Genomic DNA, 143,860 nt, shown 5'->3' with positions numbered 1-143,860 from the left:
ATTTGACATTTCCGTTGATCAATTGTGACAGTTGCTCATCTCTACCTCTGCAGATAATCCAGTACCAAACCGTGCGTTATGACACACTACCTCTGTTGCCTGTGTCCAGAAACAGACTCAGTAAGTATCCTGTCACTATAGTGTCTAAAAGGTCAAAGGGTCTTAATCTTGTCCCAGATCTGTTACTGCTGCCTTTGCTTTTTTTTACAGTACAAAACATACAAAAGACAACATACAGACACACAAACATCACACCTGCCCAGACCAACTTGTTCTCACCCCTATCTCCAGTGCCTGCACTACTCTCTGCCACGTCCTCAAATTGCACCATTTTGTTCCTCTGTCGCCCACATCTGACAATATTTAGATAATGAAGCATATTGTTTTTCCCTTGTCTTAACGATGGGGGATTGGTTGTTTTCCAGTTATGTAAAAAAATATGTTTTTATACCAAAGTAAATGAGTACGTCTGACCCATCTTCAATATGTAACCATTGTTCCTTTTTAGTGCATTAAAATTGTTTTGATAAAAATATATATTTACCCCGTTTTCTCCCCAATTTCGTGATATCCAATTGGTAGTTAGTCTTGTCCCATCGCTGCAACTCCCCTATGAGGCGAATGTCAAGAACCATGCATCCTCCAGTACATGACCCTGCCAAGCTGCACTGCTCGCTTAACCCGGAAGCCAGCTACACCAATGTGTCGGACGAAACACCTGCCATAAGGATTCCTTAGAGCGCGATGGGACAAGGAAATCCCGGCCAGCCTAAGCCTCCCCTAACCCGGACGACACTGAGACAATTGTGCACAGCCTCATGGATCTCTTGGTCACGGCCGGCTGTGATATAACCTGTAATCGAACCCGGGGCTGTAGTGACACATCAAGCACTGCGATGTAGTATCTTAGACCGCTCCGCCTCTCGGGAGGCCTGTAGTGCATTCAAACATATGTCTCAAGTAAAAGCCTTGGGTGGCGAGTTGATACAGTTCCAAGTCTGAGAGGTTAAAACCATATAAAGACTTATGGCAGAGTATACTTTTTAAAGGAATGTCTTCGGCGGGGTAATTGGGATTACAGAGAATAAAAAATAGATACATTTTGGGAGTCATGCCGTTCTGAAGAGGTTTATTTTACCTAGAAGATTCATGGGAAGATTGTTACATTTAATTAGTTCTGTTTTCATATTGTTGAGTAATGGGATAGAGTTATCTTTTTATATGTGTTGTTTTGTCACTTAAGCATCCTACGTATTTTTTGTGGTCCACTTAAAGGATTGCCGTAGATCACAAGTTATTATTTAAATTTTACCTGTTGCCATTATTTCAGTTTTTTACATGTACATTTTATATCCTGAAATGTAATTATTCTGAAAATATTTCTAACAAGGGGGGCATTGAGTTTTCAATATTGGTCAGGTATATCAGGAGACCGGCAAATAAGTTTAGATTATATTCATGTTTACCAATACTGATAGCTGTTACGTTTTGGGTCCTGTCTAATTCTTTCTGCAATTGCCAGTGCAAACAGGAGGGGAGAGAATACGTCGCTGTCTTGTTCCCCGTAAGCAATTTCAGATAATGTATTATTTGTATATTTTGCTTTAGGATATTTATAATATTTTTATTTCATTTATTTCAGCTGGAAAGTTGAAGGATTGCAGTTTATTTTATAGGAAAAACCAAGACAGTTGAAAGCCTTTTCGGCATCAACAGCCATTATTGATAAATGTATCTGTTTTTTTTGTTTGTTTGCGTATTGTATCGTACTGAAACATGTTCTTGTAAATGTCTATTAATATGTCCAAACTATTATTGTCGTTGTCATGACATTGAATGTAAGGGTTGCCATGACAGAACAAACAGATCTTGGACCAGGCTATGACGGTAGAAGTTATTGGTATGACTTAACAAACAGATCTGGGACTAGGCTAGGAGGACGGAGATTTATGGCTTTGAAATTGAAAAATTAGAGGTTACTTGTTTAGTTTTTCACGTGGTATTGACTGTGATTGGACTTGGGCTCCTGCTCATCAGATGCAGTCAAGAGGAAGATTCTGGTGCTGGACCTTGACGAGACCCTAATCCACTCCCACCCTGATAGGTTGGTGAGACCCAAAGTGAGACCAGGCACTCCACCTGATTTCATCCTAAAGGTATTGGCCTATATGTTTACTGTGTGATTAATTTGCGTCATGCTGTCACCTTGTCAACACACGCCAGACTGACTCGCACACTTAACCTTACCTGTTCTCTTTTATTCATATTCTCTCTCTCCCATGAAGGTGGTGATCAACAGACATCCTGTCAGGTTTTTAGTACATAAAAGACCGCATGTGGACTTCTTCTTAGAAGTGGTAAGTGATGGGCCTTTTGTGTCAACATCCAAATAAGTACAATATAGTAGCAAGAATGAACATTATTCAACTAAGCTTTGGTTATACGACTTAACACAGCTAAATACTTTGTGTTCGCATCTTGTTTATGCTCTCTGCGGTGCTTCTTGGTGCCAAAAAAACTGGTTAGAATTGTGGTTTGAATAAAGGACTGTATGTTGACGTTTGAGTTGCGGCTATTGTCGTGGTGTCCATTTAAAATACAGAGAGGAGGATGGCAGTTTTATTATTAGTTTAGATCATGAAATTATATTGAAGGATGAATGGATATTAGGACAATTACGGTGAAAGGATGGTTAACTGGAAGGGAAAAAATACATGAGTGATTTGATATATGGTAAAACAAATGCATATAAATGTACTCATAAACCTCATAACATTTCAAAGGAATATCACTGTAGTGAAAGTTAAGCAATGGGTAAAACATGAGTAAAATAAAGTTATGGTAAACATATCAATTAGTAACAGTAAATGTTCTCAATAAAATTCCAATACAAATCAATAAATAAGAACTTATGTGATCAATAAACGCTTCCAAAACGCAAAGGAAAGGTTATAAGAGAGGTGTGTTGTAACAAACACTTGCAAACTGGTAAGGTCTGGAGCTGACGCTTCTTTTTCTTTGGTATCATGGCGGTCGCACATTTTGTTTGTTTATGCTGCCACCTACTGTGCGGGAGGGTAGTCGATCACGTTACATTTTGTGGTACAAAAATAAAAAGGGCTAACTAACCCTACACTGAGTGTACCAAACATTAGGAACACCTTCCTAATATATTGAGTTGCATCCCTTTTGCCCTCAGAACAGCCTTAATTTGTCAGAGCATTGACTCTACAAGGTGTCAAAAGCATTCTACAGGGATGCTGGCCCATGTTGATGTCCAATGCTTCCTTCCCTCAGTTGTCAAGTTGGCTGGGTGTCCTTTGGGCGGTGAACCATTCTTGATACACATGGGAAACTGTTGAGTGTGAAAAGCCCAGCAACGTTGCAGTTCTTGACGCACTCAAACTGGTGTGCTTGGCACCTACTACCATACCCCGCACTTAAATATTTTGTCTTGCCCAGTCGCCCTCTGAATGGCACACGATAACAATCCATGTCTCAAGGCTTAAAAATCTGTCTGTACCTCTCTGCTACACTGATTTGAAGGGGATTTAATAAGTGACATCAATAAGGGATCATAGCTTTCACCTGGTCAGTCTGTCTTGGAAAGAGCAGTTGTTTTGTACACTGTCTAACACTATTTCCTAAAAATGGTAACACCACCCCATTACACTACTTTGACTGTAACTGATCTTACACCAGGCCAGTGGCCTGGGAGGACAGTACTCTTTCGTTCCACACACCTTGTAACTCTTCTGCAGTAAAACCTCATACACCCAAGTACTTCTCTGCAGCTCCCACCACAACCATCTGTTTTCTGTGATTTCCGTTCTATTTCTACAGTTAACCATGGCAATGAATGTGACGAATCCAACCTTACTGAAGCAGAAATTCATATCGCTTTGTATTGCCCAAGGCCTGGTACTCACCCTTGACCCATCATCCTTTACTCCAGTGTTTCCCAAACTCGGTCCTGGGACCCCAAGGGGTGCATGTTTTGGTATTTGCCCTAACACCTGCACAGCTGATTTTTAAATCATCAAAGCATGATGAATATTTGAATTTGCTGTGTAGTGCTAGAGCAAAAACCAAAACGTGCACCCCTTGGGGCCCCGAGGACTGACTTTGGGGAAACCCTGCTCTACTCTCTTTACTGCCTCAGCATATGACACCTGTTCTACTCTGACCCTAGCAGCCTCAACTTGTCTCTCTCGCACCGGGTAATTCTGATCCCCAGCAACATGGGCACCGCCACAATTTTTTTTTCAATGATACTACACATTCCTTTGTCCCATGCCCTCCTGCACACTTCTCACATCTCGGAATCTCCCTCCTACACACTGCTGCAACATGACCATAAGCTTGGCATCTGAAACACTAATGGGTTCACCACGAAAGCTCTTACAGCATAACTGAAATATTCTAACATAACTTTGTCAGGTAGAATGCTTCAAAACTCAATGACAGACAGTGTCTTCTCAGTTTTACCACGCTCGCCACAATGATTAGGGAAAGGTGTGTGTGTATGTATTTAAAGCCTCTGCTGGAGGGTGATTGGACAGGGTAGGGTGTTTGGTGATGGTATGAGGGGTGACTGTCAGTCAAGGTAGGGGCAATTGGACAACAGTGATGATGACAAATGTATTTGAAAAGTATTTTGAGCTAGCAATCAATACATTTTCATTTTGGGGTTGTGTACTATACAGTTAATCTATTTGATTTATAATTTTGTGCATTTTTGGTGGATCTCTTGGCTGTTTGATTTTTTTTTTTTAATAATTTTTAGGTGAGTCAGTGGTATGAGCTGGTGGTTTTCACGGCCAGTATGGAAATATATGGCTCAGCCGTGTCTGACAAGCTAGACAGAGACATCCTTAAACGAAGATACTACAGACAGGTAAACAAACCCACTGACAGGTTCACTTCAGCTGTGTACAGTTATGCACTCTGCTCAGTCTTACACTCTGAGGGCTGGTTTCCCGGATAAAGATTTATGCCTCGTCTTACCCTAAAAACACTTTCAATAAAAATTCTGTGTCCAGGAAACCGGCCCTGATTGTCTCTGTCATTATTTAAAGGTTCTCTCTATGTAAAGTTAGACTTATCACTCTTGCAACATATAAAACTCACTTTTATTCCTAATTTTCATTTCTCTATTTAGCACTGTACATTGGATCTGGGTAGCTATTTTAAAGATCTTTCTGTGGTGCACAATGATCTATCTAGCATAGTCATCCTGGACAACTCGCCTGGAGCCTACCGCATCCACCCTGGTAAGCAGCTGTTACCATGTTATAATGACTACATGTTAGGCTTGGGTGATATACCATATACCATTTAAGAAAGATAAGTCACTCGGGGGCTGTGTGCTCCGCCCCTGCATATAATGATTTATGTCAAATTATATCCAGCTCAGGGCTCCAGCTTTGCATTTTGTTTGCTAAGTGGGTAGTAGTCAAAAATCAAGCTTTTGGTTACAGCAGAGTCATTCTAGTCTGAGTACTAGTCTCTTTAGCTAACATTCCACTCCTGCCACACATTATCATTGCAAAAGAGACTGGCCTTTCTGCCATCTTCAAATATGAACATTCTTCTTAAATGAGCTCGAGGAGAACAGAGGAGTTAATCATGATTCGATAACCCTCACAGCTATAATCCAATTACGATTATCCAAATATTGGAACTATATCCCTTTTTTTTCTTCCACAGAACACGTTGGTATCCAGTTGTTAAGCAACCATTTTTTGTTTGTCCGGACGAAACCAGTCCATCTAGCTGCATATTGAATGTTGAGATTGCCGAAACGTTTGTCTCTTTGACAATGACATGGAGTGGAATGTTAGCTAAAAAGACTGGTACCCAGACTAGATGTTCAATCCCTTTCTCGATCAAGATCCATGTTGCCTAAATTGTTTAATTTATTTTTCCCCCAAAATCTAAAAAATAAATAAATAATGGCGCCTCTTGTGTGCAATTCCGGTAATACCGTAAACCCCTGTATGGTACATAAACGGTACGATAATCTGGATACCGCCCAACCCTACTACATGTACAGGTAACTGCCAAAATAAAGGAAACGCATAAGTAAATGAGGGATATAAAGTATATTGAAAGAAGGCGCGACCCCTGAGTTAAAGAAACGATTTTCCCATTTTGAATGTTATACTGTTTTTGTGCATCGTTGAGTGATGTTCCATTGATTTCCAGGGCCATTTCATGTGTATCTGAGCTATTGCCGTTCAAGCAGGCAGAAATTCAGCCGGTATCACGTAGCATTGCAATAAAGCCACTCACTACACTGGAAGTTAATAGGAATACGACTTTTAGGTCATTGGCCGTTGCGAATGTCAGACTCCACTCTGCGAGGCACATCGATCTGCACGTTGAACATGGTTAGAGGGTACATTTTGTTTAGGCGATTTTTACAGCTAATTAGCTACTTCACATGCTGTGGCCCAGCCAGCCCATAGAGAGAGCATTGCATTGTGGGTTTTTTAATTGATTTAAGCTGCAACAAATTTTCACATTGCTATCAACCTTATTCTAACAAAATGTGTTCACCTCAAAAATATTGTTATAACATATTAGTGTTATTTAACAATGTAAATGAGTGGTTTTGGGTGTTTAGTTCAAACATTAGTGTAGCAGATGGGGATTTGTGGAACTCAATTCTCAGCATGAAGGGTCGCCCCTTGCACAATTGAAGGCATTTTTTAATAGCACAATTGGTGGGAATGCTTCAGGAGGGCGGTCGTGTGTTTTGAGGCAAAAGTCCTGAGTTTGATCTCGGTACTGTATGAGCTGAGTCAGGGGGAAGCAGTACTCGTTAAGCAAGAAGCAGGTTGTCCTTTACTTCCTGAACTTATCCCTATAGGCTTTAGCTAAGTGGACTAACATAGTCTTGTGACATGTAGGAGACCTAGTTTGAACCCAGTCAGTCACAAGAGCAAGCTTTTAAATAGGGAGTGAAAAGGCTATCCTTAGAAGGGCTACGACAGGCCCATTCAACTATATTCTTAATGGGGGGCCAAATTGCGCATTATTGTGACACTCTTCTAATTCTAATGTTCTGTGCAGCCTGTGATCATCGTAAAGTGGAACGTCCATGTTCCACAGTCTTTGCTTTCAGGAATGGGGTCATAATAGTTTATAGCCAAAACGGTTCAAATGCTAGAGCCAAATTCATAGGAAGAAAATAAATTAAACATACCACATTGGCTTCAAAAACTGTCAGAAGCTTCAGTTTACCACAGAGAGCATTTGATTCTGTTCTGTTCACCTCTACTTTTCTTGGCTGGCAAAGTACCAGGATGTTATCTGGTTGAATATGAAAACTGAATCTGAGAAGTTGAATATGCTATTTGAAACTTAAACTTGAAATTATAGTTTAAACTTGATACACAGACAATGAACCATATTGAAACTGAATATGTAAATATTGGGTTAGAATATTCAAACTGCATTTTAAAACAATACAATATTCATTCAATTTCAAATCCAATGTCGCATACTTCGTAAACAGGTGTGGACTAAGTGAAATGTTTATTTACGGGCCCTTCCAACAATGCAGAGAGAAAGAAAATAGAGAAATAATAGAAAAGTAAAACATGTAATTAAAGTAATAATTGATTCACAATGAGTAACGATAGCTTTGGTATATACACAAAGGGTACCAGAACTGAGTTGTGCAGGGATACGAGGTAATTGAGTAAGATATTCAATATCCTAAAGCAAATTCAAAATGGGTTTCATAGAATTTCTGAGGGCACTGAAATCGCTCCATAAGCGGCACCTGAGACCGTGTTTTCCACCACCATAAATGAAACACCAAATGATGGAATTTCTCATGGAAGAATGGCATCACATCCATCCAATAGAGTTCCAGACTCTTGTAGAATCTATCCTAAGGCATATTGATGCTGTTCTGGCGGCCCGCGCCCTATTAAGACACTTTATGTTGGTGTTTCCTTTTACTTTGTCAGTTACCTGTACAACTCACACGGGATTATATGTCAAGAATATTTGGCTATTTATTGTTTCAAACTAAGTTTAGGTGGATGCCAAGTGCCATTTTCATTGGATTGCTTATACAGAAGGGGCTATTGGCTTGTAACAGGCCAGATCCATGACAGAACTGTCTCCGTACCCTCTTGTCAAACATTTGTGTTCGCCTCACAGACAATGCAATACCCATCAAATCGTGGTTCAGCGACCCAAGCGACACAGCTCTACTTAACCTGCTTCCCATGCTAGACGCACTTAGGTATGTCTCAAAGATGTTACACCTGTGATGAGCTGCCAAGATTAGTGATACCGCTCATCATAACTTATTAGTATGTTGATTTTCCATAGTAATGTTTCTTTATCTTGCCCTCTTCCTCTCAATCTCAGGTTCACCTCAGATGTCCGATCCGTCCTCAGTCGAAAACTCCATCAGCATCGGCTATGGGGATTCGTCCATCGGGGCTAGTATCAGCACCTCCACTTCCTCTCTTTTTAGAATGCCCTTTCTCCTGGTATGCACGACCCCTTCCTCTGCTCTGCCCACATCTCTCAATCTCCATGGTGTGACCCTTTTTAAGAAGAGGGAGGACAAAGAAGGGGGGGCGCGCGCGCACGCTATGTATTATAAAAACAAAGTGGAGAGGGCAAGGTTTTTTTTTTTTCCTGAATGGAAACTCTTGCCTTTACAGTCCTTGGATTCTGGGAGTTCATGTCGAGTGTTTGTATAAATTTGTGAGTCGACTTTCTTTTTTTTTTTTAGATAAATTGTTATCTTTTTAACTATTGACTGGAAATATTGATGATATGAGACTAAAGAAACCAGTCATTTCTTATTTCCCATTTTATTATAGTTTATGCCCCTAGAACTCAACTCTCTCTCCACTACTATACCCAGTCTATCATTCTCTCTCAACATGTCTGTTAATCTTTTCTGTTTATCATCTACCTTCTCAGGTAAGGGTACTTTTAATAGTTTGGTTCTGGAGTTAAAGTTAATCTTAAGGAACAACTAATAGATAACTGATCAACAAGCCTAAATAGAACTATATTTACTCAGTGGTTAGGGATGGACTGGGTCAGGCCAGGTTGGCAATATCTTTCAATTATTGGGATATGTGGATTTTTACTGAGGGGTCAACAGGGTGGTTTAAGTAATGAGTTATTTTCTCCCTTTGTTGAGAATATTTTTTTACTCTTAAATAATTTGTGTTCTATTCAGAGATTTACAGAAATAACTGAAAATGACTTGAACATTTAGTTGATAGAGAAGACTTACCGTACTTCTCCATCCACAGAGCAATGATGGGTTTTCTGATTGATTATTCAACAAGCATTCTATTCATGAGCACATTTTCTTCCTTATACTTTTTAAAGCCTGATTTACACCCATTCACTTTCAACCATGTACACATTATCACATTTCCTTCAATGTAACCCCAACATCCCAGCCCATTGAACAATGTACGCTAAGGCCTTGGTTGGGTTTCTGTGTCACTCGAAATCACATCTATCAATGTTTCCAATAAAATGCTAGGCATCATACTCTTTAAAAAAAAAAAAAGTTTTACTGACTTTTAGATCATGATCGTCTTATGTAGATTATTCCATTACTATTTTATTTTGTGAGCTTAACTTGCTGCATTCCATAGTGAATGTCAAACTAAATTCAGAGCAATTGTTTTAATGGATAGTTTCTTGTAAGTGACTACTGGTACAATAATACAGGTCCCTGGACCAAAGCTTCTCTGGTCTAACGGGGACGGTTGTCACTAGTTAACACAGTCAGAATTATGGTTAAACCCTTCAATTTATCTTAACATTTTATTTTATAACAAACCTTAACCACACTGCAAACCTTATACGTAACCTTTAAATTAACACCAAAAAGCTAATTTGTTAGCCAATTTTTTACTTTGCTGTTGGAATCTGACTTATCTAGTGGAAACTCTGGAGCATGAGGTTGACGTTGCAGTGTAACCTTCCTCGGCATGGTAGCCTAGTGGTTAGTGTTGGACTAGTAACCGAAAGGTTGCAAGTTCAAACCCCCGAGCTGACAAGGTACAAATCTGTCGTTCTGCCCCTGAACAGGCAGTTTAACCTAGGCCGTCATTGAAAATAAGAATTTGTTCTTAACTGACTGGCCTAGTAAAAAATAATAACTTATCTAGGGTGAAGATGGAAATCGGAAATATGCTCTTCAAGGGGTGATTGGTATTCTAACCGAACATTTATTGAACAATCCCTTAAACAGCATGTAGTTTAATGGTTTTAAAGGAGCTGGGGTTCTTCTTGCCCCTCAGCAGTCAAATTGAATGCTCTGCACTGTATTGTGACGTTTTATTGATATCAATAAGCTGATATCAATAATAGTCAAACAGGAAAATGGTATTAATCATTTTCCCACCAATTTTTCCATAGGGAATTTTAGAAACACTTAAAATAAAGTCTGTGTTTCGTGTGACAACCATGTAAATCTCCCTCGGACAAGGTGACCTATCAATATATATTTGGCTCAATTTACTCCAATTCGAAAATGCAAGTTCGCATCAAAGTAGACATCATGCACGACTTCAAGTCCCTGCAACCTACTGCATGTCATCTCCAGTTGACACCTTTGCTAACCGGTATTGTGTACATTTAAAATTTACACAAGACTGTTCATAGAATGGTCAACAGATAGCGCAGCTCTGCTTCTAGCTCTTTAGCAACTTTGCAATGTTTTTGTGTGTGATTTCTTACATTAGCTGCCCAGGACATTTGTGTTACTACATACAGCCGTAAATATCAAAAACTTTTTGATATTAGAGTGGCGGTAACTCGCCAGCATTATGACCGGGAATACAACTTTTGAATTGGATCCTTTGTTCGTACCCCCCAGGGCAATTGAACTGATTCCAGTGGCTAATCCAAAACACTGCCGGCAGAGAAGCGCTATTCGGAGTGGACTTCTAGTCCGACTCAGGAGGCGCGCACACCATCCACCGCTTCTGAGTATATTACTCACTAATGTTCAGTCTCTGGATAATAAAGTAGACGAGCTCAGGGCGAGAATCTCCTTCCAGAGAGACATCAGGGATTGTAACATACTCTGTTTCACGGAAACATGGCTTTCTCGGGATATACTGTCTTTGTCCATCAGGAAGTGTAAGGGATGTTGTACCCATTGTGACTTAAAACCTATCCTGACCAGAAACTGTGGATAGATGTCAGCATTTGTGCAAAACTGAAAGTGTGAACCACTGCATTTAACCATGGCAAGGTGACTGGGAATATGGCTGATGACAGTGTAGTTATTCCCTCCGTAAGGCAATCGAACAGGCAAAACGTCAGTACAGACACAAAGTGGAGTCGCAATTCAACGGCTCAGACAGTCACGGACTACACAGGGAAAACCAGCCAAGTTGCAGACACGTCTTGCTTCTGAACAAGCTAAACTCCTTTGCCCGCTTTGAGGATAACACAGTGCCACTGATGCGGCCCGCTACCTAGGACTGGGCTCGCCTTCTCCGTGGCCGACATGAGTAAGACATTTAAGCATGTTAACCCTTGCAAGGCTGACGGCATCCCTAGCCGCATCCTCAGAGCATGCGCAGACCAGTTGGCTGAAGTGTGTACGGACATATTCAATCTCTCCCTATCCCAGTCTGCTGTCCTCACTTGCTTCAGGATGTCCTCCATCGTTCCTGTTCCCAAGAAAGCTAAGGTAACTGAAATATAAATTACTATCGCCCCGTAGCACTCACTTCTGTCATCATGAAGTGCTTTGACAGGTTACTTCAGGATCATATCATCTCTACCTTACCTGACACCCTAGACCCACTTCAACTTGCTTACCGCCCCAATAGATCCACAGACGATGCCATCGCACTGCCCTATCCCATCTGGACAAGATGAAAACCTACAGTGGGGCAAAAAAGTATTTAGTCAGCCACCAATTGTGCAAGTTCTCCCACTTAAAAATATGAGGCCTGTAATTTATCACAGGTACTCTTCAACTATGACAGACAAAATTATTAGAAAAAAAATCCAGAAAATCACATTGTAGGATTTGTAATGAATTTATTTGCAAATTATGGTGGAAAATAAGTATTCGGTCAATAACAAAAGTGTATCTCAATACTTTTATATACCCTTTGTTGGCAATGACAGGTCAAATGTTTTCTGTAAGTCTTCACAAGGTTTTCACACACTTGCTGGTATTTTGGCCCATTCCTCCATGCAGATCTCCTCTAGAGCAGTGACGTTATGGGGCTGTTGCTGGGCAACACGGACTTTCAACTCCCTCCAAAGATTTTCTATGGGGTTGAGATCTGGAGACTGGCTAGGCCACTCCAGGACCTTGAAATGCTTCTTACGAAGCCACTCCTTTGTTGCCCGGGCGGTGTGTTTGGGATCATTGTCATGCTGAAAGACCCAGCCACATTTCCTCTTCAATGCCCTTGCTGATGGAAAGGGGTTTTCACTCAAAATCTCACGATACATGGCCCCATTCATTCTTTCCTTTACACGGATCAGTCGTCCTGGTCCCTTTGCAGAAAAACAGCCCCAAAGCATGATGTTTCCACCCCCATGCTTCACAGTAGGTATGGTGTTCTTTGCATGCAACTCAGCATTCTTTGTCCTCCAAACACGATGAGTTGAGTTAACAAAAAGTTATATTTTGGTTTCATCTGATCATATGACATTCTCCCAAACTTCTTCTGGATCATCCAAATGCTCTCTAGCAAACTTCAGACAGGCCTGGACATGTACTGGCTTAAGCAGGGGGACACGTCTGGCACTGCAGGATTTGAGTCCCTGGCGGCGTAGTGTGTTACTGATGGTAGGCTTTGTTACTTTGGTCCCAGCTCTCTGCAGGTCATTCACTAGATCCCCCTGTGTGGTTCTGGGATTTTTGCTCACTGTTCTTGTGATCATTTTGACCCCACGGGGTGAGATCTTGCATGGAGCCCCAGATCGAGGAAGATTATCAGTGGTTCTTGTATGTCTTCCATTTCCTAATAATTGCTCCCACAGTTGATTTCTTCAAACCAAGCTGCTTACCTATTGCAGATTCAGTCTTCCCAGCCTGGTGCAGGTCTATAATTTTGTTTCTGGTGTCCTTTGACAGCTCTTTGGTCTTGGCCATAGTGGAGTTTGGAGTGTGACTGTTTGAGGATGTGGACAGGTGTCTTTTATACTGATAACAAGTTCAAACAGGTGCCATTAATACAGGTAACGAGTGGAGGACAGAGGAGCGTCTTAAAGAAGAAGTTACAGGTCTGTGAGAGCCAGAAATTGTGCTTGTTTGTAGGTGACCAAATACTTATTTTCCACCATAATTTGCAAATAAATTAATAAAAAATCCTACAATGTGATTTTCTGGATTTTTTTTCTCATTTTGTCTGTCATAGTTGAAGTGTACCTATGATGAAAATTACAGGCCTCATCTTTTTAAGTGGGAGAACTTTCACAATTGGTGGCTGACTAAATACTTTTTTGCCCCACTGTATGTAAGAATGCTGTTAATTGACTATAGCTCAGCCTTCAGCACCATAGAACCCTCCAAGATCAAAATTACATTTTGGGGACCTGGGTCTGAACCCCGCCCTGTGCAACTGGGGCCTGGAGTTCCTGACGTGCCGCCCACAGAAAGTGAAGGTAGGAAACAGCACCTTCACTTCTCTAATCCTCAACACTGGCCCCACAAGGGTGGGTGCTCAGCCCCCTCCTGTACTCTCTGTTCAGCCATGACTGCGTGGCCATGCACGCCTCCAACTCAATCATCAAGTTTACACTACAGTGGTAGGCTTGATGACCAACAATGACGAAAATGCCTACAGGGAGGAGGTGAGGGCCCTCGGAGTGTGGTGTCAGGAAAATAACCTCTCAACGTCTACAAAACAAAGGAGATGATCGTGGACTTCAGGAAACAGCCGAGGGAGCACCCCCCTATCCACATCGACGGGACAGTAGTGGAGAAGGTGGAAAGTTAAGTTCCTCTGCGTACACGTCACTGACAAACTGAAATGGTCCACCCACACAAACAGTGTGGTGAAGGAGCAACAGCGCCTTGGGTGGAAATTTGGCTTCTCACCAAAAACAAGCTTCTACAGATGCACAATCGAGAGAATCCTGTCGGGCTATATCACCGCCTGGTACGGACACTGCTCCGCCCACAACCCTAAGGCTCTCCAGGAGGTAGTGAGGTCTGCACAACTTATCACCGGGGGCAAACGAACCTACCCTCCAGGACACCTACACCACCCGATGTCACAGGAAGGCCAAAAAGATCAAGGACAACAACCACCCGAGCCACTACCTGTTCACCCCGCTATCATCCAGAAGGCGAGGTCAGTACAGGTGCATCAAAGCTGGGACAGAAGCTGTTTTTCAGTCTCTCGATCTCAAGGCCATCAGACTGTTAAACAGCCATCACTAACATTGAGTAGCTGCTGCCAACATACTGACTCAAATCTCTAGCCACTTTAATAATTAAAAATTGGATGTAATTAATGTATCACTAGTCACTTTAAACAATACCACTTTATATAATGTTTACATACCCTACATTACTATATATGTATATACTGTACTTATCTACTGCATCTTGCCTATGCCGTTCGGCCATCACTCATCCATATATTTACATGTACATATTCTTATTCATTCCTCTACACTTGTGTGTAAAAGGTAGTTGTGAAATTGTTAGATATTACTGCATGGTCGGAACTAGAAGCACAAGCATTTGGCTACACTCGCATTAACATCTGCTAACCATGTGTATGTGACCAATAAAATTTGATTTTGATTTGAAAGATTCAAGTTCCTTGGCGTACACACTGACTCTGAAATGGTCCACCCACACAGATGGTGTGGTGAAGAAGGCAGAACAGTGCCTCTTCAACCTCAGGAGGCTGAAGAAATTTGGCTTGTCACCTAAAGCACTCAAACTTTCATAGATGCACAATTGAGAGCATCCTGTCGGGCTGTATCACCGCCTGGTATGGTAACTGCACCGCCCACACCCGCAGGTCTCTCCAGAGGGTTGTGCGGTCTGCCCAACACATCACCGGGGGCAAACTCCCTGCCCTCCAGGATACCTACAGCACCCAATGGGCACCTACAGCACTCTGTCACAGGAAGGCCAAAAAGATCAAAGACATCATCCACCCGAGCCATGACCTGTTCACCCCGCTATCATCCAGAAGGCGAGGTCAGTACAGGTGCAGCTGTGCCCGAGAGACTGAAAAACAGCTTCTATCTGAAGGCCATCAGACTGTTAAATAGCCATCACTAGGCTGATTCCACCCGGTTACGTAACGCTGCACCTTAGAGGCTGCTGCCCCATATACATAGACTTGAAATCAGTGGCCACTTTAAAAATGGAACACTAGTCACTAATAATGTTTACATATTTTTGCTTTACTTATCTCATGTGTAGATACTGTATTCTATTCTACCATATTTTAGTCTATGCCACTCTGACATTGCTCATCCTAATATTTATATGTTCCTTACCTCCATTTTACTTTTAGATTGTGAATTGTTAGATATTACTGCACTGTTGGAGCTAGAGAAACAAGCATTTCTCACCCGCAACAACATTTGCTAAGCATGTGTGACAAATGTATTTGTAATTCTTTGATAGCCACATCAGCAGCTAATTAGCGTTTAATTTTGGGGGAGTAAATACAGTTAGATATATTGATAAGTCACCTTGTCCTAGAGAGATTGACACATGTCATGCCAGGGTAAGACTACACTGGAAACAGCCCTTATATTAAGTGTTTCTAAAATCCCCAATGGGAAAAATGTATGGTAAAACTATTGGAACCATTATGTTGTTTGACTGCTAGGTTTGATGGGTATTATGACTCACACTGTGGTACTCTTGCCGAGTTCAAAACAACTACTGTAGGAACAAAAAATGTCTAATCATGACGTCTGATCTTCATGTCAGAAATTTGGTGCTCAAGAAAGATGCCGGATTACCGACTTGGAATTCCAAGTTGGATGACCTTTCATAAGATTTTTTCCAGTCGGACTGGGAATGGGTGCACCTCAGCCACGCTCAATGTCATGAATTATATCATAACCGCCATCGATAAGACAGTATTGTGCAGCTGTCTTCGTCAACCTGGCCAAGGCTTTCGACTCTGTCAATCACTGCAATCTTATCGGCAGACTCAATAGACTTGGTTTATCAAATGACTGCCTCACCTGGTTCAACTACTTCTCTGATAGAGTTCAGTGTGTCAAATCATAGGGACCTGTTGTCCGGACCTCTGGCAGTCTGAAGGTGCCACAGGGTTCAATTCTCAGGCTGACTCTTTTCTCTGTATATATCTGATGTCGCTCTTGCTGCTGGTGATTCTCTAATCCACCTCTACGCAGACGACACCATTCTGTGTACATCTGGCCCTTCTTTGGACACTGTTAACAAACCTCCAAACGAGCTTCAATGCCATACAACATTCCTTCAGTGGCCTCCAACTGCTTTTAAATGCTAGTAAAACTAAATGCCTGCTCTTCAACCGATTGCTGCCCGCCAGACTAGCATCACTACTCTGGACAGTAGCTAGTTAGCGGTGGTGCTTGCTAATAATGTTTCAATCGGTGACGTCACTCGCTCTGAGGCCTTGAAGTAGTTGTTCCCCTTGCTCTGCAAGACCTGTGGCTTTTGTGGCGCGATGGGTAACGATGCTTCATGGGTGACTGTTGTTGATGTGTGCAGAGGGTCCCTGGTTCGAGCCCGGGGCGAGGGGACAGAAGTTAAACTGTTACACTTAGAATATGTGGACAAATACCTAGGTGTCTGGTTAGACTGTAAACTCTCCTTCCAGACTCACATTGGAGATGCTTAATCAAAAATTACATACATTTGTAAAGCCCCGCCTTACCTCAGTTCACTGGTCACCACAGCAGCACATACCCGTAGCACATGCTCCAGCAGGTATATTTCACTGGTCATCCCCAAAGCCAACACTTCCTTGGGCCGCCTTTCCTTCAAAAATCACTGAAGCTGGAGACCTATATCTCCCTCTATCTTGAAGCATCAGCTGTCAGAGCAGTTAACTGATCACTGTACCTGGATTTGTAAATAGCACACCCAACTACCTCATTGTTATTTATCTTCTTGCTCTTTTTCACCCCAGTATCTCTACTTGCACATCTGCACATCTATCACTCCAATGTTAATGCTACATTGTAATTATTTCGCCTATTTATTGCCTTACCTTCCTACTCTTCTAGATTTTCACACACTGTACATATATTTTTTTATATTGTGTTATATTGACTACGTTCGTTTATATGTAACTCTTTTGTTTTTGTCGCACTGTTTTTCTTTATCTTGACCAGGTCGCAGTTGTAAATGAGAACTTGTTCTCAACTGGCCTACCTGGTTAAATAAAGGTTTAATAAAATAACCTTACTCCTGTATATACAGAAATGTTACAAAATAATTGAAAATGGGCTACTACACCAGAAAGCATTATTTGGCCACAGAGGATCATTGGCTGCTTTACTCACCTTTTCACTGACAGTCGCAATTTAACAATCATATATTTGGTATTTGCCAGCGCGCACTGCCCAAATTGCGAGCCATTCCGAATGTAGGCTATACGATTTGGTGAGTGTGCATGTTCACTGTCTTATCATTGGGTCAGTACCACTTTTGTTTGTTTTTGGACAATCATTTTCTCCAGGTTAGATGGACGTCATATTGTATTTATAACTCCCCTTTTCGTAGGTCTAGTATATGGATCAGACAAAAGTTTGTATTGATCTGTTTGTCAGTGTCAGCAGAGTAGTATACCCTGTACGTTTTGTGGGCGCACTTGGGTGTCTCGTACCGGTAAGTAATTCAATCTACTGTCACCCCTGGATAACGTTGAGTTTTAATTGCATGGATCGGTCGTTTTTAAACCACGGGTTTGCAAATTGATTCACTTTTTGGCTTGGCTAGCTAGCTTTTGTTTTTTTAAAAATGGATCTCGACACAGTACCATCTTTTGTGTTTTACCTGGCTTACAATTCCTGATATTTTGAGGAATCGCCTGAAGCGTGAGATGAATGGGAGACAGGAATACAACAGTGCTGAGGCAGAGAGCTCGTAGGGAGGACGACGCTACTATTCTGAATTTTGTGTGATACGTTTTCTGGCGCCCAGAGCTGCTGATAGAGTGGAAGAGAAGTCCAGTTGCTATAAAACTCGGGCTGGTTCCCAGATTTGCCCTCTACAAGATCACCTGCAGACCCCATCACCATAATCTACCATCCTCGGAAAATACCGTATTTTGCCTTTTGCTGCTTTCATGTGCTAGTCGGAACACGGAACCTAGGACATTTCCGACTTGCTAACTGGTTGTAGTTCTACACGTACCGCCTACAACGAATCAGCATGTCGGACATTTCCGAGTTTCCTAGTTCCGACTAGCATGTGAACTTGGCATCTATTGGTTGACCCTTCGTGATATTGTTTGTTTTGCGTTTGAAGTGCTTTTAGAGTATGAAGAGCGCTATATAAATGTAATACATTATTTTTCCGAGTTCCCAGTTTTTTTGAACGCGGCATCAATCTCATGTTTAACCTAGGTTTAGGTACGTCATTGTTCTATCTCTCGTCATAACGTTCAACGTCACGAAATTAGCATTAGCAACAAGGCGATCAGATTTGATAGAATTGCATAGTTTTGCTGCCATACAAAGGGCAGGCATAGGCTAGCTTGAACTGTCATCCAAATTTAGAGTTTGGAGGAATCTTAAACAGTGACAATGAAATTCCTGTATAAAGAGGAGCACCCATTTGAGAAGAGAAGATCGGAGGGGGAAAAGATCAGGAAGAAGTACCCAGATAGAGTGCCAGTGAGTTGCTGCTAACAAGCTAGCCAATGCTTGCGAAATGCTAACCGCATCGCTTGTCACACACACACACAACACAATAACAAAGAGAGGAACTTCAGGACATCAACTGTTGGTACTAGCTACAACCTTAACATATATGGTTACATTTTTGGAAAAAGTTTTAAAATTAATTGGTCACAGATTGTTTTGATTTAACGTTTTACACTGTCATTCTAGCCAGCTAGCTAACGTCAGCTATTTTGCTAAATTGACACCTTTTTGACACTACGTGTTGCTTTGAGAATCGGTAAGCATTTCATAAATAGATTTTTAGTCATCTGACTGCCTGGGACATTTATTTAATTTGCAGGTGATAGTGGAGAAAGCCCCCAAAGCCAGAATTGGTGATTTGGACAAGAAGAAATATCTTGTACCCTCTGATCTTACAGGTGAGATACAGGACATGTATCGAATTGTGTTGGGTCTATTTCCACATTTTGATCTGAATTAACGTATTTTCTTATTTCTTAAGTGGGACAGTTCTACTTCCTAATACGGAAGAGGATTCACCTGCGGGCAGAGGACGCCCTTTTCTTCTTTGTCAACAATGTCATTCCTCCCACCTCAGCCACCATGGGACTACTTTACCAGGTACTGAGCCTATTTATCTAGGCAGGGCTTCATTTTTTAAATTCTCTCTTATACATTATGCATGGTGCTGTGGAATTTCCTCCTGATTAATCAGGAATTCCTGCCTTTGACGTCCTACATCTGGTCTATCCTACTTATCCTGAAATGTTCCTTGATTTTCTGTTGTCTCAAACACATTCCTGATTAACCGAATGTTGAATCTCTCTGTAATAGGAACACCACGAAGAGGACTTCTTTCTTTACATTGCCTACAGTGACGAGAGTGTCTACGGAAACAGCCAAACGAAAGTCTAGCTAACCACCTTTCAGCACATCTGCAGTCTTACTCTGCATCGTCACAAAGATAAATAAAAGCAATTTAGTTGCCACCAGATTAATCTTTTAATGCACTTTCAAACCCTCTTTCCCCTTTTAAAGCTAAAATCCTTAATTGAAACGATAAAGCGACCATCCCGCCTCTGTTTTGGTAAAAAGCGACGGGATGGACCTATGGAAATGTAACCACTCTCAAATTCATAGACCGAGCTATTGATGCAAGGACTGACCATGCATGATATCAAAATTATAGTTAACAATATTTTGAGGCTATACAGTATTTTTTTTTAAACGTTGTTTACCAACATTGGAGTAAAACAAGCTTCTATTTTGGGTTCAACAGTTGAACTAAGCTCATGAGGCATTTATAAGTTATATTTTTCAAGAATCAATGGGTATATATAATTTATTATTCCCAAAACTGATGTGACAACTACGGATTCTAGCTTTAACATTCAGACTACCAAATTTACATCTGTGTTCTCCTGTCATAGTTGTTATCCACAGCACATTTTTGTTTGTTCGTTTCACCTCCCAAATGGCTTAGGGATAGTTTCCTGGACACAATTCAATCCTTGTCCAGAATTAAAAACTATATATATTCTCCATTGAACATGTTTTAGTCTAGGAATAGGCCTAGTCAATGTCTGAGAAACAGGCCCTTAATCTACCCGATTACTCTTGTTGCTAGCAATAATCTTTTTGAGTATTTGAGTATATCTTTGTGACGACACTGCTACAATGTAAAGTAGTGAGTGTACAGCTTGTATAACAGTGTACATTTTCTGGCCCCTCAATAACTCAACACACAGCCATTAATGTCTAAACCGCTGGCAACAAAAGTGAGTACACCCCTAAGTGAAAATGTCCAAATTGGGTCCAAAGTGTCTATTTTGTGTGGCCACCATCATTTTCCAGCACTGCCTTAACCCTCTTGGGCATGGAGTTCACCAGAGCTTCACAGGTTGCTACTGGAGTCCTCCTCCATGACGACATCACGGAGCTGGTGGATGTTAGAGACCTTGCACTCCTCCACCTTCCGTTTGAGGATGCCCCACAGATGCTCAATAGGGTTAAGGTCTGGAGACATGCTTGGCCAGTCCATCACCTTTACCCCCAGCTTCTTTAGCAAGGCAGTGGTCATCTTGGAGGTGTGTTTGGGGTCGTTATGTTGGAATACTGCCCTGCGGCTCAGTCTCCGAAGGGAGGGGATCATGCTCTGCTTCAGTATGTCACAGTACATGTTGGCATTCATGGTTCCCTCAATGAACTGTACCTCCCCAGTGCCGGCAGCACTCATGCAGCCCCAGACCATGACACTCCCACCACCATGCTTGACTGTAGGCAAGACACACTTGTCTTTGTACTCCTCACCTGGTTGCCGCCACACATGCTTGACACCATCTGAACCAAATAAGTTTCTTGGTCTCATCAGACCACAGGACATGGTTCCAGTAATCCATGTCCTTAGTCTGCTTGTCTTCAGCAAACTGTTTGCGGGCTTTCTTGTGCATCATCTTTAGAAGAGGCTTCCTTCTGGGACGACAGCCATGCAGACCAATTTGATGCAATGTACGGCGTATGGTCTGAGCACTGACAGGCTGACCCCCCACCCCTTCAACCTCTGCAGCAATGCTGGCAGCACTCATACGTCTATTTCCCAAAGACGAGCTCTGGATATGACGCTGAGCACGTGCACTCAACATCTTTGGTCGACCATGGCGAGGCCTGTTCTGAGTGGAACCTGTCCAGTTAAACCGCTGTATGGTCTTGGCCACCGTGCTGCAGCTCAGTTTCAGGGTCTTGGCAATCTTCTTATAGCCCAGGCCATCTTTTTGTAGAGCAACAATTATTTTTTTCAGATCCTCAGAGAGTTCTTTGCCATGAGGTGCCATGTTGAACTTCCAGTGACCAGTCAGTATGAGGGAGTGTGAGAGCGATGACACCAAATTGAACACACCTGCTCCCCATTCACACCTGAGACCTTGTAACACTAATGAGTCACATAACACCGAGGAGGGAAAATGGCTAATTGGGCCCAATTTGGACATTTTCACTTAGGGGTGTTCTCACTTTTGTTGCCAGCGGTTTAGACATTAATGGCTGTGTGTTGAGTTATTTTGAGGGGACAGCAAATTTACACTTATACAAGCTGTACACACTACTTTACATTGTAGCAAAGTGTCATTTCTTCAGTGTTGTCACATGAAAAGATATACTCAAATATTTACTAAAATGTGAGGGGTGTACTCACTTTTGTGATATACTGTATACACATTTATGTATACAGTATGCATTGACATTGCACCCAAACATTTCAGTGGACAGTTTTGGTGATTCATCTTACTGTAGCTTCATAGACCAATTAAGGTTATTTCTGTGATTATGAAGGATATGTTAGCCTGAAAGCCAGACCTGTTTCTTTCTCTCCCTGCGTGACCACCTCCCTCAGATGACCACTCAAGACATTAACTTTCTAATGATTGTCCATCTTATGATGTTGTGATGTTTTTTCTAAATTGCATGCATTTTTGTTTAGCTTTAAAGCCCATTGAGATTCTTTATGTAATGAACAGTGCTATAAAAGTTGAATAAATTATTATTATTTATCTGTCCAGGAAACTGGCCGTATATGTTTGTTTGCTCAATCTTTGGTCTAGTTGTAATGTTTTAATATTTTTTTTAGCCGTTAACAGTAAACCATGAAGCAAGTTAAATAGTCACGTGCAAATAGTTGATTGCCTATGATATATCTTTCGTTTAAAAAAATAATGATGAGCTAAGACAGTTGTAGCCTATCAAAGGGTAGCAGGCAATGATGTATATAAACCCTGGATTGCTGATGCTATGTATTGGCACACCCCAGTAGGAGCATGTATGAATTAAGTTAAGAATGTTTTCCCATCAGCCTCATTTGAATAAACATTGTGATTGGCTGATAGCCGTGAGGGTTATCGAATCAGGATCAAATGTTTTGATCTCTTCAAGCTCATTAATGATAGAATGTTCCTATTTCAAGATTGCCAAAAGGCCAGTCTCTTTGGCAAATCGCAGGAATAGAATGGGCTCTGGAAGCTCTAACCCTGGCAATTTGACTGGTAAAGTCACGAGTACACTCACAATGGCTGCCTGCCTGGTATTCTGATGCAATAATTTCCATGGTATTTTGGAATGTTCTATCAACTGATGCTGCCAGATCCCTACATTTGTTTACAGGTTGAAATGATTGAGGGAGACCGAGGATAGGGTTGAATCTGTTGAAGCTAGCAATAACAAGGGAGAGGGTATGTCGAGGAAGATTGGTGTCATGTTCAGAGTGAGCCTGACACCAGTTTGAGTTCTGTAGGTGAAATGGAAGGGGTAGAAGCTGTTGTGAGGAGCCCGAGCCTTGCATTGAGGGTGGAACCAGGCTTTTTGGCTGGTCCATGGGTGGTTTCAGGTTGGGTGAAAAAGACGGGTGCTGTTGAGTTGTTAAGGTAACCTGAAGTGGACTTGTGATGTTTGTTTGTGTTTCTTCAGATCAGAAGGAGCAGGTGCTGTGTGCAACGCAACTTGGGAAAGACCTGTATTTTGCTTTGCTCTTATATGGGGGGTGATACATGCCAAAATTAAGCCTTGTGAAGCTACTGATACCTCCCAAGTCACATAACGTCTTCCTAGCGCCATAAAATACCACCATGAATTAACATGGACTATCAATGGAGACAAGTGTTTTTACAATGTTTCAAACTGCTGACGAGTTCACGTCGCTTGTAAGTTTTTTATTATGAAAGATCTTAACATGAGCGCATCACGTGTTAAAGTGTCTGTTTAGTTTATTATTAAAGATCTCACCATGAATGCCTTATAAATGTCTACATGTACATGAATTTGTAAAAAATATTTTACATTTCCAGAGTAATCTAATCAATTTAATTAGTAGATTTAGCGAAAATAGGCATATTACTTCAATACAAAAATTATTAGGCTAGTTGATATCGTAGCCTGCCACCATTACTGTGTAGATGCCTATTTCTCACATCAATACAGACACAAGGCCTCTTTGTTGGAGGTAGCCCTTTCAGAAATAAGAGGTAGCCTAGGTCTCTTGTGGCGCATTCAAAACAACTCGGAACTCGGCAATCTCTGACTTCCGACTTCAGTGCGTTCATGACAACTGGAAACTCAGAAAACAACAAGCACAGACTGGGATTTTTGTTGTTGTTTTGAACTGTCATCCAACTCAAAATTCCAATTCCGAAACCCTGGCATCTTTCTCTGACCTGAAAATCACTGATGTCATGATTTGACCTCGTTTTTTTCTCCACAGTTCAACAGACACAATTACTGTCACTATGCAATCCTTAGGCTATACATTTCTGTGGAGATGTCTTATGGTTAAAAGCAGGGCTCAAATTGTGTGGGTATGTGATGATATAGGCCTAACCCTTGTTATAGGTGGCGGCAGGTAGCCTAGTGGTTATTAGAGCGTTGAACTAGTAACCAAAAGGTTGCAAGATTGAATCCCCGAGATGACAAGGTAAAAATCTGTCGTTCTGCCCCTGAACAAGGCAGTTAATCCACTGTTCCTAGGACGTCCTTGAAATTAAGAATTTGTTCTTAACTGACTTGCCTAGTTAAATAAAAGGTCAAATTAAAAATTAAAAAACAATTAAATAGAGACTGGCAAAAAGCATATAATGCTGTTGAGTTAAGGTAACCTGAAGTGGACTTGTGATGTTTGTGTTTCTTCAGCTCAGAGGGCGCAGGTGCTGCATGCAACGCATCTTGGGAAAGACCTGTATATTGCTTTGCGCTCATTTGGGGGATGATAAGTGCCAGAATTAAGCCTTGTGAAGCTACTGATACCTCCCACCAAGTCACCTAACGTCTTCCTAGCTCCATAAAATACCGCCATGAATTAACATGGCCTGTCAATGGAGACAAGTGTTTTTCTAATGCTTCAAACTGCCGTCGCGTTCACGTCGCTTGTAAGTTTATTATTAGGAAAGATCTTAACGTGAACCCTGTCATGACATTGCCCTGTTGTATGAGGTTCATGACCCCCATAAATACCTTTCCCCGTTTTCTCTCCACCCTACATAACGGACTCTTGGAAAGCCCTTTGTTAACATAGAAACAGTATGGTAATATCAAAATGTTGGGGAAAGGTACAATATTTCTGTATTCCAACCAGTTTAAAGTGTCCGTTGGTACTTAAAGAATATGATGTCAGATCAGTTGGTGTCTGGGACATTATATCTGAGGATAGGATGACTTAAATTGTATCTTGGAAAGTCTACACATTCTAGTTATCAGATTCACATGGAATTGTTGTGCAATTTAAATGTTTAAATATGAAAGTATTTGTGAAAATATTAAATGTAATTTTCCCTTCTAAATGAGAGAATTGTTTTCATAAGTAAACTATGCTCACTCAGTGGCCATGCCCAAGTGAACATACATTGGTTGAGAACTATGAAACACGCCCTTCTCTCCCCCAACACAAAAGCCTGTTGACGGAAGTCAACCTTAGTTCCCGACGATGTGAAGACTGGTGTCCATACGCTTTAAAGGGCTAATTTCAACGTGGAAGTGACGATCACCATGCTGGAAGGATGAATTTCTACTAGACCAGACAGAATTCAGCACAAGCTGATTATGGCAAAAGGGTATGAACTTTGAACTCTTATTCACTAAAGAAGAAGTGATACATCCTAGAAGTTGAGTTATCAGCTGCAGCTGTAAACGTACGTGGCCTAGGAAAGGACAGACAATCTCCTAATAAGAATGACAGGGTACAACATATCTGCCCTTCAACACTACGACCAGACAGATTCTACAAAGGACAAGGGCAATCTCTGCTGGGCAAACCAGTCTTACATCTTCGACCCATCTATTGAAGCGCAGATCAGTGTAAATATATATCTTGCATTTTCCTTTTCCGAATAGGCGGTTATTATAGAATGCATAAGATTCTGTATTTACAGTAGCATAGCTTTTCAAGGTCCGATAGAGACCCGATCTCCTTTGTCCCTCAGTCATCCCGCTCTTTGATTCAAACCCAACCACTTTTCTTTGTGTAAGTTTCGTCTGCTAGGGACTTTTTCTTTAATAACATGATTAGTAATCGATGTATGATCTATCCTGTGTATGTGTAATTCTCTGTGATTATTTAGGTATTTAATAAATAAATAAATAAGCCAATTATTGTATTGCTGATTCAACTTGTTAGCCAGGGTTCGTGAAGATTTTTACGACGTTCAGATGTTCAGATAAGACTGAAGACTGAATAAGGTGACAATTAATAATTGACTGCTATTGATATAAAAGATCTTCAGATCTTTAATAGTTTATTTGGAAGACATCAGCTCTATAAACACACTTCCGTGGCGCCCCAGGTTATTAACAAGTTAATTGTTCCATGGTTTAATTCAATCAGGTAATCAATCAAACGTTAGGTAATTGATTTTATAAAATAGCCTGTCACATAATTCAATCAGTCAGAGATACTACAACGCCTTAAAAACGTCTACATGTGTTGCGCGTCAAGTGTTAGTTTAGCAAGATGGTGCCGACAGAGATGGTCGCCTTCTGTTCCTCAGGAAACTATGCAGTAATTTGTTTTTTTTATGTGTTATTTCTTACATTGTTAGCCCAGAAAACCTCAAGTGTTATTACATACTATTGGATATAAAGCGACGTCAACTTACCAACATTACGACCAGGAATATGACTTTCCCCATGTTCACCCTGAACATGGGATCTAATCCCAGAGGCTGACCCAAAACAATGCGGTCGCCGCAGGAGAGGCAGATGGCGTGGCCTACTGGTCAGACTTAGAAGGTGAGCACACCATCCACCGCTTCCGAGCATATCACTCGCCAATGTCCAATCTCTAGACAACAAGGTGGATGAAATTAGGGTACAAGCATTTCTCTGCTAAGAAAAGGGATGGGGGTGTATGCCTTATGATTAACGACTCATGGTGTAATCATAACAACATACAGGAACTCAAGTTATTTTGTTCAACTGACCTAGAATTCCTTAGAATCAAATGCCGACCGCATTATCTCCCAAGGGAATTCTCTTCGATTATAGTCACAGACGTGTATATCCCACCCCAAGCAGATACCTTGATGGCCCTGAAAGAACTTCACTGGACTCTATGTAAACTGGCTGCATTTATTGTAGCTGGGGATTTTAACAAAGCTAATCTGAGAACAAGGCTTCCTATATTCTATCAGCATAATGAATGTGCGACATGAGCTGGTAGCATTCTGAACCATTGCTACTCTAACTACCGCAATGCATACAAAGCCCTCCCCCGCCCTCCCTTCGGCAAATCTGACCATGACTCCATTTTGTTGCGCCAATCCTATAGGCAGAAACTAAACAGGAAACACCTGTGCTCAGGTCTATCCAACGCTGATCTGACCAATCGGATTCCACGCTTCAAGATTGCTTCGATCACGTGGACTGGGATATGTTCCGGGTAGCCTCAGACAATAACAATGACGTATACGCTGACTCGGTGAGCAAGTTTATTAGCAAGTACCTCGGAGATGTTGTACCCACTGTGACTATTAAAACCTTCCTTAACCAGAAACCATGGATTGATGGCAGCATTCGCACAAAACTGAAAGCGCGAACCACTGCTTTCAATCATGGCAAGGCATGCTTCAAGATGGCCACCATTGTTCCTGTTCCCAAGAAAGCTAAGGTAACTGAACTAAATGACTATCGCCCTGTAGCACTCACTTCTGTCATCATGAAGTGCTTTGAGAGACTAGTCAAGGATAATATCACCTCCACCCTACCTGACACCCTAGACCCACTCCAATTTGCTTACCAAGAAATTTGGCTTTTCACCTAAAACACTCACACATTTTTACAGATGCACAATTGAGAGCATCCTGTAGGGCTGTATCCCCGCCTGGTACGGCAACTGCACCGCCTTCAACCACAAGCCTCTCCAGATGGTAGTGCGGTCTGCACAACGCATCACTGGGGGAAAACTACCTGCCCTCCAGGACACCTACAGCACCCGATGTCACAGGAAGGCCAAAAGGATCATCAAGGACAACAACCACCCGAGCCGCTGCCTGTTCACCCTTGGTATCATCCAGAAGGAGAGGTCATTACAGTACAGGTGCATCAAAAGGTGCATCAAAGCTGGGACTGAGAGACTGAAAAACATCTTCTATCTTAAGGCCATCAGACTGTTAAACAGCCATCACTAACATAGAGACTGCTGCCAACATACAGACTCAAATATCTGGGCACTTTAATAAATGGATTTAATCAAGGTATCACTAGTTACTTTAAATAATGACACTTTAATAATGCTTACATATCCTACATTACTCATCTCATATGTATATACTGTATTCTATACCATCTACTGCTTCTTGCCTATGCCGCACGGAGAGACGTAAAGCAAGCAAACACACAGGTTACAGGTTTATCAGGTATGTAAAAATACAGTTATTGAATGATTTAATTTAAATGTTTGATGAGACATGCAATAATGTTAATGGTAGACCTCCTTTCGTCTTTCTTCCAAGCCAAGTCATTCGCCCGGATGTCAAAGCACTTGGTCCCCTTGATTCTCCTACGGTGGCTGTCCTTCTGTTTCTCCTTGCGCCTTGTCCATGTTCAGTCTCAACTTGATGATAATAGAAATAAATGCAAATATACTTCATATTATTACAAATACATCTCTTATATATCTCTTGGAAGGCCAGAAAATAAATGAACAGCAGACAATCATTTTTACCTGGTCAAATGCCTCCACATCCTTCTCAGCCCATGCCTGAAAGTGGTGCTCGAAGGCGTTCTGATCTGGTTCGACAAACTTCCACCACATCAGGTGGAGTTTCAGTGATCTCAAAGTACTGTGAGGGAAATGTTATGTTTGTATCAAATCAATGCTGCTTTTCTCTGAAACCAATTCGATGGGTTCATGCAGGTGACTGACTGATCATGTATGGAGGAATCCTCACTGTCACTGATAAGCAACTTGGCAGTACGCCCAGAATGTTGCTATGGAAACAACCGAGGTATCTCAGTTTCAAGGTCTCAACTTGGAGAGAGAAAGCCTTGTGAGGTATTGGTCAGTCACATGTGCGAGCCACCGGTAATGATTAATGAATTATGCTAAATCAGGCAAATATAACTTGCCATACATAAGACAACTGCTGGGACTGCCCCAGAGGAGCTTCTGATAGAACTGTGTGGTGTGCAGAGTTTGTTGTAAACTCTCCAGCTTGCTAATAATAAACAGTTCGGCTCCTGTCCGTACAGCAGGCGATAGGATGAGTACTCTGGAGGCCTGGACACTGCTTTTGTGTGCAAAGATAATTACTTTCAGATTATCCTCCCACCATTCCTGGTACCAGTCAAGGGACTTGCCCATGGATATCCCACTGGTCCGTTCATCCAAACCTGGAGTCACCATACATCTACACATTCACATTATATATAACTCACTGTACTATATCAGTCTATTTCGAAAAAAAACGGAATTACTGGGGGCCTATGCAAAACAATGCTACAACCATTGCGTTATTAACCACTAACATGTAAGCTAACATGGACTGAAACCAACTAGCCTAGAGCTAACCAGCGCTGAGCCGAACTAAATTTGGTTAGCATCAAGCTAGCGAACTGTTAAAAGCTATTTTCGTACAAATATTAACACTAACACATTTTATTGGGAAATCACATATTTACATATATTACCTAAAGTAAACTGAGCCTTTGTTCATAGAAAATAAAACAAATCGGATTTGTTGGATTTGTTCAACAAATTGGATTTGTTGAAAAAAATGACAGAAAGTTTGGACGCCATCTTAATCCTTTCTCTTACATGTAAACCATTAGCAACCTTGCCAAACTCCATTAGTTACAATGGGGAAAATACCAACCAGTTTTTCACTCATTAAAACTAGAGGTCGACCGATTAATTAGGGCCGATTTCAAGTTTTCATAACAATCGGTAATCAGCATTTTTGGATGCTGATTATGGCCGATTACATTGCAATCCATGAGGAGACTGCGTGGCAGGCTGACCACCTGTTACCTGTTTGCAACAAGGAGCCAAGGTAAGTTGCTAGCTAGCATTAAGCTCATCTTATAAAAAAACAATACATCTTAACATAATCACTAGTTAACAACACATGGTTGATGATATTACTAGTTTAACTACCTTGTCCTGTGTTGCATATAATCAATGTGGTGCCTGTTAATCTATCATCGAATCACAGCTTACTTCACCAAATGGGTGAGGATTTAACAAAAGTGCATTTGCGAAAAAAGCACCATCGTTGCACCAATGTATCTAACTATAGTCAGGGTATATGCAGCAGTTTGGACCGTCTGGCTCGTTGCGAACTGTGTTAAGACCATTTCTTCCTAACAAAGACCGTAATTAACTTGCCAGAATTTTACATAATTATGACATAACATTGAAGGTTGTGCAATGTAACAGCAATATTTAGACTTAAAATACGTAACATATTTCACTGAAAGGAGAAACGTTTAGTTTTTTAAATGATTGTTTCCGGATTTGACCATATTAATGATCTAAGGCTCGTATTTCTGTGTGTTTATTATATTAGAATTAAGTCTATGATTTTATATTTGATAGAGCAGTCTGACTGAGCGGTGCTAGGCAGCAGCAGGCTCATAAGTATTTATTCAAACAGCACTTTCTAGCGTTTGCCAGCAGCTCTTCGCAATGCTTGAAGCACAGTGCTGTTTATGACTTCAAGCCTATCAACTCCCGAGATTAGGCTGGCAATACTATAGTGCCTATAAGAACATCCAATAGTCAAAGGTACATGAAATACAAATTGTATAGAGAGAAATAGTCCTATAATAATAATAACAACCTATAATAATAACCTATAATATAATAACCTATAATAATAACTACAACCTAAAACTTCTTAAAACTTATTCGATGTAGGGGGCAGTATTCAGAAGTTTGGATGACTGAGGTGTCCAAAGTAAACTACCTGTTACTCAGGCCCAGAAGCTAGGATATGCATATAATTGGTAGCATTGGATAGACAACACTCTGAAACTGTTAAAATATTGTCTGTAGGGCAATCCATCCAGGAATTTTTTTTTGAGGTCATTGGACTTTTCAATGCTTTTCTATGGGAAAGTCAAATAATTAGGACCCAGATTGCAGTTCCTATGGCATCCATTTAGAAATGGTTTCATGCTTGTTTTTTTTTTTAATTAAGAAGTATTCGTATTCTTTCGAAGTATCCCTTAGAAGAACTCTTGTCTTTTGGCACGCGTGAATGAGTGCGCGCTCCTCGTTCTTCTTCTCCGGTATTGAACACCGTATATTCCATCTTAAATTTGATAGATTATTTACATATAAGGGTATCTGAGGTTGGATTAGAAACGTTGTTTGAATTGTTTGGACAACGTTTACAAGTAACTTTTTAGATTATTTTGTAGGCATGTTGGGCGAGTTGGAACAGGTGGATTTCTGAATCAAACGTGCCAAATAAACTGAAATTTTTGGGATATAAAGAAGGACTTTATTGAACAAAAAGACCATTCATTGTGTACCTGGGACCCCTTGGATTGCAAAAATATGAAGATCTTCAAAAGGTAAGTGATTTATTTTATCGATATTTTTGAGTTTTGTGAAAACTGTGCAGGTTATGAATTTGTTAATGCAGGAAGTGTGTGAGGCGCTGTCCTCAGACGATCAAATGCTATGCTTTCACCGTAAAACATTTTGTAAGTCGGACAAAGCGGTTTGATTACCAAGATTCAAAGCTAAAGGATGCTGTATAACACTTGTATTTTCTTGAATGTTTAATATTACTACTTTTGTATTTTGAATTTTGCGCTCTGCAATTTCACTGGATGTTGGCCAGGTGGGACGCTACCGTCCCACCTGCCCCAAAAGAGGAATATTGAAGACTCATGTTAAAAGGAACCACCAGCTTTCATATGTTCTGAGCAAGGAACTTTAAACGTTCGCTTTTTTACATGGCACATATTGCACTTTTACTTTCTTCTCCAAAACTGTGTTTTTGCATTTATTTAAAACAAATTGAGCATGTTCATTATTTATTTGAGACTAAATTGATTTTATTTATGTATTATATTAAGTTAAAATAAGTGTTAATTCAGTATTGTTGTAATTGTCATTATTACAAATAATATATATATATAAGATTGTATAATAATATAATAATATATATATATATATATATATATATATATATATATATATATATATATATATATTGTCATTATATATATATATATATATATATATATATATACACATAAGAATCGGCCGATTTATTGGTATCCTCTTTTTTGGTACTCCAATAATCGGTATCGGCATCTGCTTTGAAAAATCATATTCGGTAGACCGATAATTAAACTCCCTTGAATTGCCTTTAAACATCTCCAAACTTTTGGACTATGCAATTTACCAGGTTACCTCAACATTTTGAGTCATATTTAACTTTTGCACATGATATACCTGAATTAATAGGGTAAAATGATGAGACTGAGAAACGTTTGTTTTCATTAGTCATTCTCCAAGATGGAAGAAGAAATCAACAAAACCCTCACGATCTCAATAACACACTCCATTGATGCCACAGCTCCCCCTAGCGGCAATAATCATATACATACAGTTGAAGTCGGAAGTTTACATACACTTAGGTTGGAGTCATTAAAACTCGTTTTCAACTACTCCACACATTTCTTGTTAACAAACTATAGTTTTGGCAAGTCAGTTAGGACATCTACTTTGTGCATGACACAAGTCATTTTTCCAACAATTATTTACAGACAGATTATTTCACTGTATCACAATAACAGTGGGTCAGAAGTTGACTGTGCCTTTAAACAGCTTAGAAAATTCCAGAGAATTATGTTATGGCTTTAGAAGCTTCTGATAGGCTAACTGACATCATTTGAGTCCATTGGATGTGTACCTGTGGATGTATTTCAAGGCCTACCTTCAAACTCAGTGCCTCTTTGCTTGACATCATGGGAAAAATCAAAAGAATCAGACCTACGCATGTCTGGTTCATCCTTGGGAGCAATTTTCAAATGCCTGAAGGTACCACGTTCATCTGTACAAACAATAGTACGCAAGTATAAACACCATGGGACCACGCAGCCGTCATAGCGCTCAGGAAGGTGATGCGTTCTGTCTCTTTAGAGATGAACGTACTTTGGTGCGAAAAGTGAAAATCATAAATCACCCAGAACAACAGCAAAGGACCTTCTGAAGATGCTGGAGGAAACAGGTACAAAAGTATCTATATCCACAGTAAAACGAGTCCTGTACCGACATAACCTGAAATGCCGCTCAGCAAGGAATAAGCCACTACTCCAAAACGGCCATAAAAAAGCCAGACTACAGTTTGCAACTGCACATGGGGACAAAGATCGTGCTTTTTGGAGAAATGTCCTCTGCTCTGATGAAACAGAAATAGAACTGTTTGGCCATATTGACAATTGTCATGTTTGGAGGAAAAAGGGGGAGGCTTGCAAGCCGAAGAACACATCCCAACCGTGAAGCACAGGGGTGGCAGCATCTTGTTGTGGGGGTGCTTTGCTGCAGGAGGGACTGGTGCACTTCACAAAATAGATGGCATCATGAGGCAGGACAATTATGTGGATATATTGAAGCAACATCTCAAGACATCAGTCAGGAAGTTAAAGATTGGTCGCAAATGGGTCTTCCAAATTGACAATGACCCCAAGCATACCTCCAAAGTCTTTCAGCATGACAATGATCCCAAACACACTGCCCGGGCAACGAAGGAGTGGCTTCGTAAGAAGCATTTCAAGATCCTGGAGTGGCCTAGCCAGTCTCCAGATCTCAACCCCATAGAAAATATTTGGAGGGAGTTGAAAGTCCGTGTTGCCCAGCAACAGCCCCAAAACATCACTGCTCTAGAGGAGATCTGCATGGAGGAATGGGCCAAAATACCAGCAACAGTGTGTGAAAACCTTGTGAAGACTTACAGAAAACATTTGACCTCTGTCATTGCCAACAAAGGGTATTTAACAAAGTATTGAGATAAACTTTTGTTATTGACCAAATACTTTTTTTCCACCATAATTTGCAAATAAATTAATGAAAAATCCTACAATGTGATTTTCTGGATTTCCCCCCCTCATTTTGTCTGTCATAGTTGAAGTGTACCTATGATGAAAATTACAGGCCTCTCATCTTTTTAAGTGGGAGAACTTGCACAATTGGTGGCTGACTAAATACTTTTTTGACCCACTGTATACACCGTATTCTATTCTACTGTGTCTTAATCTATGGCGCTCTGACATTGCTCGTCCAAGTAGTTATATATTCTTAATTCCTTTACTCTAGATTTGTGTGTATTATGTGTATTGTTGTGAAATTGTTAGATATTACTGCACTGTTGGAGCTAGAAACACAAGCATTTCGCTACCTCCGCAATAACATCTTCTAAACAAGTATATGTGACCAATACAATTTATTTTAATATAGGCCTACACTCAGATAAAAAGGTGCTATCTACAAACTAAAAGGATTTTTCTGCTGCCCTAATAGGACAACCCTTTATGGTTCCAGGTAGAACCCCTTCTAGAACCCTTTTGGGCTCTATTCCACAGAGGGTTCTACATGGAACCAAAAAGACTTCTACCTGGAAGAACCAAAAAGTGTTCTCCTTTGCTGACAGCCAAAGAACCCTGTTGGAACCCCTTTCTCAAAAGAGTGTACTCAACAAGTTTAGCCTATTATGTTTACACCATTTAATTCTATATTCACACATCTGCCTGGTATTCAAGATAACACGCAACATAGCACCACCACCTTTGAAGGTTTTTGTCAACCTCTGCTCAGACTTAAATAGCAGTGTTCCAAGAAGCACCACCAGGGGTGACTGTAGTATCCCCAAACAGACACAAAGGAGACACAAGAGGGCATCCCACACTCATTTTAGATCCAAAGGGGTCTTTATTTTCATACTGTATGCTCTCACTCTCATCGCTAGCTCTTTTGCCATCTTCTCATGTATTTTCTTGGAACTCCATCCATACACACACACACACACACACACACACACACACACACACACACACACACACACACACACACACACACACACACACACACACACACACTACAGTCACATCTTGTTTACATTTCTCACGTTTTAGGTGTCCAGCTTTGGCCTTCGATGGATCATGCTACAATGAGATGGGCACAGAGGTACGTATGTACAGTCCTTTTCAGTGTGGCGGCAAATGAATTGAACAGGAGAATAGGATGTGGTTGCTTGTGGTGTGAGAGCAGTGTGGGTGGCGGGGGAGAACATCCACAGTGATGCTGATTGGTTGCTCTGGCTCATCACTTCTTGACTAAAATAAAAATTGATTTAGAAATTATTTTGACCTTGCCTTAGCTCAACAGCTGAAAAGCTTTCATTAACATACTTCCAGAGATAGCAAGACATTCAGTACTCACTGAATGAGGTAGCCTACCCATCCCCATTTACAAGTGAATTCATCAATTAAATAAATTATAATATAGCACATTCAATGACATTATTACTGTAGACTATAGGCTACTCCTGTATCTACCTTGTCCAATACCGTAATCATTGAATGAAATGCGTACCGTCCACATTAACAATTTTATTTATCAATTAGATAAATAATACAAGCACATGCCGTTACATTATTGTAGAATAGGCTACTCCCGTATTCACACTATATTAGGATACCGTTATGATTTCATTGGTCTTGTCAGGCATGATTTGAAGGTCTTCGATCAAAGTTGAACGTCGTACCTCGTTCCCTTCTTAAGTGAAAAGTAGTTATGCATCCCCTATTCAATTCAGTTCGAGTGTGAAGGCCTAGTGACAGTGGAAAAATAAACCCATAGCTCCAGCACACAAGGGCATCATCTTACAATGTAAAATATGTATATATCCTATAGCACCACGTGTGTATATTTTCATTTACAATTTAATTCAAACATGAAATAAATTATACTAGCACATCAAATTACGTTATTTTTGTACACTATCTTATTCCCTTATCGACATAGTAAATAATATTGCCTACCTGCTTTCGACAGTACGTTATAAACTCCTTATCAACAAACAGTCATTATTTTCTTATAAACCCAATTTGCCTTATCAACACAGTAGGCCTACATTTTTTATTTGTTTTATTTACAGTAGGCCTAAATATACTACGATTCCTGGTGTCTGTGACGCTCGCGGTTTGGCGCGACGCAGATCCAGTGGGGAGTGTGGTGAAACAGAGGTGACACAGTCTGTTCTTTTGAGCTTTGATTCAGTCTTTACCTGGCAATGTAATGTTAGGATATATAAGTTATGCTGTTTACAGGAGATTTGAAGGTGTGGGACAGAGGAATGTGTAGTTTCGCCGGGAAAAGTTGTGTCAACTGTAGGGGTGTACATGTTGCTGGGGATCGGAGGTGTCCGGTGCGAGAGAGGCAGGTTGAGGTGGCCAGGGTCAGAGTAGTGCAGAAAATGTTGTATTCTGACGCAGTGAAGAAGGTAGAGGAAGGTGGATCAAGGGTGAGGGATTCTGAGAGGATTCGTGTGAATAGTAGATCTGCGCCAGAACAGATGGATAGGCCAATTAGTGATCTATGTTTTAGTAAGGTTGGCTTCTTAGCGTTCATAGCAATGGTTATCAACTGTACTGCTGTGATTTAACGTAAATCACAGAAAATGGATGTTGTGGTGCCATCTGCAGAGAGATACTTGTGGATACGAGGTTTGACTAAAGAAGAGTTACAGAGTGTGTTGAGTGGTACTGTCCCGACCTCTCAGGTCATTGGCCTGGGGCAGGATCAGATGGGGTTAAAGTAGTGGAATAACGTGGTGGGTTTTAATGAGGGTTAGTAAGATAATGAAAAAACATTTTGTATTTAATTCGACCCATTTTGTATCACAAAGTGTAACGGATTTATACTATAGCTGATTTGGGGGCGGTAACGCAACAAATTGGATGCCAACCGCAGTTAAACTCCACCGAAGAAGAAGAAGAAGACGACGACAAAGAAGAAGAAGAATGATTATTTCTGGCTGTAGTTGACGCATGAAGTGTCACATTTCCTCTGCTTTTTTGTTGTTGATTTTGGCAACATTCAGAAACTCGGTAACGTCACACCCAACAGTATCAGCTGTAGTGTTAACGTTGGGCTTTTATAATATTTTATCTGCAAACCAGACTAACAAAGACATCTTTTCTGGCACGGATAAAAGTGCGTTTTGAAAGGATTCCACGCAATATTATTGCAAGACTATACGCTAGCTAGATATGCGAGGATGTGTCGTTTAACTAGACACAACGTTCGCTTGCTAAACTGTACATTCTTGATGTTTTTAGATAGCGTTGCTATCTAGCTAACGTTAGCTCGCTATAGAGTCAGGCTTCCCGTGTGTGATTTCAAAGTAGTCAGATTGATTTCAAAAAGTCACCAAGTTAACGTTAGCTAGTTAATGCTAAACTGCTAGTGTGAGATTACCATTGTGCAATTAGTCAACAAGCAAGTCGGCGTTAAAAGCTAGCTAGCTAACTTGGCTAGCTATATTAACGATTTATTAGCCAGTTAGTAATACAATTTAGCCTGTAGTTTATTCTTGATTATACTGTTAGTTTGTCGTTATCATTCTTAAATATGGTAGCCTATGTCGAGGATGTGATCATGATTTTGTAATATTACGTACTTATTGTATAACGTTGCCACAAAACTGTCGAATCACAAAATCATGATCACATTCTCGACATTGGCTACCATATTTAAGTACAGTAGCTAGAATCTGCTGCTGACATTTCAGCTAGTCAGTCATATTGTAGCTGGCTTCAGACATAGCTCGTTTGCTAATTTAATAGATGATTATAGTTTAGATTTACATTTATGGTGTGGTGATTTACTTATTAGGGAATTTATAACAGCCTGATTGAGTCATGTATTGTGGTTTGATTAATGAAGGACTGTGGTAGGCAATTAGATGTAAACATATGTTAGCAATGTCAGTGATGATTTGTGGGCTCACTTTCTTCCTGTGTCTATCTGTCCTTAGCTGGCCCCACCAATCCCTACCATTATGCCTGCTCTATTAGAGAGGCCCAAACTGTCCAATGCCATGGCACGCGCCCTGCACAAGCACATCATGCGGGAGCGAGACCGCAAGAGACAAGGTAAGAAAGAACACTCTCCCCAATGACACTGGGAGTTTGCAAACTCCAAAAAGTTACTGCCTATGTTTACATGCACACCGTTTTCCGGATAGTGGCTCATATCCCGCTTAAGGTCTTAATCGGGATAAGCTGTTTACATTTGATATCCTGAGTATCCTTATTCTCATGAACAAACAGGATATTCCTAACTTAAGTTCATATGGGTTAAATTGAATAGTAACTGTGATATGGACACTGACTGTAGTCCTATAACCTCTCACATGTAACATAGTATAATATTAACACCTGCAGAATGATTAATTTCTTTCAGTGAAATGATACAACAAACTTTTATTAAAATATTTTCTATATATAAAAAAGGAAGGGAAGTGCCGCTACGGTACACAATAGTAGACTTTGGTAGACAGAAGGTGCTCTTTTGTAAAAGGGGTAAACTGGTCATCAAAAAGCTAGGAAGACCAAGGCACTCTTTAATATGATTAATTAAAATGCCTTAATTTGTGTGGCATGTTCAATGGAAACAAAGTTTTAAAACTCTGATGCGTTTTGGCTGCATGGCCTTCATCATGGAGTACAAAGGTATAATACATGTCCTCTTTTGAACATCTTTTTCAATCAACCCTAATTTGAAGAGGGAGTGGTTACATAATTCATTGGACAACACCTAGTATGTAATACTATACACATGAAAAAGTGAAATACTGTAGATGTGTTATCAAAAATGCATATCAAGGCTAGAAGCATCAGAACCCCTAGAAAGGTAGTTCTAACCTTGAATATGACTGGGCAAAGTGGAATATGATAGCCATCTATTTTATAGTACACTAGATAACCGCAACATGGACCACAACAGTTTAAACATAGCTGAGGGCAATGGAGCAATGTGAATCTTGTCTGGGGACAAGGAGTGGAGAAATTTGATTTCTTTCTTTCTGCGTCTCTTGATAAAATGTGAATACATGTATAATGTGTTGTCTTTGACACTGTTATGCAAGCATACAGTATTTCAACCACATAAAATATGCACCCAAGAGGAGCTGAAGTCTTATCAGAAAAATGTCATTTTCTCAGCTTTTCATTTCCTTAAAACCAGTCAAACTGATGACACTAGACATTTGGTAAGATGACGCGCAAGAAGAAGGCAGACGTTTTATGTTCCCCCCAGCCGATTGTTTTTTTTATTTTTTTAACGTATTTTGTACATAATGTTGCCGCTACAGTCTCGTCTTTTATGACCGAAAATAACTTCTGGACATCAGGACGGCAATTACTCACAACGCACTGGTAGAATCCATTTTTCCCTCTGACGAGGCCGACGCTAAAGGTATACTTTATTGGGAACAGGCCCAGATCCCCGTAATTTGCGTGAAGAGGAGGCTAAGAAAATTTGTCTGAAGGGCGAGCTGCCTTCTGAGAATTTGTAGATGATTGAAATAAACCCCCACTTCTTTCCATTCTGATAGCTAACATGCAATCTTTGGATAATAAAATATATGACCTTGGCGGAAGATTAAACTACCAATGGGACATTCAAAACTGTAATATCTTATCGACACCAACATACAGCTGGCTGGTTATACGCTGCACCGGCAGGATAGAACAGTGGTGTCTGGTAAGACAAGGGGTGGAAGACTATGTATTTTTGTAAATACAGCTGGTGCACGATATCTAAGGAAGTTTTGAGCTATTGCTCGCCTGAGGTAGAGTATCTCATGATAAACTGTAGACCACACGACATACCTAGAGTTTTCATCTGTATTTTTCATAGCTGTTTACATACTACCACAGTCAGAAGCTGGCACTAAGACGGCATTGAATGAGCTGTATTACGCAATAAGCAAACAAGAAAATGCTCAACCAGAGGTGGCGCTTCTAGTAGCTGGGGACTTTAATGCAGGGAAACTTAAATCTGTTTTACCAAATTTCTATCAGCATGTTAAATGTACAACCAGAGGGGGAAAAAACTCTGGACCACCTTTACTCCACACACAAAGACACGTACAAAGCTCTCCCTCGCCTTCCATTTGGCAAATCTGACAATAATTCTATCCTTCTGATTCCTGCTTACAAGCAAAAATTATAGCAGGAAGCACCAGTGACTAGATCAATAAAAAAGTGGTCAGATTAAGCAGATGCTAAGCTACAGGACTGTTTTGCTAGCACAGACTGGAATATGTTCCGGGATTCCTCCGATGTCATTGAGGAGTACACCATATCAGTCACTGGCTTCATCAATAAGTGCATTGATGACGTCGTCCCCACAGTGACCGTACGTACAAACCCCAACAAGAAGCCATGGATTACAGGCAACATCCTCACTGAGCTAAAGGCTAGAGCTGCCGCTTTCAAGGATTGGGACTCTAACCCGCAAGCTTATTAGACATCCCGCTATGCCCTCCAACGAACCATCAAACAGGCAAAGTGTCAATACAGGACTAAGATCGAATCATACTACACTGGCTCTGACACTCGTCGGATGTGGCAGGGCTTGCAAACCATTAGACTATAAAGGGAAGTACCACCAAGAGCTGCCCAGTAACACGAGCCTACCAGACGAGCTAAACTACTTATATGCTCACTTCGAGGCAAATAACACTGAAACGGGCCACCCCACTCCACACTGCCCTTTCCCACCTGGTGGTAAGGGTAGGTAAAGTTCAACAATATGCTAGGGGGACTAAACACCTCCCTCTGCAACTAGATCCTGGACAGGGCCACCCCAGGTGCGTGCTCAGTCCTCTCCTGTACTCCCCATTCACTCATGACTACATGGCCAAGCACGACTCCAACACCATCATCAAGTTTGCCGATGACACAACAGTGGTAGGCCTGATCAACGACGAGACCGCCTATAGGGAGGAGGTCAGAGACCTGGCCATTTGGTGCAAGAACAGTAACCTCTCCCTCAATGTGATCAAGACAAAGGAGATGATTGTGGACTACAGGAAAAATAGGACTGAGCACTCCCCCATTCTCATCGACGGTGCTGCAGTGGAGCAAATTGAGAGCTTCAAGTTCCTTGGTGTCCACATCACCAACAAACTAACATGGTCCAAGCACACCAAGCCAGTCGTGAAGAGGGCATGACAAAACCTATTCCCCCTCAGAAGACTGAAAAGATTTGGCGTGGGTCCTCAGCTCCTCAAAATGTTCCACAACTGCAACATCGAGAGCATTCTGACTGGTTGCACCACTGCCTGGTATGGCAACTGCTCGGCCTCCGACCGCAAGACACTACAGAGAGTAGTGCGATCGGCCCAGTACATCACTGGGGCCAAGCTTCCTGCCATCCAGGACTTCTATACCAGGCGGTGTCAGAGGAAGGCCCTAAAAATTGTCAATGACTCCAGCCACCATAGTCATAGACTATCTGAGTCTGGGCCCGAGAGGCTTCTAAACTGCCTCTACCCCCAAGCCTTAAGATTCCTGAACACCTAATCAAATGCCCACTCAGACTATTTGATTGCCCCCCCCCCCTCTTTTATGTCACTGCTGCTCTTTGTTATCATCTTTGCATAGTCACTTTAATAACTCTACCTACATTTACATATTACCTCAACTACCTCAACCAACTTTACTGCTGCTCTTTAATCACTTGTTACTTTTATTTCTTTATTCTATCCATATTTTTTTTAAACTGCATTGTTGTTTAGGGGCTCGTAAGTAAGCATTTCACTGTAAGGCTTCACCTGTTGTATTCTGCGCATGTGACTAAAATTTGATTTGATTTCACACAGGACAAGTCTTTCTACTGTTTTGGAGTTATTGCGTTTTCTCCCTGGTCCCTAAACAAAACAGACAACTTTACTGGTGTTAACCTTACTAGGGCAGGCGGAACCCCTTGACAACATTCCGCTGAAAAGGCAGCGCGCGAAATTCATTTTTCTTTTGTTGTTGAAATATTTAACTTTCACACATTAACAAGTCCATTACAGCAAATGAAAGAAACATCTTGTTAATCTACCCATCATTTCCGATTTCAGAAATGCTTTACAGCGAAAGCACAACATATGATTATGTTAGGTCATAGCCAAGTCAAAAAAACACAGCCATTTTCCAGTCAAAGATAGGAGTCACAAAAAGCAGAAATATAGATAAAATTAATCACTAACCTTTGATGATCTTCATCAGATGACACTCATAGGACATCATGTTACAGAAAACATGTATGTTTTGTTCGATAATGTGAATATTTATATCCAAAAATCTCAGTTTACATTGGCGCGTTACGTGCAGTAATGTTTTGATTCCAAAACATCCAGTGATTTTGCAGAAATACTCATAAAACATTGATAAAAGATACAAGTGTTATTCACAGAATTAAAGACAGACTTCTCCTTAATGCAACCACTGTGTCAGATTTCAAAAAAACTTTACGGAAAAAGCATAATCTGAGAACGGAGCTCGGAGCCCAATCCAGCCAGAGAAATATCCTCCATTTTGGAGTCAACAGAAGTTAGAAATAACCTTTGATGATCTTCATCAGAAGGCACTCCCATGAATCCCAGTTCGACAATAAATGACTGTTTTGTTCCATAAAGTCCATAATTTATGGCCAAATAGCCACTTGTTGTTAGCGTGTTCAGCCCAGTAATCCATCTTCATGAGGCGTGAGCTCTTCGTCCAGACAAAAACTCAAAGTTCTGTTACAGGTCGTAGAAATAAGTCAAACGATGTATGGAATCAATCTTTAGGATGTTTTTAACATAAAACAATAATAATGTTCCAACCGGAGAATTCCTATGTCTGAAGTAAAGCAATGGAACGAGTGCTAACTCTGTCGGGTGCGCGCGTCACGAGCCTGAGACACTCTGCCAGACCACTGACTCAAACAGGTCTCCTGAGCCCCTCCTTTTTATAGTAGAATCCTCATTCAAGTTTCTAAAGACGGTTGACATCTAGTGGAAGCCGTAGGAAGTGCAACTTGACTCCATAGACACTGTGTATTCGGTAGGCCAAGCTTTGAAAAACTACAAACCTCAATGTCCCACTTCCTGGTTGGATTTTTCTCAGGTTTTCGCCTGCCATAAGAGTTCTGTTATACTCACAGACCTCATTCAAACAGTTTTAGAAACTTCCGAGTGTTTTCTATCCAATACTAATAATACTATGCATATATTAGCATCTGGGACAGAGTAGAAGGCAGTTTACTCTGGGCACACTATTCATCCAAAAGTGAAAATGCTGCCCCCTATCCCAAAAGAGTTAACTAGATTACTAATTCATTCATTCTGTCAATGTAAGACATTCTGGTGAGCACTACTTTCAGTTAGTCTTCTGGGGCAAAAGGTTATGACAAATGGCCTACCAAATTTCTGAAATTATAATATGGCCTACCAGATTTCGGGAATTATAATCAGAATTGTCTAAATTAGGGGTTAAAGTAGCCAGTAGTAAATTCATTATAATAGGCTAAGTTATTATGGTGGATTGAACTGCTCAGGTATGCTACTTTTTGAAATGACTTGTTTGGCAATCCGATGAAAACATCACACAACACCCATGATATGCAAAACTAAGCCTGCACAGACAGCAAAAACAACAGTAAACAGGGTTAGATGTTTACATTCCACAGTATCCCGTCTTAGATTAGCATATACCAGGCATCTTATCTGGGTTTTTCATAACTGGGTTACAAGCTTTTGTAAACGGGATATGATGTTTGTGCGCCAACTCAAAAGCAAAATACTTGAGTATCCCGAATAATAACAGGATATTGGTGTGCATGTGAACGTGGTCATTGATACCAACTCCTGTCCTGTAAACCCCCTCATCCAACCTTGTGTCACAGAGGAAGAAGAAGTAGACAAAATGATGGAGCAGAAGCAGAAGGAGGAGGAAGAAAGGAAGAGGAAGAAAGAGGTGGAGGAGAGAATGTCTTTAGATGAGACAAAAGAGCAGGTGCGTTATTGAGATTTTTACATTGGCCAGTGCCTGCTTCTTTCTATTTATTTTATTCAACTCCTCTTTGTTTGTCCCTCTCGCTCTGCCTTAGATCATGAAGATGGGGGAGAAGCTACAAGGGCTACAAGAGGAGAAACACCAGCTCTTCCTCCAGTTGAAGAAAGTGCTCCATGAGGAGGAGAAGAGACGGAGGAAAGAACAGAGGTAAAGGCTCTACCGGCTCTTGAATGAACTTTCTGGAGGTCTTACAAACATCACTTATCCTTAGCCTTGTGGTTCCAGATCTGTATGTGCTGTCTTGACCACATCTATGGTGTGACAGCGCATACATATCTGGGACCACCAGGCTAACACATCCCCACATTCAACAGCAACCTACTTAGGTTATTGGCTTTTGATGTGAGATTCAGTCCTATTTGCTGATAGATTCGCGTTAACATTGTTACCATACACATACACACATTGTTACTACTGACTGCTAGTGTGTGACTATGGACATAATTGTTTTCTTGTAGTGATATGACAACCCTGACATCATCTACGTACCAGCCCAGCATGGCTATCCACTCCCACTCAGGACAACACCTGCTCAGCATGCAAGGTAATTCACATAGATTTTATGTATCACAAGTTTGATTGTTAATACACACAAACTGTGTATTATCTTTCTCTCTGTCTCCTTCCTCTCTATATCAATGATCAGCGGGTCAAGTGAGTCACGGCCGCTCTGCTGCCCTGCTAGGAGAACGCAGTAAACAGCTCTTCCAGTCCCCTGTCCTTCCGGTGAGTGAGCAAACTTCTTAATATAAACGCATGTAAAGTGTTGGTCCCATGTTTCATGACCTGAAATTAAAGATCCCAGAAATGTTCCATATGCACAAAAAGCATATTTCTCTCTATTTTGTGCACAAATTTGTTTACATCCCTGTTAGTGAGTGTTTCTCCTTTGCCAAAATAATCCATCCACCTGACAGCTGTGGCATATTAAGAAGCTGATTGAAAAGGATGATCATTACACAGGTGCACCTTGGGCTGGGTACAATATAAGGTTATGTTACAAAACACAATGTCACAGATGTCTCAAGTTGAGGGAGTGTGCAATTGGCATGCTGACTGCAGGAATGTTCACCAGAGCTGTTGCCAGAGAATTTAATATTAATTTCTCTTCCATAAGCTGCCTCCAACATCGTTTTTGAGAATTTGGCAGACCACGTGTAACCACGCCAGCCCAGGACCTCCACATCTGCCACCTTCACCTGCGGGATCATCTGGGACCAGCCACCCAGACAGCTGATGAAACTGGGTTTGCACAGCCAAAGAATTTCTGCACAAACTGTCATAAACTGTCTCAGGGAAGCTCAATTGTGAGCTCGTCATCCTTACCAGGGTCTTCACCTGACTGCAGTTCGGTGTTGTAACCGAGTTCAGTGGGCATATGCTCACGTTCGATGTCCACTGGCATGCTGGAGAAGTGGATGAATCCCGCATTTAACTGTACTGGGCAGATAGCAGACAATGTGTATGGTGTCGTGTGGGCGAGCGGTTTCCTGATGTCAACATTGTAAACTGAGTGCCCCATGGTGGAGGTGGTGTTATGGAATGGGCAGGCATAAACTTCTAACAACGAACACAATTGCATTTTATCGATGTCAATTTGAATGCAGAGATCCCGTGACAAGATCCTGAGGCCCATTGTCGTGCCGTTCATGCCCTGCTATCACCTGAAGTTTTAGCATGAAAATGCATAGCCCCATGTCGCAAGGATCTGTACACACTCCTGGAAGCTGAAGCTGAATATGCCCCAGTTGTTCTGTGGCCTGCACAGACATGTCACACATTGAGCATGTTTGGGATGCTCTGTATCAACGTGTATGACAGTGGGTTCCAGTTCCCGCCAATATCCAGTAACTTCGCACAGCCATTGAAGAAGAGCGGGACAACATTCCACAGGCCACAATCAACAGCCTGATCAACTCTATGCATAGGAGATGTGTTGCGCCGCATGAGACAAATAGTGGTCACACGAGATACTGACTGGTTTTCTGATCCACGCCCCAACACATCTGTAAACAGTATGTACATTCTTGAAGCCCACAGGCGTTGTGACATTACTCCATTCATGGCAGACTTATCACCGCGATGTGTATGTTTTGAAAAGGAAATAAGAGGTTTTATTTGATCGTTTATGTTGTATATACCGGTTCTCCATATTTTTGATAGCCACAAGGACAGTGTGGCTGTATTTCCAGTCCATGTGAAATCCATAGATTAGGGTCTAATGAATTTATTTCAAATGACTGATTTCCTTATATGACCTGTAACTCAGTGAAATCTTTGAAACTGTTAAATGTTGCGTTTATCTTTAGGTTCAGTGTAGAAATGGGGTTCTTAGGGTTTGGCCTCAAGCACCTTAGTTAGTGTATGCAGCAGGCACTTGTTCCTGTTGATTATAATTAGGACTTCAGTGACTTGAGGAATGACTGGGGACACAAGATGCCCTAGTTGTTGTACTTAATTGTTCTATAATTAATTTAGTTCAGGCTTGAATGTAATGTAATAACTATATAATATATGCAATTCCAGTACAGTGAATGCCTGAAAACGTGTCCTGTATGTTGTTTGACAGGGGCGTCACTACCAGAGCCAGCCAGGGATGAGCTCCGGAGGCTTGGAGCATGGGCAGTATGCATCCAGCCAGGCAGCCCATGGCCCCTACGGCCAGCTCACCCAGGCACAGCACGGCACACCCTTCGCCCCCAGCCAGTCTGTCCCTGTCAGTTACGCCAGCAGCTCACAGCTCAGAGGTAACCGCTTTGAATTTTTAATGTAATTGTTATTTCAGAGACGTGTTGTCTATGTGAGATGTTAAAGCAAATCATTTTGTCTGGTAGCCTGCTCCCAGATCTGTTGTCTCGCCCGCTCCTATTGTCATTGTAATGCCAAGCATGTTTGACAACGATCAATGGAGTTGTCAAGATGGCACAAACGGATCTGGGAACAGGTGTTGAATCTTTAGGTATTATGTTTTTTCAAGGTGACTATGTTGCGGTTATTATGAGAATGAGAAACCTAATGTGTGTGCTGTTTGTGCGTGCTTCATTCATAAACCCCATCGCTAATGTCCCCTCTTGTGTCCAGGTGCCTCAGCCTTCCAGGCCATGCAGTACCTGCCTCAACAGCAGCAGGGCTACGCTGTACACAGCCACTTTACCTCTCAGCCAGGTACCTTTTCACCTGTGTGTCTGTCTACTAAAATCTATATGTTGTCGTAGGCCCTGTTGCGATTGTGGCACAGTATGTTTAAGAAGGTTTATGCGTAAAGGCGCTGGGATTGCTTGGTGTACTGACTGCACCTAGGACTCTGTCAGTAATTGAATAACCATAACTGATGTTTATGGATGATGTCCGCCATGAAAATTAAACAACGCCAAAAAAACATTTAAATTGACCTATATTTATTTTGTATGAACTTTTTATACATTTTTTGATGTAGGTGAACTTGACCTAATAGCGGGAGTGTTTACTAATGATCATAAGCATTTGATTTGCTAACTTAGTCTACATCTCCTCCTTTTCCCAACTGTCGTTGGATGCTCGAGCAGCTAATCCGCTAGATGCATGGGGGTGGAGAAGTGCTAGCCTACATGCTATGGCATTTCAGTAAAAAAAAAAAAAGTTTGTGTGGATAAGTAAATAAATCTGTCTTTAAAAACAGGTTGGTTGTGTCTGACTATTAATTACTCAACAGCAGTTGACAAGTTTGTTCTGGCTCTGAGACCTATAATGTGCTAATGTGTCAAATGGACAATGTGCAAATCCTATCCAACCTGGCATAGTATCATTTGATACGTAGTCTTCTCTTAATTTCTAGACTAATCTACGGTGATAAATAGGCTGTGTTGCGTGTATTTGTTTCTAGGTTAATGATGGTCAGTTTAGCCTAGTTGTCTTCCCTTCATACGTTCCTTGTCAATTCATGATCTTATAGCCTACTTTCGGAAAGAATAAGGTAGTCCTAGGTTTTTTCATATGTTTTAAGAAAAACATTTTTTTTTGCTCTTGTGTCTGACATAAGCTGGTGGCTTTGATTGACAGGTCCTTTTAAGGGGTGGTGCGTGTGTGAGTTCGCTGATTTTCTCTCTATAGGCCTATATGTCCATTCAGAAGGTTTCTTAAAGTAGCCTGTCCAGTCTTCTATCTGTAATGAAAATTGAATGCTCCGGTCATAATTTAATCTTGTTAAAGGCCATTTCTCACCAAGTCTGTAATTTTCGTCCCAATAATTAGGAAGAAAAAAATAAATACGTGCACGTCTTGTTTATGATGGCGTTCACACCAATTGCGAAATATCGTCCTGCCACAATCCGTCAATTATTTATCCGGAACAGTTTAGATTTTCGTGTCTTTTTCGAATGCAAAAATAATCTGTTGACCTAATGGAATTTGTTATCAGGGACACTGCCGCTTACAGGTCTTTTGGGTTCATTGTGTGAATTTATGAACAAATGAATTTCTCCGACTTTTTAACGTTTGCAATGCATCAGTTAAGCTATGTATCAATTCAATGGGATCACGTCACACCAGATCTCGGCTACATACACTTTGTTCTCACCAGTTCATTGCTAACGCTGCAGCCTATTTTATAGCCATTCAGCAAGCAAGACGATTGATCAATGCTTCTCTTCTCGAATAGGCCTATTAGTTTTAGAAATTGCTCGAAATAAGTTACAAATTATATTGCTCGTTCAAGAGCTAGAGAGAGGGGGATGAGATGGGCCAGTGGAGTTGCCAGCAGAGATGTGTGAATTGCCCAAGAAGGGAACAGTGAGGAGACACTGTTCTCTGTTCACTCAGAGACTGGGGGCTGTGCATGCACACGGGAAGAGCTGAGTGACCGATTTCATTTTTTAGAAGCGCAGCGCACAGGCATAAAGGTTTGTTTTAATTTAATTGAAATGGAAGTCTACTGAAGTGAGACTTTGTCCTTGTGTTCCTTGGCTAATTCTATAGTTTTGTTCACCAGCTAGGTTGTTTTTCAATGTTTTGAGTTTCAACTGCTAGGGAGAAGCAATGTGGATACTAGTCAGACTCAATCTTACAGGCGAAAACATGCATTACCACGACAAAAAATGTAAGTCTCTGTTTAAAAGACTTACCGGTAGGTCACAAAAAGTTTTATGAAATTAAACAATATAACACACTACTTCTTGCTACTAATACATGTATTGTTTTAGAAACACTACAAAGCGTGCTCATCTGTATTTTTTTTGTATGTTTTGTTGGTGTAATTTTAGAGATGTAATTTTATCTGGGCTGGTAAAAATCTGAATACCTGTCACAGTGGCTGGTGTACCAAAAAGTACATTTTAGTCCCTGGCTGTTGGCAGGCGGTGGCGCTCAATCAGGTCAAGGTGACCATTCTTCACTGACTGAAGAGGGAGGGTGAAGCGGAGAAAGTGAAGGCTGCGGAACACACGCGCTCACACACACGCCGTTCTTTATTGTATGTTGTTGTTTAAGGGGGCAGCTGCTGGTGGAATGTAAATGTCTTAAGTTTATTCCGTAACCAGTTCACAATAACATTGTTGGTTGAACATGTGGTTCGCATGTTCAGTTAATCAATTGTAATTTATTAATAATGTAATGGATGTTTGCCTGTGTTCATTTAAAAAAAGAAAAGTTTTTTTCTTTACAAATTAACTTGATGTAGTATAGACTCTCTGTATTTGTCTCAGAAAAACACCAATTAATTTAAAAGCACTGCAAAAGACCCATGTTGGCATATCAAAACATTTTTTTCAAACTATTTTAATTTTGGGACTGTTCAAGATCAGTTTGGGACAGTTGAAATTGCACTTCCAGATGGTACCAGGATGGATGGTGAGGAAATAAAGTTAGTCGCATGCTCTGCCTAAACTACTACTCACTTCTCTTGCTTCCCTCCATTTTTCTCTTTTAAACATATTCTGTATTTTGTCACCAGGATTCATCCCTAGTGCTGGGATCCCTCTACAGAAGCAACTGGAACATGCCAATCAACAGTCTGGCTTCACTGACTCTGTGAGTTTGTTGGGCCCCTTAATAGAGTGGAAGAGTAGCATTGCACACAATTAAATAATATGGTGTTATAAACCATACAGTGTTCAAACAAACCTTTTTAGAGGTTGATCACAAGCAGTGTACTGTATCTGTTTGTGGACGGGCCGTCTGTGGTTAACTCACACGTAACTGTCCGTTAATCTTTGTCTGCTGTGTTTTTGTGGTGGTTTCAGAGTGCTCTACGGTCCGTGCACCCTCAGGCTCTTCATGCCAGTGCTGCAGGCCTGCTGCCTACCCCCTCCCTCACAGTGCAGATCCCTCCTGCCAAGGTAAGGCCAACCCTCTTTACCCACCTGCCCTGGGTTGTCTTCATTAGGACAAAAGTAGCAAAATGTTTTGCAATGAAAAACTAAACAAGTGTTTCTTATTGGACCGGTGTAGTTAGTACCTCTCCATTTCACTCAGTTTTCTTCCATTTTGTGCCTAATAAACACAACCTTGCTGTATGTACTACCCTCTTCCCTCTGGCATGACACACACCACAAAGCCACTTAGTCAGTTATCCTTATCAATTCATAACGTCATGTCTTCCTTTCTTGCTCCTCCTGTTCTGTGTGAATAGTCTGGCTTGCCATACACCCATCCCCCCCGTCCGGCTTCTCCAGGAAGCTTCACTCATGGAACTCCTCCACAGCAGGCTCACCCAGTGAGTATCCTATCACTAGGGCCTGGAGTTTTGGTTGATGATATGTAGCACTGTGCTTTTACCGGTATTTCCAGCCTTATTCTGCTAGTGACGCAGCTGTCAGAAAATTCTAGGAAATTATATTTGACACGAGCTGTTTCCAATCAATCAATGGCTGGTTGTACGCGCGTGTTTAGCGGGGGTTCGCCTGATCCAGGGGAGGCGTAGTTCTGCGAATACATTTTTTGGGGGGGGCAAGGAACTCTTTTTGTAGATCAGTGATTCTGCACCTTACTTTGCTCAAACTGATCCTCTCCAACTGACTCAATTTCTGGTCATCGGCGGGTATAAAAATGGGGCAGTTAAAATGGAGAGTCAATGAAACCAAACATGGAAGGAGAAAGAAAAGTTCCAAAATAAGAATATAGCTTTAAGAAAAAGTACGCAGCAATACTCCACAGTAATACTCCACTCTTTGCAGATGACGACAATATATTCAGCAAAACATGCAACTTAGCATTAGCTCATAAACACAAAGACAGGATAGACGGACATCTGAAATAACATTACGCTGTCTCATAAGAATTCTAGGACTACTGGCCAAGATCGTTTAGTCAGGTGGGAGGTCCTGGAGGATATGGTGGAGGGTTTCGCAAGTGCCAACATCCCTCTAGAAAAAGTTGATAACCCCGAAATGCGCGCATTCATTAAATAAACATGTAAAAAACAGAGGCACAGTCCCTAGGTGGAGCCAACTCAGGAGTCGACATCTACCAAAGGTAGCCACAAAACACGAAGAGGAACTAAAACTGACACACTGGATCAATATGTTCATATTTTGATTGTCTTGCAAGGAGAGCTGGGTGAAGATTGAAAAGTTGTTCTGGCTGATAGTGTTGAATAGTGCACTCCCTATAAATACACTGTCTGAAAGTATTAAAACATGTCTACAATATTATGAGGTTGATTTTAAAAAGATAACTCGATTTGTGTCAGACAATTCAAGATGCATGGTGAATTCATGCAATTACATTCTGTGGGGGTTGTTATCAAATTGTTGCGTTTGACTGGCAATACCCGTGTTGTGGCTCTTGCCAGCAATATCTGGCAAACTCATTTCCCAGAGGTTGCAGTCATCAATAAAATCAGACAGTTAACCGTAAATGTGTGGATACATTTAATCAGGTCAAAGAAACTCCATATTATAACCCGGGTTACTCTGAAAATAGTTTAGATCAACCAGCTCATACATTTCTCAATGCAATACAGAATAAATAAAAAAATCCCCAACAAGTGGTCAGTTGGAAGGTAAGCAGTCTGCGGTTATCTTCTGTTTCAAATTTCGCCAAAGAATGTTAGAACTGGACCAATACACACACCATGCAAAACCAAACCGCAGCAAAATTAATCCGTTCTGGAAAAGCTCTGCAAATGTACAATTATAAATATCTCTCTGTTTCAAACAATTCCGTTGATGTTGAAAGAACCGCGTCATCGTATGGTCAAGTATTTATTCACCAGTGCCAATCGTTATCGGTTATTATCACAATAGACGATTAGCGTAACCATACTAAAACTTTATTCACATGTGCTAGCCTAGGTTACGTTATTCTTTCTTGATGTTTTTTTTTATGCTTTAGAATGTTAAGGTTGAGACTGTGTCGTCAGAATCCTGTCTGTTATCGCGATTTCCTCTCCATTTTTAAGTTTTTACATGATTTTCTATAGTGAATGAAAAATGTATATAGATTTCTTTTAATCAAATGTGTATTTACGTTGCATTCGGAAAGTATTCAGACCCCTCCTGTTTCTATTGACCATCCTTGAGATGTTTCTACAACTTGATTGGACTCCACCTGTGTTAAATTCGATTGATTGGTCACTGTGTGTGTGTGTGTGTGTGTGTGTGTGTGTGTGTGTGTGTGTACACAGTGCACGTCAGAGCAAAAACCAAGCCATGAGGTCGAAGGAATTGTCCATAGAGCTCCAAGACAGGATTCTGTCGAGGCACAGATCTGGGGAAGGGTACCAAAACATTTATGCAGCATTGAAGGTCCCCAAGAACACAGTGGCCTCCATAATTCTTAAATGGAAAAAGTTTGGAACCACCAAGAGTCTTACTAGAGCTGGCCACCCGGCCAAACTGAGCAATTGGGAGAGAAGGGCCTTGGTCAGGGAGGTGACCAAGAACTCGGTGGTCATTCTGACAGATCTCCAGAGTTCATGGTAGAGTGGCCAGACGGAAGCCACTACTCAATAAAAGGCACATGACAGCCCGCTTGGAGTTTACCAAAAGGCATCTTTTTTTTTTTTTACCTTTTATTTTACTAGGCAAGGCAAGAACAAATTCTTATTTTCAATGACGGCCTAGGAACAGTGGGCTAACTGCCTGTTCAAGGGCAGAACGACAGATTTTGTACCTTGTCAGCTCGGGGATTTGAACTTGCAACCTTTCGGTTACTAGTCCAATGCTCTAACCACTAGGCTACACTGCCGCCCCAGTGGACTCTCAGATCTTGAAACAGGATTCTCTGGTCTGATGAAACCCAGATAAAAGTTTTTGGCCCGAATGCCAAGCGTCACGTCTGGAGGAAACCAGGCACCGCTCATCACCTGGCCAATACTATCCCTACGGAGAAGCATGGTGGTGGCTGCATCATGCTGTGGGGATGTTTTTCAGCAGCAGGGACTGGGAGACTAGTCAGTGTTGAGGGAAAGATGAACGGAGCAAAGTACAGAGAGATCTTGCTGCTCCAGAGCGCTCAGGACCTCAGACTGGGACAAAGGTTCACCTTCCAACAAGCCAGCAACACTAAGCACCCAGCCAAGATGATGCAGGAGTGACTTCGGGACAAGTCTCTGAATGTCATTGAGTGGCCCGGACTTGAACCCGGTAGAACATCTCTGGAGATAGTTGATCATAGCTGTGCAGCGACGCTCCCCATCCAGCCTGACAAAGCTTGAGAGGATCTGCAGAGTAGAATGGGAGAAAATCCCCAAATACTGGTGTGCCAAGCTTGTAGCAGCATACACAAGAAGACTTGAGGCTGTAATAGCTGCCAAAGGTGCTTAAACAAAGTACTGAGTAAATGTTCTGAATACTTATGTAGTTTTTAATACATTTGCAAAAATAGAAATTGTATCAAAACGTGGAAAAAGTGAAGAGGTCTGAACTTCCCGAATGCACTGTAATTCAGCTTCATCTCAAGTTATAAAATGTATTTATGATTTTCAATGTGTTCGAGGGTGATTAGAAGATTGTCTAGGTATAGTAAAATGTCGTCCGTATATAATGAAATTAAGTCCTCAGTAGATTTGAGGGAAATTGGTGTTACTTTGGATTTGACGAATTGTCTGGGCCAGGGGTTCCATGGATAATAATAATAATAGCAGCTCTCTCACCTTGTCTGCTGCTTCTAGTGATTATAAAAGGAGCAGTGCAGAGATTACCTGTTATAACTATTTAATCATATTAATGAAATTGGAGCCAATTCACAAAGTACCAGTCAAAATTTTGGAAACCTACTCATTCAAGGGTTTTTATGAATTTTTCACTATATAACGTAGAATAATATTGAAGACATCAACACTATGAAATAACACATATGGAATCATGAGGTAACCAAAAAACTGTAAACAAATCAAAATGTATTTTAGATTCTTCAAAGTAGCCACCCTTGACAGCTTTGCACAGTTTTGTCATTCTCTCAACCATCTTCATGAGGAATGCTTTTTCAACAGTCTTGAAGGAATTTCCACATATACTGAGCAATTGTTGGCTGCTTTTCATTCACTCTGTAGTCCAACTCATCCCAAACCATTTCAATTGGGTTGAGGCTGGGTGATTGTGGAGGCTAGGTCATCTGATGCAGAACTTCATCACTCTCCTCCTTGGTTAAATATCCCTTACACAGCCTGGAGGTGGGTCATTGTCCTGTTGGAAAGCAAATGATAGTCCCACTAAGCGCAAATCAGATGGGATGGGGTATCACTGCAGAATGCTGTGGCAGCCATGCTAGTTCAATGTGCCTTGAATTTTAAATAAATCACTGTCACCAGCAAAGCACCCCCACACCATCACACCTCCTCAATGCTTTACAGTGGGAACCACACATGGAAGATCATCCGTTCACCTACTTCGTGTCTCACAAATACACAGCAGTTGTAACCAAAAATCTCCAATTTGGACTCATCAGACCACAGGACAGATTTCCACCGGTCTAATGTCCATTGCTCGTGTTTCTTGGCCCAAGCAGGTCTCTTCTTATTATTGGTGTCCTCTAGTAGAGGTTTTGCAACAATTCGACCATGAATGCCTGATTTCACATAGTTTCCACTTAAGTTGATGTTGAGATGTGTCTGTTACTTGAACTCTGAAGCATTTATTTGGGCTGCAATCTGAGCTGCAGTTAACTCTAATGAAATGATTCTCTGCAGCAGAGGTAACTCTGGGTCTTTCTTTCCTGTGGAGGTCCTCATGAGAGCCAGTTTCATCATAGCGCTTGATGGTTTTTGTGACTGCACATGAAGAAACGTTGAAAGTTCTTGAAATGTTTCCGCATTGACTGACCTTCATGTCTTAAAGTAATGATGGACTGTCGTTTCTCTTTGCTTATTTGAACTGTTCTTGCCATAATCTGGATTTGGTCTTTTACCAAATAGGGCTCTTCTGTATACCACCCCTACCTTGTCACAACACAACTGATTGGCTCAAACGCATTAACATCTCTAAGGTATGTGGGACGATAGCGTCCCACCTGGCCAACATCCAGTGAGATTGCGGAGCGCCAAATTTAAATACAGAAATACTCATTATAAAAATTCAGAAAAGATGAAACTATTTTACATAGGTTTAAAGATTAACTTCTTGTGAATCCAACCACGGTGTCAGATTTAAAAAATGCTTTACGGCGTAAGCATACCTGAGAACATAGCCCAGCAGACAAATCATTACAAACAGTAACCAGCCAAGTAGAAGAGTTACACAAGTCAGAAATAGAGATACAATTAATCACTTACCTTTGATGATCTTCACATGTTTGCACTCAGAAGACATTCATTTATTCAATAAATGTTCCTTTTGTTCGATTAAGTCTCTCTTTTTATCCGAAAACCTCCGTTTTGTTCGCATTTTCTTCAGTAATACACAGGCTCAAACGCATTCACAACAGGCAGACAAACGATTTGGATTTTATCCGTAAAGTTCATAGAAACGTCAAACGATGTTTATATTCAATCCTCAGGTTATGTTTAGCCTAAATAATTTATAATATTTCATCCGGACAATAACGTTGTCAATATAAAAGGTAAACAAGGAAGGCACTCTCTCGGTCGTGCGCATGAAATAGCTCTGTGATACGGCAGGGTCCACTCATTCAGACTGCTCTTACTCCCTCATTTTTCAGAGTACAAGCCTGAAACAATTTCTAAAGACTGTTGACATCTAGTGGAAGGCATAGGAACTGCAATTTGAGTCCTAAGTCAATGGATACCGTAATGGCATTGAATAGAACACTACAAACAAAACAAAAAATCTTACTTCCTGAATGGATTTTTCTCAGGTTTTCACTTGCCAAATCAGTTCTGTTATACTCACAGACATGATTTAAACAGTTTTGGAAACTTTAGAGTGTTTTCAATCCAAATCTACTAATTATATGCATATCCTATCTTCTGGGCCTGAGTAGAAGGCAGTTTAATTTGGGCATGCTTTTCATCCAAAATTCCAAATGTTGCCCCCTACCCCAGAGAAGTTAAGAAGGAAAGAATTTCCAAAAATGAATTTTTTAACAAGGCACACCTGGTAATTGAAATGCATTCCAGGTGACTACCTCATGAAGCTGCTTAAGAGAATGCCAAGAGTCTGCAAAGCTGGCTTCAAGACAAGGGTGGCTACTTTAAAGAATCTCAAATATAAGATATATTCGGATGTGTATTACACTTGTTTTGGTTACTACATTATTTCATATGTTATTTCATAGTTTTGATGTCTTCGCTATTATTCTACAATGTATAAAATAGTACAAATAAAAACCCTTGAATGAGTGGTTGTGTCCAAACTTTTGACTGGAACTGTATGTTCCAAGACGCACCAAAGATATGACTAATCTAGTCTATCAAAATATTTTTCTGCATTGAGAGATAAAACATCCCAAGGAGCTGTTTCATATGAAGCATTTAAGATGTGTAATAGTCGGAGGTTGCAGAGGATAAATGTTTAACAAACCTGCTTTCGTCCTTGTAGACCAATTTGGGTAGTAAATCTCGAAATGGGATGATAACATTTTGAAAAACTCTTTAATATTTCATATCTGTGTTTATCAAAGATAGGGGGCGATAGTGAGAACTGGGTGGCATCCTTTAAAAAAAAAAAGTGAAGTTAGTGCTGTATTCACATCTCTTCCAAATGAACGTTTGTGAACGGCTGTGTTAATAATTCCGAGCAGTAGTGGACCTAATTGATTCCAAAATTTTAAATGGACCTCAGGGAACACCATCTCATCCAGGTAATTCGCCTTTATTCATGCTATCCAATGCTCTTTTGAGTTCTTTGAAAGAGATTTGGGCTCCCGGCAAGGTGGCTTCCTCTGTTGAGAAGAGTAGTTCTTCATTATTTTAGAAAGGGCTTAGTCTGGCTTGATGTGGATTAACAATCAGTGTTGTAAGGTTCTTTAATTCATTTGGGTTCTGATAATTCCACTGTGTCAGATTCAGTAGTAGCTATATCGGCTAATTGATCATTATGCATAGCTTGTTGGCCAGTAAAAGACTGGGATGATTACCATGGAGTAATGGTTGAGTCTAACTCGATGGACGGGAAATTCTTCTCTCTGCCTTATCAATAAATTAAGTTCTGTTTTGACTACCTGGTCTGAGAAAAGTGTTTGTTGAGAACGCTCTACAGCAGTTAACATTTCCAGTTCTGATTATCTTCTTTAATTGTGTAGCGGAATGCTTGTGTTCCAACAGTGCAGTAATATCTAACCATTCACAACGATACACACATATCTAAAAGTAAAATAATGGAATTAAGAAATATATCAATATTAGGACGAGCAATGTCAGAGTGGCATTGACTAAAATACAGCAGAACGGAATACAGTATATACATATGAAATGAGTAAAGCAGTATGTAAATATTATAGTGACTAGTGTTCCATTATTAGTGACCGGTGATTCCATGGCTATGTACAGTGGGGCAAAAAAGTATTTAGTCAGCCACCAATTGTGCAAGTTCTCCCACTTTAAAAAGATGAGGCCTGTAATTTTCATCATAGGTACACTTCAACTATGACAGAAAAAATGAGGGGGAAAAAATCCAGAAAATCATATTGTAGGATTTTTAATGAATTTATTTGCAAATTATGGTGGAAAATAAGTATTTGGTCACCTACAAACAAGCAAGATTTCTGGCTCTCACAGACCTGTAACTTCTTCTTTAAGAGGCCCCTCTGTCCTCCACTCGTTACCTGTATTAATGGCACCTGTTTGAACTTGTTATCAGTTTAAAAGACACCTGTCCACAACCTCAAACAGTCACACTCCAAACTCCACTATGGCCAAGACCAAAGAGCTGTCAAAGGACACCAGAAACAAAATTGTAGACCTGCACCAGGCTGGGAAGACTGAATCTGCAATAGGTAAGCAGCTTGGTTTGAAGAAATCAACAGTGGGAGCAATTATTAGGAAATGGAAGACATACAAGACCACTGATAATCTCCCTCGATCTGGGGCTCCACGCAAGATCTCACCCCGTGGGGTGAAAATGATCACAAGAACGGTGAGCAAAAATCCCAGAACCACACGGGGGGACCTAGTGAATGACCTGCAGAGAGCTGGGACCAAAGTAACAAAGCCTACCATCAGTAACACACTACGCCGCCAGGGACTCAAATCCTGCAGTGCCAGACGTGTCCCCCTGCTTAAGCCAGTACATGTCCAGGCCCATCTGAATTTTGCTAGAGAGCATTTGGATGATCCAGAAGAAGATTGGGAGAATGTCATATGGTCAGATGAAACCAAAATATAACTTTTTGGTAAAAACTCAACTCGTCGTGTTTGGCGGACAAAGAATGCTGAGTTGCATCCAAAGAACACCATACCTACTGTGAAGCATGGGGGTGGAAACATCATGCTTTGGGGCTGTTTTTCTGCAAAGGGACCAGGACGACTGATCCGTGTAAAGGAAAGAATGAATGGGGCCATGTATCGTGAGATTTTGAGTGAAAACCTCCTTCCATCAGCAAGGGCATTGAAGATGAAACGTGGCTGGGTCTTTCAGCATGACAATGATCCTAAACACACCGCCCGGGGAAAACGAAGGAGTCCTGGAGTGGCCTAGCCAGTCTCCAGATCTCAACCCCATAGAAAATCTTTGGAGGGAGTTGAAAGTCCGTTTTTCCCAGCAACAGCCCCAAAACATCAATGCTCTAGAGGAGATCTGCATGGAGGAATGGGCCAAAATACCAGCAACAGTGTGTGAAAACCTTGTGAAGACTTACAGAAAACATTTGACCTCTGTCATTGCCAACAAAGGGTATATAACAAAGTATTGAGTGGAGTTTGGAGTGTGACTGTTTGAGGTTGTGGACAGGTGTCTTTTATACTGATAACAAGTTCAAACAGGTGCCATTAATACAGGTAACGAGTGGAGGACAGAGGAGCCTTTTAAAGAAGTTACAGGTCTGTGAGAGCCAGAAATCTTGCTTGTTTGTAGGTGACCAAATACTTATTTTCCACCATAATTTGCAAATAAATTCATTAAAAATCCTACAATATGATTTTCTGGATTTTTTTTCTCTCATTTTGTCTGTCATAGTTGAAGTGTACCTATAATGAAAATTACAGGCCTCTCTCATCTTTCATCTTCCCCACTGTATATAGGGCAGCAGCCTCTAAGGTGCAGGGTTGAGGAACCGGGTGGTAGCCGGCTAGTGATAGCAATTTAACAGTCTGATGGCCTTGAGATAGAAGTTGTATTTCAGTCTCTCGGTCCCAGCTTTGATGCACCTTTACTGACCTCGCCTTCTGGATGATAGTGGGGTGAACAGGTCATGGCTTGGGTGGTTGATGTCCTTGATAATTTTTTTGGCCTTCCTGTGACATTGGGTGTTGTAGGTGATGCGTTGGGCAGATGACACCACCCTCTAGAGAGCCATGCGGTTGTGGGCGGTGCAGTTGCTGTACCAGGCTGCGATACAGCCCATCCTTTTGTGATCTGTAAAAGTTTGTGGGAGTCTTAGGGGCCAAGCCAAATTTATTCAGCCTCCTGAGGTTGAAGAGGTGCTGTTGCGCCTTCTTCACCACACTGTCTGTGTGGGTGGACCATTTTAGATCATCAATGATGTGTATGCCGAGGAACTTTAAGCTTTCCACCTTCTCCACTGCGGTCCCGTCAATGTGCATAGGGGCGTGCCCCCTCTGCTTTTTCCTGAAGCCCACTATCAGCTCCTTCGTTTTGTACTCTCAGTCACCTTGCAATGGTTAAAGCGGTGGTTCGTGCTTTCAGTTTAGCTTGAATTCTGCCATCTATCCACAGTATCTGATTTGGGTAAGTTTTAATAGTCAGTGGGAACAACATCCCCTTTACGCTTCCTGAGGAACTCTGTCACCGTGTCCATGTATACATCAATGTTATTCTATGAGGCTACCCGGTACATATCCCAGTCCGCGTGATCAGAACAATCTTGAAGCATGGATTACGATTGGTCAGACCAGCGTTGCATAGACCTTAGCACGGACTTACTGTTTGAGTTTCTGCCTATAGGAAGGGAGGAGAAAAATGGTGTCGTGATCAGATTTGCCAAAGGGAGGGCGGGGGAGGGCCTTGTAGGCATCCCGGAAGAGAGTGTAGCAGTGGTTGTGTTTTTTCCCAGCGTGAGTACTACAGTGAATGTGTTAATAGAACTTCGGTACCGTTTTCTTCAAATTTGCTTTGTTAAAATACCCAGATAAAAGAAATGCAGCCTCAGGATATGTTGTTTGCATAAAGTCCAGTGTAATTCCTTGATGGGGAATATACACAGCTGTGACTAACCGAAGAGAATTATCTTGGGAGGTAATACGGTCGCCATTTTTTTGATAAATAAATTACATAGGTCATTAACAGCTGGTTTCTAAACAACTATGGACTGCAGGATACCATTATTACAATATTAATTTGTATTTCTGTATTTAACCAAAAAGTAATTTCTGACCAACCGACTTATGGAGCAAAATTTGAAATTGTGTTTCTTACATTGGATAAAAGTAGAAACTCAGAGCTAGAAAATTATATTATACACCACAGTTGAGCAACAATGGGAAAGTAATTCTGCTTTCAAAGTTGATCAACTTGTAACCTCACTTTTGAGAAAATGGCCCTTGAATATTATGGTACCTACTGGAGAGCTCTTCTTTGTCTCCACACATTCAGCATCATTCTCACCCTTTTAAGCTTTAGACCCACCCATCTCTTTAAGGATTCACATGTGAAACTATGTACTAAACAACGAAAGCTTTCCAAGAATAAAGGCTGGTTTATACTACCGGTGTGTTCATAAATTTCATCTGTAGTTCCAGAGTGTGCTCTGGGCGTTCGTAAACTCAGAGCGTTGTCAGATTGGCCGTTCGTAAATTCAGTGTTTCGCTCTCGGAGTGTTCAGAGCGCACACTGGGTTGAGGGGTTGATCCGAGCATTCTGACCTAACAAGCAGTATGCACCCAAGCTAACTGGCTAACGTTGGCTAGCTTGCTAGCTAATTCCATACACAAAAGAGAGAACAGCTCACTCTGACCAATTTACTTGCCCTAACAGAGCTGGTTAGGGTGTTTCTATGTTAGCCAGAGTGTTGGTGACTGCAACTCTGCTGCTGGTAACAATTTAATTACACTTTTTTTTGCCAACGTTTACTGGCACAGGCCATATTCAACGGGTGTTGAGCGTTTGTAAATTCGTCAGTTATTCTGCACTCTGGCAGTCTCAGATGAGAGTGCTCTGAAATCGGAGTAGATAGCCAGAGCGGATTTACCAGTTACGTCTATCGACAGTTGTCGCAATGACATCATAAACATTCTATTTTAATTGTTACTTCCATAGTGGAGTCTTTTTTGTTTAGACATGTAGCTAACTGGCTAAACAATGAACCATAATCCCAACTCATAATGTTACTACTCTTCATGAATCTGCAGGTAGCTAACCAACCAAGTTCAATGTTAGCTAGCTAACATTAGGCTATAACTAAATCAAATCAAATTTATTTATATAGTCCTTCGTACATCAGCTGATATCTCAAAGTGCTGTACAGAAACCCAGCCTAAAACCCCAAACAGCAAGCAATGCAGGTGTAGAAGCACGGTGGCTAGGAAAAACTCCCTAGAAAGGCCAAAACCTAGGAAGAAACCTAGAGAGGAACCAGGCTATGTGGGGTGGCCAGTCCTCTTCTGGCTGTGCCGGGTGGAGATAACAGAACATGGCCAAGATGTTCAAATGTTCATAAATGACCAGCATGGTTGAATAATAATAAGGCAGAACAGTTGAAACTGGAGCAGCAGCACGGTCAGGTGGACTGGGGACAGCAAGGAGTCATCATGTCAGGTAGTCCTGGGGCATGGTCCTAGGGCTCAGGTCCTTCGAGAGAGAGAGAGAGAAAGAAAGAGAGAATTAGAGAGAGCATATGTGGGGTGGCCAGTCCTCTTCTGGCTGTGCCGGGTGGAGATTATAACAGAACATGGCCAAGATGTTCAAATGTTCATAAATGACCAGCATGGTCGAATAATAATAAGGCAGAACAGTTGAAACTGGAGCAGCAGCACGGCCAGGTGGACTGGGGACAGCAAGGAGTCATCATGTCAGGTAGTCCTGAGGCATGGTCCTAGGGCTCAGGTCCTCCGAGAAAGAGAAAGAGACAATTCGAGAGAGCATGCTTAAATTCACACAGGACACCGAATAGGACAGGAGAAGTACTCCAGATATAACAAACTGACCCTAGCCCCCCGACACAAACTACTGCAGCATAAATACTGGAGGCTGAGACAGGAGGGGTCAGGAGACACTGTGGCCCCATCTGAGGACACCCCCGGACAGGGCCAAAACTAGCAATGCAAATGGCTCTGAGATATGAATAATAGTACTACACAGATCATACATGTAACGTTAGCTAGCTAACAGTACATTTTCACTTCAACTGAAATCGACTTTCTGACCAAATTAGAAGCGTGTAATATCTAAAAACACTCCTACATGGATGGACGCTTCTCCCTCTGTCACGGATAACATGGTTGCCCTTAGTTTGAAGATGTGATCCGGAGCCTTCTGTTTGTTCTCTTTTCGACTCCCTCTGCATATTTGCAATCAAAATCCAGAATTATGTCCATCTCCTTAGCTATCGTACTGTAATTCCACTGCTTTCAAAACTCTGTCCTCCAGAAAGTGGAGAGCAACACTTATGCCGTTCTACTACGTGATATCTTTTTTTTTTAAAGGATTACCTACATACATACTGACCAGCTCATATTATAGACAAGTGTGCTACATGGCAGACACATCTGAACTCAGCTCTCGGCATTTCCAGCCCACTCATTATCTCATCTAATCATTGCTAACGGGAAGATTGCAGTCTTTTTCTGTGGCTAAACCAACTAGGATTGTAATTTAATAATTGTATTCATATTTACAGATGGCATACAAGTGTGTTAAGGCACATGAAAATTGATGCCTTTCTTGCCTAAAACTCATTTTGATTAAATGTTTTATTTTTTTAAATATTTTAAATGGTGCTCCTGTGAAGTAGTGACACGCGACATAGCGTAGTTTCCTGAAACAAGTCACATTTGTGTAAATATTGTTAATGTCTTGACAAGCAAGCGGAAAGGCAGGTGGAGGACTTTTGAATGCACGTGCCGGTGTTTATTGATGGGCTTCCTGCCTCTGCTGAGATGGGTCTGGCTCGAGTATCCAGGACCTAGGCTACTGGCGGGGCTCACTCTAGACGTAGAGGGAATTCTCTGACATTCTTGTTTGTGTCGTGGAAATACTTCTTACAATATATTTTAGACACCCGAGCTTGTGTATTCAATATAGACTTTATTACAAAGTAACACGCCGAGCTGGTCCATGGAGCAACTGCCGGTCTCAGACTGAGATCCCTTTTTATATACAGTTTCAGTTTGACACAAAATACATATTCACTACTCTTTATGTATATGATCCACATCTTTTGGTTTTCTGCCACTATTGTGTCCTAATCTTACTTCTAGTCTATCTACGGCCATCTTTACTTGGTTTCTCCTCCCCTTCTTGGCACATACTTCAGGGCATAGATTATATTGGTGGTGTAACCATAGCAACGATACAAAAAAATGTCCAAGGACACCCACAGGACTAGGCAACGGCTTCTCTCAATGGCCCAGTCACACACACATTCACAATTGCCTCCCTCCAAGCCCACATTGATTGTACTCACCGCTCCAAGACGTACACCACATGCATCGGAAAATCCCCCATACTTGGAAACCGAATGTTGGTTGATAACAAGTATGAAGCGTCAGACGGCAGGGAGATTGTGAATATGTATTTATTTAATTTTTGTGGGAGTTTGAAAATGTACTGGCCCAAGTGGGCGATATGAAAGCTTGATTAACTGGCCCGGCAAGCTTCGGCAGAGTTTGCAGGGCCAGCGGGCTGCCCTGAATGTCGAGCGCTGCTTATGGAGCAGGTGTGTTTCTTGGAGCATTGCTGTATCAATATGGTTTCTTGGAAGGATATCAAGACCGCTGACACGTTTGATAGGACATATAAGGTATTTCAAATTCCAAGAGAGAATTGCTGTTTTTGCCATTGTTTTTCAGAAAAGAGTGTTATATTAACTGTATAATTGTTGTCTTTAGTGTTGATAAGCCCAAGGATGTGTAACAAAAAGCAGGACCCACAGGGAAATTCACCCATTGATTGTTCCCCACCCAGAACACCCTCCCTGTAAACCATTCCCCCCTTCTCTGACCCCCCTTTGCCTAACAGATTTAGCTTGCATAGCTGCAGATTTCACCTCATTGTATGTTGCCCTCTGTTTTAGCAGTTCGGCACTCAGGTCTGGGTAGATGCTGATCCTCTTCTAAATAGGTCAGAGCCCCCAATTCTGCTACAAGGTGAACAATTTGCTTTTTGACTTCAAAACTGTGGATTTGTACAATCCTACAATGAGCCATTCTGTCGAGGATCTGTCCAGTGTGAAATGTTCATTCGCGGGATGGGATCCAGCTTCTCCTGCCCTGACAGTTCATAGAAAACATTGCTCGTGATAGAAGTTTGGTTGCCCCATTTCCAAGTCTAAATACCCGCACATTGAATTTACAGGAGTGATTTTCAAGTGATTGTTTTCCATTTTTAGGAGATTGATTGCCCCTTCTAACTTAGCATGCGCTGTTTCCAGGTCATTATCCAGACTTTACACTTTAGTTGAATAGGCACCCACTTTAGAAGTGAGCAATGCAAGAATGCAAGATCTATATCTATCCTACCCTGCCTTTCTAAGGTCTTCGAAATGCCAAGTCAACAAACAGATTACCGACCATTTCGAATCCCACCATACCTTCACCGCTATGCAATCTGGTTTCAGAGCTGGTCATGGGTGCACCTCAGCCACGCTCAAGGTCCTAAACGATATCTTAACCGCCATCGATAAGAAACAGTACTGTGCAGCCAGATTCATTGACCTGGCCAAGGCTTTTGACTCTGTCAATCACCACATCCTCATCGGCAGACTCGAAAGCCTTGGTTTCTCAAGTGATTGCCTCGCCTGGTTCACAAACTACTTCTCTGATAGAGTTCAGTGTGTCAAATCGGAGGGCCTGTTGTCTGGACCCCTAGGCAGTCTCTGGGGGTGCCACAGGGTTCAATTCTTGGACCGACTCTCTTCTCTATATACATCAATGATGCCGCTCTTGCTGCTGGTGAGTCTCTGATCCACCTCTATGCAGACGATACCATTCTGTATACTTCTGACCCTTCTTTGGACACTGTGTTAACAACCCTCAAGGCGAGCTTCAATGCCATACAACTCTCCTTCCATGGCCTCCAATTGCTCTTAAATACAAGTAAAACTAAATGCATGCTCTTCAACCGATCGCTGCCTGCACCTGCCCGCCCGTCCTACATCACTACTCTGATCGGTTCTGACTTAGAATATGTGGACAACTACAAATACCTAGGTGTCTGGTTAGACTGAACTCTCCTTCCAGACTCACATTAAGCATCTCCAATCCAAAATTAAATATAGAATTGGCTTCCTATTTCGCAACAAAGCATCCTTCATTCATGCTTCCAAACATACCCTTGTAAAACTGACCATCCTACCGATCCTCGACTTCGGTGACGTCATCTACAAAATAGCCTCCAATAATTGGATGCAGTCTATCACAGTGCCATCTGTTTTGTCACCAAAGCCCCATATACCACCCACCTCTACGACCTGTACGCTCTCGTTGGCTAGCCCTCGCTTCATACTCGTCGCCAAACCCACTGGCTCCAGGTCATCTACAAGACCCTGCTAGGTAAAGTCCCCCCTTATCTCAGCTCGCTGGTCACCATAGCAGCACCCACCTGTAGCTTGCGCTCCAGCAGGTATATCTCTCTGGTCACCCCCAAAACCAATTCTTCCTTTGGCCACCTCTCCTTCAAGTTCTCTGCTGCCAATGACTGGAACAAACTACAAAAATCTCAAACTGGAAACGCTTATCTCCCTCACCAGCTTTAAGCACCAGCTGTCAGAGCAGTTCACAGATTACTGCACCTGTACATAGCCCATCTATAATTTAGCCCAAACTACCTCTCCCCCTACTGTATTTATTTATTTTGCTCCTTTGCACCCCATTATTTATATCTCTACCTTGCACATTCTTCCACTGCAAATCTACCATTCCAGTGTTTTCCTTGCTATATTGTATTTACTTCGCCACCATGGCCTCTTTTTTTGCCTTTACCTCCCTTCTCTCACCTCATTTGCTCACATTGTATATAGACTTATTTTTCTACTGTATTATTGACTGTATGATTGTTTTACTCCATGTGTAACTCTGTTGTTGTATGTGTCGAACCGCTTTGCTTTATCTTGGCCAGGTCGCAATTGTAAATGAGAACTTGTTCTCAACTTGCCTACCTGGTTAAATAAAGGTGAAATAAATCAAATAAAAATTAATTTACTGTTTTAATTGCAAGTCGAGGGCAGAGGTCATCTCTGGGATAGTAGTGGCCAGCTCTTTCTGTTGTCTGGTGTTATGCCACCATCTTGCCACAGGTAATTTGTGGATGGACAGACTATCTACTGGAAGGAAGTAGACCTGCTAATTTTTTGTCATGCAATGAACGTCCCACACCTTAATATGGTGTTTACAATTGACCATTTTAGAAATACATACTTTTATACAAGATGTTTGACTGACCCCTCAAACCAGGGTTCTCCAACCCTGTTCCTGGAGAGCTACTTTCCTTTAGGTTTTCAATCCAACCCCAGTTGTAACTAACCTGATTAATTTTATCAACCAGCTAATTATTAGAATCAGGTGCGCTAGATTAGGGTTGGAGTGAAATCCTACAGGACTGTATCTCTCCGGGAACAGGGCTCAAACAATAGAAATGCATGTCCGCAAAGGCGAAAGGCAGGCGGAAGGAGGCGAGATCAAGTGGGAACATTCTAGCTAGACAATGATCTTTTTGTAGAAAATATTTTATACAATGCTAACAACCTAAGCATTATGGAACTTCTATTCGATCCAATAAGCCTTAAACTACTGTATCAAAATAGCAAATCACTTACCTTTACCAAATTTGACCCCCCCCACACACACACAACTCCTCACTTGGTCTGCTTAACACTGACCAAGTCTGCTCAATCTGCAGATTTTGTGCAGAGACCCTGCCACTTTGCCTCTTCTCTGGAATAAGTGTCGGCAGTAATTTCCTTTTTGAAGTCAATCCACATGGTTGGGAATTTATTTTGGACTAATTGAATAATTCCGGGTGACAATTAATTCACACGTGGTGTGAGAAGATGCACTATCAGCCTCTTGAGGTTAGTTAATAACTCTCCCTAAATGCAGAGCCCTACCTATCACAGCACCAAAACCTGGGCAGCACAACCCATTACATACAACCTTGGTGCTGCCAGGTAGATCAAATGGCCAATGGTAATGGCTTCGACGAAATACTAGGAATACATCATGAAAATCAACATTAGTCACAATATGGATTAGAGTATTCATCACTTTTAGGCTAGATGCACCCTAGCTTTGATTTGACTGACTCAGTCATTCTCATGCTTAGTTAGACGTGATGCTTACAAATGGAATAACTAAATTCTACTTCTATGGTATGATGTTTCTAAAGGATCTATTCATGCTTTCTTGTTTGTCTTTTACAGGCAACGTTTCAGAGCTCTCCTCGGCATGCCTACCTTTCCCACAGCCAATCAGGACAGAGGTTCTACCACCACACCAAGTAAACTGGCAACAACCACCACCAGCAATTAGGGATTGGCATCATTCTCCACACAGATGTAGGCTTCAACTTTAACTGCTGAAATAGTACATCAATGTAGTGTTTCTTCTGCCAAAATGTTGAATAATATCCCATAATGTGTATATTGACTACTTTCAGTATGCATTAGCATGTTTTTAACATTTTATATAACAAAATCTGAATTTCAATAGATAAGCTTTGTTTCATAAAGGGTGTCTCAATCATGACATACTATGATAGAGAATTGGTAGATTCAGAATGATAATATTTGCATTCCAAACAATGGTGCTGTTTTCATTGTTGATGTGTTAGCAAATGAACCCAAGCTTCAGTACTCTGTGCTATTCACTTTTTAATGATAATGAAGGCCTCTTAAAATACTCTTAATATTTGTGTTCTTATTTAAAACATTTTAAATGATTAAATGTAAACCCTTCTCAGGGCCTATGGAGGAAATGATCATTTGCAAGGAAGAACTCTTCGATTCACTTAAACATGCTGCATTTGTGGAAGCCATATTTTCCTAAACTTTTTAAATGAAAATCTACTCATTTTATTAAATTGCACTTGAAAAGTAAACATGCAATGGCTTTTATTTAATGCAGAGGCGTATGGTGATGTGTAAGAAGAGAACATGTGACAAGATATGTGGGAGGGAAGTGAAGGTGTTAATCTTTGTAAAAACGAAAGAAAGAACTTTGAGATGATGGCTTGGAATAGAAACATTTATTCATACAGCGATGAATCTAAGGAGAGGTCATTCACAAGAAGTAAAGCATTAAAAAAAGTGTTAAAGGATCACATGCAGAAGAGTCTTGAATATATGCCAGTCTGGGAGAGAAGAAGGGCGGAAGTTGATTATGCACTTTTTAGTGGTTAGGAAGAGAGGGAGAGCGCGAAAAATGACGAAAAAATGGCCTGCTCTCCAGTGACTCGTCATGTTTCAGATTCCAACTTAAGAGAAAATAAGTAGGTCGAGATAGATCTCAAAATATAGCCTAATGTTTTTGGATTCAACGCGTTCCCTTCTGGATTTTACTCTTCACATTGCTATGGGACTGAAGAAACTGAAACCAGTGTGTTATTTGAATGAATCACTGAGTCTGTTTTCTTGTAGTTGAAAGCACTGGGATGACTTGACTTTTTATGTGGGTGATGTATCTGTTTGTGAATTTTGTACAGTTGCTTTTGGAGTGAGTGTTCATATTTATATTATTTTTCCTTTTTTTTCTCTCGTGTATATAGCTCTTTCCTTTTCCATTTCACGTCAACTACTTCATTTTTTTCTTCTCCTATATTTGTCATTCAATCATGGTGGCTATCGGCTAATCTCCTTCAAGTTTATACATTTTTCTCACAGATAACGGGGTCTTGGTGAGGGTGTTCCTTTACTTAAAAAAAAAAACGGTTGATTTCTACTTCCGAAACTGTTCAAGCAATACAATTGGTTACCAATGATGCTCTTTTCCTGATGTTTTGACCTTCTATTTGACTATACCCAGACCAAACCTCCATTTCCGGGCTTTTAGTCAGTTAGAATTATAGGAGCAATTTTACGTCTTTTGTTCACTATTGTTTATCATGGATCTCTATACAACCTCTCAATCTTTCCATCTCCCCAGAGTTTCAAACCCACTCACGGAGACCTCTTTCTCTACTACTTTTCCAGGCGTCACCGATGACAGGTGGGTGATTCAATTGCAGGAATAGGTTGCCATTGATATATTCGATAAACACGCTACGCAGTCGAGCAATTTTAATTGTGTTAATTTATACATATTTCAATTAAACGTATGGTTTCGGAGGTTTTTGATGTAATTAGTCCCATTTTCTATCTGAGAAATATATTTTACACTGATACATTAGTGTTTTAGGCTTTTAAAGTATTTTATGAATTATTTGAATTTACTTTAAGGTAAATATCGACTGACTGAAAGCTCAGCTACTATTAAAATGAATTTGCATCTGTCTGGAAGTGTGTGGATAGTTTTTCCTGTTTCTCCATTTTAGCGATTTGCCTCCAGCGCCTTCACTAAATCTGACTTAAGTGTGCGGTAGATTCTGCCTATTATCTACAATAATTATTTGAATGAATTATATATGTATTATTTACTTGCATTTATTGGTTTTGTTTGTTATGTATTGTTTGTCAGTCTTGTTCACCATGTCCGGAATGTGCCTGTGACAGAGAGCCATTGTATGTGCCCATGTGGTAGAGAAGCAGAAAGGGATGTTCAGAGAATCTCTCTGTTTTCCCTGTAAAGTATTTGTATACATATTTATCTGATCTATATCAAAAGTTTGTTTGAAAAGTTGGATTTTATAACTATGTAGCCTGTATTGACTGAGATGGTCAAGAAAATGATGAAATATCCACTTAAACGTCTATCTACTTTTTCAGTAAATGTAATGAAATGGAGGCTCTGAAATCATCACACCACTCTTTCTGGTGTTTTTGGTTTGCAATCCAGCATGTATACTCACCTGTGTTTTGAAAGTGAAGCTAAAATGGCTCTTTACTCCAACATTTTGAAATCAAAATGTTTCATAGGCGGCAACCGTACAGAATGTCACCTTTTTATTTGAGGGTATTTTCATACATATCTGATTTACCGTTTTAGAAATGAAGGCACTCGGATGGGACTATATACATAAAGTGCTAAAACAGATATTTATGAAAATCCAACATGCTGGAGTATAGAGCCAAATGTTAAATGTAGCTTCACTGTCCAAGTTCATATGAAGGTGAGTGTATGATATCGGTAAAGTGGACATGTAAATGGTTTGTATTCTGTTAATTTGAATCTATAAAAGCATCTTCTCTTAATTTTGTCACTTTTGTAATAATCAGCTCTGGACAGGCCATTTGGGTGCGTTCCAGATTATTCATGCCTTTGCAGGTTTCATTGTAGATGGAGAGAGAGCTGACATATTGTTAAATGTTATGATCCTGTGGTGCAAAGGTGAGGATCTGCTCCCTGTACCATAAAAACTTGGGCCTTATGTAGACACCAGCCCGTGTTACAGTATTCCTTGGGCGCAAAGCCCCCACTACTAGTGGGCAGTGGTGGGAAAAGTACTCAATTTTCGTACTTGAGTCATTTTCTATTAAGGTATATTTATTTTTACTCAAGTGAAAGTCACCCAGTAAAATACAACTTGAGAAATTATTTGGTTTAGATATACTTAAGTATCAAAAGTAAATGTAATTGGTAAAATGTACTTAGGTATCAAAAGTACAGGTATAAATATTGTCAAATTCCTTCTATTAAGCAAAGCACACATTTTCTAGTTTTTTTTTCCATTTACGAATATCAAGGGGCACACTCCAACTCTCAGATATAATTTAAAAACTAAGCATGTGTGTAGCAAGTCCGCCAGATCAGAGGCAGTAGGGGTGACCTGGGATGTTCTCTTGATAAGCTTATGAATTAGACCATTTTCCTGTCCTACTAAGCATTCAAAATGTAGCGAGTACTATTGGGTGTCAGGGAAAATGTATATGGAGTAAAAAGTACATTTTCTTTATGTAGTGAATGTAGTGAAGTAAAAGTTGTCAAACATATTCATAGTAAAGTACAGTTACCCCAAAAAACGACCTAATCAGTACTTTAAAGTATTTTTACTTAAGTACTTTACACCACTGCTAGCGGGACAACTCCAATGTATCTGGAATGTCAAACTTGTCCGTTTTCCTTGGGAGACTATTTCTGGAACGCACCCATCAACACTTGGTCATACAACATGAAAATATTCCTTTGGTATTTCATTTGAAGTTTACTATAATTTACATCACTAAAATTCTATTATAAATATTTCGATCCCCTCGGCGCAGTCTAGATTTGAATTAATTTACTTTTCGTTGGTTGGATTTGACTGGTGACCCATTTGACTCCGCCCATATTACAGGTCAAATTTAGGGGATTCCCCAACGCGTGGAAGAAAAGTATAAACATATTGTGCTGCGAAGCTTAACACCCCCGGCAATAACAAACGTGAATTTACATATACCGAGTTAGCTAGCTACACTTCACCGGCAACACTGCAATCAGGAGTTTCGGGGTAATCAGATCGGAGAAGGTAAGTTAGTCCACGTCCACCACCAAATGATCAGAGCAATCTAGTTTCTAGAGAACATTGCTTGGTTTGTGGCTTATGGGTTTTGTTATACATCATTCAGGTAGCCAATGACTGTACGTACTTCTTTGATCAATGAGACTGACTTGAATGGGGGTTATCTAGCAAGGGAGATTGTACGTCGGCATTGTTTTATACCTAGTTAACGTTAGATTGTATTGAAATTATGTACGTTTGTTAGCTATTGCATAGTCATCGTGGCAATAACACGGAAGTGAGCCTGTCATGTATGAAAGACAACGTTTTGAACCACACTTAGCATGTTGAGCCCTACCATTCTAATTTACTACGAGCTAAGCATTTTGATATGTCTTTGCAATTTGTATTTTATCCTGTTTAACGTTAGATAGTAAATACTGTAACGCTTATTTCATCTCATTCTTATCACATGTTTCTAATGGCTTGTCTCCTTTCAGCCCCGGTTGGCTTTTCTTCCCTGCGTGCTGCTTTGAGGTGCTAGAGAACAACATCATGGCTGATCTGGCGGAGAACGTGTCTCTTCCCCTCAGCCAGGAGTCTTTCGAGGACCTGTGGAAAATGAATTTGAACCTGATGTAAGAAAAAACGTGCAGTATTACAATTGAATGAATCGGATACTGAAATATGTTTTGTTTCTGCCTCAGTTTTGTCTCTCCATCATCAGGGTTATGACCATTTGTGAGTGTAGACGTAACCAAAGCAGCTGTTGCTATCACCATCAGCTCCAAAGTTTCGACAATCTGAACGGTTGAATTGTGGCATGATCAATGTCTGCATTTGGTTGTTTTAAAGTGTCTCTCTCTCTCTCATATCAGGGAAGTTCAACCACCTGTAACCGAGTCTTGGGTGGGATATGATAATGTACGTTTCACTGCAGCAAGTAATTTTTCCTTGTGCATGTTATTTCTATGTACTATTTAGCCAGTTATTTTAATGTCTCAAGTTACAATTTCGTTGTTGCTGGAAACAAATGTTGGACTCTCCATTGCAGTGCACTATTTACCTATCCTTCTTTTTAGGTATTGCTCTGATACCATTCGTTGTATTAAGAAAGACATAATTCTCTTACATGCAGTTCATGATGGAGGCCCCTCTCCAGGTGGAATTTGATCCGAGTCTGTTTGAGGTGTCTGCAACGGAGCCTGCACCCCAGCCCTCCATTTCTACCCTGGACACTGGCTCGCCACCTACCTCCACCGTACCAACCACCTCTGACTACCCCGGGGCCCTGGGGTTCCAGCTACGTTTCCTCCAGTCCAGCACAGCCAAGTCCGTCACTTGCACAGTAAGTCTAAGGGATTGGACACCCTCACCTATATATCTAGGGCCTTTAAAATATTTGTATTTTATTTTTTATTTTATTTTTTCACAAAAATAATAGGACTTTTTTCCTTAAAGATTTCTGATTTTCCCCCCCAGTTTTTTTTCAGGTTTTCACAAAAAAAAAAAAACTTTTTCATAGGAACAACATTGATCCATGACAGTGCTTAATCCACATCAGGAGACCACTTTTGATGACTGGGAAAAAATATTCTGTACTGCATGTATGTGGCAAAACAAATGCCCACCTGATTGATAGGCAATTCATCATGATGTTCTTCTGCCAAGTAGGCCTACTTTGCAGTCAACAGTTAATTGCAACTTTTTTTTGGGGGGGGGGGCCTTTAGTTTTGGCATTCTAACCATTTACACAACATAAACAAGCGCATTCCCTAGCCATTACTACTTCAGAAAGTTGCTGGAAATGAGAATCACTGATTCATTATTTTCATGAGTTATGAGAAACTAGTCCAGTTTACCACTGCCTGGTATGACAACTGCTCAGCCTTCGACCGCAAGGCACTACAGAGGGTAGTGCGTACGTCCCAGTTAACCCATTGTTCCTAGGCTGTCATTGTAAATAAGAATTTGTTCCTAACTGACGTGCCTAGTTAAACTAAGATAATTGGGGCCAAGCTTCCTGCCATCCAGGACTTCTATACCATGCAGTGTCAGAAGAAGGCAATACGATTGGCTGCAGCTACCCTAGTCATAGACTGTTCTCTCTGCTACCACATGGCAAGCGGTACCGGAGCGCCAAGTCTATGTCCAAAAGGCTTCTTAACAGCTTTAAAAAATATATATAATAATCTGAAAGCATTGTTGTTTAAGTGCTTGTAAGTAAGCATTTCACTGTAAGGTCTACCTGTTGTATTTGGCGCATGTGACACAACATTTTGATTTGATAAATTCCCAATTTTTGGGGGGGGGGGTTGTCTTTCTGTTACCAATTTGGTAACAGAATGATGCATTTTAATCACTTAATAAATCATAAACTAAATTGTTATTAGTGGAAACGGTAACTAATTATTTGGTTTTACTTCACGTGTTACTTCTGTGAACTTTCATTGTCCCTCATGAGGGAGAGATTTGAAAATATCTTCAAAATATGGGGGTTTTTGGTAACAGAAGGACAATACACTAGGCAATATTTCTTAAACCTACAGAAGGCAAAACATTTCAGCAAAACTAAATATAAACGTTGATATTAGTTGTCAGGGGTCTTTTCACTTCAACATTGTGTTTATGTATTTCTAAGATCCCTTTTCCATCTGTTTTTACCAGAAATCAAAGCCTTCACATGCTTGTTCTGAATTTTTCAGACGGGAAATGTTTGAGAAATTTACATATGCCTTCATTTCTAACAAACAGACTCTTAGCATTCATTGGACACAATTCGATGTGCTCCTATGGACTTCACGTTAGTACTCATGGGGCTTTTTACATGGAAATGCACCGGTATAGCACTGTAGTTTTTGTCATTTGAGTTGATCATTTTGAATATAACCAACATTGGTCAACAAGGTAGTCCTTTTTTTGTGACACCTAATCGTCCTAGATTCTATTCATCCATTTGCAGACGAGTATATAGTCAAACGCATCCAGTTAAGCAACCGTTGAATGGACATAGTAAATTACCTGGGCCACTGTGGAAAGTTAAATAAGGTCCAGTCCTCCTTTGTCTGTGCGGTGTAGCAGAAGGTCTCAAAGAGGAAGAGGGAGCCTTGCCACACAAGAACATGGCAGGATCATCCTTTTCTGTTGTCATTGTAAAATCAATTGCTAGATTTAACCTAAATCTTTGAACAACTTGTTCCATCAACATGCTAGACAAGTCTCATGGTGGCCCTTTTCTATCTGGTCGATTTTTAAGACTGATTCACAAGGCATTGTCCTAAGACACGACGGGTTTGTTTATGATTTCAACAACCCCATCCTTGCTATAAGAGATTTAACTAACACGGCACCTCCCCGCCCTGCGTCCTGTGCTCAGTTTGACTGCCGGTCAGTAAAATGTTCTCTTTTTACACTCTTATTCTTAATTATTAGCACCTTGACACCCAATGTTTTATTCATGTTTTTGGGGATGTGATCATGGTGTTCACATGTTAATGTGGCAGTATACACATTTATTCTTTTTTTATTTCACCTTTTAATTAACCAGGTAGACTAGTTGAGAACAAGTTCTCATTTACAACTGCGACCTGGCCAAGATAAAGCATAGCAGTGTGAACAGACAGCAACGCAGAGTTACACATGGAGTAAACAATAAAATTCACATGAGGTGTGGGCTTGATATTACAATATCTCACATTGATCTTAGTGTCTTTTTATAATAGTAACTTACCTACTGGTGTTGGAAGTATCTCGTACATAGCATATGGATTATATACTGAACAAAAATATAAACGCAACCGTTTCAAAGATTTTCTTGGGTTACAGTTCATAAGGAAATCAGTATAAATGTAAATAAATTCGTTAGGCCATAATCTATGGATTTCACATGACTGGAAATACAGATTTGCATCTGGTCACAGATGCAAAAAAAAAAAATAATAATAATAATTAAGTAGTGGTGTGGATCAGAAAACCAGTCAGTATCTGGTGTGACCACCATTTACCTTATGCAGTGCGACATATCTCCTTCATAGTTGCTCAGGTTATTGATTGTGGCTTGTGGAATCTTGTCACGGTATCTCTGTGCACCCCACTGCCACCATTGTACACACTGTTCACATCGGCAAATTGCTTGCCCACACAACGCCGTAAACGTGGTCTGCGTTTGTGATGACTGTTGGATGTACTGACAAACTCAATTAAAACAACGTTGGAGGCGGCTTATGGTAGAGAAATTAATATTTTATTCTCTGGCAACCGCTCTAGTGAACATACCTGCCGCCAGCATGCTAATTGTACGCTTCCTCAACTTGGGACATCTATGTGACAACTGCACATTTTTTGTGTGGCATTTTTTGTTCCCAGCACAAGGTGCACCTGTGTAATTGTCATGCTGTTTAATTAGCTTCTTAATGTGCCACACCTGTCATGTGGATGGATTATCTTGACAAAGAAGAAATTACTGATTTATGCACAACATTTGAGAGACAAGCTTTTTGTGCATTCGGAAAACATTTTGTTTTTATTTCAGTTCATGAAACATGGAACCAACACTTTACATGTTGCATTTATATTTTTGTTCAGTGTTTAAGAGATTATGTTTTTTTGTGAAAAAAAATCTGAAAAAGACTTCAAATGAAATTAAGTTTAATTTGAAATGGTTACATTAGCATAAACGTCTTCTACTACAATCAATGTTACTGATGTTGGTATCAAACTTGTACAATGTAACTCATTGTATTCAGGCATTGTAAATGTGATGGGAGCTATATCATTTACTTTATAATGGTACATTTGTAATGTGGCGGCTAAAAAAACGTAATATTAATAATGCCTAACATTGTACTGTCGTAAAACATAATACTTTCACTGGAATGTTTTAATAAAGCATAAGGTTTAAATGGCAATGGTAAAGTTTGCCTGTGAGGACATGTCTTGACTTGCCTCAAAGCAGGTCTGGGGGAGGGGTTTCAGTCCTGGCCATATGAACTGGGGGAGCAGCTTGATAAGCAGGGCTGGGGGAGGGGTTTCAGTCCTGGCCATATGAACTGGGGGAGCAGCTTGATCGCTCTACAGAATATTTAAACCTGGACTCATTCATAAATCTGAAGAGTATATCAGGAGAGGAGTGATGTTTATTTGGAGGATGCTGGGCTGTCACAGCAGCCTTGAGTTTTAATACAGTTGATAAGAATCAAGAGGACTTTATACAGAAGGTAAAGAGATTCCTCTTTTGTCCAAACTACTTGTAATGGTCAAATTTCCTTCACTAATTAGATCTAAACTAAGTACTCAGAAATAACTACATTTTCTACTGTCTGACGCTTCAAAGGGGACTTGGAAAGGTTCAGGGCAGAGTCAGACAAGAACAATGGGGAATCGGATTTACTTTGTGAATTTTGGACATGTATACATGATCATTTTGTGTTCAATCAAACTATCAGAAAAATAGATGTTCTTTAGGCCTACTCATCTTGTTGGCTGACAAAGTAAATGTGGACAGTTCTTCCAATATCTTCAATATGCACCTCGGAATCTGAGAATATGCACCTCGGAATTGGATGAGGACACACGCTGTTTGGATCCAGTGACCAAATTTTGTATGGTGAAGTTTGTATGTTGTTGCCATAATATCTACCACACTGGGATTAGAACAATGCTGACCGGTTAAACAAAGACCTATATATTGTTTTTGATTTAACAAACTCTTTCTCTCTCCAGTACTCGCCAGACCTGAACAAGTTGTTCTGCCAGTTGGCGAAGACTTGTCCAGTTCAGATTGTGGTGGACCACCCTCCTCCTCCTGGGGCAGTGGTACGAGCCCTGGCCATCTATAAGAAGCTGAGTGACGTGGCTGACGTGGTGAGACGCTGCCCTCACCACCAGAGCACCAGCGAGAACAATGAAGGTACACAACACAGTGGGAAAGGCTACTCTTACCCATACTAAAACATGTTTGATTGATCTAGAATGTGCTTTGGTGCAGTACAGAGGGTCCACACTATAAAAGGAGATTATACATCATTTTATACTTACACTTGTTGCCTATTGAATGAATAACGCAAATGTTTTGACTGGTAGGATATCCTCAGTGTGTCGCTTAATACGTGTTTTCTGTGCCTTAGGTCCTGCACCGCGAGGTCACCTGGTCAGAGTTGAGGGGAACCAGCGATCAGAGTACATGGAGGATGGTAACACTCTGAGACAGAGCGTGCTCGTGCCCTATGAGCCTCCTCAGGTAGGTCCCATACACTACTGTTGTGTGTGTGAGTTAGGGCTGACCCCATTTAGTTGATTGAACGATTGTTTGGTCTGTTGGTCGACCGAGATTTCTTTAGTCAAGCAGTTGCAAATGTCATTTAATTTTTTCGTGGTGCACAAGACACCCGTCTGATTTGCACCTGCCTCTGGACTAATCCCATTGCGGAGGCCACAGGGATGGCACAGTCACTCTAAGACAGGTGTGTCAAACGCTTTCAGTGGAAGGCCTAGTGTCTGCAGGTTTGAGTTTTTTTCCCTTTCAATTAAACCCTAGGCAATCAGGTGTGGGGAGTTCCTGACTAATTAGTGAGCCTAATTCATCAATCGAGTGCAAGGGAGGAGCGAAAACCTGCTTACACTCGGCTCTCTGTGGAATGAGTTTGACACCTGTGCTCTAAGACGTGCTACTGAAATTGTAAATGGTTATGTTATATGAGAATAATGGTTCACTAATAAATATTAATTTATAACATGAGCTTTCTCCCGTGATGGATAGCGGTCGCTGTCCACTGTTCTAGAACTTAATCATCCGTGCGCCGTTTCCTATATGTTGTAAAACAGCATATTGGTGTTGAGAACAATGCGTTGGAGGCAGCAGTGGAGTGAGGAGACGAGAAAATGCCCCTTGCCTTAATTGTCTAAGATAACTTAATTGAGTCGGGGTTCACACACTCCTAAGTCTATAATCAATAGCCTAACTGTTAAACGTGCCTGGCTTTATAAATCATCCAAACAGAAATAAGACAGATCCTGCTTCTGTTTCCAGTTTGAGTGTTTTTTTAATAGACGACTGATTCCATGAGCACCAAGCCTCACGCAACCACAAAATGTTGGATAAAGCATTTTCCCAAATTCGCCTATTTTTTTTTTTTTCCTTTAAAAAGTCTAAATCTATGTAATATAGCCTACACCTTCACAATAAATCCATGATTTATTTTAGATGGGTCTAAAGAAACATGATATGAGGAAAATGTAGTCTATTTCAGAAGAACAGAATAGCATACTCTGAGTCGTCCTGGTCTGGCTATGCCATATGGCTGTAATACACTAGTTCATTTAACAGACAAGATTTGCTTAGAATTCCATGACATTGTTTTGTTGTATGAAGAATACAATTGAACAAAGATTAATAAAATATAAATAATATTTTCTCCAAACGATTTGAGGCATCCCCTTTGTGTGGCCATAATGCACCCTAAAAAAAAAATCCATGCCTTTTGTGGCCCTTCTCCCTGAGTGCTGCCTGCAATGAAGCACCTCACTCACACGTCTCTATCACACGGTCGGGTCTTTCTCACAGGCTACAAGTGAAGACAGACACATCAGGGACTTAACTGCGCACGTCCTTATCCAATTCTGAGGTGCATATTGAAGATATTGGAAGAACCGTCCACATTTATTTTTCGTCAGCCAACAAGATGAGTAGGCCTAACGAACAGCAAAAGCACTAGCCTATGCCAATCTACTATCCCCCATAGTACAGAAGTTGACATTCAATTCTGTGCAAAATAAATATTCTAAACATCGTCTGGGACAGTTAATAGAACCACTAGCATCAAACAACTTTTTTACTCGGTGAGGCTGACGCAACAGATCAACAGACTATTAGGCTACTTCATATTATAAGCGCAGCTATGCGCACACGGCAGTAGGCCATAAGCACAAATGTTCCATATATAATTCACAAATGATAGGCTAGTATTGTCACCCATCAGACTATTATTGATTTAATCTTGTCTTTACATATACTAAATAATATATGTGAAATTCGTTTTGATTTAGAATGGACCTTTATCATGCACCTGTCTCGAAGCAGGTGAAAAATACATGTAATCTATGCACTAAAATAGTGAATGGAGGACGCTTTTCCTGTTGTTCATTTTCATGCTAGCCAGGTAGGCTACACTCCTGTTGTAAATATAAGCAATGTGCTTAATATTAGGAAAGTTAAGATATAAATATAGTAGGCCTAGCCTATAGAAAGCTGATGAAATCCTCTATTTAGTAGAGGCCATCACCCTGTTTTCTCGCTCAATTGCATAGCCTATAGAAATGTTGCGCAACATGAGCTCATGGGCTCTCATGAAGTGTTTGATTAGGTTTTTGATCACATTTGCATTGATGTCAGAGTGATTAGAGGGACAATAGAGTGCTGAGTACCAGGTAGTTAGCGAGTTTGGTAGGCTACTAATGACAATCCACAGCATCAGAGCTTGGAGAAGCCGAATTACTGTGACTAATCGGTCATGTGAAATTTGACAGCCTTCATGACTCGTGAATGCCAGTGTGGCGGTAATACGGTCACCGCGACAGCCCTAGTTGACACTCAACTAAAACCTAATATTGTGCAAGCCATTTTTGCATGCATTCGAGTTCTGGAGGGGCCGTGCAGATGTGCAAGATCAGGAATAGGCCACCTACCTCTCATTGGTCACTCCAGGAAGCAGCTCACAGTTTGGCTAGGCTACAGATATTGCCTGGGGTTGTTCGGCATGCAAAATGACTTGTAGATCAATGAATGTCAACGTAGTTACATCCATAGGGGAGGCATCAGTTGTTACGAAGGATGAGCGGTATTTTTGGAAGGTAGATAAAAGGTTATGAGCATATACATTTTGTGAGCCGATGATTGATAACGTTTGAATGGATTTTCTGACCGATGCATGCTACATTTGGATCGGTTGCACTTTTGTATATTTAACATTTGAACTGGTGACTGATGCGTATCGGTGAAACGTTACATCCTGTGTGTGTGTGTGTGCGCAAAAGTATGTGGCCACCCCTTCAAATTAGTGGATTCTGTTATTTCAGCCACACCCGTTGCTGATAGGTGTATAAAATCGAGCACACCACCATGCAACCGCTAGACAAACATTGGCAGTAGAATTGCCAGTACTGAACAGCTTAGTGACTTTTTAAAAGTGACTGAAGTTTGCCAAAAAGCACCTGGATGATCATTAAGACTCTGGGATGGATGTTCGATGGACAGATAAGTCAAAAGTATAACTTTTTGGACGACACGTGTCCCATTATGCCTGCCAAAAACCAAACACTGCATTACACAGTAAGAACCTTACACCAAAGGTCAACGACTTGCCTTAATAGAATGAACCACTAATTCTGCTCTGTATCAGAGAATTCTACAGGAGAATGTCAGTCCATCCTTCTGTGAGCTGAAGAGCAGCTGGGTCATGCATGATCCAAAACGCACAATCAAGTCGACGTGAAAATGGCTAAAAAGCAACACATTTTAAGTTTTGGAATGGCCTAGTCAAAGTCTCCAGACCTAATCCCAATTCAGATGTCGTGGTAGGACTTGAAATGAGCAGTTCATGCTTGCAAACCCACATATCGCTGAGTTAAAGCAGTTCTGCATGGAAGAGTGGGCCAATATTCCTCCACAGTGACGTGAGCGACTGGTTAACATCGAAAGGAAGTGTATGGTTGGAGTCATTGTAGCTAAAGGTGGCTCAACCATTTGCGTGTAAGGGGGCAATTACTTTTTCACCCAAGGGTATTGGGTGTTACATAAACAAATTTATGCAAGTGTTATTAGTTCATTCGGGTTCCCTTTATCTAATATTAGGTTTTGGTTGAAGATCTGCTTAACATTCTGCTTCAAAAATATGCAGAAGTAGAGAGGATCAGAGAGGGGGCAAATACTTTTTCACAGCACTGTATATGTTTTGTATGAGGGAGCGTGTGTTTGGGGGTGTCCATCAGTCACAGCTGTCTCTCTATCTGGTTTCCCAGGTGGGATCAGAGTGTACCACTGTGCTCTACAACTTCATGTGCAACAGCTCCTGTATGGGAGGGATGAACCGCAGACCCATCCTCACCATCATCACCCTGGAGACACAGGAGTGAGTGTCATCTCATCATCCATTTTACACTGTTGCACCATTGATTGTCTTTGATTTGTCTTCTCTACCTGCCTGTCTCTCCTCTGCAGGGTTTTGTCTCAGTTCCATTTACATTCAGTCATTGTTGCTTTTCTAATTAGTAAAATGGATCATTTGACTGAATTAAAATAGAATTGACCCCAACCCTGGTCCTGGGTTGACCCCCAACTAATGTCTTGTCATAGTATGACAGTGATGGGAACTTCCTCTCCCGTTCTGCAGGGGGCAGCTCCTGGGTCGGCGCTCCTTTGAGGTGCGTGTGTGTGCCTGTCCTGGTCGAGACAGGAAGACAGAGGAGATCAACCTGAAGAAGCAGCAGGAGACAATCCTGGAGACCAAGACCAAGCCTGCCCAGGGAATCAAACGTGGTAATTGATCCTGACAATCTTAAAGCGGTGGTCTTGGGGTTGGGATTAACATAAAATGGCAAAAAGAAAGATTCCAGATCTTTGGACATTGGACTTTAAAGTTGTATGATGGCTGATAAAGGTTGACATTGACCTATGACCCTGAGTGTGAGCAGTTCCTCATCGTGTGTGTCATGTTTGTGTTCTTCTAAGCTATGAAGGAGGCCTCCCTGCCTGCCGCTCGGCCTGAGGCCAGTAAGAAGACCAAGTCCTCCCCTGCTGTGAGTGACGATGAGATCTACACTCTTCAGGTAACTGCTCAGAGAACAGACCAATGGAAGTTTGTCTCGTCCCCTTCAGAGATGCCTAGTCACTAGTCTGCTGTTGGCTGTTTGTGTATACTGTGTGTAACTGGGCTCATCTGCCCATCCAGATTCGAGGGAAGGAAAAATATGAGATGCTGAAGAAGTTCAATGACAGTCTTGAACTGAGTGAGTTGGTGCCTGTTGCCGACGCTGACAAATACCGTCAGAAACGGTGAGTTCACTCACTTCTTTGACACATATCCTCGCTTTCTCCCGCTCTCTTTCCCTTATGCAACATTACAATTCTCCCTTTTGTGCATTTGGCTCTCTCTCTCGTGTGTGTGTGTGTGTGTGTGTGTGTGTGTGTGTGTGTGTGGTTTCCTTTCCAAGTCTTATTCAAATGAAACATTAAATCCCCTACAGCCTCACCAAGAGAGTTGCCAAACGGGACTTCGGAGTGGGGCTGAAGAAAGGGAAGAAACTACTGGTGAAGGAGGAGAAGAGTGACTCTGACTGAGAAGGAGAGCGAGTCGTTCCATGTCATTTCAGCAAGCCATGACACCCACCATCTGATTGTTCTGACATTGTTTCTGTCATTAGAAACAGGTAAGATTGGCATTCCTAAAACATTTTGTTGATATGTACATTTTGGAGAAATTAAGCTTATTGATTGCACCCAAGTTGACCATTTTTTAATTGATAGGATTCAGATAATATTTAAGAAATATAGTACCCAACATCTGATTTGGCTAAAACCTCTTCCTACCAATGAGTAAGACATGATGAATCCCAAAATAAATGTCAAACGCCACCTAAATGTCAAACGCCCACCCACAACATCCAGTATACAGTTTCAGTTCTGTTTGACAAGTAGTATGGAGCTCTATATTGTGTTATCTGAATCCTATTAAAATTGCCAATTTGGGTGCAATCAATTAACTTAATTTCTCAGATTAAATTATATTTCAACAAAATGTTTCAGGAATGCTAATCATATCTGTTACCAACTACAGAATTGATTTCAGAACAATCTGAGATGGTGAGTGTTAATTCTCTTTCTTGTGCTTTTTGAGGTGGAACAACCAGAGAGAGAGAGAATTAACCCGTTATGCTTTCTGTTCTGCCAAGTAACCTTCCTTTCTATTGATTGAGGGAATGCAAGTACGGTGAACTGTTGATGCTTGCAGCTTACTAGCCTTATGTTAGCAAGCTGTTTTAGGTCTCTTAAGTGCAGGTTGAGGTTATTTTTCTGTCATGCTTATGGGCAGCTTTGGTGCGCACATCAGTTGGTTGGTGGCCCATGCAGATCCTGAATCCCTGTTCTAGTTTTACTCACTCTCAGAGGACAATGAACTCCTGTCCTGTGAGACTGTCTTGCTTTTTGTAGAATTGTGAAATGATCTACTTTTCTATATAGTACGTGCATTTCCCTGGGTTCTCTGCACTGTACATTTAGCTAACAACCTAGCATGGCCATCACTCAGTCATTTTTGCATATGAAGGAAAAGTATGTATTGGAGTACAGGGGCCTGACTGTGGTTCATAACTGATGATGTTTAGTTAGCGAGGCCTATTGATAAGATCCTTACTTGAATAATGGGTGAGCGCTACAACTGAACATCTACCTCCCAAGTCATTTTATATTGTGAACTGTAAAATGGATTATTTTTGTCCTGCCACTGCCTACATGTGTCTAGCTCAACATGTCTGTTCTGCGAAAGCCCTTTTTACCATGATGTATGCTTTGGTAGTGTCTTAAGAGGGTAGCTGATTTGGTCCTGTGTGCCTAGAATAAGTTTGGAGTAGAGAACCTTCTACTGTTCTGCCAAATAGACTCCCCTCACTGGTAGATGCTTGCTGTTTTCAGAACAGGAGTTTGTAAGACACTGCAGAAATCTAGTAAAAAAGTGTTAATTGCAGCCTTAGGTGGATATTTTTTAAGGTCCAATTATTGATTCTTAACTTTTTTTTGTAATTTTGTATCCTAAAATGTTTTTGTACCCTTTTGAATTAGTACTTTTTGTTAAGAGGAAGAGTATACACACCAGCATATCTACCAAACAAATGCTTTATTACACTGCGACAGAAAAACATGGACCTTTTTCATAAAATGATTAAAGAAAAAAACAGACTTTTCATTGTTTGGCTTTGTGATTTATTGTATGAACAGATGTGTCAGTAAGTGTGACAGCATGCATGGAATGTAAAAGCATCGGCAATACATTTCACATTATTATGATGGAAATATTTCATAAAATGATTGGTCCAAGCTTGATCAATTTGAGTTCATATTGATGGCTATTAAACCAACTGAAGTTCTGTTCATTCCTCATATATATTGTGTGTGTATATACTGTACAAAAATGAACACAAAGTGTTGGTCCCATGTTTCATGAGCTGAAATACAAGATCCCAGAAATGTTCCAAATGCACAAAAAGCTTATTTTGTGCACAAACTTGCTAACATCCCTGTTGGTGAGCATTTGATCCTTGGTCAACATAATCCACCCACCTGACAGGTGTGGCATATCCAGAAGCTGATTTGAACAGCATGATCATCGCTGCAACTCTCATACAAACTCGAGAGAGGCAAAGGTCGAGAGCCATGCGTCCTCCGTAACACGAACCGCCAAGCCGCACTGCTTCTTGACAAAGTGCTCGCTTAACCCAGAAGCCAGCCGTACCAATGTGTCCGAGGAAACACCGTACACCTAGTGACTCGGCGTGCATGCGCCCGGCCTGCCCTAGGAGTCGCTAGAGCGCGATGGAGACAAGGACATCCCTGCTGGCCAAACCCTCCCCTAACCCGGACGATGCTGGGCCAATTGTGCGCTGCGGCACAGCCCGATATTGAACCCGGATATGTAGTGACGATGCTAGCACTGCAACGCAGTGCCTTAGACTGTTGCGCCACTTGGGAGGCTCGGAAAATCTCATTCTGATTGGCTGGGCCTAGCTCCCCCATGGCTGCGCCCCTGCATCCATAGATAGGGCCTAATGAATTTATTTAAATGGATTGATTTCCTTATGTGAACTGTAACTCAGCAAAATCTTTGAAAGAGTTGAATGTTGTGTTTATTTTTGTTCAGTAGAGATACTAAATATATACTTCAGAGATACTAGAAACTTCATAGATACTAGATGTATCATCCATGGGGGCAATAGGAGGGCTCTTAATAGATATTTTGAGGTCACGGTTCCAGGATCAATGTTGCTTGTACACCATAATCAGTGTGAGGGAAACAACCCTAAGCCTAAACCTGAGAATCTTCATTGAGTTAGTTTCTTAGTCCAGGGTGATCAGGAACTGCCCCTGTGGAGGGTAGGCTCTTTTGACACGAGTTTGAGGTTCTAAGATTAGGTAGGGGGGTCTAGTCTACATCTGTGACATACTTCGGCGATGAGATGGTGATGAGGGTGCGTCCATCCAGTGGAGCAAACAGAGGATACAGCTTCTCCTTGAAGTTATCCGTGAATGTATAGATGTGTGCCCGGGTCTCCGCATTGTAGAAGGAGATTTGACCCTCTTCGTAGTCCAGGAAGATGCCCAACTTGCGGGGCAGCATCTCCATGGGCAAGGAGGTCTCGATCTTGGTGCAGGCGTAGAACTGCCTCGTGCTGCGCCACAGGGCCCAGTAGCCTTCTGCGGGGGTCATAGGGAAGCGACCGTGGCGTTTGGACGTGGCGGTGGTCAGACCGACCCTCCAGTATCCGTTGTTGGCCAGGGTAACCTCCCAGTAGTGACGTCCAGAGGACAGGCCCTCCCAGCCCAGGACGCAGGGCCAGCAGTCATAGCGCTGTGTGCTGAAGGCCGCCTCTGTCGTGCAGTGAGCCTCCTGGACCTTCTTATGGTCGTCTGAGAGCAGCAGCCATGGGTGGTTGGTCATAGGGTCCAAGTTAATGTCAACTATGAAGGAGGACAACATGAGATGAGAGGTTTTAGTGTAGTTTCAGGGCAATAGAAGACCCACAATTGAAATGATTTGTGCAAACCTTTTTTTCTATTATCCTGTGTTATTTTGAAAGCACTGTGTCCACCTGTGTGGCTGTAATTGCATTAAAAGAAGAAAAAAATCTAATCAAATCTGTCCATCTAAATACATTTTCATGTCACTCTACTGCAGGGTTTCCCAACTCCGGTCCTCGAGTACCTCCAACAGCACACATTTTTGTTGTAGCCACAGACAAAAACACCTGATTCAACTTGTCAAGGGCTTGATTATTAGTTGACAAGTAGAATCAGGTGTGCTTTTCCGGGGCCACAACAAAAATATGCATTGTTGGGAGTACCTGAGTTGGTAAAACACTGTACTGAATTATGAAATGCAGAAAATGAAGCATAATTACCCGAAGCACTGCAGATCCAGTTCCACACTGAGTTTGGGATGTACTTAGGTGTTTCTGTCAATTCAGAAGAAGAAGACGATAAGATACCTCAATAACATTCAAATATAAAAAAATACATTTTCAAACATTCACAGCCAGAAAACAGAGATTTGGATGTTAGGGGAGGGGGGGGGGCATACCTGTTTTCCAGGTGCGTTGTTTCGTAGCCAGCCATAGCTGGGGAATAATACCCTATAGGAGAAGCAAAGAGAAGGGTTGCGTCAGAATTAGGGGCAATGCCAGTGGATGTGGATGATCGAGAAAGAGAGCAGCGGCTAGAGGGCATGAACAGGAGTAATAAAGGAGGGCACTTTGATACCAATGGGCAGTTCTAGAGGGTAGTATTTCATTCCAAAACTGTTGACTCAACTGTCGGTAATAGAAAGGTCAGCATGAAGTATTGCTGATGATTTGTCTGATCTGATAACGATTTATATTGGCTGGCCTATAGCCCCTTTGATTAGGCGGCTTGCCTTATCACTGCTTGCGTATATGAACTTTATCTGGAGCTGTCCTCCCCTTTTGATTGACAAAATGTTATCCGAGGACAATATTCTAGGTGAATCGAAACCTAACTCAAATGGTGTGTTTTGCATCTGAAAAAGGTAAATAGTACCAATCATAGCTTGAAATAGTAAAGATATTTAATAAGACTGGATCCTACAAAGTTTGAGAGAAATGTGTGGGTGGCAGGGTTATGGTTAGGGTTGAACTAGCATGTGGACATTAAGCTAGGGTTTTGTTTCGGGTCAGGAGTGAACATAGGGTTAGGGCTGTGTGCCTCACTGTGCTGCTGTCCTGTTCCTTCAGTAGAGACCAGGTGATAAACTCCAGGAAGGGGAGGAGAGTCACCAGCTTCTTCTTATTTAACTCCAGCCGTCTCAGCATCTGGGTCAGCTCATCCCTCATCAGACCACATCTCTGAATGGACACAAACAGTGCAAGGTTCATTAATTAATTTGTTCTTACTGAGACTGACTCTGACCCTAGATCAGGCAACCTCTACCTATACCAATGATATGTGTCAATCAGAAATGTTGGCTATGGCTGGCAAAAACACACACACCTCTGTGACACTCTGCAGCTCCTTAGCCCATTCCATGATCCTCTGCTCTGCCTGTGTGGAGGGTTCAGGATCCTCCCTGTTCTTCTCCAGGTCAATGAGGTCACCTCTCTCCTGTATCCAGGGACTCTGTGGGACAGAGTAAAACATATGAAGTATAGCCAATTATTGTGTTTGTGTCAGTGTCTCATATAAATGAAATAAATAATTGTTATGAGTAAGATTAATGGATGCTCAATTGATCATCCTGGTTTGATTTATTCACATCGTAGTAAAGTATAGGAGATCACCCTCCCCCCCTACTCTTTTTCTGTCATGTCCAAGTCAACCCCATCCATATTTTACAGTATGAATATGCAAGTAGCTCGAGATGAGATTTGTGAGAATATTGTTAGTAACCCACTCACTGTGTCCACTCTCTTCAACTCCTCTGCCCATTGGAGGATGAGTTTACGACACTGTTCCAGACTCTGTTCGCTCTGCTGGTCCACTCTGACATTCTTACTGCGCTGCAGAACAACACACAACAACAAGTTGACTTACACAGCACTGTAATTTACACTCAAATACTATTTGAGCATTTCCTCTAGCCTGCCTAGAGTCTAGATGGGTGGTGTTTACAGTTGTGTGACTGTTCTATTGGTCCATTAAGTCAGGCACGCTCAATCAAGCACAGATAAAGTATTTTAAATTATTTCAAATAGTATTTGAAGCAAGGTTTGCAAGACATTCTGTAATTTGCCCCAAAGCTTCTTCCCATTCATATGTCAGCCCACCATACCCACTCCTGTCCCAAATGAGCTGATGTAGCGTCTCCCCCACCAAATTTAGATCCAGTATCTGGTAAGTTCTTTCATAAGAATGATACCGTTTTTTTTAATCAACCACAGTGATCCATGGATTTATGGCATACAGTCTCCCTGAGCAACGTTTATGAAAGTCCCATAAAACAACCACAGTGAAGGCTCTATTTCCTTGTCAAGGGCCATTCTGGATTACGACTCAGGATAAAGGTTAAGATAAAGGGCGATCCATTTAATCAGTTGGTTTTGGGGGATTTTGTACTTCGACATCTCCTTGTACCAGATTCAAATCTCGTCGTAGTTTTTCATTAAGGGGACATATGACCTTCTATAATCTACATGCCGTACTGACATACAGTGCATACACTGTAGATATAATATGATGCATAATATTTAGCTCAAATGATCAAATCCAAAACAAAGGATGGTTTCCTTTAGTGATTTCATTTAGTTTCTTCAAATGATGTGAAGTGATTTACTATCCATAAGCAGACAAAGAAAGAACTCAACCAGGAAACCATAATGACAAATCCATAACCAGGAAATTCATTTTCTAACAGCATGAAATAAACTCCATTATTAAGCCATAAAAAACTAAGACATCAAGCTGAGTTGTCTCATTTTAGTCAGAACGGGACTCAATAGAATTTGAAAAGTACATTTAAAACAGAGATTAATTTACACTCTTTTTGCTTCATTTACTCAGTATATTTAAGCAATAAGGCCTGAGGAGGTGTGGTATATGGCCAATATATCACAGCTAAGGGCTGTTCTTATGCACAACCCAACACGGAGTGCCTGGATACAGCCCTTAGCTGTGGTATATTGGCCATATATCACAAACCCCAGAGGTACCTTATTGATATTATAAACTGGTTACCAATGTAATTAGAGCAGTAAAAATAAATGTTTTGTCATACCCATGGTATACGGTCTGATATACCACGGTTGTCAGCCAATCAACATTCATGGCTCGAACCATCCAGTTTATAAAAGGTGTTATACATACCAGTATACCGTGTGTATACCTAGGGGTAACTGATGATGTCAACTGTCAATCTACATTACCCTACAACAGAATGCCGGCTCCCATACAGTGTTTCAGTACTGCTACACATACGAATTAAGACCGATCAAGAAATATACAAATATACATACAACAAAGGATTTGGGCCCAACTTGGGACCCAGTCCCTAAGTCTCATGCCTACCTAACCAAACCGTATACAGTACGGCCCAGCCCAGACAGATCTTCTGTCTCAGGCCTATCTTGCAGACCTTATACATTTAGTCTCAGGCCTATCTTGCAGACCTTATACATTTAGTCTCAGGCCTACCTTGCAGACGACCTCCACCTGTTGTTTCCACTGTGTGATGAATCTAACACAGTCCTGCAGGCTACGCAGGTCCTTTAGGCCCTATAAGGAAAGAGATTGAAAAAAGAAAATCAAGCTGTCAATTCACTGTCTCTCACTTTCACTGCCATTATCCATATCATTTATTCTCAATCTCTCTCTCTTTCTCTCTCCCTCTCTCCCTCTGACTGTAATGTCCATCCTCTACCTTTTGTCTGGATGGTTTGCTGCTCAATTGTAGTTTAGGTGCCGAGTTGTGAGTCTGTAGGTCTTCTGGCAGTTCCCATCGTACTGCCCCGATCGAGCTGTTCTGCGTTGCACTCTCCTCAACATCGTCGAATTCTGACACACACGCACACAAAACCAAACTTTGTCAATTGATTACACGCATTTTACATGGGTTCAAATGAAATCTGTCTGATAAGGAATTTTTTCTTATGTGCATATGCAGCTACTGGGGCTTACAGGCATGGTTACATATCATATAGAGGCCTCATAGGAAGTCTGTCACAATGCTGAATCATCAATAGTAAACAACTTACTGATCTTCTTCTCTTTGAGAATACTCTTCTTGAGAATACTCATTTTTTGGATGTTTATAGAGCCACTTTAGTGCTTTTTTTATGCTATTGGTGTAGAATCTGAAACAACATTCACATAGTAGGCCTTAGTACTCTCTTCAACACAAACATAGTTGCCTGCCTGATCAGTTTGGCAGTGCGTGTGCGAATTGGTATTTTCTTTTATCACTGAGCTATCAAATAATAGCACAAATCAATATGCAAACCTGTGGCAATTAAAGTCACCTACCCTATCGATCAGTATAACTATCATCCATGCAAAAGGAAAAGGACATGCTATTGGTTATCATTGCGAAATAAAAAAACTTACTATAACTGTATGAAATGGTAATAATCACATGGACTCACCTCACAAAGAAAAAAATGTCACACAAGACTGATGTGTGACAACTTCATCGAGCATGTTTAAATTGACACTAATTAAACGGATAGGTAATCATAATAATTTATATAAGCAGTGCACATATATATAACTGATAAAAACCTCTTACCCTGTGAAGGTCCTGGCCTAGGAGCGAAAGAGACAGAGACCAGGTTGTGTTCCGTCTGCTACGGTGAGAGAGAGCTAAAATACCAAAAGCCTCTGGTACAGAGAGACTTGAGTCTCCCAGACAGAGAGTCACGCTGCTATCAGCTCGACCTTCGGTCTTTTTTATGGATTCCCAATCCCAGCAGATCGAGCCTTCATCAGATCAAAATCACGCACCATACCTTTACTACCTACCTGAATGTAGAGATGCTCTTTTTTTTTTACTGCATATGATTTAACATAACGACAGAGAAAGAAAGTCAATGAACTTTGTTAGACACTTCAAATCAAATCTACTAAATTAAAATACACCACAGATTTATGTACTCGATTTACATGCACTACCGGTCAAAAGTTTAGAACACCTACTCATTCAAGGGTTTTTCTTTATTTTTTACTATTTTATACATCATAGAATAATAGTGAAGACATCAAAACTATGAAATAACACAAATGGAATCATGTAGTAACCAAAAAATGCTAAACAAATCAAAATGTATTTGATATTTGAGATTCTTCAAATAGCCACCCTTTGCCTTGATGACAGCTTTGCACACGCTTGGCATTCTCTCAACCAGCTTCACCTGGAGTGCTTTTCCAACTGTCTTGAAGGAGTTCCCACATATGCTGAGCACTTGATGGCTGCTTTTCCTTCACTCTGCGGTCCAACTCATCCCAAACCATCTCAATTTGGTTGAGGTCGGGGGATTGTGGAACCCAGGTCATGTGATGCAGCACTCCATCACTCCCCTTCTTGCTAAAATAGCCCTTACACAGCCTGGAGGTGTGTTGGGTCATTGTCCTGTTGAAATCAAATGATAGTCCCACTAAGCCCAAACCAAATGGGGTGGCATATCGCTGCAGAATGCTGTGGTAGCCATGCTGGTTAAGTGTGCCTTGAATTCTAAATAAATCACAGACAGTGTCACCAGCAAAGCACCTCCACATCATAACACTTCCCCCATGCTTTACAGTGGGAAATACACATGTGGAGATCATCTGTTCACCCACACCACGTCTCACAAAGACATGGCGGTTGGAACCAAAAATCTCCAATTTGGACTCTAGACCAAAGGACAAATTTCCACCAGCCTAATGTCCATTGCTCATTTTTCTTGGCCCAAGTAAGTCTCTGCTTATTATTGGTGTCCTTTAGCAGTAGTTTTCTTCCAGCAAAATCGACCATGAAGGCCTGATTCACACAGTCTCCTCTGAACAGTTGATGTTGAGATGTGTCTGTTACTTGACCTCTGTGAAGCATTTATTTGAGCAGCAATTTCTGAGGCTGGTAATTCTAATGAACTTATCCTCTGCAGCAGAGGTAACTCTGGGTCTTCCATTCCTGTGGCGGTCATCATGAGAGCCAGTTTCACCCTAGTGCTTGATGTTTTTGCAAATACACTTGAAGAAATGTTCAAAGTTCTTCAAATGTTCCTTATTGACTGACCTTCATGTCTTAAAGTAATGATGGACTGTATTTTCTCTTTGCTTATTTGAGCGGTTGTTGCCATAATATGGACTTGGTATTTTACCAAATAGGGCTATCTTCTCTATACCACCTCTACCTTGTCACAACACAACTGATTGGCTCAAACACATTAAGAAGGAAAGACATTTCACAAATTAACACCCGTTAATTTAAATGTATTCCAGTGCCTACCTCATGAAGCTGGTTAAGAGAATGCAGAGCTGTCATCAAAGCAAAGGGTGGCTATTTGAAGAATCTCAAATATAAAATATATTTAGATTTGTTTAACATTTTTTTGGTTACTACATGGTTCCATTTGTGTTATTTCATAGTTTTGGTGTCTTCACTATTATTCTACAATGTAGAAAATAGTAAAAATAAAGAAAGACCCTTGAATGAGTAGGTGTTCTAAAACTTTTGACCGGTACTGTAAATGTATACACAGACTAGCCTTAATTTGATAGGTGTCATGCTACAAAATAAAACTCATACTGTATGTCTCCAGAGGTTGTGTTTACTTGTCAAATCAAATCGTATTAGTCACATGCGCCGTATACAACAGGTGTAGACCTTACAGTGAAATGCTTACTTACGAGCCCCTAACCAACAATGTAGTTAAAAACAATAGAAACAGATAAGAATAAGCAATAAAAGTAACAAGTCATTAAAGAGCAGCAGTAAAATAACAATACCGAGACTGTATACAAGGGGGTACCAGTACAGAGTCAATGTGCGGAGGCACTGGTTTGTTGAGGTATTATGTACATGAAGGTAGAGTTATTAAAGTGACTATGCATAGATGATAACAACAAATCAAATCAAATGTATTTATATAGCCCTTCGTACATCAGCTGATATCTCAAAGTGCTGTACAGAAACCCAGCCTAAAACCCCAAACAGCAAGCAATGCAGGTGTTGAAGCACGTTGGCTAGGAAAAACTCCCTAGAAAGGCCAAAACCTAGGAAGAAACCTAGAGAGGAACCAGACTATGAGGGGTGGCCAGTCCTCTTCTGGCTGTGCCAGGTGGAGATTATAACAGAACATGGCCAAGATGTTCAAATGTTCATAAATGACCAGCATGGTCAAATAATAGGTCTGGGACAGGTAGCACGTCCGGTGAACAGGTCAGGATTCCATAGCCGCAGGCAGAACAGTTGAAACTGGAGCAGCAGCACGGCCAGGTGGACTGGGGACAGCAAGGAGTCATCATGCCAGGTAGTCCTGAGAGAAAGAAAGAGAGAAAGAGAGAATTAGAGAGAGCATACTTAAATTCACACAGGCCCCCGGATAAGACAGGAGAAGTACTACAGATATAACAAACTGACCCTAGCCCCCCGACACATAAACTACTGCAGCATAAATACTGGAGGCTGAGACGGGAGGGGTCAGGAGACACTGTGTCCCCATCCGATGATACCCCCGGACAGGGCCAAACAGGAAGGATATAACCCCACCCACTTTCCCAAAGCACAGCCCCCACACCACTAGAGGGATATATTCAACCACCAACTTACCATCCTGAGACAAGGCCGAGTATAGCCCACAAAGATCTCCGCCACGGCACAACCCAAGGGGGGGCGCCAACCCAGACGGGAAGATCACATCAGTGACTCAACCCACTCAAGTGTCGCACCCCTCCTAGGGACGGAATGAAAGAGCACCAGTAAGCCAGTGACTCAGCCCCTGTAATAGGGTTAGAGGCAGAGAATCCCAGTGGAAAGAGGGGAACCGGCCAGGCAGAGACAGCAAGGGCGGTTCGTTGCTACAGAGCCTTTCCGCTCACCTTCACACTCCTGGGCCAGACTACACTCAATCATATGACCCACTGAAGAGATTAGTCTTCAGTAAAGCCTCAAAAGTTGAGACCGAGTTTGCATCTCTCACATGGGTACGCAGACCATTCCATAAAAATGGAGCTCTATAGAAGAAAGCCCTGCCTCCATCTGTTTGCTTAGAAATTTTAGGGACAATTGGGAGGCCTGCGTCTTGTGACCGTAGCGTATATGTAGGTATGTACGGCAGGACCAAGTCAACAGAGAGTAGCAGCAGTGTAAAAGAGGGGGGGGGCAATGCAAATAGTCTGGGTAGTCATTTGATTAGGAGTTCAGGAGTCTTATGGCTTGGGGGTAGAAGCTGTTCAGAAGCCTCTTGGACCTAGACTGTCACTCAGGTACCGCTTGCCGTGCGGTAGCAGAGAGAACAGTTTATGACTAGGGTGGCTGGAGTCTTTGACAATTTTTAGGGCCTTCCTCTGACTCACCCTGGAATAGAGGTCCTAGATGGTAGGAAGCTTGGCCCCAGTAATGTACTGGGCAGTTCGTATTACCCTCTGTAGTGCCTTGCGGTCAGAGGCCGAGCAGTTGCCATACTAGGCAGTGATGCAACCAGTCAGGATGCTCTCGATGGTGTAGTCAACAATCATCTCCTTTGTCTTGATCACATTGAGGGAGAGGTTGTTGTCCTGGCACCACAAGGCCAGGTCTCTGACCTCCTCCTTATAGGCTGTCTCGTCGTTGTCATTGATCAGGCCTACGACTGTTTTGTCATCGGCAAACTTAATGATGGTGTTGGAGTCGTGCCTGGCCGTGCAGTCATGACTGTAGTACAGGAGGGGAGTGAGCACGCACCCCTGAGGGGCCCTTGTGTTGAGGATCAGTGTGGCGGATGTGTTGTTACCTACCCTTACCACCTGAGGGCGGCCCATAAGGAAGTCCAGGGTCCAGTTGCAGGGGGAGGTGTTTAGTCCCAGAGCCCTTAGCTTATTGATGAGCTTTGAGGGCACTATGGTGTTGAATGCTGAGCTACATTCTCACATAGGTTTTCCTTTTGTCCAGGTGGGAAAGGGCAGTGTGGAATGCAATAGAGATTGCATCATCTGTGGATCTGTTGGGGTGGTATGCAAATTGGAGTGGGTCTAGGGTTTCTGGGATAATGGTGTTGATGTGAGCCATGACAGGCCTTTCAAAGCACTTCATGGCTACAAACCTGAGTGCTACGGGTCAGTAGTCATTTAGGGAGGTTACCTTTGTGTTCTTGGGCACATGAACTGTGGTGGTCTACTTAAAACATGTTGGTATTACAGACTTGGACAGGGAGAGGTTGAAAATGTCAGTGAAGACACTTGCCAGTTGATCAGAGCATGCTCGCAGTACACATCCTGGTAATCCGTCTGGCCCTGTTTAAAGGTCTTACTCACATCGGCGTGATCACACTATCTTCCGGAAGAGCTGGTGCTCTCATGCATACTTCAGTGTTATTTGTGTTATTTGCCTCGAAGCGAGCATAGAAGTAGTTTAGCCCATCTGGTAGGCTCATGTCACCGGGCAGCTCTCGGCTGTGATTCCCTTTGTAGTCTGTAATGGTTTGCAAGCCCTGTCACATCCGACGAGCGTCAGAGCCGGTGTAGTACGAGTCAATCTTAGTCCCGTATTGCCGCTTTGCCTGTTTGATGGTTCGTCGGAGGGCATAGCGGGACTTCTTATAAGCTTCCAGGTTAGAGTCCCGCTCCTTGAAAGCGGCAGCTCTAGCCTTTAGCTCAGTGCGGATGTTGCCTGTAATCCATGGCTTCTGGTTGGGGTATGTACGTACGGTCACTGTGGGGACGACGTCATCGATGCACTTATTGATGAAGCCAATGACTGATGTGGTGAACCAATGCCATCGGAGGAATGCCGGAACATATTTCAGTCTGTGCTAGCAAAACAGTTCTGTAGCTTAGCATCTGCTTAATCTGACCACTTTTCTATTTATCTAGTCACTGGTGCCTCCTGCTTTAATTTTTGCTTGTAAGCAGAAATCAGAAGGATAGAATTATGGTCAGATTTGCCAAATGGAGGGTGAGGGAGAGCTTTGTATCCGTTTCTGTGTGTGTAGTAAAGGTGATCCAGAGTTTCTTTCCTCTGGTTGCACATTTAACATGCTGATAGAAATTTGGTAAAACAGATTTAAGTTTCCTGCATTAAAGTCTCCGGCTACTAGGAGCGCCGCCTCTGTCTGGGTGAGCCTTTTCTTGTTTGCTTATGGCAGAATACCGCTCATTCAATGCTGTCTTAGTGTCAGCCTTTGACTGTGGTGGTATGTAAAACAGCTATGAAAAATACAGATGAAAACTCTCTAGGTAGATAGTGTGGTCTACGTCTTATCATGAGATATTCTACCTCAGGTGAGCAATAGCTCGAGACTTCCTTAGATATCGTGCACCAGCTGTTATTTATAAAAATACATAGTCCGCCACCCCTTGTCTTACCAGACACCACTGTTCTATCCTGCTGGTGCAGCGTATAACCAGCCAGCTGTATGTTGATAGTGTCGTCGTTCAGCTACGACTCCGTGAATGTCCCATTGGTAGTCTAATCTTCTGCGTAGGTCATCTATTTTATTGTCCAAAGATTGCACATTTGCTAGCAGAATGGAACGAAGTGGGGGTTTATTCGTTCGCCTACGAATTCTTAGAAGGCAGCCCGTCCTCCGGCCCCTTTTTCTCCGCCTCACTTTTGCCTTCCAATAATAATAATACTCCCATCAAACTTTTTATTGTAAGGCACTCTTCACCTAAATACCATACGGGCCCTAAGTTAACTTTGAGGGGCTAGTTAAGGACCATATCACCTCCACCTCACCAAACAACCTAGACCCACTACAATTTGCATACCGCCCCAATAGATCCGCCATTGCACTGCACACTGGCCTATCCCACCTGGACAATAGAAATACCTATGTAAGAATGCTGTTCATTGACTACAGCTCAGCCTTCAATGCAATAGTGCTCTCCAAGGTCATCACGAAGCTCAGGTCCCTGGGTCTAAACCCTTCCCTGTGCAACTGGGTCCTAGACTTCATGACGGGGCAACTCCAAGTGGTGAAAGTAGGCAACAACACCTACGCCACAGTGAGCCTCAGGGGTCCCACAGGGGTGTGTGCTCAGCCCCCTCCTTTGCTCCCTGTTCACCCATGACTGCGTAGCCACGCACGTCTCCAACTCAATCATCAAGTTTGCTGATGACACAACAGTCGTGGGACTGATTACCAACAATGACGGGACAGCCTACATGGACGGGGTGAGAGCCCAGGTGGAGTGGTGCCAGGAAAATAATCTCTCCCTCTACACTGATTGTGGACTGAAGGAGACAGCAGAGAGAGCACGCCCCCATCCACATCTACGGGCCGCAGTGGAGGCAGTCAAAAGCTCCAAGTTTCTTGGCATGCACATCACTGACGACCTGAAATGGTCCCTTCAAAAAAATATGTTTTTTTATTGTCACATACACCGGTGCAGTGAAATGTGTTGTTTTACAGGGTCAGCAATAGTAGTACAGTGCCCCGGAGCAAAGTAGGTTTTAAGTGCCTTACTCAAGGGCACATCAAAATATTTTTCACCTTGTTGGTATTTGAATCAGCATCCTTTTGGTTACTGGCCCAACACTCTAACTGCTAGGCTACCAGCCTACAATGTGGTAAAAAAGGGTGCAACAGGGCTTCTTCAACCTCAAGAGGCTTAAGAAATTCGGCTTGGCTCCAAAGACCCTCACAAACTTCTATAGATGCACCATTGAGAGCTTCCTGTCGGGCTACCACCCGGTACTCTACCCTGCACCTTAGAGACTGCTTTGCCCTATATATATAGTCATTGAACACTGGTCACTTTAACAATGTTTACATACTTTTTGACCCACTTTATACAGTGCCTTGCGAAAGTATTCGCCCCCCTTGAACTTTGCGACCTTTTGCCACATTTCAGGCTTCAAACATAAAGATATAAAACTGCATTTTTTTGTGAAGAATCAACAACAAGTGGGACACAATCATGAAGTGGAACGACATTTATTGGATATTTCAAACTTTTTTAACAAATCAAAAACTGAAAAATTGGGCGTGCAAAATTATATTATATTATTATTATATACTGTATTCTAGTCATGGCTCATCCTATATAACTACTGCTGTACACACCTTTTCTATTCAGATACTGTCCATACTGTCTATACACACCATTTTATTTATATATATATATATATATATATATTTATATATATACACACTGAACAAAAATATAAATGCAACATGTAAAGTGTTTCTCCCATGTTTCATGAGCTGAAATAAAAAGATGTATTTTCAATGTTCCACATGTTCCACTCTATATTTTCAATGTTCCACATGCACAAAAGCGTATTTCTCTCAAATGTTGTGCAAAAATATGTTTACATTCCTGTTAGTTTCATTTATCCGTTGTCAAGATAATCCATCCATCTGACAGGTGTGGCATATCAAGAAGCTGATTAAACCATATGATCATTACACAGGTGCACCTTGTGCTGGGGACAATAAAAGGACGCTCTAAAATGTAACATTTTGTCACACAATACAAAGCTACAGATGTCTCAAGTTTTGAGGGAGTATGCAATTGCCATGCTGACTGCAGGAATGTCTACCAGAGCTGTTACCAGAGAATTTAAAGTAAATTTCTCGACCAATGTCGTTTTAGGGAATTTGGCAGTATGTTCAACCGGCCTCACAACCACAGACCACGTGTATGGTGTCGTGTGGGCGAGCGGTTTGCTGACGTCAACGTTGTGAACAGAGTGCCCAATGGTGACGTTGGGGTCATGGTATGGGCAGGCATAAACTACGGACAACGAACACAATTGCATTTTATCAATGGAAATGCACAGAGGTAGCGTGACGAGATCCTGAGGCCCATTGTCGTGCCATTTATCTGCCGCCATCTCCTCATGTTTCAGAATAATAATGCGCAACCCCATGTCACAAGGATCTGTACACAATTCCTGGAAGCTGCAAATGTACCAGTTCTTCCATGGCCTGCATTCTCACCAGACATGTCACCCATTGAGTATGTTTGGGATGCTCTGGATCGACGTGTTTCAGTTCCCGCCAATATTCTGAAACTTTGCACAGCCATTAAAGAGGTTTAGGAACACATTCCACAAGCCACAATCAACAGCTTAATCAACTCTATGCAAAGTGTGTCGTACTGCATTAGGCAAATGGTGGTCACACCAGATACTGACTGGTTATCTGATCCACGCCCCTACTTTTTTTTAAGGTATCTGTGACCAACAGATGCACATCTGTATTCCCAGTCATGGGAAATCCATAGATTAGGGCCTAATGAATTTCTTTCAATTCACAACAACATGTGTAAAAAGTCTCGGGGTGTGACTACTTTCTGAAGGCAATAGGTATACTGAACAAAAATATAAATGCAACATTATATTAACTGTAACTCGAAAGTCTTTGAAATTGTTGCATGTTGCGTCTAATATTTTTGTTCATCATTTTGTTCCTTACATGTTGCCTTCAGAAAGTATTCACAGCCATTGACTGTTACACATTTTGTTGTGCTACAGCCTGAATTTAAAATGTTACAGTTATCTGTAAGGACCAGGGAGGTTTTCCAATGCCTTGCAAAGATGCATACAAAAAGCAGACATTTATAAGAATATTTTGAAGATAAATACACAATGCAAAGGATGAGAGGACTAAAAACTAGAGTACTAATGGTCAATAGCGAATTGTAAATAGGAGTTGGGTTTCAGTTCAACATCTGTACAGAATCTGTGGAATGTCACTCCTGAACTCAGAGCGACGTGTGCTACATGTGCCACGCTGTCATTGGTCTGTACATTGAGTCAGGGGCAGGATACTTGTTATTTGGCCATTGACCAAGTTGTACTGCAAGGACTTCTGATTGGTCAACCCCAGGCTAGGGTGGGGGGTTATAAATGGCATCCTGTTCCTTTGTTCGGTGGGGAAAAGCTGAGGGCAGGGGAGACTGAACATCTGAACATCTACCTCCCAGCATAACATCTTGATTTGTCCTCTCTGAATAAATCTATTTTTCTCCCCCTGATTTGCTTTGGAGTTTGTGTTATTGAAGAAAAACATAAATTGCTAACACATTGAATATCTCTTTGAGCATGGTGAAATTATTAATTACACTTTGGATGGTGTATCAATACACCCAGTCACTACAAAGACACAGGCATCCTTCCTAACTCAGTTGCCGGAGAGGTAGGAAACCATTGAGGGATTTCACCATGAGGCCAATGGTGACTTTAATGGCTGTGATAGGAGAAAACTGAGGATGGATCAACATTATAGTTACTCCACAATTCTAACCTAATTGACAGAGTGAAAAGAAAGAAACCTGTACAGGAAAAAAATGTATCCCGTTTACAACAAGGCACTACAGTAATAATGCAAAAAATGTGGCAAAGCAAATCCCTTTTTTTCTCTTAATACAAAGTGTTATCTTTGGGGCTAATCCACTGAATACCACTCTATATTTTCAAGCATAGTGGTGGCTGCATCATGTTATGGGTATGCTTGTAATTGTTAAGTACTGGGGAGTATTTATGGATCTAACATTTACGGAATGGAGCTAAGCACAGGCAAAATCCTTGAGGAAAACATGGTTCAGTCTGCTTTCCACCAGACACTGGGAAATGAATTCACCTTTCAGCAGGACCAAGAACACAAGGCCAAATCTACACTGGTATTTCTTACCAAGAAAGCAGTGAGGGGCCAAGCTTTAGTTTTGATTTAAATCTGCTTGAAAATCTATGGAAAGACCTGAAGATGATTGTCTAGCAATGATCAACAACCAATTTCCCAGGTGTGGAAAGCTCTTAGAGACGTACCCAGAAAGACTCACAGCTGTAATCGCCAAATGTGAATCTAACATGTATTAACTCAGGAGGTTGAATACTTTATTTTGTGTTTCATTTTCATAAATGTTTTACAAATGTTTGAATTTTTCTTCCACTTTCACATTACAGAGTATTTTGTATAGATCACTGACAGAAAATATAATCAATTTTATCTCACTTTGTAACATTCCGGACTCTGACATTGCTCGTTAGGATATTTCTTCATTTCTATTTATTTTATACTTTTGGGATTATTTGCGTATTGTTTTGTATTGCTAGGTAATTATTACTGCACTGTTAGAGCTAGAAACACAAGCATTTCGCTGCACCTGCAATAACATCTTCATATCTGTGAACACGACCAATAAACTTTAATTTGATTTGGCTTTCTGTTGTAGCTACAGGTAACTGCCTGGAAACACTTGAGTAAATAAGGGATACAAAGTATATTGAAAGCAGGTGCTTCCACACAGTTGTGGTTCCTGAGTTAATTAAGCAATTAACATCCCATCATGCTTAGGCTACCACGGCTAGAAGAACAGATCTCAGTGACTGAAAGAAGGGTCTCAAAGGTGCATAGGGGGTTTAAAGGGGGTAGGTGGGCGTGTGTGTGTCTCAGTCACCAGATCTCAACCTAATTGAACACTTCGGTGGATTCTGGAGCGACACCTGAGACGGTGTTCTGGTGGTTCGTGGTGGCCCAACGCCCTATTAAGACACTTGTTGGTGTTTCCTTTATTTTGGCAGTTGCCTGTACATACATAAACTAAATACCCTAAAACCTCAGATGATGGTTATTTATTATTATTTCATGAGAATCACCAGTAGCCAAATACAATCAAAGTAGTTCTCCACTGGTTGTGGATTGCAATTAGCTCTATTTTCTTTGACCCCCTAGATTTTTGGTGGTTGTATTTACTACTATATACTGTATAAACTAGAAAGCCCTGGGCAAAAGGACACAGCCAGAGACTGTCTCAGTCAGATTGACATAGCCTACTGACAGTTATATAACAAGCTTCCCAGACTGTAGTCTGTTGAGGATAGGATACCTGCAATGGGGCATTAATGACTGCAGGCAGGGCAGGGCACTATACCAAGGCCACACTGCTGATTTTAGACCTACTGGAGGAGTGCCAGGTTGACAGGCCATGCAAGGACACAGGTTTAAAACCACAATGTGCATCTCTGGCCACTAGAGTGCAGTGTTAGTCTTTACATATGAAAGCAGTGAATGGCATACTGAAACAAAGGAATAGTTACTCTGTGGACAGACATAACAGTCATTTTAGTTAGACTTCTGGTCTACAGACAGATATGCAATGTATCTCTCTAAAATCTGCCCTGAGAGTGTAACCATGTGATAATTTTGATTGATTGACTGTAAGTATTGACCTTAAGACACTGAGCCGGAAAATCGCTGTCTGCTTGATGCTTCAATTAACATGTGTGTTTAAATTGTGAAGGCATGTTGTATGTACATATAGGTATTTCCATCCATTCTAAAATGATCCCAGCAGAATCTGCACTTTAGGAAGTGTGAGAACACCCTTACTGCAGAGGAGGGTGGATTTGATATGAGCTATGCTGTCAGCTGTATTGTATTACAGGTGGGTCAATAGATGAGTGGAAGAAGCCAAAATACATTTCACTTCACCAATAAGTGAAAATCACAAGATTTACCATCTAAACAACCATTTTGATCCCCTTAGGATATTGCAATGCATGAGTGTAATCCAATTAATGAATGTCTATATTGTGTCCTTTCAAATACACTTGATTTATTTCCCAATAAAAGTCCATAAAAACAGTAGAGAAGAATTTGCACCCATTTCAAAAACTCTTGGCTCATGCTGTGTCAGTCTGGTGCTATTGTCATGAAAGGTTATGGGGGTTTAGTTGTGGGAACATGACTCACAAGTTCGGCCCATTTTGGCTCTGTGTTTGGGTTGGGGAGATGGGCAAGGGAAATGCTCTATAAATGGAAAACTGCATCCCAAAGTGGGCTGGAGCCAGCAGCTGCCGGCTGGCATGGTGTGCTGTGACAAATGGCACACTATTCCCTATAGTGCACTACTTTTGACAAGGGCTTATAGGGCTTGTGTCAAAAGTAGTGCACTATATAAGGAATAGGGTGCCATTTGGGATGCAAACCAGCGTGCTGTGACAGCCAGCGTGCTGTGACAGCGCTCTGCACTTTCTGCCTGAGTGAGATTGTTCTAGTTATTCATAGAATGGACAGAAATCACGAGGTGATAGCCACCTATGGAGCGGGCCAGGGTTTCATGTGTTCTTGTGTTGGTCTGGTCACTCTTACTACTCTGTAAAACAGTGTTGGTGTCAATTCCTTGTCAATTCAGGAAGTAAACTGGAATTCCAATTTCAATTCCAATCTTCCTCAATGCTTCTCTGAGACATTTGTACAAATTCTAATTGGAATTTCACTTTACTTTCTGAATTGAGCCCAACCATTCTGCATTTAAAAAAAATCCATATCAAGAGCGCGCCATCCCAAATGATTAGATGTGGATGAAGGAGATGGGTCCGGGCTTAGAGGAGGGGACCTCATGTCAGTGTGCTGTCATTGCACAGACATGTGTGAGGTTCATCTTGGATTCCCCTTGGGTAACCAACAGCTCCCTTCCTCCACATCCATCACCCTATTTAGCCACTTTCACTCTAAAATATTTCAAAAGTATTATATTGGCAAATATGGTAAATATGCTTGAAACTTGCGATCACAGAAAGGATGTTGAATGACATTGGACTTGCCCTTGGTTGGACGACTTTCATTTCAAAAGTCCAGTTTCCCTAAAGTATCTGTTCTGTGTGGTCCCTGACTACACACACAGTATATTCTCAGTTCTGCTTAGGACAGATACTGATGACATAAGGGGAAACCTGATTGCTCAATGGATCTGTGCTCAAGTTTGTAGGCCAGCACAAAAGCCAGTGTTGTGCCGAAAATGTCCCCCCTGCCAGAACCCCCCCCGCGCGCTTTGTGTGAACGCGCACACACTCAGTTCTTCATTGTTGCGACTTGCTTGCTAGTTAAGAATTATGCTCTTCACTCCGTTGTCAGTTATTCAAGGCAGCTGTCAATGATCACGTTAGCCTGCGTTTCATTAGATTTTTTTTATGGCGTTTTGATCGTGGGGGAGGCACTAGTAATGTCTGCAGTTCTCAATCTGTCAATTTGTTTCAGGTATATTAGTCTATAAATATATCTCTTTGCCAAAATGTGTAATCTCTCCCAAGTCTTATTCGATTGCCAGTTGTTCTGAAATGTTTACTGCTTGCCTACATTTTACTCCCTCCTCTATGTTTAATATAACACACATACATTAATTATACATGTTGGTTGCAAATCCTGATTTGAAGTTTGTTCTATAGAAAGTATTTGACTCTGATGTGTGCCACAGAAAGTATTTGACCCTAGCGACAAAATTAAGGAAATTAGAAGGCAGGGAGGATTTTGGCAAGCCCCCCGTTCTAATTTCCTTAATTTTGTGGCTAGAGTCAAATAGTTTCTGTGGCACTACTTGTCAACATGAGCTACCAAAATGATTATGAAGTGTGCCTGCCCCCCCCCCAAATACTTTCTGTGGCACACATCAGTCAAATACTTTCTATAGAACAGACTTCACATCAGGATAGGCAACCGAAATTAATAATTAATGTCTGGGAGTAAAATGTGGGTAAGCAATAAACATTTCAGAACAACTACTAGTCGAATTAGACATGGGAGAGATTACGAATTTTGGCAATGTGATTTATTTATAGACTAATACACTTCAAACAAATAGCCAAACCGAAAACTGCAGATATTACTTGTGCCTCCCCCGCGATCAAACCGCCATAAAATAATTATGAAATGCAGCCTGTGATCATTGACAGCTACCGTTCAAGACACAAATAAAGAAAATGCTTTTTGCTACTAAAATCAGTGAAATGTAGGCTAAACTAACAACGGAGTGAAGAGCAGAAATCTCACAATTTTACAACATTGTATCAACTAGCCTATTCCGGGCCTTCAAAGTTTCCTGCGCCAGAAAGCAGTTTTTTATGACCTTTCCACTGGATATATGGGATAATCAGATCATGAGATGTTGCTCTTTCACACCGAGGCTTGGGGATTCTCGAGGCCGGGAGAGTTGGAACGAATGAGGAACTTAGCAACTATCATTTACAATCGATGTTAAAAAACAGACTTTGTTGACAAAATGAGTGGTGTACGTGGTGAGTTAAGACGGTCACAAATAAGACATTGCCAAATGGGCACTTTCCAACATATGCATGATTTCTGGAGATGTACCATATCTGCGCCACATCCCTCTCCCCTTCTTCTTAATACAGCATTTTAAATATATCAATACACACATTATCTTCATACATATTGTAGAAGCTTTTCACTGACAGCCGCAACTCAGTCATATAGACCTTTAACATATAGACCTTTATAGACCTTCTCTGCTTTAACTGAGATTGATGTGTCTCTCTGTCAGCGCGCGTCTCGGTCAAATTAAATGATCAATATTCAATATTTTATTTGGAAGGACAAGGAGGTACGGTAGGGCAGGCCAGGCCACGTAAGAGCCGCACATAACGCCTGCCCTGGAAGAAAATACCATCAAACTTAATTTAAAAGCTGTCTCAAATAGCCGCATGTCCCTTTTAATATGCGGGAATCGACACTGTTCTGTGATCAGCAGACAGACATTTCAGCAAATAAACTCCTGTTTCTTTATACCTCAGTAAAATAGAGATAAATAGTATTTTTTGTAGTTACTAACTCCGACATGGTATGTTTGTAGGTACTAACTCCGCCAGGGTTCTTTGGAAAAAGCCTATGGGGACAAACGCCTATGGAGAAATTATGGGTTTATAGATAAACCCCGAAAATAAGATCTGTGGTAAACACGGGTTTAGGAGATCTTATACACTTTAGTCTATGAGATAATCTTAATCAGCTAACGTCACCTTTTCTCAATTGTGAAGCATTTATGTAATAGAAAATGTACATAACGCACATAAAGGCTTCATAATTCACAAAGGTCATGTTAACTGACTGATATTATCTCATAGAACAAAAGGTATAAGATCTCCAAAGAATGTGGGCGAATGCATTTCCTGATTTGTTCTCGTTTTAGATTTGGTTCATTAAGAAATGCTTCCAGCCATGACTGAATTCAAAAGTGAGTTGGTTTCGGGGTGTGGTTTGATGTGGGTGTCTCTTGTGTGTTCGAAGGTAGGGAGAGCCACATTTTTTAGCCAATAAGCTTCAGGCTGTTGTGCAACGATGTCAAAATTGGTTTGATAGGGACCTCAATAAATTACACAATGTAAATGGGACAATATTTTCATGTTGCACATCTTTTAGTTGTCTCATTAATGCTTTAAATATTTGTATATGCATTTCTACAATTTATAGTTGGTTTGAGGATTTTAAGTAATTGACATTTGGAGCATTGGACCTTTTAAAATATTGTCTCATACATTGTGTAATTTACTGATTGTCACTAACTAGCCTCATAAGGATATCGAATGTGAAACCAAATTGACCATAGGCATTAAGATCAGGTACCAATGAAAATTGTTATGGTACCCTTCAATCCGTGACATTTTTTTTCCTATCACAAATCTCAGTTTTGGTCGAGACTGACTACAACATTTGTCTATTTACACCTTTTTGTCCATTTTGACACTATAATAAATGTTTTTGACTCATATCGACGCAACATAGGCCATTTTCAAAATGAGAAGTTGCTTTTTAGGGGTAGTCCACAATGCTATATCAACTGATTTAAAAAAAAACTTTTTTTGTCAAATTAAAATTTTGGCTTTTATGTTTCATTTATATAACAACATTCCGACCTTTGTTTAGCATTATCTAGTCCAAATATGGTATGATTCCACGATTTGTATCCGTTTGAATTTCTTTCAATGGGGGACTTTTATTTTGAAGGCGAACCGCAAATTAAACTATTTTGGCTAATCCTTTTTTTGTTGCTAGCTTTACACAGGTCTCTTCCGTCTTGTTTTGCATTGCGAGTGAACCCCAATTGGCGCATTCAAGCGGATCACTTTTAGGAAAAGGCTTAGCTAAAATGCTCCAGTTGTCAACAATGTTATCCACAACGCAACAACTAGATGGAGCTGAACTTGGTAGCCACTACCGTACAAACAATCAGTCTCGACAAACCATCAGCAGGGAGAGGCTATACGGACACGCCTGGTGCCCAAATTGATGACGTATGTCGAGCAGTGAGAGTCGTCCTCAAGAGCCCCTCTTAAGGCTGAAGGTATCTCTAGACTAACATGGCGCTCTATCTTTATATCTTGACAGTAAAATAAGCAAGGAGATAGACCAGATGCTTTTCAACTTTCTGTGGAGAAACCGTACCCATTACATTAGGAAAACTGTTGTAATGAACACTGCATTTTCTGGACTTTACTACCTTAAATAATACTTTTAAGATCAATTGGATTAAACAATTCCTAAGAAGACCCACTTCTATCTGGAATTTTATTCCTCATCATGTCTTCTCTACTTTTGGTGGCCTTAACTTCATGTTGTTTTGCAATTATAATATTGACAAAGTTCCAGTAAAACTTTCTGCTATGTTCACCCTCACAATTACAACACGTAACTTTTACATTTCTCCCACATTCACTGTAATCATGTTCTCCTCCACACTTTGCACACTTTTTGATTCCTTTACATTGAAGAGCTACATGTCCCATTCTTTGGCATTTACAGTGCATTCAGAAAGTATTCAGACCCTTTGACTTTTTCCACATTTTGTTATTCTAAAGTGGATTAAATAAAACACAGTACCCCATAATAACAAAGTGAAAACAGGTTGTTAGACATGTTTGAAAATGTACTAAAAAATAAAAAACAGATATCTGTAAGAATTGTCCGTAGAGCTCTGAGACAGGATTGTGTCGAGGCACAGCTCTGGGGAAGGGTACCAAAAAATGTCTGCAGCATTGAAGGTCCCCAAGAATACAGTGGCCACCATCATTCTTAAATGGAAGAAGATTGGAACCACCAAGACTCTTCCTACAGCTGGCCGCCCAGCAAAACTAAGAAACCAGCAATCAGGCTTTTATGGTAGAGTGGCCAGACGGAAGCCACTCCTCAGTAAAAGGCACATGACAGCCTGCTTGGAGTTTGCCAAAATGAACCTAAAGGACTCTCAAACCATGAGAAACAAGATTCTCTGGTTTGATTAAACCAACTTTTTGGCCTGAATGTCAAGTGTCACGTCTGGAGGAAACCTGGCACCATCCCTACGGTGAAGCATGGTGGTGGCAGCATCATGCTGCGGGGATGTTTTTCAGCAGCAGGGACTGGGAGACTAGTCAGGATCGAGGGAAAGATGAACGGAGCAAAGTACAGAGAGATCCTTGATGGAAACCTTATCCAGAGTGCCCCAGGACCTCAGACTGGGGGGAAGGTTCACCTTCCAACAGGAAAAAAACCATAAGCACACAGCCAAGACCGCAGGAGTGGCTTCATAGTGGCCCTGCCAGAGCCCGGACTTGAACTCGATCGAACATCTCTGGAGAGACCTGAAAATAGTTGTGCAGTGACGCTTCCCATCCAATCGGACAGCGCTTGAGAAGAATGGGAGAAACTCCCCAAATACAGGTGTGCCAAGCTTGTAGTCTCATACCAAGAATGCTCGAGGCTGTAATTGCTGCCAAAGGTGCTTTAACAAAGTACTTAGTAAAGGGTCTGAATACTTATGTAAATGTGATTAATAAAAAATGTAAAAATTGCACACAAAAATATAAACCTTGTTTTGCTTTGTCATTATAGGGTATTGTGTGTAGATTGATGAAGGGGGGGACACTTGAATCACTTTTAGAATAAGGCTGTAATGTAACAAACTGTGGAAAAGTCAAGGGGTCTGAATACTTTCTGAATGCACAGTAAAACAACGCAGTGCCCTCACGAGCCCTCCCAATTAGCTAGTTTAGAGATGTGGCTAGAAACTTCAGTGAGATAAAAATGTGTCTGCCGAAGTTGTGTTACCTGCCGCCCCAAGGTTAGAACTACCTTTCTAGGGGTTCTGATGCTTCTAGCCTTGAGATGTATTTTTTAAATATTTTTTTTACAACATATCTACAGTATTTCACTTTTTAATGTGTATAGTATTGCTTACTAGATGTTGTCCAACAAATTCTGTAACCACTCCCTCTTCAAATCAGGGTTGATTGGAAAAAGCTTTTCAAAAGTGGACATGTATTATATCTTTGTACTCCCTGACGAAGGCCATGCAGCCGAAACGGGTCAGAGTTTTTAAACTTTGTTTCCATTGAACATTGCCACAAAAATGAAGGCATTTTAATTAATTATATTAAAAAGTGCCTTGGTCCTCCTTTCCTTTTGATGACCAATTTACCCCTTTTTCCAAAGAGCACCGTCTGTCTGGCAAAATCTACTATTGTGTACCTCAGCAGTGCAGTGAGGGATTCAACTCATCTGGCCAGGGCCCCGGGTAGGCGTGTTTTGCACCCAGTAGAAGTTGATTGTATTAGTTTTGGAATCGGACTGCCTCCCAGGCGTGAGCCAGGTGCCCTGTTCAAAGCCCACGGCAAAATCGTCTTAATTTATGTAGGTGAGTAGAAATCGGTGCTTTAACATGCCTTTATCTGCCTTCCCAAATTAAACCTAGTTTTAAAACTCAAACATTTTATGGAAAAGAGATGTTGTATGTTTCTTGATGATACACCATGCTATCTGTCGACATGACCGAGAGGCACAGATTACTGTTCGATGTGGAAGGGCGCTCACTGCTTTTGCCCGTTCACATCACCGGTGATAGATCCGTGTCATGCAGATCAGTATAATCAAATCCGCCCTATGTTACGTCTATCCCTGATTCCAGGTTGGCCAACGGTCCTCTACATTGTGCTCTGATCGTCCAATCAAAAGAAGCCGGATGAAGGATGTGCTTAACTCGGCGTTCTCATTGGCCAAGAAGACAAGCCAAGGCTTTGGATGAATTCATCAGCACTTGCACACGTGATATGTGCGCGCTGGTCCTGATTAGCTGACAAACAGCTGATGAACATGGCAAGGACACAGTTTAAAGGACAGACGGGAGGAAGGCATACTGAGTAGAAATAACCACAATGGAACATGCAAACTATTTTTAGGGCGCGACCGATTATTTATTATCGTCCAGTAGTCTGTGACCTTGGGATTTTGACAGATTTTGCTTAGAACCGGCGATTTGGAATTCTACACATCTTTCATATACCGAATTTCATTTAGCTAAGGTCGAGCCCATTTAGCAATGGATTTTATATTGAGCGGGGCAGCTGCCTGCGGAGCTTGCCTGTTCACTAACCCACTGGAGGTTGTCAAAACTCGAATGCAATTACAAGGAGAGCTCAAAAACCGGGGGACCTACCAGATTTACTACCGCAACGTTTTCCACGCTTTTTACACTATCGGCAAAGTAGATGGACTAGCTGGTTTACAGAAAGGGTTGGTACCGGGACTTGTCTATCAGTTTTTCATGAATGGAGTTCGGCTTGGTTCGTATTCAATCATTGAGTCATCTGGATACATCCACACGGACGGGAGGGTTAGTGCTGCTAAAACTACAGTAGCAGGGGCTGCCGCTGGAGTAGTGGGGGCAGTGATGGGAAGTCCCATCTACTTGGTGAGTATTGCGCATGCTCCGCATCATGGATGATCATTTGTGTGTTTACATTTATGGCTAGTGAGTGACCGTTCCGTAGACCGGTGCATTTGAATGTCTGCTCTGTAGTTTTTAATGCTGAAAACATCTCCAATATCAGCATGACGAGTTCAGTGGTGTAGCCTCCAGACCAGCGGTTCCCAACCGTTTCCCTTCCGGGTTCCACCAAATCACCGTCGAAAACTCTTGAGGACCACCATTCGCGGAGTCGCAGAATCTTTTAGCTTGCTGGTCTAATTTGGTCAATTTTATGTAACAGATTAAAATACGATTGTTTTTTTATTATTATACACAATTTGCATTGTTTAGTCATGTAAAATTGCTTATAATACCATTTAATACTCCCATCTGTTTAAAAAAAAAAGTAAAATATTATTAATCGTGTACCACCTGCAACCACTGCTCTAGACTTGAGGACAGTTGGTGAGATGAGGGAAGGCTTGACATTCCTGTTCTTTCCATCACTCAGGTGAAGACTCACATTCAGAGTCAGGCCACTTCCTCTATAGCTGTTGGACATCAGTATCAACATCAGGTAAAGTCTAGTCGTCCATCAATCAAATAAATCATGTTTGTCAAATGTTCATATACATTGTAACTACTGTACTCACCCCTTCCATCCATTTCTACCCCTTCCATCCATTTCTACATCTTACTCCTCCATCTGTCCTTCTACCCCTCCATCCTTCCCTCTCTCTCAGGGGATGGTCCATGCTCTGGCAGCGATCCACAAGCAGCATGGTATCCTAGGACTGTGGAGGGGCTCCAGTGCAGCTGTACCTAGGGTCAGCGTGGGGTCAGCTGCTCAACTCTACTCCTTCGCTGCCTCCAAGGAGCTTGTCGTCGACCTACAGGTTAGGACGGGTTGTTAAGATCATTCTCTTGGGACAGACTGTTAACATATCCTAAATTGAGTAGCTGTCCAGCGAGCAGCCAAGATTTGTGTGGTAGTACACTCTAAAAATTTGCGGTTCAACTGGAGTTCTTCTAAGATCCTCGAAGAACCTTAAGGTTCTTGGCAATGAAAAACAGCCCCAAAAAGGTTATTCGAAGAACTTCTTAGGAGGTGGGTTCATCGAGGAACCCCCATTGTTGCTGGAGTTCTTCGGGGGAACTTCACAACTGAAAACCTTCGCGCCAAGTTTGAATGCGACAACAGTTTAAAAAGGTAAGCTGGGTTGATGTTTGGCTCTGAATATGTATCGAAATAATTTATATAAAATACCAATGAATGACGAAGACCATTATGGTCTTCTGTGAATATCTTCCTTAACGTTACTATAGCTGTCACGCTAGTTAGCTATAGTTCAGTAAAATTAAGTTAAATATTAGAAAGTTGGGTTTGACAGTTGGCGTTGTATGAGCTACTGTACCGTTAGCTATGTCCTTACTGGGCAGGACTAGGTTTGTATTATTTCCTGAACTATATTCTGTCCCATATTGTATATCGTTTCCATAAAGCCAACATGGCTTTACACTCATTATTAACTTAAGTTTCCAATCTAGAGCAGTTCTCATGTGAGCATGAACTAGCTAGTGTTAGCTTTGTTGACGTTAGCTAGCTAGCCAACACTTTATCTCGTTTCATTTTTTTTTTAATAGCTAGCCTACTAAGGACGGTGACCTGTCCAGCCGAGATGTTACAATGAACTGAATTGGACACCGGAGGGCTTCCTCTTTATATAGACTGCTACAGCATGCAACACAATTATGAACTCATAATACAATACTATCCCGTTTTGGAAATGTTACATGTATGCCCCCTTGTGGAGGGAAATTAATAGCTTAGATGGTAGCTACAGATTGGATTCAAATGCAAAATGGTATTAATACAGTGACTAGACTAGCTCTTTTGTATGAATGCATGCCCTTCAGAATCCAAACACAGTATTGTCACGCAGCAAAATGTTGCGTATAATCTTTCAAGTCAGCCTGATAAAATATTGAACAATTTGTGTACAAAGAGAGCTTGAAATTTGATATTAGGCCTGAATGGCAGTATTTTACTGTATGGCAATACTGTATTGGCTAGTGCTTTATCCAATATGTTCTTCTATATTGCATTCAAATTTGTCGATGACATTTCTTTCAATATTGATTTAATATATACACAGTTGAAGTTTACATACACCATAGCCAAATGCATTTAAACTCCGTTTTTCACAATTCCTGACATTTAATACTAGTAAAAATGTCCTGTTTTAGGTCAGTTAGGATCTCCACTTATTTTAAGAATGTGACATGTCAGAATAATAGTAGAGTGATTTATTTCAGCTTATATTTCTTTCATCACATTCCCAGTGGGTCAGAAGTTTACATGCACTCAATTAGTATGTGGTAGTATTGCCTTAAACAATTTAAACTTGGGTCAAATGTTTCGGGTAGCCTTCCACAAGCTTCCCACAATAAGTTGGTTGCATTTTGGCCCATTCTGCTTGACAGAGCTGGTGTAACTGAGTCACGCTTGTAGGCCTCCTTGCTCGTACACGATTTTTCAGTTCTGCGCACACATTTTCTATAGGATCGAGGTCAGGGCTTTGTGATGGGCACTCCAATACCTTGATTTTGCTGTCCTTAAGCCATTTTGGAACAACTTTGGAAGTATGCTTGGGGTCATTGTCCATTTGGAAGACCCATTTGCGACCAAGCTTTAACTTCCTGACTGATGTCTTGAGATGTTGCTTCAATATATCCGCATAATTTTTCTCCCTCATGATGCCATCTATTTTGTGAAGTGCATCAGTACCTCCTGCAGCAAAGCACCCCAACAACATGATACTGCCACCCCCGTGCTTCATGGTTGGGATCGTATTCTTCGGCTTGCAAGCTTCCCCTTTTTCCTCCAAACATAACAATGGTCATTATGGCCAAATGGTTCTATTTTTGTTTAATCAGAACAGAGGTCATTTCTCCAAAAAGTATTATCTTTGTCCCCATGTGCAGTTGCAAACTGTAGTCTGGCTTTTTTACGGCGGTTTTGGAGCCGTGGCTTCTTCTTGCTGAGTGGCCTTTCAGGTTATGTTGATATAGGGACTCGTTTTACTGTGGATATAGATACTTTTGTACCTGTTTCCTCCAGCATCTTCAAGGTCCTTTGCTGCTGTTCTGAGATTGATTTGCACTTTTCTCACCAAAGTACGTTCATCTCTAGGAGACAGAACGCGTCTCCTACCTGAGCGGTATGACGGCTGTGTGGTCCCACGGTGTTTATACTTGCGTACTATTGTTTGTACAGATAAACGTGGTACCTTCAGGCGTTTGGAAATTGCTCCCAAGGATGAACCAGACTTGTGGAGGTCTTCAATTTTTCTTCTGAGGTCTTGGCTGATTTCTTTAGATTTTTTTCCCATGATGTCAAGCAAAGAGGCACTGAGTTTGAAGGTAGGCCTTGAAATACATCCACAGGTACATCTCCAATTGACTCAAATTATATCAATTAGACTATCAAAAGCTTCTAAAGTCATTACATTTTCCAAGCTGTTTAAAGGCACAGTTTACTTAGTGTATGTAAACTTCTGACCCACTGGAATTGTGATACAGTGAAATAATCTGTATGTAAACAATTGTTGGGAAAATGACTTGTGTCATGCACAAAGTAGATGTACTAACCGACTTGCCAAAACTATAGTTTAACAAGAAATTTGTGGAGTAGTTAAAAATGGACTTTTAATGACTCCAACCTAAGTGTATGTAAACTTCTGACTACTGTTCTTTGACACATTTTCTCTTTCTTTTGAAATTCTTATAGAACACAACATGGACACAATGCAATTGGGATCAAGAAGAAGGTAAGGATTTGTTGTAGGACAGCTGCATTTGAAGTGTACATTTTAACCTACATGGCAGTCAAAACAAACTGAACTCTATTAGCATACACGTGTGCAAATTATCTTTTCAGATATTCTCAAAAATGAGTCAAATCCATGGAATGGATATAGACAAAAAGAAAATGTAAAGGACTCAGTAAGGCTAGTGGCAAAATGATAGCAGAGGCAGGGTGAAGACATCATCCTGCTATTTTGGCAGTCCCTGAAGGACAATACAGAAGAGGCACACAGGTATTTGCTCTTGTTTCTTACCTTTCTCTAATGTAGCCAATACATAGTACATTAAAAATATGTATTTTGTATTAAAATTAGCAAATGTAGTAAGATCATTGCTTTACTAGGACTCGAGACCACAGCTCTTGCCCTTCTTCAATGAGGACCCGAGTGGCCTTTGTCTGGGACAGGGTATGCCTATGCACAAATACATTTTCTTCATAAACATGTGTGCATGCTTATAACACTACAGCTGAACATTTTTAATGTTTTTTGGTAATTGTATGTGTATTCATCTTTTGTTGACACAGGTTTCACCGCTCCCAACTCCTTTACTGAACATCGGTGGAAATTAATTTCACCATGTGAGTGAAATCACGCTGGCCTTTGCTGGGGAGAAAATCTACGCCCTAGAGGACGCCCACATGGGACTTGGGGCCCTGCTAGGACTGTTTTTTGTGTTTTTTTAAACATTTTATTTTCACTAACATTTCCCAAAAATGTCAACACATGTTCTTAAGTTACTGTGTTCTGGGGATAAGAGAAGTTGGGGTGAAGTTACAAGGGCTGGTCTTAAAGATGGCAAACTTCCTAACATAACTAAGTGGTTGATGGACACACACACACTAAAGCAAAAACAAATCTGTATTTAGCATCAAGTCTACAATATTGTTAGTTTACTTATGATTTGTTTTTATTGTACATACATTTGAAACACATATTGTAATGAAAAGCTCTATACAAAGTAAATGTATTATGGTCTGACATCTGCAGACATTTTGTTATGTGTTTAGTAAATTGTTTTTGTAAATATGAATTCACATTTGTGGTGCCACTAAATAAACAATTATTTAAATCAATATTGTTATTATTAAAATATTGTACATGGAGTTACATTTTTCGCTCTGAGACCTTGAAGTAGTTGTTTCACTTGATCTGCAAGTGCCGTGGCTTTTGTGGCGCGATCGGTAACGATGCTTCATGGGATGTTGATATGTGCAGAGTGTCCCTGGTTCGAGGAGAGGGACGGAAGAAACACTGTTACACCTGCTAAATCTAATTTCTGAGAGAGAAGTAGGCATAGATCAATATCTTTGTCGGCCTATTCCATCATTAGGCCTATGCCCCATGAATGTTGGTAGTTTTGGTTGCCAGTACAAACCCCACATCAGTCAATTTATAACACAGATGTTAGTTGTGTTTTATATCATAGAGGACAGAGGTATTTGGGCAGTTCAACGATAACGGAGTTACTCGTTGACTCCAAGTTTTCACTTTAAAAAAGTATGCCAAACAAAAACCATTGCTTTAAACTGTATATAGACTTTTTTTATTTTGTTCTACTGTATTAATGACTGTTTTTAGTTTGTGTGTAACTCCGTCTGTCGAATTGCTACGCTTTATCTTGGCCAGGTTGCAGTTGCAAATGAGAACTTGTTCTCAACTAGCCTACCTGAAAACAAAACTTTTCGCAAACCATATAAGGACTGTGTTGAAAAATGTACACAGAAAATGTCACAAACACATTTACTGGAAGAACTGTGCAGATGCAAAGATTGGTGACAGAATTACAATAAAATCTCTTGCGACCACGTTTTCCAAAAACTCAACCCTTTACACTCGTACCCGTATGCGGGTTGAAAATGACAGATTTGCCCCTAAATTGGGCCGCAGTGGTTGTACAGTAACATGCTATAAATGTCAGAGCTCAGGTCTCCTTCACAGCACTGTATGGGTTTTGAATGACAACCGTCCTGAATTTGAGCACCACACGCAACAAGAAGTTGCCCCCATCTCTCCAACTAATTAGGCAACTTTTTTGTTGTCTGAGTGAGCGAAATGCTGAAAATTAAGAGGACTGTATGTATTTTGAAAGATGAGACGTTGAAGATTATAATAAATGTCATACAAGCAAGTCAAACAGCTGTGAGTCCAAATGTGTACTTCATATTAAAAAAAACTCAGGTCATAAAAAAGCAATTTATAGTTAATTACTCTTTGTCATAAAAGTGCATAGAAATTACTTAGGTACTGTGCACACTTTTGAGAGATGTGTGGTTACCTGGAGACACTAGTTAGTCCTCTCAAACACTTTTGTTGTCTCATGTTTCACACACCCCACATTTCCAGGATAATTTTTTATCATGTTACTGAATGTATCCAGAGTATTTTCTGATTTCATTATCAACAAATGTGGTGAAAAGTACAGTACATCTAAAATGCACATCAAATCAACAGTGTAATGTGGATTCAGAATGACTGCATTCGGAAAATATTCAGACCCCATTACTTCTAACATGTATTGACATGTATTGACTCGGGGGTGTGAATACTTATGTAAATGAGATGTATGTATTTCATTTTCAATACATTTAATTCAATTTCTAAAAAACATGTTTTCACTGTCATTCTGGGTATTTCATTTAAAGTGCTCGAAAGCTTTTTTACTGTCATTCTATATATATTTTATATTTGTTTCATAGTACAATTTCTTAATTTTTTGTTTAGTTTAGTCACACAATCTCTCAATTTACAGTACATTTGATGATTAGCTGTCCAGTCAGACTTATTTGCCATTCCTTTTGCCTCATCCCTCTCAACCATACCATTTTCAATTCCTCATCAATCCATGGGGATTTAACAGTTTTTACAGTATGTACTGTATATATGCCCTAGTTTCTAAAAATGTTGGCCTCTTAGCTTTCATTTGAAACATATGAACTTCACATGTTGGTGCTCATGGGTTCTTTTAGATGGACATTTGTCATTTCCCATTGTGCCCATTTGTAAATACTGTACATTATGTACTACAACCTTATGGTTACCACAGCAGTGCTCTGCATTTGGTAGGATGTTCTCTGTTCATTTTGGGACATTTGACACCATTCATAATATTTCACCAGTTACATGGTGTTTACATAACTCTGTTTGGTGGGGAAGAAATGACTACCTATGACATATCAGCTCCATCTAAACAAAGTAGTTAACAGAAGTTTAATGTTACAGAAGAACACTGCATCAATCTCATTTTTTATTATTTTAGACATATCAAATGATCTGCTATGTTAACAGCTGGATACTGGCTGTCAGACCATTAAGAGATGGTTCCTTAGACACTGATAAAAGCCTAGTCCTGGACTAAAAGGCACTTACAGTAGAGATTTTCCACTGTCTGGGACACGTCCTATAAGTTATTTTTCGGGAAACCAGCTCTAAGCATACCTCACTAAGTTACCCTTTTCTCTCTCCCCCTGGCAGGTGTTCCCAGAGGGCAGCTGGCTGGTGGCTCTGTGCGCAGGGATGATCAGCAGTGTGGTGGTGGTGGCTGCCATGACACCCTTTGACGTGGTCAGCACACGGCTCTACAACCAACCTGTGGATCATACAGGCAAGGTCAGTGGCTTACTTTACATGGTCCTTCCTGTGTGGCTCAGTTGGTAAGAGCATGGCACTAGCAACACCAAGGTCCTGGGTTCTATTCCCGCAGTGATCACATACTAAAAATGTATGCTGTCACTGTGCTGCCCTGTGGCTCTGGAAAAAAACTCTCACGAGGGAAAGGGTGTGTTGAGCAAAATATGAAGATTAACATTCCTGTAGGTCTAGAGTATTGGTAAAAGGGACCCAAGTTGACCCACTGTTTACCACATGAATTGTCTTAATGTAATTGTACTACTCTCTAACATGGCTCTGGATATACTCTAATTTCCAGGGAGAGCTCTATAAAGGTTTTGGGGACTGCTTCTCGAAGACACTGAAGATGGAGGGTGTGACAGGGCTCTACAAAGGCCTGGGTGCATCCTACTTCCGTCTGGGGCCACACACCATCCTGTCTCTACTGTTCTGGGACGAACTGAGGAAGCTCTGGCAGCAGCACAGATAGTAGCCGGCAGGCAGGACAAGCTCTACTCTGCCAGCAACACAGATAGTATCAGGAAAGGGAATGGTCGCGTTCCAGGCCATCTACAAAGCAGTTGCGCTGCATAAATTAACCAATGATTGCCACGTCATCTACATTGCAGTCGGGCATTAGTATGATACTTTTTTTGTATGGTTTTATTTGTATCTTTTTCTCAAACCATAATAACCATACATAAACAAAATACAAACAGACACAAATTTCATCAAACATAAATGGCATCACACCTGCTCAGGCCCACGTGTTCACACTGCAACCATGCGCATCACGTATGTCTCAACCACACTCCCCCCCCATCCTTCATCCCCTGGAACATTACAGTGCTTGTAGCATTCTGCCATATTACCTCAAATTGCACTGTTCTATTTTTATCTGTAGCCCACACCTTTTGAATATTTACATAATACATTTGAGTCATCCACTGTCATAGTGATGGAGGATCATTTGATTTCCAGTTTTTGAGAAGTTTTCTCAAAATCATTGACGAGAAAAGTATGGTCCACCCTGTTTGAGTATCTCACCGCACCCTAATATGCCACGTCTTGAAATATGCAGATAGACAGATTAAAAGCAAATTTACATTGTAAAACCTCTGACAGCCAACTGTCTAACTCCGCCCATAACTTTTGGACCTAGCACTCCCAGAAGGCATGGATTATTAAGTCCATGTTAGTTTTACACTTGAGACATGACTCTACTGTTGTCATGTAGAATTTGTGAAATTTGTCTCTTGTATAACAAATTCTATACAAGAGTTTATACTGGATTAAGCGTACATTTTCGTTAACTGTAATTCCGTTAGTTATGTTCCAACACTCCATCTTGTGCCAGGCATCAGAATTCAATGCGGTTACTGACATCCAGGAGTTGGGATGTGGTGCGTGACTGCAATGTAGGTGGCCCTGAACATGGACGCAGTCAGGTATAAAGATAAAGACTCATTAAGCCACAGGTCAGTTCACAGGTTAAATGATCCCTCATTTAAAGAGTTTGTAGCCTGATCCCAGATCTGTTTGTTCAGTCTTGCCAACTCCTATGGCCACAGCGTAAACAGATCTGGGACCAGGCTTATGCATTTGGTCTTGAGACATATGTCAATAGTGGAGGAGTTTACTTTTGTGTGTAAACTTTTTTTTAACTAGAGCAAAGGTTCTACACTCCAATAAGAATCAAAGAATAATTCAAACTGGTTTCTTATCTCGGAAGCACAATGAGGTAACAATAGGCTGCTGTGGTGGCTGACACATTGTGGTATGCAACAGAATAGTTTATCCATCCAATAAGAATAGGAAGATGTTTCTGAGTCAGAATAATTGTCAATTCTTCTGCAGAATGTTCACCACAAGCTTCCTCCACTTGTACTAATAATAACGTCCTTACCTCATCCAAGTTACTGACTGCTGTGAATTTATGTAGCTTGAGTACTATGAAACCTCTACTACACAATTTAATTTACAGAGAATTAGAACATCTACAGATTAGGCAAGACTTCTTCAAACGTACATGAACAATCTCAGCACAGTATTAATATAGAAAAAAATCGACCTCCAGAGTAGATTTAATGATTTACAAACCCATCGCAACAGTTGTTTTCACACATTTAATATAAATTTACTGCAGAAATTAGACATGAGTTTATTTTTATAAAGTATAGTGGGATTTGTTCATACCGCTTGCCTTACTGTAAAATTGCTCTCTGGATGTATAGCTTACTGCTTCTATTGATTCTAAGGTTGACTAATATTGTACATTGGGTCTGCTTACTTGACACAGCTGGGTTATTTAATTGCTGTACATCCATTACAGGCATTTTGATTCATTTTGATCTCTCTAATGAATGTATTAATTGTCTTGTGTAGATCCAATCGCTGAAGGATATTTATTTACTAACGTGATTCTGATATTGGTTTGTTACACAGCCATATGCAGTGCCATGTAATGTAATTTTGTAGGATGCAAAACAGCCCCCCCCTTCCCCCCCAAAAAAATGAATAAATAATAATACTTGTAATTGCTGTCAAATGGAAATATTTCCTTTTCAAGGGTAGCAGTTAAACATGGGTTGTTTTCCATTGCCAAGGAGATGACAAGTGAAAAAAATGGCAAAGTGAAACGGTTGCAACTTCACTGATTTTGAGCTTGTAGTGAATGCTCAGACTTCGGATTCAAATTGAACAAAAATATTAACGCAACATGCAACAATTTATAAGATTTTACCGAGTTACAGTTCATATAAGGAAATCAGTCAATTGAAATAAATTCATTAGGACCTAATCTATGGATTTCACATGACTGGGAATAGATAGAAAAGGTTGGGGCGTGGATCAGAAAATCAGTCAGTATCTGGTGTGTGACCACCGATTGCCCCATGCAGATTGCCCCACACACCTCCTTCGCATAGAGTTGATCAGGCTGTTGATTGTAGCCTGTGGAATTTTGTTCCACTACTCTTCAATGGCTGTGCGAAGTTGCAGGATATTGGTGGAAACTGGAACATGCTGTCGTACACATCGATCCAGAGCATCCCAAACATGCTCAACGGGTGACATGTTTGGTGAGTATGCAGGCAATGGAAGAACTGTGACATTTTCAGCTTCCAGGAATTGTGTACAGATCCTTGTGGCACGGGGCAGTGCATTATCATGCTGAAACATGAGGTGATGAGGTGGATGAATGGCATGACAATGGATCTCAGGATCTCGTCACGGTATGTCTGTGAATTCAAATTGCCATCGATAAAATGCAATTGTGTTCGTTGTACGTAGCTTATGCCTGCCCATAACATAACCCCACCGCCACCATGGGCACCCTGTCCAAAATATATATATTTTGTGAAATTATATTTAAAGTCTTCTGTTGTGCAAACCCAGTTTCATCAGCTGTCCGGGTGACTCGTCTCAGACCATCCCGCAGAAGCTGGGTGTGGAGGTCCTGGGTTGGCATGGTGAGGCCGGTTGGATGTACTGCAAAATTCTCTAAAACTACATTGGAGGCAGCTTATGGTAGAGAAATTAACAGTCAATTCTCTGGCAACTGCTCTGGTGGACATTCCTGCAGTCAGCATGCCAATTGCACACGACCTCAAAACTAGAGACAATCTGTGGCAGTGTTGTGACAAAACTGCACATTTTAGAAAGGCCTTTTGTCTCCAGCACAAGGTGCACATGTGCAATGCTAATGCTGTTAATCAGCTTCTTGATATGCCACACCTGTCAGGTGGATGGATTATCTTGGCATAGGAGAAATGCTCACTAACAGGGATGTAAACAAATTTGTGCACAAATTTTGAGAGATAAGATTGTGCATATGGAACATTTCTGGGATCTTTTATTTCAGCTCATGAAACATGGGACCAACACTTTACATGTTGCATTTATATTTTTGTTCAGCATAAGCTAAGTTCATACAATTTAAGTAAACACAAATGATACAATGAGAAGACAAACAAAACCAAAGCGCAATCTTGAGTGGTTTTTACTGTGACCAGTATATTACATTATGTCCGTCTGAGAGAACAAAAAGATTGGAGATGAGTGTAATGGCAATGTCTGTTGAAGCGGTGTGGTGGGCTGGACCTGAAGCACTCTTCTACCCAAACACGCCTGGGTCGTGTAGTCGGAGAGACTGCAGTAAACGCTGGAAGTCCTGTAGCGTCCATGGCTCTGTGTCCTCCTGCTGCTCTCCTCCCATCCCCACTGCACTGCTGCTGCCAGGGCTGGGAGGGCAGAGAGGAGAGGGGGACGGGAGAGGTTAGTGAAAAGGAGTAGCGCTTAACAGGCAGCTTAGGAAAAAGTGGTAATACCATGGTAATAGCATCTGTAATAGTAGTTATAATGTTATAATGAAAACATTGATACCCTGTTTTCAGTTTAATTTATATTAATATAAAATAACATAACACCTTTTGCCATAGTACCTTTAGCCTAGATTATGCTCTACCTATGCTTTATCCATATATGACAAAAAAATATATATATTTTGTGAAATTATATTTAAAGTCTTCTATTTCACAAAACACCAGGGATAGACAGGAGTCCCCTATGGGCACTGTTCAAAAGTAGTGCACTATATAGGGAATACGGTGCCACTTGGGACAAACACCCTGTATAACCTCACCTTATGCTGAGGGGGTCGTTGAAGGTCACTAGAACATCCGTAGAGAACTGTGGTAGTCGGAACAGGCCAAGGTGAATGGTCACTGTATTTTTGGCCTGGAGGAAGGAATGCAACAAAACAAGATACAAATCTAAATAAAAAGGAACCAGAGCTGGAACAGTTCAAATACAGTTAACCAACAGTTGAGGTGAAAGGACTAGCACTTGTGCATTTCCTGAAAAGACTAGCCTATAAATCCTCTTGTGTATAGGACACATGACCAGACATGAATGGACATGACTGTTTGTGCAAAGGGTTGTGAATGGACACGTGAGGCTGCAGGTGAGATTGTCAGTCTGAGGTCACAGTGCACTTACTTTCCCTTTCAAAAACAAGGTTACAATTTTACTAAGAATAAATACATTTTCAAAACTAAGAAAGAAACAGACAGACGTACTTCCTCATTGAACTTGGCCACACACTGTGTTCCAGTGAGCAGAAAGGCAGAGCTGCACTCCTCCAGGGAGAGGTCTGACTTGGGCAAGGCCACCACAGCCCTGACCTCTGATGTCCCTGGGGCCGATGCCTTGTTGCTCCCTGCTACATCCTCAAAGTGGTACCTAAAGGTCAAAGGTTACGTTATGGGGAATGGGGAGGCTGAGCAGTGAGCACTTCCTATTGCAATGCTTGACTTGGACTGAAATAAGTGCTGGTATTGTTCATATATAGGTGGAGGAACGCCACAATACTTTTGAGCTAAAATCTATAAAGACGTGCAGGAACTCAAAACCTAGAAAATGTGAGGTGCCAGTACTCAGTTCCGGTGAGTTCCTGCCCAAGTCAATCACTGCAAAAACACACAGGATTCCTCCTAAATAGCCCTCTTCTACATATAGTGCACTACTTTTGACCAGAGCCCTATGAACCTTGGTCTCAAAAGTTGTGTCCACTATAAAGAGAATAGGGTCCCATTTGGAATGCACTCACACCACAATTTTGGTGCATACCTAGCAGCGTCTCCATTCTGGACATGGCTCTGTAACTCTAGTAGTTCCACGATGATGCTCTGGTCATTGTGGTCGTGGGCAAAAACCTCCTGGTTGTCTGGAATCTCCCTCAACTCACTGCTCATATACAAGGGAGGGAGGGGGTAAATGTGCTCGAGACAGTTCAGCTTTCCCTCCGCAGCTGACAGAGTTGCCCATAGAAATGTGTTCATGATATTTAGGCTCACCTGATGTCTTTGGCACTGTGCGGGATGGTGGCTGACAGGGCCCCTCCAAATAGAGGACGACCCACTGTAGCGTTCTGCATTCTGGAGGAACTAGGGGAAATACAATGGACAGGGCGCTAAATTAGAGACTTATGGGGCGGGCTCATTAGGGACTGATAATGGCACCTCATCAGCATTTTTATTTAGCTCTTGAAAACCCTTATCTGTAGCGTTTTCAGCAGTTAGCTTCGCTTACGGTTTCCGATGCTGTGTTTTAACGTTAAGAAACGTCAATAATTATTGCTTGTGAAACAGTTTTTGAAACATATGCTGATATGCTCCTTATCTTTCATATCAGCGAGAAATAAATATTTCAAATAAAAAATATGCACTTACTGTAGCAGTTTTGCACATATCCATATGCTGTGTTAGCACGTGATCATGACTCTCAGTTCCATTACAATACACAATACACAACAATTTAAGTCGTTGAGATATCCATTATACATCCGAAAACACCACTGGTATTCATTTGTACAATTAATCAAAACTTGTATCAACCTACCTGAGTTTTTGTAAGCACTTAAGACAACACAAAAACACAACACGAAGAGCTACAAAACTGCCATTTTTATTGGCGGAAGTAAATACTGAAAACAGACACGTAAAGCCAGAAAATAATCTGTCCTCGCGACGTAATGGCCAGAAAGGTACTGCCATCTAGCGAACGTCACATAAATGGTCTCAAATATAAATGTTATTCTTTTGCAAGTGTATTCTTGAGAAGAAATCACGGTACCCAAAACCAAGGAGACTACAGCAGATAAAGTACATAAAAAAGCAGTAAAACTTCAATTTCCTCGTACTTTCTTTATTACATCACAACCCTTCTATTTCGTCACTACAGAATTTCATGGCTCAGTCATTGTGACAATAAACAAGCTTTTTGTTGAGATCAAATCAATCAATTATCCATTTTAACGCGTGAGGGAAGTGGCCATCAACCGAATGAGGTAAGTGAATGGCAAATATCTTCTGAAATCAACAGTGATGATTATGCAAAAAAAAAACTCTAATTATGTTTGTCAGATGTTTTCTACCTCAACATGGTCTATATCTAGCATAGGTAGATATCATAGGGAGGCATAGGGACACCACTTTTGACTGATGGAAGAGTCGAACAGACGTTGTCATCAATGCAACCATTTCAAATGTTAATTTTTGACACAATACAATTTCCCACTGAAGTTCAGTCTCAGACTCTCATCTATAGGTGTCACATGCAATGACAGACTCTGGCTCTGGATCATCATTGATGCCCCTGAGAGGCATTCTGAAGAATTCTCATCCATCTGATGAACCAGAGCTTTTAGTTCACAATCCCGACTGCCCCCTGCACTGCCAGGTACCATCTCCGGCCATTGTGCCCTTAACCCCTAAAACTACTCTACAACCAGGGTGCTGCTCTGTGGCTGGCTATGTGGCTCTCCACATAAATGTGTATTTGGGGTGACGGGGACTGCGACGGCGACGGTTGAGTCAGGCAGAATACAAATTTCAGTTGTTAAAATAGACTAAGTATATATTCTATTCTGTTTCAGTCCTCCCCAGTGCCCCTGACCCAGCTGCAGTGCCACCTCAGCCTTGGTTCCAACTCAGCATCACTATCCGACCCAAGCATGCCCCTCAAAGGCATCCTCAGGACCAGCATCAGCTCTGGGGTGACGGAAACACAGAAAGATTGTAACAGTTCTAAATTTCGGTGAGGTCCTTTTTATTTGCAGGTCCTTTTTTATTTCCCCCTTATTTTATTTCCTCCCGTATTATCCCTCAGTGACGGAGGATGGGTGCATTGCACATTGGTTTACTTACATTTACTACATTCAATATCAACAAGCTTTTGTTATCCATCTGTTTCATGCCTGAAAGGTTTGATTGAACCTTGTGCACTGTATTTCCACCATTCTTAATAGGCCTAATTATATTCTGCCCTCCCCTGTTCTGAGATATAAAATCAAGAAGATACGAGGAAGTGCGCCATCTAGGTTTTATAACTCTGTGGCCCTTGCCTATGTTTCAGGAAGAGACAGAGATGGGACGAGGGCAGCATCCTAGCCACTAGCTGTCACTCCTGGCTGATGCCTGTGTCAGGGAGAAAGGATGTCAAACCTGGGCCTCATCTGTGAGTAGATCAGAATGATGGAGGTATATAGAGAAATTGATATCCATAGTGGACATACTGCCATTGCACCTACAATTCATTGACCAGTCATCTTCAGTGAATGAAGTAAAAAGACAAATCTCACTTCACTGTGGACAATAGACATTTTTCTTCTTCTTCTTCCTCCTCCCCCTCTTCCTCTTCTTCCTCTTCCTCCTCCTCAGGTGTAGTGTCACCATGTTGGATGGAGGTGCAGGCACCAGTACATCAGGAGAACAGATATGTCTGTGTATGAGTAAGAGGTAAGAGGACAGAAAGAACATTGCATGTTATGCATCAGATATGCTGTATCTGTCTTGATGTACAGTACCAGTCAAAGTTTGGACACAACTACTCATTCAATGGGTTTTCTTTTCTTTTACTATTTTCTACATTGTAGAATAATAGTGAAGACATCAAAACTATGAAATAACACATATGGAATCATGTAGTAACCAAAAAAGTGTTAAACAAATCTAAATGTATTTTATATTTGACATTCTTCAAAGTAGCCACCCTTTGCCTTGATGACAGCTTTGCACACTATTGGCATTCTCTCAACCAGCATCATGAGGTAGTCATCTGGAATGCATATCAATTAATAGGTGTGCCTTGTTATAAGTGAATTTGTGGAATTTCTTTCCTTCTTTAATGCGTTTGAGCCAATCAGTTGTGTTGTGACAAGGTAGGGAGGGTATACAGAAGAACCCTATTTGGTAAAAGACCAAGTCCATATTATGGCAAGAACAGGTCAAATAAGCAAAGAGAAACGACAGTCCATTATTACTTCAAGACATGAAGGTCAGTCAATGCGGAATATTTCAAGAACTTTTAACATTTCTTCAAGTGCAGTCGCAAAAACCAACAAGCGCTTTGATGAAACGGGCTCTCATGAGGACTGCCACAGGAAAGGAAGACCCAGAGTTACCTCTGCTGCAGAGGATAAGTTCAATAGACTGCAGATTTCAGCCCAGATAAATGTTTCACAGAGTTCAAGTAACAGACACATCTCAACATCAAATTTTTAGAGGAGACTGTGTGAATCAGGCCTTCATGGTTGAATTGCTGCAAAGAAACCACTACTAAAGGGCACCAATAATAATAAGAGACTTGCTTGGGCCAAGAGACACCAGCAATGGACATTGGACTAGTGGAAATGTGATATTTTTTGCTTACAACCACTCCGTCTTTGTGAGACGTTGAGTAGGTGAACGGATGATCTCCGCATGTGTGGCTCTCACCGTGAAGCATGGAGGAGGAGGTGTGATGGTGTAGGGATGCTTTACTGGTAACACTGTCAGTGATTTATTTAGAAGGCACACTTAACCAGCATGGCTACCACAGCATTATGCAGCGATACGCCATCCCATCTGGTTTGCGCTTAGTGGGATTATTATTTGTTTTTCAACAAGATAATGACCCCAAACACACATCCAGGCTGTGTACAGACTATTTGACCAAGAAAGAGAGTGATGGATTGCTGCATCAGATGACCTGGCCTCCACAATCACCCGACCTGGTTTGGGAAGAGTTGGAACACAGAGTGAAGGAAAATCAGCCAACAAGTGCTCAGCATATGTGGGAACTACTTCAAGACTGTTAGAAAAGCATTCCAGGTGAAGCGGATTGAGACAATGCCAAGAGTGTGCAAAGCTGTCATCAAGGCAAAGGGTGGCTACTTTGAAGAATCTAAATTCTAAAATATATTTTGATTTGTATATCACTTTTTTGGTTACGACATGATTCCATGTGTGTTATCTCATAGTTTTGATGTCTTCACTTTTATTCTACAATGTAGAAAATAGTACAAATTAACAAAAACCCCTAGAATGAGTAGTTGTGTCCAAACTTTTGACTGGTACTGTATGTCAAACACAGTCAGGCAAAGTGTCCCTTCATTGCAATGGGGAATTACATTGATTGGAGAACACCTAAGATGCCATGCCACCGCTAATAGCATCAGGCTTTGTCTAAAATTCAAAAAAACTATCATGTCCACATGGTTGATTGGTTTATTATTCCTAATCTGACCTAATATTATTTCTCAGGAAGAAGAGCCAGAGCTGGAATGAGATGAGTATTATGGCCACTCAGCCTCCCTACACAGACAACCCCTGGATGAAGGCAGATGATGGGTTCACTGCCTCTGTGGCATGGTAACTGTTGGCCTATTTACTAGGTGCAAATGCAAGTGAAAGGGTATCATTGGCATAGACCATTCTGTGTCCATCTCCCTCTCTCTCTCCCTCTCTCTCTCCCTCCCTCTCCCTCTCCCTCTAATGACCTATCTTGTGTGCTTCTGTCCTCTCCTTTAGGCAGTCCCTGTCCCTCAGGGATGAGGCAGGACCCAGCCACAGCACTACCAGCACCTCTTACAGCCAGCCTCCGTGGTCTCCTCTGAAGCCTGGGAAGAAGTGAGAACACACAGACAAATATATTCAGACACAAACACATCTAGACGTTATCAGTACCCTATGCTATAAGGCCCAAGAGGATTGTGTGATTTTACGGGAAACTCTTATTCAGCATGTCTTTCAGTTCCTTACTGACTACGCTTGCCTTTAGTTCATCAGCCTCAAATCAGTATCCAAACCGAAACCAATTAGACCAACCTAAGGACACCTCACAACACGGGATGATGGGCCCGTCAAAGCAGGCATTAGAGGCAAAGGCTATGGCCACAGAGGAGAGTGCAGACATAGATCTCTACGGTGAGTAAATCAAAAAAGTACACAATTACAGTACTCCACAGCGTTGAATAATCACCACCAAATGCATCCTGCCTGTGCAATGAGTAGATGTTGAAAGCTAAGAGCATTGGGGTTCTATTTTTATCTCATCTGCTGCCTTTTCACCTGACAATCACCTTGTTGAATTCATTCATGCATTGATTGATTGATTAATTCATTCTCACAGTGAGACCCAGCTTTGAGCAGCTGAGGAAAGCCCACTTCAGAGAAGACAAAGAGGTGCTCCTGGCTCGGAGATCCATAGTCAAAGATGATGATGAGGATGACGATACGGAGAATACGGATTACACTATCCCCAAGCTAAACTATTGCAGCTGCACCTCCAGTGGTGGGGGATATACAGCACCGATGAGCAAGCGGTCACAGACAGGCGAGTTGCACACATGATATGACACTGTAATGAACATGATATGAGACTTGCTATTATCTACACTGCAGTCTACTGCACACATACGTTATGGTTATTCACAAACTGTCATCATGAGTGATTATGATTTTTCTTAGAAATAACTAAAAGGAGGATCTGAATGAATAACCAGCTCTCCTTTTATCTTCAGTAGATATGGCGAAGAAGAAGACAACTCCCTCGGATAAGTGATGAGTGGGTGTCTGTGTCTTGGCCACTGTCTCTGCGCTATCACCATCACCATGCTTATGTTACACCCCACCTGTATGAGTCAAGGTGTACAGTACCAATGCGTTACCACATCAATAGACTTGTAATAAATGCACACCTCAAACGTTATTCTCTTGTTGTCGTTTTTATTACTATCCCAGTCAGGATTTTAATTTCACCAAAGACTTCCTTGAAAGTTAATCATCCATTCTGTTAACACCAGAGGGTACTGTGGAGACACTGCCAAGTCCTAACCTTAGTGTAGTCAGTCATTTTGTGTCTAAATAGGTGTTGGAAATAGAGATACAATCTCTTGATATCACCTCTTTACTTTTGAAGTGCTTTTTTCTGACTCAGAGTTTCAGACAGCTTCTGCATCCACACGTCCCCGCATGTCAATAGACAGTACCACCTGCTGTGGTTAGTTTAGGCATGTGTGTTCAGGCAGGGAAGCTACAGACAATGAGGAGGAACCCCCCAAACTTATATGGAGAGCTCAACAACCTCAATTTAATGCTGCAATATGTAACTTTTTGGGTGACCTGATCAAATTCACATAGAAATGAGAGTTATGGATCTGTCATTCTCATTGAAAGCAAGTCTAAGAAACGGTAGATCTGTTCTATGTGCACTATTTCTATGCTTTCGGTTCTTACATTTTGTTTTTGCGTCTTTAACTTTCGGTTTTGTACACCAGTTGAAAATACAATATTTTTGGTTATGGAAAATATATTATACAGCGGTTTAGATGGTACAAGAATTCTCGTTACACAATGACCTCTTATTTTCTCACCTAAACTGAAATTAGGCAAACTATTCGAATTTTAGCAACCAGGAAAAGGCGGAGGGGTTTCTGCATATTGCACCTTTTAAAAGGAGTATTAGTCATTACAACTTCCAAAAACAGAGGAGTTACTGTTTAAAAAACCTTATTGCACGTACAGTGCATTAAGAAAGTATTCAGACCCCTTGACTTATTCAAAAAAGTTATTCTAAAACTGATTTGGTTATTTTTTTCTTATCAATCTACTACACACAATACCCCATAATGACAAAGCGAAAACAGGTAAAACATTTATAAAAAAGACAAAATTGAAATATCACATTTACATAAGTATTCAGGCACTTTACTCAGTACTTTGTTGAAGGACTTTTGGCAGCAATTACAGCCTCGAGTCTTCTTCGGTATGACGCTACAAGCTTGGCACACCTGTATAGTTTTCCTATTCTTCTCTGCAGATCCTCTCAAGCTCTGTGAGATTGGATGGGGTGCGTTGCTGCACAGCTATTTTCAAGTCTCTCCAGAGATGTTAGATCGTGTTCATGTCTGGCCTCTGGCTGGGCCACTCAAGGACATTCAGAGAATTGTCCCGAAGCCACTCCTGCGTTATCTTGGCTGTGTGCTTAGGGTCGTTGTCCTGTCCGAAGGTGAACCTTAACCCCAGTCTGAGGTCCTGAGCGACCTAGAGCAGGTTTTCATCAATGATCTCTCTGTACTTTGCTCCATTCATCTTTCCCTCGATTCTGACCAGTCTCCCAGTCCCTGCTGCTGAAAAACACCCCCACAGCATGATGCTGCCAACACCATGCTTCATAGGGATAGTGCCAGGATTCCTCCAGACGTGATGCTTGGCATTCAGGCCAAAGAGTTCAATCTCTTGGTTTCATCAGACCAGAGAATCTTGTTTCTCATGGTCTGAGAGGCCTTTAGGTGCCTTTTGGCGCCTTTTGGCAAGCTCCAAGCGGCTGCCATGTGCCTTTCACTGAGGAGTGGCTTCCGTCTGGCCACTATCAAAAGGCCTGATTGGTGGTGCTGCAGAGATGGTTGTCCTTCTGGAAGGTTCTCCCACCTCCACAGAGGAACTCTGGAGCTCTGTCAGGAGCTCTGGAGCTCAGGAGCTCTGTCAGAGTGACCATCGGGTTCTTGGTCACCTCCCCGACCAAGGCCCTTCTCCCCGATTGCTCAATTTGGCTGAGCAGCCAACTCTAGGAAGAGTCTTGGTTGTTCCAAACTTCTTCCATTTAACAATGATGGAGGACGCTGTGTTCCTGGGGCCCTTCAATGCTGCAGAAATGTTTTGGTAGCCTTCCCCAGATCTGTGCCTCGACACAATCCTGTCTCGGAGCTCTACGGACAATTCCTTCAACCTCATTGCTTGGTGTTTGCTCTGACATGCACTGTCAACTGTGGGACCTTATATAGACAAGTGTGTGCCTTTCAAAATCATGTCCAATCAATTGAATTTATCACAGGTGGACTCCAATCAAATTGCAGAAACATCTCAAGGATGATCAATGGAAACAGGATGCCCCTGAGCTCATTTTCGAGTCACATAACAAAGGGTCTGAAAACGTATGTAAATAAGGTATTTCTGTTTCTTTTAAATTTGCTAAAATTTCTAAACACCTGCTTTCGCTTTGTTATTATGGGTTATTTTGTGTAGCTTGATGAGAAAAAAATGATTGAATCAATTTTAGAATGAGACTGTAATGTAACAAAATGTGGAAAAAGTAAAGGGGTCTGAATACTATCCAAAGGCACTATATGTTTGGGGCAAAGCCTATACACCACATTACTGAGTTCCACTCTCTATATTTTCAAGTGTTGTGGTGGCTGCATCATGTTTAGGGTAATCGTTAAGGACGGGGGAGTTTCTCAGGATTACGAAAGAAACGGAATGGAGCTAAGCACAGCCAAAATCCTGGAGGAAAACCTGATTCAGTCTGCCTTCCACCAGACACTGGGAGATGAATACGCCTTTCAGCAGGACAATAATCTAAAAACACAAATCTACACGAGTTTCGTACCAAAAAGACAGTGAATGTTCTTGACTGGCCGAGTTACAGTTTTGAAAATCTATGGTAAGACCTATGGTAAGACCTGTCTAGCAATTATCAACAACCAATTTGACAGAGCTTGAAGAATTTTGAAAATCATGTGTAAATGTTGCACAATCCAGGTGTGGAAAGTTCTCAGAGACTCACAGCTGTAATCGCTGCCAAAGGTTCTTCTACAAAGTGTTGACTCGGGGATGTGAATACTTATGTAAATGAGATATTTCTGTTCTTCGTTGTCAATTAATTTGCAAACATTTCTAAAAACATGTTTTTCCTTTGTCATTATGGAGTATTGTGTGGAGATGGTTGAGAAAAAAATCATTTAATACATTTTGAAATCCGGCTGTAACACAACAAAATGTTGAATTTAAGTCAAGGGGTATGAATACTGAAGGCACTGTTTGTCTAAGCAACTGTTAGACAATTGAACAAAAACCTGTTCATGATAAGATGATTGAGTCAGTTTTGCACCAAAATAGATTGTGCAAATTAGAAAGCATTCAAATACTACCTGACCAACACTGCATACATATTGAAGGTATCAAAAAATGTGATTAAATAACATTAATTGCATAACAACTGTGGAACAGAATAGTGAATGTTGTTGAAATAGAGTAGTTTGGGTAACACATTCTTCTTGCTTAAAACCTATCCCACTCCACTGCACTTTTAAACATGATTGAGTTTGCCAATTAACCACATGTCAGTTGCAGCAGATCAAAACTGAGTTATTAACAGAGATAGTGTTAATTGGCTTTGGGAGATTCAGAACCCAAAGACATAATTAAAGATCTACAATTCTTCACTGGCATGGTTCAAGACAAGGTAATAAATGGCAGATTGAAATTTGTCTTGTTCTGAGGAAAGCTACATTTAGGCAAGCAATGTGATTGGTTAAGTTTAGGGAAGTAATCCCAATTGGTTAAGGTTAGGGTCGGGTTAGATTTAGGCAAGCAATGTGAGTGGTTATGGTCAGGGATTGGGTTAAGTTTAGGCAGAAATCCCAATTGGTTAACTTGAGGGTTAAGGGTAGGGATAAGGTTAGAAAACAAATACCACACCGGAAATTGAACCAGTGACCTTGTGTATGGCAATCAGTGTGTTCTTCATAACCTTTAGATCAATTAAATAAATGCAAAAGATTTAACTCATTTTTTCCTCTACCATGTACTAGGTGGAGGTCCAGCCATGGATATGGGTGGTCTGCAAAACATTGTGGCCAACTCGGCCTATGTGTCAGCCCGTGGTATTGTCGATGGCATGGCGGCGTCGACCATGCGTGACAAGAAGTTTCGTACCAAGCTCAACCTCCCGCACATCAAGAAGAGCGAGCACATGAAGACCACGGTGGACTCCGGCTTCGACAGCATGTGTGTCAAGCAGCCCATTGGCAAGCGGCTCTTCCAGCAGTACCTGGAGCGTGATGCAACCCACAAGAATGCCTGTGAACTCTGGAAGGACATCGAGGATTACAACATCACCCAGGAGAAGTACCGGGTGTAGAAGGCCCAGAAGATCATCAACAAGTTCTACGAATCCAAGTCCAAGATCTTTTGCAGCTTCCTGGAGGAGAAGGCTGTGACACGCGTCAAGGAGGACCACAAGAACATCCGCGGAGACCTGTTCAAGGACAGCGAGCAGCAGCTTTTAAAGCACCTGGAGGCCAAGGCTATGTCCGGCTTTAAGAACAGCATGTACTTCCTGCGTTACATCCAGTTCAAGTGGTTGGAAGCCCAGCCCATTGATGAGGACTGGTTAATGGACTTCAGAGTGCTGGAGAAGGGAGGGTTTGGGGAGGTACACGCCTGCCAGATGAAGGCCACAGGCAAGATGTATGCCAACAAAAAGCTGGACAAAGAAACATAAAGGCTGAAGAAACAAAAAGGCTACGAGGTAAAAAAAAAAAAGAATCACTCCCTTGTAGTGGCAGTTACTTGAATGAAGTGAATCAAACGTAAACTTGAAACCTCCTCTCACCACTGTAGCCCTAAACTCTGTGTCCAACAAACAAACAACCAATCAATCAATCAATCAGTCAATCACACAGCTTTTTCACACTTTTTTCTTAAACATCAACACAGCAAAATCCACATGTTAAACACAGTCAGGTCGAAAAGCTGAAAGAGAGTTCTAGTGATTGAGTCAAGACTGCCCAAGCTATGTGACGTGAGGGTCCTTTTCTTATACATCAACAGAACACCTACCTAGTAAAGCACATGGACACAGCCAGCTACAGGTATAAAAGGGGCACAGGAGTAATTTATCCATTTAATTATCCTTTATTTAACCAGAGAGGTCACATTGACCTCATTGACACTCTACAAGTGAGGCCTAGTCAGGAAAGCAGCATACAGTACATTGTAAACACAACATAAATCAACAATGAATGGAAGCTAAAAAGGTGCACAGTTCAAAAGAAAGCTTAAAACAGCAGGCTTTTTAAAAACATGTGCAATTCGTGATCAGTAGCCATCTAAACTGTGATTTAAAAGCATCTATTGGAATTAAATGATCTAGTTTCCGGTCCTTATGAAAAGTGTTCCAAGATGTACTAGTTAGTGAAACAAGACCAGGCAGCTATGTGAGTGCAGCCGAGAGAGATTTAGATCACCATAATCAAGGGCAAGAGGCTTGTGTCTCTGTGAGAGACCCCAGGTGTAAAGCAGCTCAGAGCAACCAGACATAGAGAGCCAGTGTCCCTGGCATTAGCCCTCCTGCTTGTCTACGCATTAGTGGGTCGTGGAGATTAACCTTTTGCTCAAACCAGGCTGACTCGGGCCTGAAAAGTGGAAACCATATACTTCACACAGTACAGTAGGATATAGCAGGTGTGTGTGTGTGTGCATGCGTGTGTGGGTACAAGATATACATTAGTCTGTTGTTGAGGCTACTGCCTGAGGACTCTGGTGTTCTTCTACTAGATTCAGAGCTTTGGGTTGTGGGTGTGTTTGTGTGGCCTGGAAACAGTGTACAGTACTGAAGAGCACAGCAGGTTGGGCCAGAAGCTAGAACCAACACTGATGTAAAACTTTCTGTCTCTCTGCCAAGTAGTAGTCATGACATCCTCTGTTCTCAATTAAGGATTACAGTCATGATACAGTATAGTCAGTCTGCTGATAACCAAGTGGACCCAGCATAAAGTAGCCTCAAGCATCAAATCAAAAGTTATTAGCACGCACACGGCAACTGAACAGCAACATCTCCTATTGCAAAATGATTCCAGCTAACCAACACGGTGTGGTGTAAAAGCAAAATATAATTTGTTATGTCTGCTACTGTATGGCTTAGTTAGTATGACCGCTTATTTGTAATACTTGTGTTAGTATGACAGTATGACTGTGTGATGGAGGTTTCAAGGATCCTATCATGCTATCATCACATCAGTGTTTTTTTCTTTAATTCTCCATGGTATTTTGCCTCTGTCTAGGTTTATGTGTTTCTACTCAGCTTTGGCTGCAATAACCATTCATAATCTACCTTTATTTCTTAGTTTGTAGAACATGGCTATGTTCATATAGAACTGTGAAAGGTTCAAGGTATGGTTATTATCCCATAGGGGATTTTTTTTTAGCAATGTTAGGGTTTTTTCATTTACAGTTGTCTGATTTGTTTCCATGAATGATTTGTATTAGGGAGCGATCGTGGAGAAACGTATTCTGGCAAAGTTGCACAGTCGTTTTATCTTATCGCTGGTGTATGCCTTCCAGACCAAGACTAACCTCTGCCTAGTTATGACCATCATGAACGGAGGACACACGCAAAGACACACGCAGGCCTGATACACACACAAACATGCACACGCACGCACGCACGCACACGCACGCGCGGACGCACGCAAACACAAACACACACACACACACACACACACACACACACGCACACACGCACACACACACAAGATAATAGTTTACTTTCATTGTCAATGCCACTGGCCTGACAGTAGGGCACAGTGTGCCTGCTCCCTGTAATCCCTGTTAAGCAGCCTAAACCAATCAACCTCAGGGCTAATATACAGGCTGGTCTTGAGGTGCGTAGGCCACTACATTAAGACGATGAACTCAGCTCCAGAGAGGGAGACCACTTTAAGCACAGCTTCTCTCATGCATGGGATTGCCCTCAGTCTTAGGCCATTTTATTATTATGACAAGTGTTCACATTACTAACAAAGTACAAATTGTCAAGGCTTTCACAAGGCATTCGTAAAGTACAACATAAGTGTGTTATAGGTAAAGGGTGATATAGAAGGTCATTACATGTGGTGTCATCGGATGGGGCCACAGTGTCTCCTGACCCCTCCTGTCTCAGCCTCCAGTATTTATGCTGCAGTAGTTTATGTGTCGGGGGGCTAGGGTCAGTTTGTTATATCTGGAGTACCTCTCCTGTCCTATCCGGTGTCCTGTGTGAATTTAAGTATGCTCTCTCTAATTCTCTCTTTCTTTCTCTCTCTCGGAGGACCTGAGCCCTAGGACCATGCCTCAGGACTACCTGACATGATGACTCCTTGCTGTCCCCAGTCCACCTGGCCGTGCTGCTGCTCCAGTTTCAACTGTTCTGCCTGTGATTATTATTATTTGACCATGCTGGTCATTTATGAACATTTGAACATCTTGGCCATGTTCTGTTATAATCTCCACCCGGCACAGCCAGAAGAGGACTGGCCACCCCACATAGCCTGGTTCCTCTCTAGGTTTCTTCCTAGGTTTTGTCCTTTCTAGGGAGTTTTTCCTAGCCACCGTGCTTCTACACCTACATTGCTTGCTGTTTGGGGTTTTAGGCTGAGTTTCTGTACAGCACTTTGAGATATCAGCTGATGTACGAAGGGTTATATAAATAAATTTGATTTGATTTACATCTGGTGCATTCCCAAATGTGGCATAGTTATTATGCCACTATGATATCATGACTCTTTGCTTATGACTCATCTACATTAGATAGAGCATTCATACATGTTTTATAAGGCCTATGAAGCCTTTATAAAGCCTCTATTAAATTGTAGTTCATTTAAAGTGGGACCCTCATTGGTCTACGATCACATATGTATTTTTTATATTATTTGTGGAATACTTAGGAACAGATTTCCCGAATTAGCTGCATTCCTGGTGATTTTACAGTATTTTCTTTACCAAAAACGATGTATTCATTTTTGACTGAAAACTTTGGGGGGGCAAAAGAAAATCACTTGTGGGCGGGTTTTTGCCCGCGGGCCGCCTGTTGCCGAACCCCTGCACTACAGTATCATGTCTCTTGCTACTCTGTTCAACTCTCCCCCTGTCCCCGATGACACCCTGTCACCACAGGTTTCACATACTGTATACAACGTGGACGAGAAGAACCCTGGTTTCTCGATGAGACGAGAGCTTGTTTCTACTCAGCCCAGATCATCGTGGGTATGGAGCATCTTCACCAGCACAGGATCATTGACAGGGATCTGAAACCAGAGAATGTGCTGCTGGATGATGCAGGTGGGCACACACTGTGCCCCCCATAAGCATTATAAGTGTGCCCATGGAACCATAGTGGGTGCCACTTTTTCACCTTAATTTCTCCCTGGGCCTATCAATAAAGTTATATTCTAATATTCTACTCTATTCTCGTTGGAGAAGAAATTTTTGCTGTCTAGAACTGTTTTCATCCCCACTTGCTCTTCTGCTCAGGACATGTGCGTCTGTCTGATTTGGGTCTTGCTGTTGAGCTTCCGCCTGAAAAAGACAAAACTAAAGGATATGCAGGCACAGCAGGTATGTGGCAAACATAAGGCCCTGGTCAAAAGGAGTGTCCTATAGAGGGAATAGGGTTCCATTTCAGACGCAACCTATGTTCACACTAATCTGTGGTTCTTCTCAGGCTTCATGGCTCCGGAGCTGATTGAGCATAAAGAGTATGACTACACTGTGGACTATTTTACCCTGGGGGGTCACCCTGTATGAGACGATCCAGGCCAAGGGCCCCTTCAGAACCAGAGGAGAGAAGGTAATAATGGAACTGTTGGGATGTGAGCCCCAGTCTCCTGCTTGGGAACATAATGGCTTAACCAATAGACCACCAGAGGAGCTGTTAGTCAGTCAGGCCACATTCAGAAAACAAATGTCCAACACCAATATCTAAAGGGTGTGCATTGATGCTGAAAACCTAAAAGTAGCTTAGATATACTATATGAAAAAATGTGGTTATAATTTCATTATTACATTATCAAGCATTACATTACATTACATTACATTATCAAGCATTACATTATCAAACGTGTTACCAAATACTTTTTAGCTGATGGAAATGGTTTCTTCATTCCTCTGACTCCGCCCAGGTGTAAAACACGGTGAATCTTAAATGATGCAGTGGCGCTCACAGACAAGTTCTGCAAAAACGGCAAGGCTATCTGTGAAGGCCTGATGGAAAAAGATCCGGTAAAGCGTCTCGGCTTTAAGAACAACTCCAATGCCTCCCACAATTATGTCAAGTTGGCTGGATGTCCTTTGGGTGATGGACCATTTTTGAGCAGTGTTGCAGTTCTTGACACAAACCGACGTGCCTGGAACCTACTACCTTACCCCGTTCAAAAGCACTTCAATCTTTTGTCTTGCCCATTCACCCTCGGAATGGCACACATACACAATCAATGTCTCAATGGTCTCAAGGCTTAAAAATCCTTCTTTAACCTGTATCCTCCCTTTGATCTACACTGATTGAAGTGGATTTAACAAGTGACATCAATAAGGGATCATATCTTTCACCTGGATTTACTTGGTCAGTCTATGTCATGGAAAGAGCAGGTTTCCTTAATGTTTTGTACACTCACTGTACAGTATATAGGTATAAGAAATACAAATGGCACCAAACTCGGAACCACTGGCCAGCTACTCCATTTATGTTAACAGACTGTCACAAGAGACCACAGCACTACAGCACAAACATACCAAAATCCACAAAGAAATGCGTTGAATATTGAGTAAACGACTACATATTTGGTCAATTCAATTGTTTTGTTTTTGTTTTTTAAACAGTTTAAGGTGGGGATTCAATTCAACCGCGCTTTGTTTGCAATGCACCTTTTAAATACACTGTTTCTGTAATGAACACGAGGGAGAGCTGGTTTCAAGCACAGGACACAGCAGGTGTTTAATGTAAAGGACCACAGGAGGAGGCAGGTAGCTGGGTCCAGGGGCAGGCAGAAGGTCATACACAGGGGGTCCAAAAGGCAACAGTACAGGCAGGGAAAAGGCTAGTAACGTCGTCCGGGTGATCAGGCAATAGGTAGATAACAGGAAATCTGATAGGCTAAGGTACAGGCAGGGAATAGGCAAAAGCCGTCGTTATTAAGGCAGGCAAAAACTATCATACACGGGAGGAGTAAATGTCGGGGAAAACAGAGCTCCGAAGAGAAGTGTCTCACAAACAAACAATACCTCACAAAGAAGGGGTGCAAAGAACTGAACTAAATAGTGTGTGATAATGACATACAGGTGTGTGAACAGGTGATCAGAATTCTGGTGATTGGGATCTGGAAAGTGAGCTGCGTTCAGGGGATCTATGTGCGTGAGAGTGTGAGGTGAAAAGTGGGCTGGAAAATGAGCTGCATTCAGGGTATCTACGTGTATGAGAATGTGAGTTGGAAGCCGACGTTACAGTTTCCATGTTCGCGGAGACTTCATTCACGGTTAACGCTGCATATGTCAGCTCAATCAGAAATTGCCTTTCAATTTTAAGCACGCTATAATGCGGATCTACCGCTGATCAGGCTGAATCCAGACCCAAACCTGATAACTGTAACATGATGAACTACAATATCCATAATGCATCTACTCTCTCCTCCTCCCCTCTCCTCAGGCATGCTGCCCGCACCGTTCGTTCCAAACCCCAAGGCGGTGTATGCCAAAGACATCCACAAAGTGGGAGCCTTTAGCTCCATCAAGGGGGTGGTCATCGATGCCAAGGACAATGAGTTCAATGACGACTTCTCTTCTGGCAACGTGCCCATCCCCTGGCAGGAGGAGATGATAGAGACAGGGGTGTTTGGAGAGCTCAACCTCTGGGCGCCAGGGGGCAATCTGCCTGACAACCTGGACCCCAACAAAATTCCTATAGAGTCCAAGGGAGGGGCCTGTGTGCTGTTCTGAGCTCTGAGCCAGTCAAAGTAGTCAGGTATTTATCAAGTGTCTCAGAGTAGGAGTGCTGATCTAGGATCAGGTTCCCCCTCTCTTATTCATTATTATGGGGGGGGGGTGCACAAAATTCTCAACCAACGCGACTGCGCCTACCCATCCTCTATTCACGTCTCAGCGTCTGTGGACTATGATTTACAATTTAGTCTCAATGAATAAAACCCTGCAATGCACTCCTGTATTGCACAGTTATTTGCTTTACGTCAGTTAGTAGCTTTGTAACAGCCCATAGAACAGCTCATAGGGCAGTAGCTTATCCCCTGTTTTTGTAGCGAGATGCAGCTCTATGTACAAGAGCATCCCCTGGAGAGGATGTGATAGGATGCGGTCACAGGATACTAGTCGCAGGACCACCAGGTAAAGGATTGGGGTATACTGTAACACTTCTTTGGAAAAATGCACTAAACTTTTTCCTTGCAATATCCCCGTAATGAGACATAATGTTGTAGCAAACTAATTTAGCCACATCTTTGAACGGCTTCATAAACAAACTGGACCTAAAGCGCAAGTTAAGGACTTCTCCCATGACTTAGATAGTACGGGGTAAATCCACAGAGAAAATGGGAGAGAGAGTGAATATTTTTTATCACTGACTTCTCACAAGGGATGTCATCTTAATCATAACCACTAACCATTTTCAATCTTCCACTCTTCGCCTAGCCCAACCCTTTTATATAGCGTTGGGCTTGTCGAGCTTGGGTAACAGACCTCTAGCTTTTACACAACATACCCCTCCTCCTGACTTAACATAAGGCTAATATAAAATAGAATATATTATAGCACATTAATATATCATAGCACACACTATGTGTACCTTTGCTGCCCTGTCAGCAGTTATGATATATTGAGAAAGAGGAAGGAGAGGGAGAGGGGGGGGAGGGGAGAGAGAGAGAAGGGGAGAGGATGGGAGGGAGGAGGGGAAGGGAGAGTGAGGGGGTGAGAGAGTGAGATGTCAAAAGAGATAGGGCTGACACACTAACGTGCGTCAACTGAATATGTTTTAATCACTGACGTTACCATAACCTTCCACTCTTGGCCCAGGCCCAACCCTACCCTGACCTATGCAAATGAACGATTGAAAAAGATCCAGTCTATTAACAGACAAATACAAATGTATTAGATATAAACTCTATCCCACGAAAAAGGGAAGATAAATGTTGTGGAAATTCTACAGGGACACTCAAAGTCAATCTTAAATGAATCATTCTTTATTATCAGTGCACTGGAGAGGTTCCAACCAACTCAATACACCAAGTACACAGGTCGATCAGGAGCTCTACCTGGGGCAGTCATGTTAGTTCTCTTATATACAGACAAGTTATATTTGCATTATTTTGCTTATTCATCATGCGTAATTCATTCATCATTAACGTTTGCTTCACTCATGTGACCGACCAATACTGGCTCATGCAGGTGACAGACCAATACCTCACGAGGCTTCTTCTCTCTAAGCTGAGACCTTGAAACTGAGATATCCTTTCTCAAAACAAGGTTCTGGGTATAAGTGCAAAATTGCAGATACTGATAGTGAGGATTCGTTCAGTCAGTCACTTGCATGAACACAGAAATTGGTTATTAGAAAAGCACAAACATGACCTTTTCCATCACATTACTGATCCAGCTTCTACCCTCTTTCCAGTGGAACCTTAGCCTGGTGGTTATTCGACCTGGAATGAGGGTATCACTATGGCAGTGATACAGCATCCCCAGCTGGAACGGTTTGCCCAAAGCGGCTAGCTTGATTGTCTCAAAGTCAGACATGGCTCTGTCACGTGTCCGACCGAGGGTGGCTTCCCTTCCCGGTCGGGTGGCGCTCGGCGGTCGTTGTCACCGGCCTATTAGCTGCCACTGATTGTCTTTCCTCCCCCTCCTTGTATGTTTATTGGTAGCACCTGTTGGTGAATGATTCGTTTGTCTTTATTAGACAGCCGGCCTGCCTGGTTGTTGTGCGGGATTAATTATTGTAACCTTCGGCTCTGTAGTAGAGGAACGTGTTTGTTCCTGGTCGTGTATTTTCAGTTGTACATTTTTCATTCCCCGTGTTTTGGGGCTGTTATTGTTGTGAGCACCCTGTGGTGTGTTGGTGCATTAAAGAGCACAGCATTGCACTCTCTGTCTCCTGCGTCTGACTCCACACCCACGACACCCGGAGTATTACAGGCTCAGTGTTCTGAAAGCACATTAGAGCAGAGGTTACTGTATAGCTGGGAAGAATAAATTGTATTGACCTCAGTGTAGACTGGGAGGTAATTTCTTCATCGATCAATCAGGTATGTGGCACAAGATTTATAGAAATATCTTCCTTGCAGAATGGCTGCCTCCCAGCTTACATTCAGGGGGGGGGACAAATCTCTGAATGGGACAAATCTCTGAATGTTCTTGAGTGGCCCAGCCAGAATCAGGACTTGAACCCGATCAAACATCTCTGGAGAGACTTGAAAATAGCTGTGCAGAGACACTCCCCATCCA

General features: G+C 41.4%; 9 protein-coding genes across 16 annotated transcripts in view; 7 read left to right on the top strand and 2 right to left on the bottom strand.

The window, feature by feature from the left end:
• The window catches only part of LOC112228155 (CTD nuclear envelope phosphatase 1A-like), a 15,917-nt gene extending 6,373 nt beyond the window's left edge, over nt 1-9,544 (top strand). Inside the window, exons 3-9 of the mRNA XM_024393280.2 lie at nt 54-120; nt 2,038-2,156; nt 2,286-2,357; nt 4,787-4,897; nt 5,162-5,273; nt 8,179-8,263; nt 8,392-9,544. Coding sequence (XP_024249048.1) covers nt 54-120; nt 2,038-2,156; nt 2,286-2,357; nt 4,787-4,897; nt 5,162-5,273; nt 8,179-8,263; nt 8,392-8,470 — 645 coding nt within the window. The 3' untranslated portion in view covers nt 8,471-9,544. The remainder of the gene's footprint in view (nt 1-53; nt 121-2,037; nt 2,157-2,285; nt 2,358-4,786; nt 4,898-5,161; nt 5,274-8,178; nt 8,264-8,391) is intronic.
• A 9,061-nt stretch (nt 9,545-18,605) lies between these two features.
• Nucleotides 18,606-19,853, top strand: LOC112229012 (gamma-aminobutyric acid receptor-associated protein). Of its 2 annotated transcripts, none has more exons than XM_024394880.2 (4): nt 18,606-18,852; nt 19,202-19,280; nt 19,364-19,482; nt 19,696-19,853. In XM_024394880.2, the coding sequence occupies exons 1-4, from the start codon at nt 18,763-18,765 to the stop codon at nt 19,774-19,776; spliced, it is 369 nt and encodes a 122-aa protein (XP_024250648.1). In that variant the 5' UTR covers nt 18,606-18,762; the 3' UTR covers nt 19,777-19,853. The 2 variants fall into 2 exon arrangements, with proteins under 2 accessions (XP_024250648.1, XP_042165491.1); XM_042309557.1 differs by having other exon boundaries at nt 18,843-18,964.
• Nucleotides 19,854-36,797: 16,944 nt separating this feature from the next.
• Nucleotides 36,798-68,702, top strand: LOC112229013 (G protein pathway suppressor 2). 2 transcript variants are annotated; one of them, XM_024394881.2, is made up of 12 exons: nt 36,798-36,957; nt 37,887-38,004; nt 43,796-43,905; nt 44,000-44,112; nt 44,424-44,509; nt 44,612-44,691; nt 46,535-46,712; nt 47,047-47,130; nt 49,892-49,968; nt 50,181-50,276; nt 50,570-50,653; nt 68,026-68,702. In XM_024394881.2, exons 1-12 carry the CDS (start codon nt 36,898-36,900, stop codon nt 68,104-68,106), a joined length of 1,167 nt encoding a protein of 388 aa, XP_024250649.1. In that variant the 5' UTR covers nt 36,798-36,897; the 3' UTR covers nt 68,107-68,702. The 2 variants fall into 2 exon arrangements, with proteins under 2 accessions (XP_024250649.1, XP_024250650.1); XM_024394882.2 differs by having other exon boundaries at nt 36,939-37,063.
• Nucleotides 68,703-72,030: 3,328 nt separating this feature from the next.
• Nucleotides 72,031-85,127, top strand: tp53 (tumor protein p53). The gene is made up of 11 exons (XM_024394883.1): nt 72,031-72,203; nt 72,677-72,814; nt 73,055-73,100; nt 73,315-73,524; nt 77,898-78,084; nt 78,302-78,414; nt 82,191-82,300; nt 82,562-82,707; nt 82,900-82,997; nt 83,120-83,223; nt 83,415-85,127. Exons 2-11 carry the CDS (start codon nt 72,732-72,734, stop codon nt 83,506-83,508), a joined length of 1,191 nt encoding a protein of 396 aa, XP_024250651.1. The 5' UTR covers nt 72,031-72,203; nt 72,677-72,731; the 3' UTR covers nt 83,509-85,127.
• Nucleotides 85,128-86,065: 938 nt separating this feature from the next.
• si:ch211-114c12.5 (E3 ubiquitin-protein ligase TRIM39) lies at nt 86,066-91,777 on the bottom strand. Its single transcript, XM_024393281.2, has 10 exons — nt 91,670-91,777; nt 91,140-91,238; nt 90,806-90,939; nt 90,580-90,660; nt 88,848-88,949; nt 88,444-88,569; nt 88,164-88,298; nt 87,518-87,569; nt 87,339-87,392; nt 86,066-86,898 (listed from the first exon to the last, which is right to left on the bottom strand). The coding sequence occupies exons 2-10, from the start codon at nt 91,180-91,182 to the stop codon at nt 86,363-86,365; spliced, it is 1,263 nt and encodes a 420-aa protein (XP_024249049.1). The 5' UTR covers nt 91,183-91,238; nt 91,670-91,777; the 3' UTR covers nt 86,066-86,362.
• An 18,441-nt stretch (nt 91,778-110,218) lies between these two features.
• slc25a35 (solute carrier family 25 member 35) lies at nt 110,219-120,571 on the top strand. 2 transcript variants are annotated; one of them, XM_024394884.2, is made up of 6 exons: nt 110,219-110,472; nt 110,743-111,525; nt 112,034-112,099; nt 112,266-112,418; nt 118,863-118,997; nt 119,317-120,571. In XM_024394884.2, the coding sequence occupies exons 2-6, from the start codon at nt 111,154-111,156 to the stop codon at nt 119,485-119,487; spliced, it is 897 nt and encodes a 298-aa protein (XP_024250652.1). In that variant the 5' UTR covers nt 110,219-110,472; nt 110,743-111,153; the 3' UTR covers nt 119,488-120,571. The 2 variants fall into 2 exon arrangements, with proteins under 2 accessions (XP_024250652.1, XP_042165229.1); XM_042309295.1 differs by lacking the exon at nt 110,219-110,472 and having other exon boundaries at nt 110,681-111,525.
• A 2,410-nt stretch (nt 120,572-122,981) lies between these two features.
• Nucleotides 122,982-125,525, bottom strand: rangrf (RAN guanine nucleotide release factor). 5 transcript variants are annotated; one of them, XM_024394886.2, is made up of 6 exons: nt 125,397-125,525; nt 124,853-124,942; nt 124,626-124,742; nt 124,076-124,238; nt 123,640-123,734; nt 122,982-123,238 (listed from the first exon to the last, which is right to left on the bottom strand). In XM_024394886.2, the coding sequence occupies exons 2-6, from the start codon at nt 124,930-124,932 to the stop codon at nt 123,112-123,114; spliced, it is 582 nt and encodes a 193-aa protein (XP_024250654.1). In that variant the 5' UTR covers nt 124,933-124,942; nt 125,397-125,525; the 3' UTR covers nt 122,982-123,111. The 5 variants fall into 5 exon arrangements, with proteins under 5 accessions (XP_024250654.1, XP_024250657.1, XP_024250655.1 ...); XM_024394889.2 differs by having other exon boundaries at nt 124,853-124,933; nt 125,397-125,521; XM_024394887.2 differs by lacking the exon at nt 125,397-125,525 and adding an exon at nt 125,228-125,344.
• A 572-nt stretch (nt 125,526-126,097) lies between these two features.
• LOC112228187 lies at nt 126,098-130,168 on the top strand. The gene is made up of 8 exons (XM_024393300.1): nt 126,098-126,236; nt 126,433-126,593; nt 126,912-127,013; nt 127,217-127,294; nt 129,080-129,187; nt 129,347-129,445; nt 129,597-129,742; nt 129,948-130,168. Exons 1-8 carry the CDS (start codon nt 126,117-126,119, stop codon nt 130,166-130,168), a joined length of 1,035 nt encoding a protein of 344 aa, XP_024249068.1. The 5' UTR covers nt 126,098-126,116.
• A 4,255-nt stretch (nt 130,169-134,423) lies between these two features.
• On the top strand, nt 134,424-141,346 carry grk1b (G protein-coupled receptor kinase 1 b). Its single transcript, XM_042309699.1, is given in 9 exon segments — nt 134,424-135,128; nt 136,868-137,003; nt 138,546-138,580; nt 138,583-138,697; nt 138,890-138,973; nt 139,080-139,144; nt 139,146-139,219; nt 139,537-139,700; nt 141,057-141,346. Coding segments are annotated over 9 exon segments (1,668 nt in total).
• The last annotated feature ends 2,514 nt before the right edge of the window (nt 141,347-143,860 follow it).

Source organism: Oncorhynchus tshawytscha, linkage group LG30 (genome assembly GCF_018296145.1).
Source record: "Oncorhynchus tshawytscha isolate Ot180627B linkage group LG30, Otsh_v2.0, whole genome shotgun sequence".
Taxonomy (NCBI): Eukaryota; Metazoa; Chordata; class Actinopteri; order Salmoniformes; family Salmonidae; genus Oncorhynchus; species Oncorhynchus tshawytscha.
The sequence above is the reverse complement of the archived record's forward strand: the minus strand, read 5'-3'. Positions and strand labels throughout refer to the sequence as shown.

Excerpts from the sequence above, each read along its gene's own strand:
- LOC112228187 (XM_024393300.1), top strand. The coding sequence starts at position 126,117 with ATGACAGACTCTGGCTCTGGATCATCATTGATGCCCCTGAGAGGCATT. Across the intron at positions 127,014-127,216 it reads GTCAAACCTGGGCCTCATCT|GTGTAGTGTCACCATGTTGG; the intron begins GTGAGTAGATCA and ends CCTCCTCCTCAG. Across the intron at positions 129,743-129,947 it reads TGCAGACATAGATCTCTACG|TGAGACCCAGCTTTGAGCAG; the intron begins GTGAGTAAATCA and ends TCATTCTCACAG.
- slc25a35 (XM_024394884.2), top strand. The coding sequence starts at position 111,154 with ATGGATTTTATATTGAGCGGGGCAGCTGCCTGCGGAGCTTGCCTGTTC. Across the intron at positions 112,100-112,265 it reads GACATCAGTATCAACATCAG|GGGATGGTCCATGCTCTGGC; the intron begins GTAAAGTCTAGT and ends CCTCTCTCTCAG. Across the intron at positions 118,998-119,316 it reads CTGTGGATCATACAGGCAAG|GGAGAGCTCTATAAAGGTTT; the intron begins GTCAGTGGCTTA and ends TCTAATTTCCAG.
- tp53 (XM_024394883.1), top strand. The coding sequence starts at position 72,732 with ATGGCTGATCTGGCGGAGAACGTGTCTCTTCCCCTCAGCCAGGAGTCT. Across the intron at positions 78,415-82,190 it reads TGCCCTATGAGCCTCCTCAG|GTGGGATCAGAGTGTACCAC; the intron begins GTAGGTCCCATA and ends CTGGTTTCCCAG. Across the intron at positions 82,998-83,119 it reads ATGAGATCTACACTCTTCAG|ATTCGAGGGAAGGAAAAATA; the intron begins GTAACTGCTCAG and ends CTGCCCATCCAG.
- LOC112229012 (XM_024394880.2), top strand. The coding sequence starts at position 18,763 with ATGAAATTCCTGTATAAAGAGGAGCACCCATTTGAGAAGAGAAGATCG. Across the intron at positions 18,853-19,201 it reads AGTACCCAGATAGAGTGCCA|GTGATAGTGGAGAAAGCCCC; the intron begins GTGAGTTGCTGC and ends TTTAATTTGCAG. Across the intron at positions 19,483-19,695 it reads CCATGGGACTACTTTACCAG|GAACACCACGAAGAGGACTT; the intron begins GTACTGAGCCTA and ends TCTCTGTAATAG.
- rangrf (XM_024394885.2), bottom strand. The coding sequence starts at position 125,251 with ATGGATATGTGCAAAACTGCTACA. Across the intron at positions 124,943-125,227 it reads ATATGTGCAAAACTGCTACA|TTCCTCCAGAATGCAGAACG; the intron begins GTAAGTGCATAT and ends TATTTCCCCTAG. Across the intron at positions 123,239-123,639 it reads AACGACCCCCTCAGCATAAG|CCCTGGCAGCAGCAGTGCAG; the intron begins GTGAGGTTATAC and ends CTGCCCTCCCAG.
- LOC112229013 (XM_024394881.2), top strand. The coding sequence starts at position 36,898 with ATGAAGTGTCACATTTCCTCTGCTTTTTTGTTGTTGATTTTGGCAACA. Across the intron at positions 43,906-43,999 it reads TAGATGAGACAAAAGAGCAG|ATCATGAAGATGGGGGAGAA; the intron begins GTGCGTTATTGA and ends GCTCTGCCTTAG. Across the intron at positions 49,969-50,180 it reads AGTCTGGCTTCACTGACTCT|AGTGCTCTACGGTCCGTGCA; the intron begins GTGAGTTTGTTG and ends TGGTGGTTTCAG.
- si:ch211-114c12.5 (XM_024393281.2), bottom strand. The coding sequence starts at position 91,182 with ATGAGTATTCTCAAGAAGAGTATTCTCAAAGAGAAGAAGATCA. Across the intron at positions 90,661-90,805 it reads GCAAACCATCCAGACAAAAG|GGCCTAAAGGACCTGCGTAG; the intron begins GTAGAGGATGGA and ends CTTTCCTTATAG. Across the intron at positions 87,570-88,163 it reads AGGAACAGGACAGCAGCACA|GGTATTATTCCCCAGCTATG; the intron begins GTGAGGCACACA and ends CTTCTCCTATAG.